At 44.5% G+C, this 121,256-nt stretch overlaps 7 protein-coding genes and 1 long non-coding RNA gene across 15 annotated transcripts; 4 read left to right on the top strand and 4 right to left on the bottom strand.

Moving 5' to 3' along the window:
* Window positions 1-9,495: 9,495 nt before the first annotated feature.
* Window positions 9,496-12,174, top strand: LOC115125961 (sodium/myo-inositol cotransporter-like). Its single transcript, XM_065018929.1, has one exon. It carries the CDS (start codon window positions 9,732-9,734, stop codon window positions 11,844-11,846), a length of 2,115 nt encoding a protein of 704 aa, XP_064875001.1. The 5' UTR covers window positions 9,496-9,731; the 3' UTR covers window positions 11,847-12,174.
* A 1,528-nt stretch (window positions 12,175-13,702) lies between these two features.
* LOC115123631 (integral membrane protein GPR180-like) lies at window positions 13,703-27,467 on the bottom strand. The gene is made up of 9 exons (XM_065018928.1): window positions 27,205-27,467; window positions 26,429-26,578; window positions 25,610-25,810; window positions 17,541-17,721; window positions 17,328-17,377; window positions 17,059-17,216; window positions 16,602-16,793; window positions 16,411-16,488; window positions 13,703-16,315 (listed from the first exon to the last, which is right to left on the bottom strand). Exons 1-9 carry the CDS (start codon window positions 27,341-27,343, stop codon window positions 16,163-16,165), a joined length of 1,302 nt encoding a protein of 433 aa, XP_064875000.1. The 5' UTR covers window positions 27,344-27,467; the 3' UTR covers window positions 13,703-16,162.
* Window positions 27,468-27,602: 135 nt separating this feature from the next.
* LOC115123630 (dTDP-D-glucose 4,6-dehydratase-like) lies at window positions 27,603-34,805 on the top strand. The gene is given in 13 exon segments (XM_065018927.1): window positions 27,603-28,003; window positions 28,124-28,190; window positions 28,842-28,910; window positions 32,307-32,364; window positions 32,367-32,396; window positions 32,526-32,668; window positions 33,337-33,435; window positions 33,533-33,592; window positions 33,831-33,874; window positions 33,981-34,146; window positions 34,229-34,284; window positions 34,436-34,533; window positions 34,638-34,805. Coding segments are annotated over 13 exon segments (1,005 nt in total). The 5' UTR covers window positions 27,603-27,956; the 3' UTR covers window positions 34,706-34,805.
* Window positions 34,806-35,013: 208 nt separating this feature from the next.
* On the bottom strand, window positions 35,014-51,142 carry LOC115123629 (ATP-dependent RNA helicase DDX3X-like). 6 transcript variants are annotated; one of them, XM_029652975.2, is made up of 18 exons: window positions 50,810-51,142; window positions 46,947-46,998; window positions 46,202-46,252; window positions 45,597-45,644; window positions 44,255-44,579; window positions 44,012-44,119; window positions 43,722-43,821; window positions 43,346-43,481; window positions 43,012-43,205; window positions 42,007-42,167; window positions 41,430-41,574; window positions 41,044-41,188; window positions 40,018-40,068; window positions 38,990-39,171; window positions 38,656-38,773; window positions 38,394-38,547; window positions 38,181-38,311; window positions 35,014-38,019 (listed from the first exon to the last, which is right to left on the bottom strand). In XM_029652975.2, exons 1-18 carry the CDS (start codon window positions 50,852-50,854, stop codon window positions 37,934-37,936), a joined length of 2,232 nt encoding a protein of 743 aa, XP_029508835.1. In that variant the 5' UTR covers window positions 50,855-51,142; the 3' UTR covers window positions 35,014-37,933. The 6 variants fall into 6 exon arrangements, with proteins under 6 accessions (XP_029508835.1, XP_029508836.1, XP_029508837.1 ...); XM_029652976.2 differs by having other exon boundaries at window positions 45,597-45,641; XM_029652977.1 differs by lacking the exon at window positions 45,597-45,644 and having other exon boundaries at window positions 50,810-51,141.
* A 2,997-nt stretch (window positions 51,143-54,139) lies between these two features.
* LOC115123632 (probable ubiquitin carboxyl-terminal hydrolase FAF-X) lies at window positions 54,140-79,658 on the bottom strand. Of its 3 annotated transcripts, none has more exons than XM_065018925.1 (42): window positions 79,438-79,658; window positions 75,869-76,126; window positions 75,454-75,691; window positions 75,230-75,342; window positions 74,916-75,134; window positions 74,661-74,776; window positions 74,339-74,590; window positions 73,838-73,976; window positions 73,443-73,595; window positions 72,903-73,214; window positions 72,578-72,714; window positions 72,217-72,441; window positions 71,946-72,059; window positions 71,522-71,750; window positions 70,922-71,229; window positions 70,539-70,779; window positions 70,214-70,363; window positions 70,010-70,130; window positions 69,693-69,823; window positions 69,309-69,587; window positions 67,870-67,995; window positions 67,598-67,759; window positions 67,296-67,462; window positions 66,908-67,016; window positions 66,530-66,676; window positions 66,244-66,390; window positions 65,909-66,116; window positions 65,130-65,350; window positions 64,705-64,901; window positions 64,381-64,554; window positions 62,853-62,994; window positions 62,509-62,712; window positions 61,888-62,334; window positions 61,471-61,739; window positions 61,099-61,324; window positions 58,261-58,390; window positions 57,982-58,167; window positions 57,531-57,751; window positions 57,205-57,450; window positions 56,797-57,018; window positions 56,593-56,694; window positions 54,140-56,490 (listed from the first exon to the last, which is right to left on the bottom strand). In XM_065018925.1, the coding sequence occupies exons 2-42, from the start codon at window positions 75,965-75,967 to the stop codon at window positions 56,329-56,331; spliced, it is 7,791 nt and encodes a 2,596-aa protein (XP_064874997.1). In that variant the 5' UTR covers window positions 75,968-76,126; window positions 79,438-79,658; the 3' UTR covers window positions 54,140-56,328. The 3 variants fall into 3 exon arrangements, with proteins under 3 accessions (XP_064874997.1, XP_064874998.1, XP_064874996.1); XM_065018926.1 differs by having other exon boundaries at window positions 56,806-57,018; XM_065018924.1 differs by having other exon boundaries at window positions 56,593-57,018.
* A 14,474-nt stretch (window positions 79,659-94,132) lies between these two features.
* Window positions 94,133-95,431, bottom strand: LOC135571739 (uncharacterized). Its single transcript, XR_010463890.1, has 2 exons — window positions 95,229-95,431; window positions 94,133-94,937 (listed from the first exon to the last, which is right to left on the bottom strand). It is a non-coding gene; the product is annotated as an uncharacterized LOC135571739 (long non-coding RNA).
* Window positions 95,432-96,154: 723 nt separating this feature from the next.
* gucy1b2 (guanylate cyclase 1, soluble, beta 2) lies at window positions 96,155-101,132 on the top strand. Its single transcript, XM_065018199.1, has 15 exons — window positions 96,155-96,187; window positions 97,303-97,376; window positions 97,464-97,558; window positions 97,982-98,142; window positions 98,254-98,353; window positions 98,423-98,628; window positions 98,852-98,954; window positions 99,070-99,173; window positions 99,277-99,493; window positions 99,591-99,787; window positions 99,870-99,993; window positions 100,164-100,312; window positions 100,447-100,593; window positions 100,687-100,841; window positions 100,940-101,132. Exons 1-15 carry the CDS (start codon window positions 96,155-96,157, stop codon window positions 101,130-101,132), a joined length of 2,058 nt encoding a protein of 685 aa, XP_064874271.1.
* A 1,752-nt stretch (window positions 101,133-102,884) lies between these two features.
* dleu7 (deleted in lymphocytic leukemia 7) lies at window positions 102,885-105,715 on the top strand. The gene is made up of 2 exons (XM_029649138.2): window positions 102,885-103,175; window positions 105,219-105,715. Exons 1-2 carry the CDS (start codon window positions 102,885-102,887, stop codon window positions 105,423-105,425), a joined length of 498 nt encoding a protein of 165 aa, XP_029504998.2. The 3' UTR covers window positions 105,426-105,715.
* The last annotated feature ends 15,541 nt before the right edge of the window (window positions 105,716-121,256 follow it).

Here is a 121,256-nt window from a genome sequence, read left to right as displayed (position 1 = left end):
TTGGATTGAATGGCAGTAGAGGCATAATCCTGATTTGACTTTGCAGGAAAATAAAAGTAAGGCATGTGATATCAGAAATTGTGTAATAGAATTGTCAACCTAAAATATATAATTAGAAATTTATTTTATAGGGGTTTTATACACATTTTCTGTATAAATAAAAAATATATCTAAACAGGTGTGTTTTTTTGGAAAGATGTGAGTTCTATTATATGATCCAATATTAGTACTTGTTGCATTTACAACTTTTCTAAGTTCTATCAACTGATTTAAGACAGTGTATGTCTGTGGATTGACTGCATTGTTTGAATGGACTGTTGGCATATTGGCAGTTCATTTGAAGTATTTATGGAATCATTCCTCTAAAATTGGCTGGCTAGCTAGCTAATAAACATACAGTGCAGATAACTTATTCAAATTCATTATTTTACACAATATCTTATCACAGCACTGGCAAACCATGGTTGACCAACTCCCTCACCAACATGGCTGACCTTTGTACATCAACCTTCTTATGATGGTCCATTCTAGTATTCTAATTCTATGGACTGGAGCAACCTTTAACACCTAGCTCCTATTCTTCACCTTAGAGACAGATCTCTATAGATTCCACAGACATTTAGCTTCCTAAACCGAATAACCTTGTTAAGTTAAAAATAGTATCTTCCTGTTTGTGGTTTGTGCTTCCTGTCTGCCCCATTCAAAGTGTTCTCATTTCATAGTGATTTAAGGTTTGACATTCAAGGTTTGACATCGGTATTTTATACAACATTGCCACCAAGTGTCTATCTAGACACTACATCAGACCTTCATTACATAGATGAACTCATAACCAGGTTTAGGGTTGCTATCTGCAATTTAGAATAGAATGTTGCAAAATCAACAAGACTGGTGAGAAAGTTCAAAGAAAGAAGATTTCCAAAGAGATCATCCGGGTTTTATTTGTCAATGCATTTGCAGATTATAATGCCCTTGGGTGCAATGTAAAGCCTGTCTTTACACAGTACAACTGCAGCAATTGAGAGCGAAGAGCCAGAGTGGGATTTGATTGAACCAGCGACCCTGCAGGTAGCCCACGGGACTCTACTTCCAGCGCAATAAAGGTCCAGACCACTTGGCAGAGGACACACAACAAAATTGGCTCGTACTTTGTAGCTGCTATTAATATTGAAGCAAAAGTGCATTATTTTGATGAGGTAAACTCACACACATCAATTCCATGAATGACAGTTTGATCAAATTCAATTTATTGCATGGATCTCTGCAATGTACACACACAGCTCCATGGGAAAATTGCTGTCTTGGTCAAAGCCAGCAATAGGGTCCGTGCTATCGGGATCCATGGAACGGCCCTACCCTGTTGAAGTTTACATTTGAAATGGTTAAGGGTTACGGTAAGGGTAGGTTAAGGTTTGGGTTTAGCGTCTCAAAGATCCCAGATAGCAGGGAGGAAAAGTACCAAATTGTCATACTTGAGTAAAAGTAAAGATACCTTAATAGAAAATGACTCACGTGAAAGTCACCCAGTATCTGGCAGGTAGGGATAGCCTAGTGGTTAAGAGTGGTGGACTAGTAACTGAAAGGTTACTGGTTCAAATCCCTGAGATGACCAGGTGACAAATATGTTGATGTGCCCTTGAGCAAGGCACTTAACTGTAATTGCTCTGAATAAGAGCTTCTGCTATAACGTAAAATAAATGTAGCCTACTTAAGTGCAGTGGTTAAAATGTTGTGGATTGTCAAACTTGAGCAAATGCTATACTTCAAAGTATGTTTTAATTAAGTAGCCTTCTTTATACCGCAAGCAGTGATTTAAGGGATGAAAAATGCACATTCATGGTGTCTTTGCAGAAGACGACAGCCACTTCCCTGGTCCACATCAGGGTAATGGGCAGCCTAATAATATATTTACATGCCTGTCACTAAGGGAGTGAGTGCTTCTGGGGGTTTCATCTGTGACAGTCCATGCCATTATGACAGTGTCCAGTCCTCAGTGTGTTATTCAGACAATTTGGGCTGCAGGTAGCCTAGTGGATAAGAGCTTTGGGCCAGCAACTGAAAGGTCACGGTTCAAAATCCTGAGCCAACGAGGTGAAGAATCTGTTGATGTGCCCTTGAGCATGGCACTTAACCCTAATTGATCCTATAAGTCGTTCTGAATAAGAGTGTCGGCTAAATGACTAAAACGTCATTAAAAGGATATTTGGTTTAGTGATTAAGCCCTTTGGGGGAATGAGGGTGTTCCACGGGAACTTTTAACTAATAGAGCAACAACATGGGCTGTTTTGTCATCGCTGGCTATGAAACATCAAGTAGGATGTAATGTACAGGACTAGCTGGAGAATGATGTAGCCTAAAAAGTGTTTCAATTTCATGCATCTTTGCCAAAGGTGTTGCACCCCTGGAGTGTGCACATGACCTCCAGAGCACAAACACACTTCCAAGGCATATAGACGTATAAGGAAGTGCTTGCAGAACTTTTCATCAAATCAACGTAAAGTAAACGGGTTAGAATATGTTATAGCGGGTGCAGCAAAATGCTATGTTAAGTCCTGACCTTGCAGTAAATTATCTATATATACACCTGAAAAGGAATCAATAAATGTCGGAATGAGCTGGTGGCTAGCGCGCACGTCCCAATACACATTCGGTTGCAAGACCATCAGTAGAGTTGAAAATTCAATGGAAACCTAATTAAATTGTTGTTTTTTTATTCCGGAAATTGGCATTTTTAAATTTCTTTAAATTATTTTAACATTCTTACCCCCCTTTTTTCTCCCCCATTTGCGACGAGACTGTCTTGTATCATCGCTACAACTCCCGTACCGGCTCGGGAGAGACCCGAAACACTAGCCGCTTCTTAACACAGCGCGCATCCAACCTGGAAGCCAGCCGCACCAATGTCATTTTGATAGAAACATTTGATGGGGAAATACCAATTGGATGGAAACCGACTAATAATTTCGTCACCAATTATGCTAAAATTTGAGGCTAGAGCGTGCATCTACGCCATAGGCAAAGATGGGGGGCGTGTTCATAGAAATGGCACTATGCTGTCAAACCAAAATTGGAACGCAACCTGTGAAAAAAGTTGCACCTAATCTACCTGCCTAGGAAGGAGCGTGATTGATGCCGCGACTCCGGTGTTGGAGAGATTAGTCAGAGAAGGGCTGCTGGAAATGGTAAGTACATGCGTTACAAAAGTCATAATTAAATGTATGGAGTCAGGCTGAAGAAACATCCTAAACAGTGGTGCGTTTGTCACGTGGAAAGTGACAGGTTCTAGGTCTTAGTTGAGCAGGCAGCGTGAAGTAAGAGGCAGACAAAAATGACTAACAATTATTTTGTAAGGCATGCTTTTCTATCAGTTTCAGCACATTCTCAGTACCGGCGCATTCTCAATTTGGTTTCACAATTCAGTTATGTTCATTTCGATGTCGTTACCGTTACTTTAAAATCAGACGCAAACAAAGGGGCACAGCAAGCCCATCGGGTAGGTGTCCATCATCTAGATTTGGTCAGTGTAGCAAACCTCGCAGCACAATCTCCATTTGTACTCTCACCAAACATATCAGCCTGTCATAATAAGCTTTCAGCGAACAATGATCCACCATTCCTATGATCCACTAACTATCATTTAGCTCATGACCAGGCAATTAACCAAAAAATAACCAAAAAAGTCACAGGTGACATTCTCACCCACAAAAATGAGTGTTTCCTTGCACTTAATATTGAAACTCTGCAAAAGTACATGTGCAATAATAGGTTTTACACACGGGTTAGAACACACAAATTGCACTCAAAGATAAACTCTCTGAAACTCGAACTATACAACAAAGTCCCCACGGAAAAATAGACCTCCAATACCTGCTAGCAACTCTACCACACGGTGTCCTGAGGCAGCCAGGGCTCCCATAGCGGTGTTGACCTGCCCTATTGCTGGCACATTGCCCTCCGCTCACCAGGCCACACACCTCCAACCAGTTCCATTTAGCCTTCACCCACAAGGCACCTTGACATGCCCCAGGCCAGTTAGTGTCTCTCGGACCAGAAGGGGAGAGACTGGCTTCCTCACCTGCGCTCAGAACCACCCATGGGAGAGACCGCAAAACCTAGGAGGGCACAAAGAAACACTAGACCATGAAACTAAAATAGTCCCTGCTCCACAACTGCCCACTCGGTGGCCCGGACCCAGCTGATGCTACACCCAATGTCACAAGGTGGAAAGTGACACATTCACCTGAAAAATGAGTTGAAACCTGTTAGTTCACCTTAAACCTGTTAGTCTAGTGACCACTTTTGGATTGTGCGCTAGTGCACCTCATTTGATGCACGGAATTTCCACCGTTCTAATGGAGTGTTCCAGTGTCTAGGGACCTTGGTGCACTTCAATCATACATTAGGTTACTCCAGTTTTTAGAGAAACATTATGAATACTGTATCATAATGTTGGAGTTCACCAGATAAAGCAAGAGCGAAAGATGAGCCTTATTGACACTTGTGCAAAAGTTTGGATCAGAATTGATTGTTCAAACATTTCCTTACTTATTAATCTTTACTGTCTGACACTTATGGTTATCCTGCAATTAAACATGGTAAGGCAAGGTTTTCAATCAGTTTCAGCAAATTCTCAGTTCCGGCACATTCTCAATTTGGTTTCACTATAGAACCCCACAGTGGAGGTGTCATACAACCCATAATGAATTTATTTGCAAATTAGGGTGTAATAAGTATTTGGTCAATAACAAAAGTTTCTCAATACTTTGTTATATACCCTTTGTTGGCAATGACAGAGGTCAAATGTTTTCTGTAAGTCTTCACAAGGTTTTCACACACTGTTGTTGGTATTTTGGCCCATTCCTCCATGCAGATCTCCTCTAGAACAGTGATGTTTGAGGGCTGTCGCTGGGCAACACAGACTTTCAACTTCCTCCAAAGATTTTCTATGGGGTTGAGATCTGGAGACTGGCTAGGCCACTCCAGGACCTTGAAATGCTTCCTACAAAGCCACTCCTTCGTTGCCCGGGGCGGTGTGTTTGGGATCACTGTCATGCTGAAAGACCCAGCCACGTTTCATCTTCAATGCCCTTGCTGAAGTAAGGAGGTTTTCACTCAAAATCTCACGATACATGGCCCCATTCATTCTTTCCTTTACACAGATTAGTCGTCCTGGTCCCTTTGCAGAAAAACAGCCCCAAAGCATGATGTTTCCACCCCCATGCTTCACAGTAGGTATGGTGTTCTTTGGATGCAACTCAGCATTCTTTGTCCTCCAAACATGACGAGTTGAGTTTTTACCAAAAAGTTATATTTTGGTTTCATCTGACCATATGACATTCTCCCAATCTTCTTCTGGATCATCCAAATGCTCTCTAGCAAACTTCATACGGGCCTGGACATGTACTGGCTTAAGCAGGGGGACACGTCTGGCACTGCAGGATTTGAGTCCCTGGCTGTGTAGTGTGTTACTGATGGTAGGCTTTGTTACTTTGGTCCCAGCTCTCTGCAGGTCATTCACTAGGTCCCCCAGTGTGGTTCTGTGATTTTTGCTCACTGTTCTTGTGATCATTTTGACCCCACGGAGTGAGATCTTGCGTGGAGCCCCAGATCGAGGGAGATTATCAGTGGTCTTGTAGATCTTCCATTTCCTAATAATTGCTCCCACAGTTGATTTCTTCAAACCAAGCTGCTTACCTATTGTAGATTCAGTCTTCCCAGCCTGGTGCAGGTCTACAATTTTGTTTCTGGTGTCCTTTGACAGCTCTTTGGTCTTGGCCATAGTGGAGTTTGGAGTGTGACTGTTTGAGGTTGTGGACAGGTGTCTTTTATACTGATAACAAGTTCAAACAGGTGTCATTAATACAGTTAACGAGTGGAGGACAGAGGAGCTTCTTAAAGAAGTTACAGGTCTGTGAGAGCCAGAAATCTTGTTTGTTTGTAGGTGACCAAATACTTATTTTCCACCATAATTTGCAAATAAATTCATTAAAAATCCTACAATGTGATTTTCTGGATTTTCTTTCTCTCATTTTGTCTGTCATAGTTGAAGTGTACCTATGATGAAAATTACAGGCCCCTCTCATCTTTTTAAGTGGGAGAACTTGCACAATTGGTGGCTGACTAAATACTTTTTTGCCCCACTGTAGGTCAAGTTTGTGCTGTAATTGACTAAGGGCACGTTCCTCTGTCCAGGCGTTGCTGACGCATACCAGATCTTCCATAAAATACCTGTCCAGGCGTTGTATCAGCTAACCACATATGTTATAGCAATATGTCAGTCGATCACGTGGCATGCAATCATTGGTTGGTGGATGCAACGTCTGAGCAGGGGAACACAATCATGTGGTTAGCTGATACTTAAAAAATCTATCCAAGCATTATAAGATCTGGCATGCGTCAACAACGCCTGGGCAGAGGAACGCGCCCTTACCATGTGCTTTCTCCAATCGTATCAGCCAGCCATAATAAGCTTTCAGCAAACAGTGATCCAACATGCCTCTGGACTGGATCACTACAGGGCTTGTTAAACGTTGCAGGCGACTGACTGATCGATAAAAATAACTACTCATAAATAACTACTTCATATTATTTGAAGATCAGTCAGTCCCAATTTATCCATGATACAGTGGCTTGCGAAAGTATTCACCCCCACTGGCATTTTTCCTATTTTTTTTGCCTTACAACCTGGAATTAAAATGATTTTTTTTTAGGGTTTGTATCATTTGATTAACATAACATGCATACCACATACCATGCAAATTATTTTGGGGGTGTGAAACAAACCAGAAATAAGACAAAACCATTGAGAACTTGAGCGTGCATAGCTATACACCCCACCCCCAAATTCAATACTTTGTAGAGCCACCTTTGCAGCAATTACAGCTGCAAGTCTCTTGGCACATCTAGCCACTGGGATTTTTGCCCATTCTTCAAGGCAAAACTGCTCCGGCTCCATCAAGTTGGATGGGTTCCGCTGGTGTACAGCAATCTTTAAGTCATACCACAGATTCTCAATTGGATTGAGGTCTGGGCTTTGACTAGGCCATTCCAAGACATTGAAATGTTTCCCCTTAAACCACTCGAGTGTTGCTTTAGCAGAATGCTTAGGGTCATTGTCCTGCTGGAAGGTGATCCGTCTGTCTCAAATCTCTGGAAGACTGAAACAGGATTCCCCTCAAGAATTTCCTTGTATTTAGCACCATTCATCATTCCTTCAATTCTGACCAGTTTCCCAGTCCCTGCCTATGAAAAACATCCCCACAGCATGATGATGCTGCCACCACCATGCTTCACTGTGGGAATGGTGTTCTCGGGGTGTTGAGAGGTGTTGGGTTTGCACAAGACATAGTGTTTTCCTTGATGGCCAGAGTACCTTCTTCCATATGTTTGCGGAGTCTCTCACAGGCCTTTTGGCAAACACCAAACGTGTTTGCTTATTTTTTTGAAAGCAATGTATTTTTTCTGGAGTCCGATGTTTAGGGAATATGTCATTTAGCCTATTGTTAGGTTCTAAATTGACCTAGTAAAACTCACGGACGATTAGTAAAGAGTAAACCACCCACTGGGTCAATACAGCTGCATAAGACAAAGACATGCTTCCACCAGTGGTAGTATATAAACCCCAATTTGGGTGACGTCCTCCTTCTCTCTCAACATGACATCTTTATTGCTAGGCAGGAAATTAAGTGATGTGGGCAATAAACTGTTCCATCTCCCTTAATGTGATCTGAGCTGACCTCGGCCCCCTTCGTCACATCCACATCTCACCACCCTTATCAGTGCCTGCACACATGTGATTGCCCTTCCCTTACTCAGTACATTCCAAGCTTAATTGCCTCCACCATATACATTTCTCCTTCAGATAACCATTAACTTCTGGTGTAGAACCTACACTATAGCACTATTCCAAGTTTAGGAGTCAGAACCCAGAATCCATCACGATTAAACACTTAAAAACTATGTTTCAAGTGAGAGTTAGGCAGGTCTGATGCAGAAAAAGAAAGGAAATTCTAGCCTACTTCACCCATTTAAAAAGTAGTGTAGTTTCAGTAGTTAGCTACACCGTTACATGGCACAAAAGTAATTAACTACTGAAAACCCTACCAGCATTTGAGTTAAGTTCAACTACCACTACGCTCCTGCAAAATGTAGTTCAATTACTAGTAGGACTACGTGTAGTTTACTACTCCTCAACACTGCTAATCAATCATATATTCTGTCTATCTATAATTCTGGAATCACCAGATAAAGCCAGAGAGAAAGATGAACCTTAATGACACTTTTGTAAAGTTTGGATCAGAATTAGTGATTGTTCAAAAATGTCCTTAACTTATTCATCGTTACTGTCTGTCAAGTCTTTCGCTTGGGGTTATCCTCCAATTTAATGTGGTGTGGTAGCCCTGCGAGGCTTTGCCTGGACACATTTAGAATGAATGTCAGTAACAGACACATCCCTATGTCCATAGCCCTGCGAGGCTTTGCCTGGACACATTTAGAATGAATGTCAGTAACAGACACATCCCTATGTCCATAGCCCTGCGAGGCTTTGCCTGGACACATTTAGAATGAATGTCAGTAACAGACACATCCCTATGTCCATAGCCCTGCGAGGCTTTGCCTGGACACATTTAGAATGAATGTCAGTAACAGACACATCCCTATGTCCATAGCCCTGCGAGGCTTTGCCTGGACACATTTAGAATGAATGTCAGTAACAGACACATCCCTCTGTCCATAGCCCTGCGAGGCTTTGCCTGGACACATTTAGAATGAATGTCAGTAACAGACACATCCCCATGTCCATAGCCCTGCGAGGCTTTGACTGTCCCATAAACACACCAGAGCTATTGGTTGTGGAAGGAGCACACATTTGGGCGAACAATAACTCAGACACATCCATCCCTTTGTGACATGTATCTCTTCAAAATAACCCAGATGAACAAAAGACACCCTATGGAACTTTGACATAAATCTGAGTCAAACCTGACGACCACAAATATGTACATCCATCTGACACAAGAAGATCCAGCTACTGCGTGTTAAAATTGGATGACTGTTTACACAGCTATAAGGGGAGTAGTCGTCAGTTAAACTGAGAAATAAAGCGGGTGGGACTGGTAGGGGTAAGTAGGCATGCACCCATTGAACTGTGCAAAACTCATACAAGACTAGTACTACTACACTGTTAGCTATGTGTTATAGATCAGTGGTTCACAAATGCCTTTTTCACTCTGACCCTTTTATAGCTTGAGGTTTTTTAGTGGCCAACCAAGTCAGCGAAACCAATGTTCCTGGCCAGGACCCAGCCACGACTTAATTAAAATACTTTTGCCACAACTCAAAACCAGTTTATCTTGACCCGCTATTTCTTTGGGGAAACACAGTTTTAGATGTACTGTATATCTTCTTATTTATTTAACCTCTTTATTTAAAAAAGGTTTTTCTAACCCTGATCTGTTGTGTGTTTTTGTGCTCTATTGTAGGAGCGTCGATAGATGAGCTGCTACCTCCAACCTACAGTATCCCCCGTCAACCCTTAGTGTGCCTTTCTGTGGGAATACCTCACCAAGACCTGAACTGGACCTGACTCGCCTGCAACATCCAAGCATTCAGTGTCTTAGAATCTCTCATAATCAACTGAAAGACTGGTACTTAAATTTAAAGGGTACTGATCACTAAAGCAACCATATCACCTAACTCCTCAATAACTGTCTTTAGAAGTATTATCCAAGATGGCTCCCACCACCATGGAGGCGGCGGACATCGTTGTTGTGGTCATGTACTTCATACTGGTCCTTGCCATTGGCTTCTTCGCCATGATGAAAGCCAATCGGAGCACTGTGAGCGGTTACTTCCTGGCCGGCCGATCAATGAACTGGGCTATGATTGGTGCCTCTCTGTTCGTCAGCAACATTGGCAGCGAGCATTTCATTGGCCTTTCAGGGTCCGGGGCGGCCAGCGGGTTCGGAGTCGCCGCATGGGAGTTCAATGCCCTCCTGCTCCTCCAGCTCCTGGGCTGGGTGTTCATCCCTGTTTACATCCACTCTGGGGTCTACACAATGCCTGAGTACCTGGCCAAGCGCTTCGGCGGCCGACGGCTCAAGGTCTACTTCGCTGCTCTCTCTCTGCTGCTCTACATCTTCACCAAGCTCTCTGTGGACCTGTACTCTGGAGCGCTCTTCATCCAGGAGTCACTGGGCTGGAACCTCTATCTGTCCATCATCCTCCTCATCACCGTGACCGCGCTGCTGACTGTCACAGGGGGCCTGGTTGCGGTCATCTACACCGACACCCTCCAGGCGTTCCTGATGATTGGCGGCGCGCTATGCCTAACCGCCATTAGCCTGGTAAAAGTGGGTGGCCTGGAAGGGGTGCGGACTAAGTACATGGAAGCCAGACCGAACATCACAGCGATATTAGCATCCTCCAACTTCACCTATATCCCCTCCTGCCACGTGGAGCCCAAGCCCGACTCCCTGCGCATCCTAAGGGGCCCGCTGGACAAGGATCTCCCCTGGCCGGGCTTCCTCCTTGGCCAGACCCCGGCCTCCATCTGGTACTGGTGTGCCGACCAGGTCATCGTCCAGCGGGTGCTAGCCGCACGGAGCATCTCCCACGCTAAAGGCTCCACACTGATGGCCGGCTTCCTCAAGATCCTGCCCATGTTCATCATCGTCATTCCCGGGATGATCTCCCGCATCCTGTTTGCAGATGAGCTGGCGTGTATCAGCCCAGAACACTGCATGGAGGTGTGTGGATCCAGGGCCGGGTGCTCTAACATCGCCTACCCCCGCCTGGTGATGTCCGTTATGCCGGTGGGTCTGCGTGGCCTGATGATGGCGGTGATGATCGCAGCGCTCATGAGCGACCTGGACTCCATCTTCAACTCCGCCAGCACCATCTTCACCTTGGACATTTACAAAATGGCGCGGGAGCGGGCGTCGTCGAGGGAGCTGATGGTGGTGGGACGTGTGTTCGTGGTGTTCATGGTGGTTATCAGCATCGCCTGGGTTCCTGTCATCATCGAGATGCAGGGAGGCCAGATGTTCTACTACATCCAGGAAGTGTCTGATTACCTGACCCCACCCATCGCTGCCCTATTCCTGCTGGGCGTCCTATGGCGGCGCTGCAATGAGACTGGTGCGTTCTGGGGTGGCATAGTGGGGTTCGCGTTGGGCGCCACGAGACTGGTGCTTGCGTTCATCTACAGAGAGCCCCACTGCGACGAGCCGGACGAGCGGCCGTCTTTTGTCAAGGACGTTCATTTCATGTACGTGGCAGCCGGGCTGTTCTGGATCTCAGGCCTGGTGGCTGTGGTGGTTAGCCTCTGCACCCCTCCACCGAGCATAGAGCAAGTCCGCACCACTACCTTCTGGGGGCTACGCCAAAGAAACACAACCCTAAACATAGAGAGAGACGAGGAGGAGATGAGCAAGCTGAACCCCCAAACTAAGACCCATGCCAATGGGAATGGCTGCATAGACAAGGAGACGACCAAAGACCTCCATAATGGGGTGGAGGCTTTATCCTATATGGAGTCTCCATCTAATCTCCAAAATGGCGGCCACCCGACCTTTTCAAGCACCGGAATGGCGGTAAACCAAGAAAAGCCTTGGGTGGTCTGCTGTGGAGTAGGAGGGGAGAAAGGGAGGTGTGTGAGGGTTCTAGAGTGGTTCTGTGGGTTTAAGGAGGAGCCGGCTAAGACCCGGCCCAGATCAGCCGAGGAGGAAGAGAGACTTTTGCAGGAGATGCTCCAGGAGACCCCCAGAACCAGACTCATCCTCAACATGGGCCTGGTGCTGGTCTGCTCTGTGGGGGTGTTCCTCTTCATCTACTTCTCTCTGTAGGAGGGGATCTCAACCTGTGACATACACAATATAGTTTATATGTAATATGTCTACATATGACATCTAAAGAAGTGTTTCTTAACTTGTGTTTCCTACGCCACCCCAAAAGTTCAAGCCCAGTGAATCAGGTGTGCTTGAGCTGGGCTAGAACAAAAATGTCCAACCTTGGTGGTCCTCCAACATGGACTCAGGGGTAGACGTAACATAGGAAACGTAAATCCAGTATGTAATGTTACAATTCGTATGGTACAGTGCCTTAAAGTATTCACACCGCTTGACTTTTTCTAAATGTTGTTACAAAGTGGGATTAAAATAGATGGAATTGTCATTTGTTTTGTCAACGATTTACACTACATACTCATGTCAAAGTGGAAAGAAATTCACAACAAGTTAAATGGAAAATAAAGCACTAATATCTTCATTAGCTAAGTATTCAACCCCCCTGAGTCAATACATGTTAGAATTACCTTTGGAAGCAATTCTAGATTTCTGGGTAAGTCTCGAAGAGCTTTGCAAACCTGGATTGTATAATATTTGGCCATTTATTCTTTCAAAAAATTCTTCAAGCTCTGTCAAGTTGGTTGTTGATCATTGCTAAAAAGCCATTTTCAAGTTGATTTTTAAGTCAAAACTGTAACTAGGCCACTCAAACATTCAATATCGTCTTGATAAGTAACTCCAGTGTATATTTGGCCTTGCGTTTTAGGCTATTGTCCTGCTGAAAGGTGGATTTGTCTGTGTGTCTGTTGGAAAGTAGACAGCCGGGTTTTCCTTTAAGACTATGTCTGTGCTTAGCTCTATTCCCTTTCTTTTAATCCCAAATAAAACTCCCAAGTCCTTGCCGATGACAAACACACATTCATTCATTTAGCAATTTTATCACACCATCGTGCTATCAGACTTCTGATACCAATGCAGGGTGAAGGAAGGGCCACAAAATGTGAACCGCTATCAAAAAAATGGTATAGAAAAGTATTTTGTATTTTGACAATCCAAATTACAGTATTTTGAAAATACAAAATACATTGGATTGTAGTTCAGCCCAGTGTAAGTCAAATGACAAAATACCCAGAATTCAAATAAGTATTTTAAATACATCTAACAGAAACTGTCCATCTTTGCCTGTGGTTTCAGGCTGCCACCTACGCTACACTCTACCTAACCTAGATATAGAATACATAGAAACCCCCTTATCTAAATGGAATAGTACTGCCTGAATTGGTACTACTTTCTGTGGTAGAGTCAAAAAAGGTGCAAATGAATGTTACAGTATTAGCCCAAACACGTTCCTGTTGTCAGACTATTTGCATAATACAAGAAAAGGAGTTAATGGTGGTATTGCAGGAAAATAAGTCCTGTGTGTATTCATCCCCTCAGCCCACAGTGTCCTGGTGTGCCTGAGGTCAGAAATAGCCCAGTGGGTAACCGGTGTCCTGAAAAGACCCAAGATGGTCTGGTCTGTAGGGAGCCACTGATGTGTGTAAACCAGCACAGGAGCACCTGGTTAAACAGCAGTATGGGATTGGTGTGGGAGTGAGCACTACTTTGCTGCTGGCCTAGTCCTCATTGTCACTAATAGCCCACCACTCTCAAATAGTTTTAATTCATCTAGGGTTCAATGCCATATAGGCTGCGTTTACACAGGCAGCCCAATTCTGATCTTTTTTCCCCCCACTAATTGGTCTTTTGACCAATCACATCAGATCTTTTTCATAGCTGATCTGATTGGTCAAAAGACAGATTAGTGGGGGGAAAAAAGATCAGAATTGGGCTGCCTGTGTAAACACAGCCATCATAGTTTATGGTGTGTTCTTGATCTTTTGCAACATGAAGGTAAAATGAGTGAAAGAAGAGCATCCAGAAAAGAAGGATTTATAACCAGCTAACTTACAGTGACTCCGAAACCACCAAACAAGAAAACAGGCCAACAGGCAGGTAGTGGAGAAACATCAGTAACATGACTCTTCCCCTTTTGACTGTTTAGAAGTCTGGGGTTAGTTTAACCACATTCCACGACATGTTTCCACAACTTTGACTGTGTTGTGTAGGCTACGATTTATTTTGGCCTATTTAGTGTCACATACTGGAACCCATAGCAGCCGGACTGAAAACAATAATCATCTGTGGTTGGTCATCTATCTGCAAGCAACTACCCAAATAAAGTGAGACTGACTTGGCATAGCTCTGATGTTAGTGTTTGATATTAGCCTCTCATATCCATTTGAGGAAGTGGAAAACTGTTTATGTACTCAATGTGGAGTGTCGTGGTGGCATTTCCTAGCAACCGTGACATTTCGTGGTTTCTCCTTCCATGTTTGAATTATCATGCGTTTAATTGTTGAATGAGAATGCAAGCAGTTTGAGCAAAGACACCGGTCACTTCTATGGTTTGAGTGTGCATTGGTTGAGAGTAGTCTACAGCAGTGTCTTTGCTAAAAAATAGACCGTTTCGTTGTAGCCCTTGACAAACACACCTCATTCAACTCATTGAGGGCTTGATGATTAGTTGACGAGTTGAATCAGGTGTGCTTGTCCAGGGTTACAATACAAATGTTCACTGTTGGGGATACTGGAGGACCAGGGTTGAAAAATGCTGGTCAACATAAGCTACTGTAACAGATCAAGAGAACTGCTGCCCCCTGCAGACATTTTCTTGTATTGCATCAGCATCTAATAAAGACTTATTTTACAAAAGTATACAGTAATGAATTTAAAACAGCCTTATAAACATGCTTAATAGGAACATTACACAGTCACTGCTCTGTTGACCATTTGCGCCCAATATCTCCGCATAACTTAACTATCAGACTGGTTATGTATGTCAATGTGAAACCCATCTTTTCACACAGGTACCTTCTACTAGCAAAGGGATTGTCTTCTCAGGCATTTGCGACGATTGAGAAAGAAAATAAAGCTGCATTTAAACATTGCACATGTCTAGCTCCAATGTCAGACAAAACAATACCAAGCATTCATATTCAAGTATAATTCAATAATTGCACAACTAAAAATAGTAATACGATTCTCACACATGTAACTAGCTGCAGTATTGGAGTGCTGGGGATGACACAAAGATTCCATGAGTTCCATGTGATTTCTGTAATAGCTTCAGCACACCCTAAACCTCGCAGAAAGAATGATCAATTGACGACAATAGAATGAAACGGCAGTAAAACAGTGTGAAGCAACTCTGTTTAAAAAAAAAAAAACAAACTTTCTATTTCTGACAGAGTTAAGATCAGATTTACCACACTGAACATGGATCCATATCTCTATAGATCAACGGTAAACAAATGTATTTCAGTCCGCGCCTGGATATCTTTATCGGCAATGAATAAGACTTAACAGGGAATTTGACAATCAGTAACCTTTCGTTGTAATCTAAATATATTTCTAAATACTTATATTCCATCTGAAAAAGAAAGAGACATCAAATCCAGCCCAAGTTTGACATTCAAAATAAAACCATGAACCAAAATTTCACACATGCATACTACAAATAAGACTAACATACAGGTAACTGCCAAAATAAAGAAAACACCAACATAAGAGTCTTAATAGGGCATTGTGCCACGAGCCAGAACAGCTTCAATGCACCTTGGCATAGATTCTGGAACTCTATTGGAGGGATGCGACATCATTCTTCCACGAGAAATTCCATCATTTGATGTTTTGTTGATGGTGGTGGAAAACACCATCCCCGGTTGAGATCTGGTGACTGAGACGGCCATATGGTTTACATCATTTTCATGCTCATCAAACCATTCAGTGACCACCCGTGCCCTGTGAATGGGGGCATTGTAATCCTGTAGGGCCACAGCCATGGCAGACTGAATTTTTATACATGACCCTAAGCAAAGCTTGATGGGATGTGAATTGCTTAACCCAGGAACCACACCTGTGTGGAAGCACCTACTTTTAATATACCTTGGATCCCTATTTTACTCGCGTTTCCATTATTTTGGCAGTTACCTGTGTCCACATCTGTTGTATACTAACAAATGAGTCTCATTTACATACATACTTTATGTGCGCTTAAACCCAGGACTCACTCTCATCCTGTTTGGGAGGCTATTAAATAGGTGTGCTATCCAGCTACATGAGCAGGCCATCATTCCTCTTCTCTTCTATATTTGTGGGTGAACTTCCTACTCTTCATCCCACCCACCTCTCTTTCCTCACCCATCTGTGGGGGCACCTTTGCCGTGAGTGGGCGGAGAGGAGTGGAAGTATTGTCCCTTTAACTGCAGGTGTCACAGTGTATCCCTTCGCCCTCGGCATGTGTCACAGTGAAAGTGTTCCCCCTGCACGCGGGGTCAGTAGCGTCCCCGGCCCCCTCTGGACATGGTGAGGGGTAGTGAGACAGAGGAGAGAGAAGATACTTCCCAGTATAAGCTACGAGACAGGAAAAGCTGGTAGAGGATCACCACCGAGATAGCCTGGCATAGAATCACACCGATTGTCACAACCTACAAACAGACACACAAACATCAGCACCAAAAACCTTCCGAATGAGTCAGTACAATATATATATATATCTATCTATAGAGTGTCGTCCTCTCACCTTTTCTCTCTGATGCTCGTTGAAGACCACAGAGAGTAGGACCAGCACAGGGTGGCACAGGAACCAGATAAAACAACCCTGAGAAACAAACTAGTGAGACTGGAATAACCAATCTTATAATGCACTGTAGATGGCACTATAAACGCATGGAAAGGGTTACCAGCTATTCTGTGTTGTATTTCTACGCCTACCTTGGCGAAGCTGAGATAGAAGTCTCTCTTGAGGGCGCTCCTCTCTGTGCTGATGATGGTGTAGAGCACAGAGGCTAGCAACAAGGCCAGGATGATACGTAGAGATATGAGTAACAGACCCGCTATGCTGCGCTGGGCATGGTAGCTGTGGTGCTCCGTCTCCTCATACTGCTCCCACAGCAGTAGCGCCCCCTAGTGGCCCGGCAGCGACACAGACAGGGAGTCAGTGGAAAGGTATTTAGGTCATTGGTATTGAATGTGTTTTTATTGACTGATCCCAAAAGGGAAATTGAGTGTTAATAGGGAGTTACAGTATTGGTCAGGATAGGGGATGGTGTGAGCATGGTAGAGGTTAGTGCAAGTAGTAGGGGCTACTGTATCCAGTGAGATGGAAGTCAGGGCTTAGTATTTTGGGGTAAGAGATTAAAGGTCATGCATAGGCCGATGAGGCTCTGACCTGTGTGACGACCCCTCCCATAGCGAGGGCTTTAGAGGCGGGAGAGGAGTCCCACTGGAGAGGTCTGCTCTGGGGCTTCCTGTTCTTGCTCAGGGTCCAGCCCACACACAGACTCAGCAGCATGTACAGCATGGACACCTGGGATACCATGTCACAGACTGCAGCATGGGAGAACAACAACAGGCAACAGTCAGCACAGTCACAAAGGAAGAACGAACGACAGTACGAAGAAAGAAGCAAGAGCGACAGAGTGAGAATACAACACTCACACTCTGCCAAGCTGCCCATGATAGGAATGCCCACTCCATCCCTGGCATACCTGTGGAACGAGAGACAGGTGTGTGTTTTTACACAGCAAGACTGATATTCACTCATCCAAATATTCTGCAATACAGGATAATCCTGTAATACAGTAACTGATGTAAACCTGAGCAGGGCTGCTGAAAGGTGACTGTACCAATGACTGAGACAGTCTCACTCACCTGGCCAGGTGGATGTAGTTTAAGAGGGCAGAGATCCCCTGTAGGGCCAAGGCTGTGGAGAGCACCTTCAGCACCGTTTGCATGGGCCCACCCTTTCTCAGGGCCATCCACAGAGGCTGAATGTAGATACAGGATGCCACAAAGTAGGCCAGGATCAGCAGACAGTAGAAACTATGCAGGCCTGGTAGGAGCAGGGGTAGGTAGGAGGGTGGGGTAGGAGGGTGGGGTAGGTAGGAGGGTGAGGTAGGGGGGTAGGAAGGAGGGTGGGTCAGGGGGAAGGGAGTAGGGTGGGTCAGGGTGGCAGGGGTAGGTAGGAGGGTAGGTCAGGGTGGCAGGGGTAGGAAGGAGGGTGGGTCAGGGGGAAGGGGTAGGAAGGAGGGTGGGTCAGGGGGTAGGAAGGAGGGTGGGTCAGGGGGTAGGAAGGAGGGTGGGTCAGGGGGTAGGAAGGAGGGTGGGTCAGTGGGGTAGGAAGGAGGGTGGAGCAGGGGTAGGTATGAGGGTGGGTTAGGGGGCAGGGGTGAAAGGAGGGTGGGTCAAGGGGGCAGGAAGGAGGGGGCAGGAGGGAGAGGGGGCAGGGGTAGGAAGGAGTGCCAGGGGTGGGGAGGACACAATCAGTCAAGCATTCAGTGCAGTCCTGTCTGGAGCCCTAGTCATATCTTAAATTCAGAAGTATAAAATTATGTGTTATGACTAGCAAACACTTAGCAGACGCTTTCATCCAAGGCGATTTACAGTGCACCAAATGCATATATTAAAGTATGTGCATGTGTTACGCCCCTGAAACAGGGGAGAAATAATCACGAGAGTGATACGGTGTTGTATTCTCAAGTCAACATTTAGTTCAATCATTTCACAAAAGTAACACATTACATAACAGAAAACCCATTATACAAATAACACAGCAAAATATCTTATTAACAACACGCACGTTCATTCACAATCGACATAAAATGGCAGCTACTCTCAGTACGATGCTATCCTTCACTTCAACCGAGCAGGGCTAATATTACTCTCTTCAAACTTAACTCTAACTTCCTCAAGACGTTACTAAAACACACCTTAAACACTCTTGACATGTTCGCTAGTTATAACATTTAAATTACTATTTTTATCATCAATAAAGTACCTGAAAACAGGGGAGAAATAATCACGAGAGTGATACGGTGTTGTATTCTCAAGTCAACATTTAGTTCAATGAGAAAAGACCGCGAATTTCCCCAGGAATATGGGTGGAGACCAGAGCAATCGATCTCCGGCTCATAGATTAAAAGCATTTCGTAGATCACAGATTAACACTTTTAGGCACCACAAAATAAAGTAATCAATATAACGTTTACACATTACTCTCACAATTCGTACCCTTTGACAGATTTGAACTTTAACACAATTATATGAATGTTATCAATCTCTATCAACTAATACTGAATGCATCTTTTTAACCTTAGATGTTTTAAGATCCTCACATACTATGAACTTACTAATACTTTTCAATGTATAACAGGCTATGAATATGTCCTTTAACCTGTCACACTCTCCCCGACAAAATAAATGTTGTCCCAACATTACCAACATTGTCTTCTTCAACAGTTCGTATCTTCTGTAAGATTGTACTTGAGCAGAGGTCAAGGGTCACAGTTCAAATATAACTAACAAGTTATATTCACAGTCCATATCTGTTGACCAGCTATATAACATAAGCAGTATTTCTCATACTATTGATCAACAGTCCATCAATTTTAATGATCTATATGCATAGTCTGTAAATTGTCTCTTTTGACAGTCTGTGAAATCTGACAGTAGTCCATGGTCAAACATGTCAACTCTGTAGCCTCATGTTTGCTGAAGCCCATACATGTAAGGTGGCTGAAAGTAACATTGCTGTAGTGATGGCAGCCATGGAACCAGTCCTGGTGCAGAGTAGACAGGGAACAACTGTGGCTGTGGCTGTATACTGTAGCAGGAAGGGATACCAAGCTGATCATAGGTGATACGTCTTGGAGGGTGTCTCTCTCTTTGTGGCAGCTGGTAGGCTGGTTCCTCAGGTTCAGCAGCATCAGTATATGAAGGAAAGGCACTTGGTGGACGATCATCAGGCAAATTTTCAGCAGGCAAGTTACTCTCCTCAGCAGGCAGGTCTTTAACTGTTGTTGTCTCCTCCAGCCGCTTTTCAACAAGAGGCTGTGCTGGTAGCGTATCAGGGACTGGCACTGCAACTGTCCGTTTCACTGTTGGGGGCCTGTGTTCCCACTCTCTCGCTGGTTCAGCATTCCTCTCCTCAGGTACTGTAGGAGATGTGGGAACCTGTAGCGGCTCATGATGAAGGTCATATTCATCCCCACTGTCTTCATCAGAATCTAGAGTCTGTGATGCAGGCTGGTGTCTCCTCGTTTTCTGACTTTTGTCCACTTTGGTCATTTCTGGTTGTGTCTCAAAAGGTAAGTGGTCACAGGACATGAGCAGATTTCTGTGCAGGACCCTGGAGCGTCCCCTACCCTTTTCTGGTCTCAATTCATAAATCGGCAGGTCTGAACCCATTTGTCTCACCACTGTGTGAATTGTATCTTCCCAATAGTTACGGAGTTTTCCTGGTCCTCCTCTTGGTGTCAGGTTTTTAATCAGAACTCGCTCGCCAGGCTGTAGCACTGAACTCCTAACTTTAGTGTCATAGTACTTCTTACTTCTTTCAGCGGCTTTCTGAGCATTTTCATTTGCAATGGCGTATGCTTCTTCCATCCCTCGTTTCCAGTTCTCCATGTATTCTCGCTGGTTACTGGAACCTGCCTCTGTACACAATCCAAAGAGCATATCAACTGGAAGCCTGGGTGATCTCCCAAACAGAAGATAAAATGGTGAATAGCCAGTCACTTCGCAACGGGTGCAGTTATAGGCATAAACCAGTTTGTTCAGAGACTCCTTCCAATTTGACTTTTGTGTCTCAGTTAGTGTCTTTAACATTTGCAACAATGTTCTGTTCATGCGTTCCGCTTGACCGTTTCCCATCGGGTGATAGGGTGTTGTCCTGGACCCCGCCATGCCACTGAGTTTCTTTAACTGATGGAACAACTGATTTTCAAATTCTCCCCTTGGTCATGGTGGATGCGGGACGGAACCCAAACTTCAGGGCAAAATCATTGAAGATGAGATTTGCAGCAGTTTTACCTGACTTTGATGTGGTGGCGTAGGCTTGAGTGAAATGTGTAAAATGATCAACAATCACGAGGATGTACTCATATCCCCCTTTGCATCTGTCGAGATGAAGGAAGTCTATACATACCAGTTCAAATGGCTGTGTTGTCACAATGTTTGTCAGAGGAGCTCTTGTTGCATGGGCTGGCTTTTTCTGCTTGACACAGCTACAAGTTTTAGTCACATAGTGCTCGATGTCAGATTGCATATATGGCCAGAAGAAGCGGTCACGTACTAGTGATACAGTGCGGTCAGTACCTTGGTGTCCCATGTTATTGTGCAACTCTTCCATCACTTTACCTTTGTACTGCTCTGGTAGAACTAACTGCTTGCGGGCTGTAGTGATTCTGTACAAAATGCCATCACTGTCTATTGTCAATTTGTCCCATTCTCTGAATAGGCATTTTGTCTTTGGACTGAATTTCTTTTGCTCTTTAACTGGCGGTTTGGAACCCGACAGTTTGAAATTGAGCACAGGACGGATGACTGGATCAGATTCTTGTGCTTCTCTAATCCCATCTTTTGGGATCGAGCTGGTTGTTGCAGTGGTTGTCTCACCTTCAGCTGATACTGACATAGATGCAGCTGAAAATGACCAAGGTACAACAGCCTCTTTCTGTACCTCAACTGCTTGTATCGTGGCGGCGATGGTGTCTGGTGGAAGCTCCTCAGAACATTCTCTCATCAGTGACTCTACATCCAGTGGCATCCTTGACAAAGCATCTGCATCACCGTTCTCTCTGCCTGGCCTGTACTTTATTGTAAAGTGGAAATCAGCCAAGTCTGCAACCCACCTGGAAGTGGTTGCGTTCAGTTTTGCAGTAGACAGAATGTAGCAGAGCGGGTTGTTATCGCTGTATACAGTGAAGGTCGGAGCATAGTACAAATAGTCATGGAACTTATCAGTGATTGCCCATTTTAGAGCTAGAAATTCTAGCTTGCTCGAGTGGTAGTGATAGTTCTTCTCAGCTGCTGTTAAGGTTCGAGAGCCATAAGCAATGACCCTAAGCTTCCCCTCTTGCTTTTGATAAAGAACTGCTCCCAAGCCTTGGTGTGACGCATCAGTGTGTACAACAAATGGCTGAGTGAAATCAGGGAAACCTAAAACTGGTGGGTGAAGCAAACACTCAATCAGCTGTTCAAGTGCCTGTTGATGCTGGTCAGTCCACAGGATTGGCTTGTTTGAGGGCACCACATGACTTACTTTCTTTGTTTTTGTTTTCCGTGGGTGGTCAGGTAATTTCTCTGAATCTGCTTTCAGGAGGTCATACAGGCAGCTGGCACTCCTAGAAAAGTCTTTGATGTACTGTCTGTAGTAAGTGAGTAAACCAAGCATTTTTCTGAGCTGGCCCACAGTCTCTGGTCTGATTTCTTTCAATGCTCTTACTGCTTCAAAATCGTCTGGGTCAACTCGGCTGCCCTCTGCAGACACTATTCTGCCCAAATAACGGACCTGGGGTTTAAAGAGATCACACTTACTTGGTTTGAGTTTAATGCCATACTCTCTGAGACGCTGCAAAACTTTTCGCACATCATTCACATGGCTGTTGAATGTTTTACTGAAAACTAGCGTGTCGTCCAGATAAGGAATGCAGATGTTATCCCGGAGCCCTTCCAAACACTCCTCCATACACCGCTGAAAAGCTGCAGGAGCGTTCATGAGGCCGAATGGCATACGTATCCACTCATAGAGTCCCCACGGTGTCACAAATGCTGTCAGTGGTCTGCTTTCTTCAGAGATGAACCCTTGGTGATACGCTTTCCCCTGATCTAAGAGGGAGAACCAGGAATTACCACCTAAACTGTCCATGATGTCTTGGACCCGAGGGATGGGCTGGCGGTCGGGATGTGTCTTTCTGTTCAGATCTCTGTAATCTATACACAACCAGAGGGTCCCGTCCTTCTTACGAACGCACACGACAGGTGAGGAATATGAAGAGTTTGACTTCCTAACCCAGCCCTGGACTATGAGGTCATAAATGTAACCCTTCATCTCCTGATACAGTGGCCTGGGCACTGACATGTATGTGCGCTTTACTGGTTCAGAGTCCTTTAGAGAAATAGTCATTTTCAATCGTTCAATGCAGCCAATGTCATTGTCTGATCTGGAGAAGGAGTGACACTCTTCTCTAAGCATTTGCCTAACAACCTCTCTGTTCTTCGGTTAGGTGAGTTAAATCTACTGGTGGATCCCACTGTTCAGTAGCAGTACATGGGGTTCGAACGCTGGTGTGATTCACTGTGGCTGAGGTGACAGTTTTTCAAAGACTTGGGCAGGTAACACAGTCATAATGGTTTGTACTGTACCGATGATTGTGCGTCCTAGCAGGGCAATGTCGTGGTCAGTGGGGTTAGAGACATCAAGCAGGATAACTGGAAAAACACCTTTACTGACTCTGACTAGTGTGTCAAAGAACTCAAGGTCATCTGGCCACTGCGGGTTCAGGTCTGGCTGGAAAAGCATTGTCATGTCATCTTTGAAAGGCTGGGAAACTACACGGCACTCAATCTGAATGCTACTGTGTTTTGGTACAGCAACCTTCTCTTTCTTGGTTTTCACTGCGTATTCATCTGTCTGTTCTGCGCTAACAGCCTGTATAAAAGCCCTCACCTTGTTTCTTTTGAGGCTTGGGAAAGCTGTTTTTACTGTACTGTATAGTTTAGTCTTTTCGGTCATTGTCAGGATGTGCTCGATAACATTGAAACCTATGATGGGATGAGATAGGTGACAGCCTTTCATTACCAGCACTGGGATGATCAGTTCCTTTGTTTGGTCAGTTTCAGAGGCTAGACGAAAAGTTGTTTCAATCCATCCCAGGTACGGCATTTCAGTCCCATTTGCTGCAGTCAACCTTAGATCATCAGGTGAGTCCAAGATTTCTGAAACATCTCTCAGCCTTGCGTTTGGGAGAGATTCCTCTTTCCATCGTTCATCAATGACCGATACCTGAGAGCCTGTGTCCCATAAAGCTTGGAGGTGGTGGCGATTCAGGTGACACTCAATAAGGCACTGTCTGCCGACTAGCGAGGTGACCTTACGGGGTGGCAACCTTGAGCTAGGGATGGTAAGGAGTGGGCATTTTTCTCTGTGCAGGAAAACCTTTCACTGGTAGAGTCAATTTTCAGGTGAGTGCATTTTTTCTTATGTTTAGTCCAATGTTGGTTTTGACATACTTTGGAACAGTACAGTGTCTCTTTACATGATGAACATTGTTTCAGGTTCTCAAATGACTCTTCTCTGGCACAATTTGCACATTTCTGGGACTTTTTGGTAGCTACGGTTAACACTCGTCCCTCAGCGGTAACCCGTTTCCGTTTAAAGGGGCCTCCCTTGATGGCCTGGCTCCCGGATTTTACATCCAGCTTGAAAATGTTCTCCACTCCCACATCGGAAGCAGTGTGTGCAGCGTGCATCTGTTCTGGCCTGCTGGCAGACAAAACACCTCCTTGGAGCTTGAGCAGAGTGGTTGGTATACCGGTTAGGTGCATATTGATGCTGTGCAGGCTCAAGTGCTTGGGACCGACTGTAGTTGCTGTAATACTGCTGCTGGGAAACAGGTGGCTGGGGGTCCCTATCTGGCCTCCTAACTGGGGGTGGGGCATAGGCACAAGGCTGTGACTGAAACATAGGCTGCTGTAATGTCTCCTTAATCTGAGCAATCTCTGCACTGAGACCTTTTAGAGAAGCTACACCTGTCTTAAGTTCAGCTAACTCTGTTAACAGTTCTGCGGGTATCGTAGCTTTGGCTTCCTTCACAGGACACTTTGCAGATGGCATATCCTCTAACTGGACTACACTTACAGTTGTAGCAGGCTGTGGGGCATTAAACCGCTTTTTGTTTCGTCTTTCTCTCTCATTAGCACAAGCAATGTTAAGCTTCTCTAGCAAAACCTCATCTGATGTTTCGCTCTCTAGCAGGAGAGGCTGCATGTCTATCCTGATACTGTCACTCTGGAGACCCGTAAGGACTGTGTGTAAACACATGCTCTGGACTAGAGCAGGGTCATACTTAAGCCCTGATTCTGACTCCTGGGATGCAAACAGTACTTTTTGCCTCAAATCTAAAACGCGCATCAGGAAGCTTTGAGGGGTCTCCTTGCTATGCTGTGCTTCTGAAGCTAGCTGTTTGTAAAGCTCTGTTGCACTCTTCTCTTGGAAGTGGGAACGCAGGATACATCTAAGTGTGGGAAGAGTAAGCTGGGGTTTACCTTCCAAGTAGCTGCGTAGCTGTGAGCCTGGAGAAATAGCCCTGACTACTGCGTCTACTATTTCTACCTCAGGATATCCTCTGTTAAGTCCATTTTCAATCTGATGGGCAAGGCTGGAAAAAATCAGTTTTTCTTTTTGGCCCGGTTCACCTATCTGACCAGAAATTTTAAACTCTTTGCGCCAGTATGAGCTGGGCTGTGCATTGGGTGAGAGCGGCACGCTCCCTGAAGATTGGCATGGTGTTGGGGCTGACGCAGAGAATCACTGACTTTGGCTGCAGTAATCTGCTCAGTTCCCACCCCTTGTTGTGGGGTTACAGTTCTCATTTCCTCTATTCTGTGATGTGTTCCGGCTGGTTCAATATCATGGTCACCTTGCCCTGTTTTGTTATCTCTGCCACTGATCATCTCTGTCATTTCGTCTCTAAGTAGCAACAATTCCGACATGCCGCCATCTTCTAACTCTGTGACTTCCTCTCTTTCAAGGAACATCATAATGCGAGTCATTAATGATATGCGGGATTTGTCTTTAACATCTCTTCTCTGTTCGCCTGATATTTCAAGGAAATCACATATCTCTAGTAATTTGTCTTTAGTCAGGGTGTGTAATTCTCCTACTACCTCTTCCTGTAGTTCTTCCAAGGCGCTTGTCATGTTGTCACACATGTACTGACCTGCCTCCTCAGCGCTGAAGTGTTCCAGGGGGTTGCCTGCCGAGTCAGGGTTGAACAGCAGGATGGTGAAGGTCAGGTCCTCATGGGCAGGGATGATGCCCCCCTCCCCACAGGTGTAGCGGTCTGCATACAGCGCCATCCAGGCCGTGGGGGAGTGAAGGTGGGGGATGCTCTGGTTGTGCTCCTCCTCACTCAGACGGACTGAGCAGAGAGAGGGAAACAATGTTAGGAGGGAGACAAGGCCTAGGCTTTCGCTCAGAGGGCTAATGTGGCCTTAAGTCATGCAAACGACCAAAGGTTTGATAACCAGTTGGTTACATATGCAGATGCAACATACTGCAAGTACATTCAGAATATGTCCTGTAAATGATGGTATTTATGCCACTTTCCCAAATGCCTCTTGTTAATGAATGCATGTTTACTACGAGCCAGCAGGACATGAATGCATGTTTACTACGAGCCAGCGGGACATGAATGCATGTTTACTACGAGCCAGCGGGACATGAATGCATGTTTACTACGAGCCAGCGGGACATGAATGCATGTTTACTACGAGCCAGCGGGACATGAATGCATGTTTACTACGAGCCAGCGGGACATGAATGCATGTTTACTACGAGCCAGCCAGAGGGACATGAATGCATGTTTACTACGAGCCAGCGGGACATGAATGCATGTTTACTACGAGCCAGCGGGACATGAATGCATGTTTACTACGAGCCAGCGGGACATGAATGCAAACAACAATACACGTGGCAGTCACAGAGACACAGTCACAGAGACACAGTCACAGAGACACAGTCACAGAGACACACTCACTGGAGAGCTGTGCCTTGGAGAGGCGCTCGTGGCAGCTGAGGTTGTCGATGTCAAAGCCGTCCTCCATCTCCGGGAAGAATAGCAGTCTGGACTCCTTCTCCGTGGCCAGGGGAGCATTCTCCAGCCTGCACACCACCAGACCCCTACCCACTGGGGAAGAGACAGAGGGAGAGACAAGAGAGGGTGTGAGAGAAGAAGAGGTAGTGGACGTAGAGGGGAGGAGGGAGAGAAAGAGGGAATGAGGGAAGAGATCTGACAGGACACTAAATCCACCTTTCAGAGGATTGGGTTTCATTCGAACCTACAGAATATGCAGACCGTCTGTGATAAAGGAATGAGATCTATTGATTCTAATGTACTGCCTGGCTATCACATTTGGAAACATGTCATTCTGTTCCCGGGTACAACATTGCCGATGCTCATGGGTCTGGAATAATGTAAGACTGAACAAACCTATTATTAAGACACTGCATAGACCTATGTGATTTGATCTTTGAACCCAACTCAACAAACATCTTCCCACAATTTCCCGTTTAAGATTGCGATGCACACAGAAAAATACTTTGAGACAATGATGCATAACACCATGCAAGAGATTAACACTTTCCAGACTAAGAGCACATGATCTGTTGCTTCCGTATGTACATTAGCATTGTAACTATAGTCTATATAAAACATCCAATAATAAAACGCATCACGTCATCTTGGTGCGTTAGTAACCATCCACACAAGCCTCCCTCCAGAATTTGTCGCTAGCTTCAGACTGCTACACCTACCGTTGTACATGAATTGTGTGATGTATTGTCCATTCTGCTCTCTGGCTGCATCGCTCTTGAAAACTCCCGACACAGTTTTTCCAAATGTAGCTGGAATGCATAGTAAATAGGCTGTAAGTGTGAACATTAACGGATACATTGTCTCCTAAAAGCGACTTATCAAATTAGATATAAAGAAGATGATTGTACGAAAACAATGAATGGTCTTGTCAAAAAGGGTGAGTTCCATCTGCACTGAACGTTTGATTGATTTAGGTTTTACCTAATCATAAAAGGACCTCTGCCCTACGTTAAATCTGTAAGCCAATCAGAGAGCGATTAAAGGGTGGGCACCAAAACGGACCAACTCAACGCAGGCCTCTGATACGTGTCAACATTGCCATAAAGCGACAAATGACTGTCGCAAAAGTTGCACATTACATTTAGCTGGTGTGGTTTGTACAGTATCAGCTGCTTCTGACATGAACTAGTGACAACACAAACATCTGAGTAATGTTATCTTACTGTTCGTTAACGTGTTGTCGATGTGCTTCGCTTTAGAATGGCCTCAATCACTTAAAATCAGTTCCCGCATATAGTTTATGAGATTATCTCTTGTTTTCTCAAATATAAGACACTCTCCAGCACAGGTAAGCTAGTTAGCTAGCTAAATTGGGCATAATTTATGTCACTAGGAGAGTGCCTTCGGGCTTCAATGAAAACTGAAGATCCGGGAGAAGAGTTGTGAGGAGACATCAACAGGTTGTGCGAGGATGGACTTTGTCAAAACGGTCCTGGTGACTGGAGGGGCAGGTTTCATGTAAGTAACAGTTAGCAAATCATCATCGTGACAATCAGTAGTTGAATCTACAATGTATGTAAAATATGAGATTTCATTGCATACTATACATGTTTCATCTGTAACTCTTTCCCAATACAGTGGGTCCCATTTTGTCTGCTCCCTAGTCAACAGGCACCCAGATTGGCGTATCATCAACTTTGACAATGTGAGTAGGAGCTAAATGTGCTTTCCTGTAACGACAGATTCAAGCCCTGTTCAAGCTGGGGCCTCTCGTTCCCTTTGCAGCCAAGATGTAACATAGACATGGAACACTGGTCACTTTAATAATGTTTACATTCTGTTTTACCCATTTCATATGTATATACTGTATTCTAGTTAAGGCCATCCTATTCAACTATTGCTGTACATAAACTATTCTATCCTACGTATTCTTCAGATATACTGCATATTCTATCCATATACTGTCCATAATCACAGTAGTCCAGCTGTCCATATATATTTATACTCCGGACTCCGACATTGCTTGTCCTAATATTTCTATATTTCTTAATACCATTCTTTTACTTTTTAGACTTGTGTGTATTGTTAGATATTACTGCGCTGTTGGAGCTAGGAACACAAGGATTTCACTACACCCGCAATAACATCTGCTAAATATGTGTATGTGACCAATAAAATTTGATTTGATTTGACAGCACGTTTCACTGCACATATGTGACAACAAAAGAAAAAATGTAAATAAAAAAAAAACGAAGTGAAGCTTATACACGCTAACTACTACATTATGTGACTGCAGAATTCCAATTTGTCATCATTTCCTGGGAGTGACTGTCTAACTTTTCCTGGTCCCATACAGCTGGACTACTGTTCTAATCTCAGGAACCTGGAGTCTGTAGAGGAGAATGAGAACTACACCTTTATCAGGGTGAGAGAACTGCCAAGTCCTGCTGTTATGTAACATCACTGTATATGGAGTGCCAGTGTCACGAGACAGGGATGTCCTCTCTCCCCTCCTGTTTGCACTGGCAATTGAACTGCTTGCTGAAATAATTAGACAGGACTCAAATGTAACAGGTATCTGTATTGATAAGCATGAATATGAACTAATTTGCTGACGATCTTCTGATATACCTGACTAATATTTTAATCTCAATGTCCCCCTTGTTCAATATATTTTCGGAATACTCAAAAATCTCAGGATATGAAATGAACGTTGAAAAAAATGCAATAATGGCAATTAGAAAAATAATAACTCATGAACTACAGCAATCCTTTGTGGACCACAAAACATATGAAATACTTAGGATGCTTAATAAGTGAAAAAAAATATATATATATATATGAAGTGGACTTTATTCCATTACTCAATAACATGAAAGCAGATCTAATTAAATGGAACAATCTCCCCATAAATCTTACAGATAGAATAACCCTCTTTAAAATGGCATGGCTCCCAAAGTTTTTATATTTTACTGAACAAAAATATGAACGCAACATGCAACAACTTCAAAGATTTTGCTGAGTTAGAGTTCATGTAAGGAAATCATTCAATTGAAATGAATTCATTAGACCCGAATCTATGGATTTCACATGACTGTGAGTACAGATATGCATCTGTTGGTCACAGATGCCTTAAAAAAGGTAGGGGTGTGGATCAGAAAAGCAGTCAGTATCATGTGTGACCACCATTTGCCTCATGCAGCATGACACATCTTCACAAAGAGTTGATCAGGCTGTTGATTTTAACCTGTGGAATGTTGTCCCACTCCTCTTCAATGGCTGTGCGAAGTTGCTGGATATTGGCGACAACTGGAACATGCTGTCATACACGTCGATCCAGAGTACCCAAACATGCAAACATACTCTGCATACCATGCAGGCCATGGAAGAACTTGGAAATGTTTTGCTTCCTGGAATTTTGTACAGATCCTTGCGACATGGGGCCATGCATTGGACTCCATAGTGGCGCAGTGGTCTAAGGCACTGCATCTCAGTGCAAGAGGCGTTACTACAGTCCCTGGTTCGAATCCAGGCTGTATCACATCTGGCCGTGATTGGGAGTCCCATAGGACGGCGCACAATTGTCCCAGCATCATCCGGGTTTGGCCGGGGTAGGCCGTTATTATAAATAAGAATTTGTTCCTGACTGACTTGCCTAGTTAAATAAAGGTACAAATCAAATCAAAATCAAATCATACTGAAATATGAGGTGATGGCGGCGGATGAATGGCACGACAATGGGCCTCTGTGCATTAAAATTGCCATTAATAAAATGCTATTGTGTTTGTAGTTTATGCCTGCCCATGCCATAACCCCACCGCCACCCATGGGGCACTCTGTTCACAATGTTGACATCAGTAAACCACTTACCCACTACTCCATACATGTGGTCTGCAGTTGAGGCCAGTTGGACGTACTGACAAATTCTCTAAAATAACATTGGAGGCGACTTAGGGTAGAAAATTAACATTCAATTATCTGGCAACAGCTCTGGTGGACAGTCCTGCAGTCAGCCTGCCAATTGCATGCTCCCTCAACATCTGTGGCATTGTGTTGTGTGACAAAACTGCACAATTTAGAGTGGCCTTTAATTGTCTCCAGCACAAGGTGCACCTGTGTAATGACCATCAGCTTCTTAAAATGTCACACATGTCAGGTGGATTATGTTGGCAAATGATAAATGCTCTCTAACAGGGATGTAAACAAATGTGTGCACAACATTTTAGAGAAAAAAGCTTTTTGTGGGTATGGAAAATTTCTCTGATCTTTTATTTCAGCTCATGAAGCATGGGACCAACACTTTACATACAAACATTTTTTGTTCTGTGCATTTTCAGTTATATACCAATTACCCCAATGAAGACATTATTTACAAATGTATACTCTGCCATAACAGACTTCATGTGGGCAAATACCACTGAATAAAAAGGATAGTTTAACATCTTCCTAAGTCTGAGGGTGTTTTATAACTTTCCAGATTTGGAATTGTATCAACTCGCCACCCAAGGCTTTTACTTGCAACATGTTGTTAAATACACTAAAGAAGAACAATGGGTACGTATTGTCATGCTCATCCCCAGAATCTTTTTACTTGTCTGTTTTAAAAGTATGCCCCATTCAAGAAATTTAGAACCAGGAACAGATACAGTGGGGCAAAAAAAGTATTTAGGCAGCCACCACTTCAACTATGACAGACAAAATGAGAGAAAAAATTCCAGAAAATCACATTGTAGGATTTTTAATTAATTTATTTGCAAATTATGGTGGAAAATAAGTATTTGGTCACCTACAAACAAGCAATATTTCTGGCTCTCACAGACCTGTAACTTCTTCTTTAAGAGACTCCTCTGTCCTCCACTCGTTACCTGTATTAATGGCACCTGTTTGAACTTGTTATCAGTATAAAATTATATATATATAATTTTTTACATCTCGAAATCTTGACCTGAAAGCTTTTGGACATCTGAGCAATATTGAGGGAATCCTATTTGAGTCAAGAAAAAATACTCATATTAAAGGTAATATATACAAAACCTTGCACACAAAAAAGCCTATTGAACTAACAATGTCTTAGAAAAAAAATATATAAACTATTGGAACCAAGACTTAAAAATAACTGATATTGGCACAAGATGGAGTGTTGGAACATAACAAACAAAATTACAGTTATTGACAATATACGCTTAATCCAGTATAAACTAATGTATACAATACAAGAGATGAAATTCACAAATTCTACAGCACAACGGCAGAGTAATGTCTTAAGTGTAAAACTAACAATGACTCAATAATTCATGCCTTCTAGGAGTGCTATGGTCCAAAAGTTTTGTGTGGAGTTAGAAAGCTAGTTGTCAGAAGTTTTACAATGTAAGTTTACTTTTAATCCGTCTTTTTGCATATTTCAAGACATGGCATATAGGGGTGTGGTCAGATACCGAATGGGTTGGACAATTATATTGAATAAACTATTACTTAAATACTGGCAGTATAATGATACTCCAACGTTAAGAGAATGGAAGAATCAAATGCTTTATTATTTAAATATTTTAAAAATCTGTCTAGGACAGAAACAAAAGAAGACAATTTGAAGTCATATGGGGCAATGTCTTAAAAGCGATACAAGCAACATATTGTGTGGTTACGGTGGGAACATTTGGGTCTGAGTACGTATGGTGTGATTAATGTTTGGAAATGTATGAATGTTAAGTTGTTTATTGTTTTTTGTCTATTGTTTATGTTTATTGTAAAAAATATATATTTAAAAATTCATAAAGGCTGTTCGCTTGAATATGTGTCATGGTTTGTCCCTTTTCTTTAACAGGGGGATATATGCAATCCATGCTTGTTAAAACACATGTTTGCCACAGAAAACATCGATGTCGTTTTCACTTTGCGGCTCAAACACATGTTGGTAAGAAATTACGTTTTACTGTTTAGATTGTGTTGTTACCATGCCAAAACAATCAAAGGCATTGTTGACAACACTCAGTGACCCATAGAGCAAGACATTCATCCATATGTTTCTGTGCCCCCTTTTCAGAGACATCCTTCTTATGGCCGTCCAGATACCACATGGTGAACGTGGAGGGGACAAGGGTGCTACTGAAAGCAGCTTTTGAGGCCATGGTGGAGAAGTTTATTTACATTAGTACAGATGAGGTGTATGGAGAGAGTCTGTATAAGGTCAGTCCACTCATATCATTTTCACTTATATCCTGACTTTCTGTAAGGTGTATGGAGAGTCTGAATAAGGTCAGTCCACTCATATCATTTTCACTGTTATCCTGACTTTCTGTAAGGTGTATGGAGAGAGTCTGTATAAGGTCAGTCCACTCATATCATTTTCACTGTTATCCTGACTTTCTGTAAGGTGTATGGAGAGAGTCTGTATAAGGTCAGTCCACTCATATCATTTTCACTGATATCCTGACTTTCTGTAAGGTGTATGGAGTCTGAATAAGGTCAGTCCACTCATATCATTTTCACTGATATCCTGACTTTCTGTAAGGTGTATGGAGAGAGTCTGTATAAGGTCAGTCCACTCATATCATTTTCACTGTTATCCTGACTTTCTGTAAGGTGTATGGAGAGTCTGAATAAGGTCAGTCCACTCATATCATTTTCACTGTTATCCTGACTTTCTGTAAGGTGTATGGAGAGAGTCTGAATAAGGTCAGTCCACTCATATCATTTTCACTGTTATCCTGACTTTTTGTAAGGTGTATGCCACATTTACATTTGAACTCCAAGTTCAGAGTGCCACTTCTCAACTTATTTTGTCACTTAAGGTTCTTTGTCTGCAGTACTGTCGGTCCCTGGTGTTAAATGTGGTCGCTTTTACCCCCATGCAGGAATTAGATGAAACCAGCCCAAGAAGACCCAACAACCCATACTCAGTGTCTAAAGCAGCTGCTGAGTGTCTTGTATTATCCTACAGGGAGAGACACAAGGTAGTAAATACTGTCAACAGACATACCACAGTTATAACCAAGTTTTTCTGTGAGGAATGTACACATTTTTGTATTAATATTTGTTTTTTTCTTTCAGTTTCCTGTTATAATAACAAGGAGCAATAATGTATATGGACCCAGACAGTACTTGGAGAAGGTCAATATAGTATCTGTATTCTATATCAGTGGTTCCCAACCTTTTTCGGTTACTGTACCACCAACTGAATTTTACTCTGCCCGGAGTACCTCTGAAGTACCCTCTGTGTATTCTACCAGTAACCCTATGGTTTCATGAGTCTTCTCAAGTACCCCTGGTTGCGAACCACAGTTCTATATATTTCTGTTGTGTGTCTGGCCTTTTAAGATGTCTCAACAAATGTTTTTTTTACCCCCAGGTCATTCCAAAATTTGTGTCCTTCCTTCAGCTGAACAAAAAATGGTAAATACTTTAAGAGAGCACTGACATCATCCCAGACTGTGGGCATCTTTTACTTATGTTATTGTTTCAAATAAAGCCTACATATCCCATGCTTTCTTTGCCACAGTACCATCCAAGGGACCAGCCCTCAATCTCGCCACTTCCTGTACGTGGATGATGCCATTGAAGCATTCCACACCATCCTGGAGAGGGGGACGGTGGGAGAAACCTACAACATCGGGACTGACTTCGAAATATCCATCATTCAACTAGCCAGAGAACTTATCAAGATGGTAGGTGAAGTGTGTGTCTGGTCACACTGTAGTCCTCTTTACTGAGCCACTGAAAGACATCTGCTAATAATGTGTGTTACAGGTCAGGCATGTACCTGATGCAGAACTGGACGACTGGCTGGAGTTTGTGCCTGACCGGTGAGTGAAGTATAACTGGATCCCACTAAACACTTTTCAGAGGCTTTACTTCCTTTGAGCATGTCTTTGCCATGGAAACAAGTGTGAGAAAGGCAGGCTGTGTGATTGGCTCCTAAGACACTGACATTGTTGAACCTCTCGCCCACCCAAGGCCAGTGGTTGACCTGAGGTACCCTGTGAACTGTGAGAAGCTGTGGAGGCTGGGCTGGAAGCCTGCAGTGTCATGGGCAGAGGGTATCAGAAGGACAGGTACAGTACATGAACACATTACTCTATGGATTCCTTAGATTGACTTTCATATAGTTTAGCACAAAGGGTGAATCTCTAAAGTGTCCTCTCCATTTGTTTTTCAGTCAAATGGTACCAAGAGAATCCAGACTTCTGGCCAGATGTCACCAGAAGACCAACCAATTACCTTTGAGCCCAATAAGCACATAGATCCTCTTCCTGTATTCGTGGCCGCCAACCCTGTTCCTGGAGAGCAACAGGGTGTTGCTGGCTTTTGTTCCAGACCTGGTTCAATTAATCAGTCTTACTTGGGGTTGTTGACCTCCACTAGTCAAACCAGCATCTCAATCACTGTGGGTGTGCAAGGGAACACTTATTTTTGTAAATGTTTTACTAATGTGGAATGGTGGAATGTATTATAGTCAATAAATAACTTTATAGCGCAGGCTTGAATGTTGAATATTAAACTCCAGATATGCAAAGACAAAATAAAAAAGTTGGTTAAGTATTTGCAAGTCAAAACTTTTAATTTTGGTAAAATCATACAATAAATGCACAGGTGTTTTCTCGTGCAGTGCACAGCCTCTAAACTAGTACATAAAGCAAATACAAACTAGTGGGCGACTCAGTGGCGTTCAGGGGAGTGTCTGGCCAGCCGAAAGCTCTCCAACCTCTCCTCTCTGCAGCTTCACATTTCCATTCATACGTTTCATCCAAACCTTTACTTTTCAGACTCAGCACACACTTCACAGAACACACACACGGAGGCCCAAATATGCAAATACAACAGAGCAGAACCACATGTTTTTTTTCCTTAAGATTACCATGTGCCAGACATTCGCTGGGGGAGGAAAAAAAACAACTCAAAAACAAGGAAAAGGAAATTGAATTGGAGAGAATCTGGACACTTCTTGCACTGGTACAATATTTTTTAGAAAATGTTATCACTTTTATCCAAACCTTGGCATTGGTTGTTTGTTTCAAATTTTGTTCGCCAATTAAACGTTAAGGTTGATTAGACGGTGAGGCCATGTGGCCAGTACTACTATAAGTAACAGGTGTGGATTTTGATTTGAGTCCAATATGACTGACATTAAAAAGCTCACACTACCCCGAAAAATATAAATTTCCACGCATACCGGTGACATTCAACATTCAAGTGCCAGTGTTTTTGTACTGTCTTTTGGTCAAGTTTCTTAAACTATCACTTTAGGCTTATAAAAATAAATATTTCTCAAAAATGCTTAATAAATTACACAAACTAGCAGCAAAAGTAGAATCTAGTAATCTGTGTGCAAATAGCTCAATTCTCAGACTGCTACTGAACTAACACCTGGTCCCAAATAAATCCTGGTTTAAATAGTGATAACCCTTCCCCTTTTGTAAACAAGCTGCGTTTTTCACAATCTCCTCACACACAAAATTCGGAAGCTTTAAGGACACACACTCAAGACATTTATATAAAACTCTAGATGTGCAATAAAATGTTTTTGGAAAACTTGATGGCCATTAACATCACAAAGGGGCCTAGACCTAACTTAGGTAGCACCATTCAATCTTAAGTTAACACAATACTGTCAGTGCATCTGCTTCATAACCACCACCTCACTTATTGATTCAAAATGTCAAGGCACGACAGACACACTGAGAATATATACCTATTGCACTTAAAATGCCATTTTCTAGCCAACGTTGGGCCTCCCTCCTATATACGGAGGAAGCCTGGATGCCAGCTATAGTAGTAAACTGGCCAGTGGTTTTACATAATACATCAAGGCGGCCCAACCCTACAAAGGGAAGAATAGCTGCATTGGTTCTGTGTCAGAATGAAGGATAGATAAAGCACCCCCGTCTTTGGCCGGGTCACGTGGGCTAGATTCACCAGCCAGCATACACAGGAAAACGTCATTGCCTCTTAAAATGGTGCACTGGTAAATAAACTGCACTTCCCATCACCCTTTGCTACGTGTGCAGTTCAGTTTGCTCGTCTGTACATTGCTGACCCTTAACCCGTAACTTCTGACCTTCCTACGCTCTCTGAGGAGGAAGAGCTTGTATCTTTAAACAGTTAACCCGAGAATGTCCTTCGGATTCGAACGCAGCTTGAAAAAGAACTAAATTAAAGGTGTAAGAGAACGACATTTTGTAATGAAATAAAAGCCTGCTGCAGAATTTCCTTTTGCATTTTTTTAAAACTCCTTGACCAAAAAACAACAACACTTGCATGCGTATTTCATCCCGGGATGGCCTTGACAAAAAGCAAAGCCACCCAGGTTACTGTGTGGTCCTATGGCAACCATTCGAACTTCACTTTCTATATGGCAAGCACCGTTTTAGAATTGACCAGTTTAAGAAACATTCTCTCAGAAGGATGGAGATTTGTCAATTTCCATCCTTCAAAATGTTTAAGTAAAAAAGCTCAATCAAAAACTAAATTCACCCACCAGGCAGCTAGAAGTTGCTTCACTAGGTGCCACAATGCCAAGTCAATTTGTTGAGCATCGACTTGCTCAAATAGCTTGTATGTATGGACATACCATTTAAATATTCAATTTTAAAATTGTACAAGTGGAATGGCTCATTTAGTGAAGACTACCATATTCCTCTCCAGGATAGAGTGAGCGAAAAATATTTTGAACTCTTTTTTTCCTTGAAGTGCACTTTTGTCACACAAGGGTTTGAAAACCTATAGTGGAATTCTCATAGGATGGCTGCAACATGCGGTCGAAGCTAGTTTGAGCCATCAAATTACCCTGTGACAAATTTGAATCTCAAATGGACAAATGACTCACTCAAAAGTCATGTCATCTCAGTGTTTGCCAAGGTTTGATATTTAGTTCAAGCTTATTTTGTTTTCCTTTCCGAATAAAATAACAAAACCACATTTAAACCCCAAAACAAAAAATATATAATTTAGTTCTTGTTGGCCAGGTTTTAGCCAGTTATGACGCTTAAAAGAAAATACAGATAAAACAATCTAATTGTTAAAGGCACAGTACATTTACAAACAAATGATCCTCAGTTTGTTTTGTTACAAAGAAAGAAAAAGCAGTTGTAGTGAAAGAAAAAGAACTGCAAGTCCCAAGATCCTAAATACGCTATAGTCACTACGGGCGGCCACACGATGATTCCAGAGCCTGGCGGTGCCATGTTTCTTTAGGAATCGCTCAGTGGCTCCAGCTTTCCTCTTGGTCAGCTGTCCACTCGGTCCCCCGTCTCTCAGCTCCATTTTTTGGAAAAGCGGTCAGAGAATCACAGCTGGTAATGTACTGCAGTCTGTTTGGAAGCTACACGGGGGTTTATATAGTCTGGCTTAGGTTACACATGTGGTTTCCTTATCAGTGAGTTTGGCGTGGTGCGACCCACTGCGATGGTGGGGGGAGGAGGAAGAAGGTGTAGGGAGATCGGGTTAGAGGGATGTTTAGTTGCCCCACCAGTCCACTCCCCCCTGATGAGAGTAGTTTCCTCCATAGCCGTCACTGCTGTAGAAGTTGCCTCCAAAGCCACCTGTGATGTGGGGTGGGAATCAGGACAGTGTTAGAAGGAGAATACGGACTGTGTTGGAGCATGGTTGGAATTAAAACACCAACTCTTGGACTTGGTCTATCCCACAATTCTTATGACACAGACCAACAGTAATATTTACTGTTGTTTTAATGGATATTTACCGCCGCCACCAAATCCACGGTTTCCTCCATGCCCACTGGGCTGGCGTCCACCACGACCCCCGAACCCTCCAGTGCTGCCGCCACCACTGGTCTGACGGTAGTCCCTGGCTCCGAAGCCACCAGAGGTGAACCTAAACAGAGGATGAGTCGTCTCTAAACCCTTGTACTTCTGCTCCTTTATGTAGGACTGTGTATGTAAGCATGTGTGTGTACCTCTTGGAGCGTCCGCGGGTGTTGCTCTTGTGCTGGTGTTCATAGGCCAGGCTCTCCAGCCAGGAGGGTACTTCCTGTTTGGCCTCCACTAGGATGTCCAGAAGGTCCTTGGTGATGTTGCCATTCTTATCGTTGAAGAACGACGTGGCCAGACCTGGGAGAGGAGAGGGTTCACCATGTTACAGTCAAATAGTTATCTAAATAAAAAATTGTGCATTACGTGTCGCTGAGTGGAGAGTTCTTGAATGTTGTAGAGGCTTACCCAGGTTGCCTACACGTCCAGTACGGCCAATACGGTGGACGTACTCCTCTATATCGCTGGGCAGGTCAAAGTTGATGACGTGCTTGACATTGGAGATGTCCAGGCCACGGGCAGCCACCTGGTACACGAGACCGAATACAACTATTGGCCTTCTTGTTTGAACAGAAGCATGTTAGCTCCCTTTTTAAATGACCCCAACATGCAACCATATTGCAAAACAAAGACCGGGCCTTGAACAGTATGAGGCCAAAGATCTAGTGTTTCGCTTTATCATTTGTCAACCAATATATTTGACCTGTAGAATTCAAACCAAAATGTGAGCTTGCAGACTCACCGCCGTGGCGACCAGGATGGGGCAGCGTCCCGAGCGGAACTGGTGCAGAGCCTCCTCTCGGTCCCTCTGGGAGCGGTCGCCATGGATACTGGTGCAGGCGTAACCCTCACGGTACAGGAAGTCCTCCAGGGCATCCGCTCCCTTCTTAGTTTCCACAAACACCAGCGTCAGAGAGTTCTTACCTGGGAAGGAGAAGGATGACCGGTGAGTCACTGCTTAAAAATGTTCAGATAGAAATAGATTCTGTATAACAAACGGTTTCCAACATGGGAGGGTTAGCGTCAGGTCTATTCGTGGCATTTCTATCTGCAACGTTCAGTGCTTGCTCAGAACCCTCCTAAACGAGCCCCAGGGGAGACATTACAGGTATGGAAACAGCATCTACCCACTACCCCCTGTGGTTGAGGATCTGAGAGGAAAGGAGGGGGCTGAATCACCACGGGTGTTTAGAGAGAGGAGAAACATCCAGTGTTGCTGAGATGGAGGCTCTGGCAAAGAAAAGCTGCATATCTAAAGCGGTGTCGGGCTACTCTACAGTGAGTCGTGATGCATGATGACCGGAGGGCTTCTTCAAAATGTTTAAAATGTTACAGCCCATTCAGATGAGATATGTTTGAACATGTTTCTCCATCTGGTAGAATAGTGGATCATGTTATTGATTTTTCTACCTGCAGTGAACGTTTTGCAAGCTGCCATGGCCATCATAACAAAAGCATACGTGTAGGAAATGGCATATGATTGCAGTAGCAAGCAGGGTGTGGGCAAGGCAAATCAACAGTCACAGATTCCCAAATCAACCCCCCCCCCCACACACACAAAGGAGACAACACACTTCAAAACAGCGAATGACCTCACAATGACAACCACACTAGATGGCTGATCCGAACCAACGGGACCTTCTCGTCTGGACACAAATGGATGACTAATATGGGTAACCAATACAGGCCAAGCAATAAATCAATAAACTGAAATATGAAATGAGATACAAGCTTCTACATCCACTTTAGTAATAATAAATTCCTACTTACCAGGTTTCTCTATGTTTTCACCTGCATTGTCCTGAACTTCGCTCGGAATGACTTTGGATAAAACCAAACTCGATGATAAACTCATTGCAGTTTCAACAGTTCATAAGTGACATTAAAAAGGGGGAGGTTAGCCAACAGAGTTCAGAAAACCCAATGGTACCAACAAGTTCCAATACGACCTCATTATTAAAATGTTATTGTTGAGGAACATTTGGTGCCAACATGGAGGATGGTTTCCTGAACTCTGTGTACATGGCTCTGCATAGGAGTAACTGGGGGTTGGGGATACTAGGCAGGGTAAGTTTATGATAGCCAACATGCCTAAGCTAGAATACAAGTCTTCACCTCACATCTGACCCTATGACATTACCAACACCGGGTCACGTTCAACACACAAACTGCCCACTGAACACAACCCAGGCTTATGTCCATCTGAAAGAACAGAATACCTAATGCAATCAATACTAGACCATCCCAGCTGAATGGTTACCCATCTTCTAAGATCTATAGCTTACTTCTGACAAGCTTTAAAATCAGGAACTAGCCAAGTGTTAGGAGCAGGTGGAATCTGCTGGGAAGTTGTCCTATCAAAGACATGTCTGCATATTCAATCAATGATTAGCTTCAGGATTTAGTTTAGATTTTATTTAGCTGATGTTGGGAAATGCCGTTGCAGATTCCACCTAGCCCAACTGATCAAGTCAACATATTCATTAGACACAGAGGGGCTATTCAAACACAGGGTTTCTCAACTCCAGTCCTCAAACACCCACTGTCCACGCAGGTTTTCATTTCAACTGAATTTCAACCAATCAAAGCTTCCTTCAGATAACTGAATGCCCTTACCAACCACATATCAATGTATATACAATTGTTGCTCAATTGGAATAAAATCCTGAACACAGTGAGCAAGTCCCCAGGATGAGCTTTGAGAAACCCTGCACTACAAGTAAAAGTTCCAGTAAGTAACACACAGGGACAGGAGAGGGGGGTTGAGCCAGTGACAGGTATAGTCCAGGTAGTTACCTGTAGCATTGAGCAAGTCCAGGAGGAAGGACCTCTTGTCACCGTCCTCCACCCACACCACCTTCTGGGTGATGTTCTCAGAGGTGGAGCCCACACGTCCCACCGCCAGGAAGATGTACTCCTCCAGGAAGTCACGCGCCAGGATCTGACCGAGGGGTTTGTGTTATTGTTGTGGAGCCAACATGGAGGACAGTTTATTAAATGTGTGTGGAAAGGTGGGTTAATACACCATAGAGAGGACATATGGCAAATAACACTTTTCCTCATTAAGCACAATACTTTTGACAAATACATAAGCAATTGTGGGGACTGGAGAGTAACAATTATTGTCCATGTACCATGATCTCTTTAGGAAAGGGAGTTGAACACCATGTGGGTGTGAGTACCTGGATCTCCTTGGGGAAGGTAGCGCTGAACATCATGGTCTGACGGATGCCTTTAGGGGGCATGGTGTCCTGCTCCACGATGCGTCTGATCTGGGGCTCAAAACCCATGTCCAACATCCGGTCAGCCTCATCCAGCACCAGGTAACTAACAGAGACAGGGTCAGGGATTGGCTGTAGACCTGTTTTCAGTCAGAGACTCATGGGCATGTAGTATTCCTTTCCTGTCCAGCAGGCCAATTCAACTAATCAGTAGTCTAATAAGCTGCATCAGGTTTTTCCAGCTGGATTTATTACTCTCCTGCGATTTAAAAATGACTGACATGGAAGATTTGGACAGGACTTAAATTACAGATGTGGTGATTTGTTCACATAATTAGATAACTCCCATCTCCCCCAGTAAAACTAATCCAATACGAATAAGGCTTATGTTATTCATCTAGGTAAAGTGCCTAGTGACGGGGTCCTGGGGCTTTGTAACTTGTCTGCACCTCTTCAAAAACAATGAAGTCAAGAACCAAAAGTTATATCTCAGACAGCTCAGTCTGCCAGCAGTCCAGCATGTTGGAAGTCTACTCACTTGCAGTAGTCGAGGCCGATCTTGCCCCTCTCCATCATGTCCACCAGGCGTCCAGGTGTAGCCACCAGCAGGTGACAGCCTCGCTCCAGGTCTCTGATCTGCTGGCCAATGTCAGCCCCTCCGTACACCACACAAGGACGCACACGGGACCGGTACGCAAACTACAGCAGGAGAGAGAAGGGAGAATATACGGGGTACAGAGATGGAGAGAGAAGGGAGAATATACGGGGTACAGAGATGGAGAGAGAAGGGAGAATATACGGGGTACAGAGATGGAGAGAGAAGGGAGAATATACGGGGTACAGAGATGGAGAGAGAAGGGAGAATATACGGGGTACAGAGATGGAGAGAGAAGGGAGAATATACGGGGTACAGAGATGGAGAGAGAAGGGAGAATATACGGGGTACAGAGATGGAGAGAGAAGGGGAATACGGGGTACAGAGATGGAGAGAGAAGGGAAATACGGGGTACAGAGATGGAGAGAGAAGGGAAATACGGGGTACAGAGATGGAGAGAGAAGGGAAATACGGGGTACAGAGATGGAGAGAGAAGGGAAATACGGGGTACAGAGATGGAGAGGGGGAATACGGGGTACAGACATGGAGAGAGAAGGGAGAGGGGGAATACGGGGTACAGACATGGAGAGAGAAGGGAGAGGGGGAATACGGGGTACAGACATGGAGAGAGAAGGGAGAGGGGGAATACGGGGTACAGAGAGAGAAGGCAGGGAAAGGGACAAGAGAGGAGAAAGAAAGGAGAGCACAAACAATGATTGTGTGTTTCACTACAGTTCCCTAATTACAACCTTGGCTGGTTGGCCGTCAACACAAAAACAGAGACAAAGAGACAGAGGCCCACTGGCAGAACGCTACCGACCTAGCTGGTATTGATGCTGATGGGATGTCTGTCCTCTCTGTGTGTGTGGTCACATTGTGTGGATGTGTCAAACATTTTGCTACACCCGCAAATAACATCCCAGCTGGGGGGGGGTGGCAGTTGCTTACCTTTCTGGCCTCTTCATAGATCTGCAGGGCCAGTTCTCTGGTGGGGGCCAGGACCAGAGCGAGGGGGTACTGCTTACGGCGACCATACTTTCCGTTGTCCTGTCCTCCAGACTTCTGGGCGAGGGCTTCTCCTGGGCCTTCAGTGTAGATCTGACTCAGTACAGGCAACAGGAACGCAGCAGTCTTACCGGAACCTGAGAGACCACAGTTTATATTAGTCATATACCTATACTTAAATCAACTACAGTACAATACAGTTATCGTAAGTCATATCTGCATATAGCTCTCCAGACAAATCCAATTTGGAGTGGTTGTAGTTTGGTCTGGTTCTAACCTGTCTGGGCACAGGCCATCAGGTCCCTCTTGTTCTTGATAATTGGAATGGCGTACTTCTGGACCGGAGTGGGCCGAGTGTAGCGGGTCAGGGCGATGTTACTCATTATGATCTCTCCCATCTCTACGTCTTGGAACTGAAATACGAAGACGAACCAGTCACTCAAATGAGCACCAAACAGCTTTCACGCAACTCTGTTTTAGGGGGAAAGGGGAGGATATGGGCAGGGGGATCAACAGCACCACACAAGCTGCTCAGTAGAGCCCATGGGAAACACTTCTGGTTTTGAAGAATACTAACAAAATGCTGACTAATAGGACATGAGGGCTACTGGATCTGAGACAGGGTTATTTGGCTAGAATACTTGGGGACTTACGCTGTCAATGTGATGGGGGCAGTTTTGGCCAGTGGCCTCAACAGGAATGTCATCGTAATTGTCAAAGTTAATCCCTGTGTTGCCACCAGCGAACAGCTCCCTGGGGAGAAGCAGAAACACAGAAGGTCAGGAAAGTGACAGAAAGGTCTACTTGATCATTTTAACGAGAGGGGATATTGATAAATGACAGGGACAGCGGATAGTGATGTATTGTAAAATGACATTGTTAACTCCTCATTATTGAAATACCATAGTAGGCAGAAAGGGGGGTAGGTTAGGTTACCACTCACTGTTCCAGGCGCTCATTGGCCTGAGTGGGTTTGGACCAGTCCTCGTCATCCCTGGACTCCTCCACCCAGCGGCTGTTTCCACTGCCTCCAAACCCTCCACGCTGGTAACTGTCAAGCATAACATAACCACAGGGGTCAGGAAGGGCTAGCTTGCTAATGAGTTGCCTCATGGTACAGCCCTGGACTCTGAGGAACCTGAAAACTGTTGGCTAAGGGCTTGGGAGTGAATTCTCTAGTTCTCACCTTCCTCGGGGCGCACTCCCGCCGTTGTTGAAAAAAGCAGACTTCCCCCTATCAGGACGCGCGCCGAAGCTGGTGTAAGCATCTTTAGTCGTGTTCCAGCCGCCGCCATCTTTGTTGTCGTAGACTCCAAACATGCCGACATTCTGCATAGGCTGTACCGGGTTGTAGGACCCGCCCCTTCCGCCACGGAAACCTCCACCCCCCCTGCCCCTCTCCATGCGAGGGGGGCCACTGTTGTACCGGTTGCCCCCATTCATGCGGTTGTCGTGGTAACCATTCTGCACGAAGCCGTTGCTGCGTCCGCCGTCCCAACCGCCAGGCATATCTTGGGTAAAAACAGAAAGGAAATAGAGGGGAGACATGGTGACTCCCAATGTACATGAGGGTTTCCTCCTCACACGCAGTCAATACAATACTTTGTTTATTGGTCCATTTGCACAGATATTCTTTAGTTGTTGCTGTCACAGTACCCAATCTCACAGACACCACAGGCTGGGAGCAACACAGGGGCAGCGGCAGAGCAGCACCCCTAGAGCACTTAGAGGTAGTGCCTTACTCAAGGGCACAACGGCGGTAGGCAGTAACGGACCCTATAGGAAGAGACATTTGGACCAAGTAGGCCTAGTTCCATTTCAGCCTCTAGCTACTTCCCCTTAGCCTTTCTATGTTAACAGATTAGAACGACCTGGATGGCTGTAAGAAATGTGTTGAGGTCCTTTAGAGCTAGTAGGAGTTAGGGGCACAATGGAACCACGCCCTTCTTGGTTCCTTTCACTTTCACATCCCAGATACCCACCACTTGTTACCTCATGGATGCCTCTGAAAAGGGAAATACTTCAATTAAAAAGGACCTGGCTTATTTTCCCAGTAAACAATGCACAAGCCATACAAAACAGTATACACAAGTCAATAATTTGGCTCATTAACTAGGGTCCCGATTAAGGAACATTTGTTATGCAAGCAGCATTAATTTGCTAAAAACCTACCACTTCAAATTCCACACAAATAAACGGAACCTTGCAATTAAGCAGTATGTTGGAATGACATAACTAATGGAGGCTGTTTTGTGTTTGAACAAAATGTAAGCATGTGAGAGGATGCCAACACCCTTAATGCAGGAAAAAGCCAGTCATGTCTTCGTTTCACCCATGGGAATGTGGTTTTGAAGATGTGATTTGAGAGCCTCCAGTCCCACGTGGCCTTGTTTTCTAATCGAATTGAGTGAGACCACTGTTCTGGTAGGCAATTTCATTAAAACATGCAGAATAAAATAAAGATAACATTTACAATAAAAAACGCCAGAGCTTCCCTCAGCCAAAGAGAGGACTGTAAAGGGACTTACAGCTTCCTGGTGCCATTGACAAAGCGCTCTGTCTAGAGAAAGCATCTGCTGCAAAAAAAAAAAAACGTTATTGGGGGGGGGGGGGCTTCATGATGAAAACATGCTGCCGATGTACAGCGAATGTTGGCCAGTAAGAGCAGGGAAATGGAGTGGTTGATGGTTTGTCAACGCAGTTCCCAGATGCTGTCACAAAATTGGACTCCAGGACACTGGATATGCACGGTTGTGTGTGTCTTCCTGTAGTGACTTTTGGGATGAAATAAAAACAAGCAGCTGGCTATATAAGATGGGGATTCTAACGCAACCTTTACGCCATTGTTTCCAACTAGTGGAGAAAATCAATACATCCAGGTCACCCTCTAGCTGACCATGTCCCAGCCCAGCGAGAATAAATGGTCAAGATAAAACTAAAGCTAATAGTCTGCTTTTTAGTTGAGGGAATTTTACAGCATTGTTGCTTGCTCAATCAATTTAGTGAAATGTTTATTATGGTCCACCACAATGCATTATGGCATTCTTGACCACTAGGGGGCCAGGGCATTTTTACGGTGTCCAACTGGCATACCTCATAGAGGTGGTACTGTTGATGGGGGGACGACACTTACCATTTTTGGAAGCCTCTTGGTTCCGTAAATGAGGTGGAATGTAACAGGTCCCTAGAGAGACAGACTTGTGAACACAAGGGCAGTACTGTACACAAACGGACAAACACGTCACAGGTCTAATGGGTTCCTAGTCTTATTCTAGGGATGTCTCAATCCCTTTAATTGAATAGGTATTAAGTAGCCTCTGGCCTGTTTGATTAAACAAATAATTCAATAAAAAATGTCAACTGTCTTGTACCCCAAATAAGGAAACTGAAAACTTAATGGCGTTTATGCCATTTCATAAATGATAAGAGCATGATTTGGCTAAAAATAAACAAGTGAAATTAAAAATCACTCGATGGCATCTTACACCTAAATTAACCTAGTAATACTGATGGAAATGTGAGTCAGTCCCAATAGTTTAAAGCTCCATACTCTAGTCTCTTTCCCACAAAGGCCAGTGATGTCAAGACTGGGATGTTTCGTGGGCCCGTGATTGGACGGTACCAATAATTTATCTGCAGATTCCTGCAGAACACTAACTCAGCTCAACTTCAGACCACTTCTAAGGTCTGAAAACATCGGACAAGTTTTTGACTTTGGGGTATGAACTATGTATTAAAAAGGCAACCGGGGGAGGGGGGGGTTATATTCAGTCCTTGAACCACCCAATGGCCCTGAAGGAAAGGATAAGTGAGGACTGCTTCAGACCAAGTGATCAAAAAGAAAAGGATCACCATAACAAAGAGTAGAGATCACTTACTGCCAGTGCCTCCGCCCTGCCCGTCAGCATTGTTCAAGCCTAGGACAGCAAGCTGAAATAGAAAATGAAACGTATAGTTAAGTACTACTGTAAACACTGTTATGGATAAATGTCATTCTAAACATGCAAATAGGACAGTAAGCCGCAAGACAAAGGGTGACAAAAACTGGGTAACACTCCATCTATAGATGCTCTACAGTAACATTTCAACTACCGATCTACTAACCCTAACACTTATCCCAACCCTTTCCCTAACCTATGCCGGCAGTTGCTTATCAACAGATGATCACACTATCCAAATAAAGTGTGACAAACTGTTGATCTCCAGAAAGCAGAAAGACATGAATATCCCTTATACTACAGTTATTACCCCATTATACATATGTGAAGCAGGAAACTCCCCTGTCTAGTGTCGTTGCCCCCCACCACCACAATCCATACAGTAAGTTTCAATTGTACATTTTGCAGAGCAGTCTACCGTGGGTGTACCTTTGCAAGCAACAAAATATACTTTCTTACAAGGCAGACACTCAAAACTGCCAATAGGCTAGATCAGGGCTGCACAACCCTCTTCCTGGAGATCTACCGTCCAACTCTAATTTAACACGCCTGATTCTACCATTTGGCTGCTCAACAAGACCTTATTAATAACTAGCTGAATCAGATATGCTAAATTAAGGTTGGACTGAAAACCTACAGCACAGTAGATCTCCAGCAAGAAAGTTGGGCAGCCCTGGGCTACAGGAATACAGACCCAAAACTAGGGTGTTCGGTGTGGGAGAAATAATGGACCAAGGTATAAAAAAAATGTTTTAAAAATGTTAGAAATGCTGTAAACAAATCTGTTATCACTAAAAGAAAAAACACATAGCATTTTTTAAACAAAGTATCAGCTGTTACCCAATGTCCAAAAATCCCAATACTGTACTTTATGAAACACTATAATACAAAAGTACGTGGACACCCTTTCAAATGAGTGGATTTCAGCCACACCCGTTGCTGACAGGTGTATAAAATCGAGCACACCGCCATGCAATCTCCATAGACAAACACATTGGCAGTAAAATGGCCTCACCGAAGAGATCAACGACTTTAAACGTGGCACTGTCATAAGATGCCACCTTTCTGTCAAGTCATTTGGTTAACAGAACGGGACTGCTGAAGCACGTACAAATCTGTCCTCGGTTGCAACACTCACTACAGAGTTCCAAACTGCCTCTGGAAGCATCAGCACGAGACCTGTTAGTCGGGAGCTTCATGAAAAGGGTTTCCATGACCGGTCAGGCGCACACAAGCCTAAGATCCCCATGCACAACGCATTGGCTGGAGTGGTGTAGCGCTTGCCTCCTTTGGACTCTGGAGCAGTGGAAACACGTGCTTTGGTTTGATGAATCACGTTTCACCATCTGGCAGTCCGATGGACAAATCTGGGTTTGCGTAGTGCCAACTGTAAAGATTTGGTGGAGGAGGAATAATGGTCTGGGGCTGTTAACTGTTTGGGATAGGCCCCTTATTTCTAGTGAAGGGAGATCTTATAACGCTACAGCATGCAATGACATTCTAGATGATTCTGTGCTTCCACCTTTGTGGCAACAGTTTAGGGAAAGCCCTTTCCTGTTTCAGCATGACAATGCCCCCGTGCACAAAGCGAGGCCCATACATCAATGGTTTGTGGCGAACGGTGTGGAAGAACTTGACTGGCCTGCAAAGAGCCCTGACCTCAACCCCATCGAATACCTTTGGAATGAATTGGAACGCCGACTGCAATCCAGGCCTAATCACCCACCATCAGTGCCCGGCCTCAATAATGCTTGTGGCTGAATGGCAGCAAGTCCCTGCAGCTATGTTCTCAAATCTAGTGGAAAGCCTTCCCAGAAGAGTGGAGACTGTTGTAGCAGCAAAGGGGGGGACCAACTCCACATTAATGCCTATGATTTTGAAATGAGATGTTCGACGAGCATGTGTCCACATACTTTTGGCCATGTAGTGTACGTTATTAGACCAGTAGCTTTCCGTGTTACAGTTCAGACTTCGTGAGAAGTGTGTGGTGTGTGTGTGTGCGGATGCTGAGAAGTGTCTTAAGCCTTCGGCATGCGTCGCAAGCCGAATGAGTGTGCTCGTATACTCCCTTAAAAGGCCGCTTGAAAAACTAGAAAAAAGATGCAATAGTACTTTTTGTCTATCTTCAGATGCCGTAGCCACTTGGTCAAAATAGACAACTCAAGAAATCTGTAAATCATTGAGGTTGTTGCCAAAGACTTCAAAAAAAATTTTTTAACAAAGATTATTGGTGCATTATTTCTAAAGTGAAAAATATTGGAATGTCAACACACTTCATTGAAGAATCCATACTGCTGACCATTCAGACCATGGGGCATGAAATGCTGATAAAAAAAACTGAAAAACGTAACAATGTTATAATAATTGTACAAACTGTTCCAAATTATTGCAGATGGGAAGCATGCAGACGCCATTAGACTGTGTGTGTAAATTACAGTAATGATGTATTCTGTACTGCCTGGTTTGCATATGAAGTGCCTAATTTGCATAACATAGCATTTTAAATTAATCATTTATTTTATTTGAATAATCTCTGTTCTACATCAGACCCGAAAATGTCCTAATAGTATGACCACCCTGTCTTGAAATATTGGACAATATGTGTTTAAGAATTCAGAAACGTGATTTGGTGCCTTCAATGACTAGGGATTGACAGTGACCCGTCGCGACCTTTTAGATCACTTGAACATTTGATATCAGCAATGGTAAATCCTATCATCAGGAAATAAAGTATTGTGTGTTCATGAGAAGCTTCTCTATAACATGGAATACAACGTGTAACACCAGAACCATAGCTTGATTTCGTTGCCTAACACCCTTACAAAACACTCCAATTAACGTTACAGAGCTGGACTGGATTATTCTCTGCTCAAATGTATATACGGCTACCGAAGCTCTTCCCCTCGAGTCCTTTGCTTTAACAGACAAATACAGGTTATCAAGGAGCGTGACCAACATGGCTCAAAGGGGGTCTTATTTCCTGTGTCAAAATAAATTGGCCCCCACCAACCCAACATCCTTTCACACTTCCAAGCACATGTCAAATAAGCATCTGCTGACTATCAGAAAATGTCATGACAGCTTACTAATTATGTTAGGTTTCATCTTCCACGTTTGACCATATTTAACAGACAAATGTTGCATGTGCAAATGCAGTTACAGCAAGACTCATTTTATAATGCTTCCATACCAAATGAATGGGTGGTTTCCTGGATACTGTCGGCTAGACTAACATTACAGGTGACAAAAAACAACTGGATGACTTAACAATGACAGGTTCTTTAACACGGCAACAAAATCTATAGCACAACACAAAACCAAACAATGCAGTCGTTGCTAGCCAGGAACTGTGCAAAGCATAAACACGTTTTGTTCATTCGGGATTAAAACAATGTCACAGTGACGCAGAAGAAAATGTAGCCAGCTAGCTTACATGTTAGCGTACCTAACGCTAACTAGAGGCCAAACTGGCAAGCAGGCTAACAATCAGCTCAAGTGAATAAAAGCAAGATAAAGTGAAAGTCACCAACATTCAACATAGGGTTTAGATTGCATGTCTTTGAGGTATAGTTAAGGATCAATCCAATTTTGAGAAATACTGAATTGTTGAACGTGAAGCACCGCCATCGTCACCAACCATTATCACCCACCGGCCTCCATTTTACCCAGAGATTAGACAACACACGCAGTTACAGCTAACGAGCAAAGCTAACCAGCTAGCTTGGTATCCACGACTGCATTTTCAGACTCGTTCTACGTGTTATAGATATGAACACAAATAAAAATAAATACCGAAAACTCACCTGCTGTTCTAGACCGTGTAAATTTTCGACGGCCACATGACTCATAACTAAAGAATATTGAGGAAAAATGTTGTCGTCGAGAAGGGATCTCTTTGTTTGCCGGGTTGTCGACGTCCCTTAGGTTTCGCTCGTCTTTCCTTATTTTGTCAATTTCCGAATGAATGAACCTTAAAGATACAGTTGATATATTATATTACTGTAAATTATTTTTTGCTTATGTTCATGGCACTATAGTTAGGTGGTCTAAAGCCTTTAAACCGACACCGCTTACTAACTGGTGGTGGTGGTGCGTGTGGTGGTGTAATGGAAGCTAGAAGCAGGAACCCAGAGCGTGATTTTATTGGTTGAGACAACCACAAAGAGCAGAGGAGGACATTGCGCATATCGCGACATTTGATCACCCTTTCCAAAAAGTTTTTAAAAGTCTGGCGACATTTGTATAATTTGCTTTACTATTTCATATTCAATTGTGATGTTGTAAAAATCGACAGCGTCATAGTTGATATTCAGTAGTATGTGACAGTTAATACCTCATACAGTATCAGTCAAAAGTTTGGACATACCTAACATACTCATTCATTCAAGTCCTTCATTTTTTCGTATTTTGTTCATTTAGAAAAATACAGAAATCTTCAAAACTATGAAATAATGGAATCATGTAGAAAAGTGTTAAACAACTCAAAATATATTTTAGATTGTTAAAGTACATTTATAAAACAAACATGAGCTGGCGCACACCCAGTGTGGAGGTGCTGACTAAAGGCGAATAAACTATAAACTATCAAAATAGTTGCACACTACATGTATAATCTCCCAGCAATTTAATGTGTATTTACCAACGTTTCGGCATCACTCTGCCCTCCTCAGGGTAATGTCATGGATTATTGAACCAGGTTATGTAGACACACTGCAATTAGTGTAACCAATGATAGTAGTGAGACTTTTTAAAGTAGCCATCCTTTGCCTTGATGACAGCTTTGCACACGCTTGGCATTCTCTCAACCAGCTTCAACTGGAATGCTTTTCCAACAGTCATGAAGGAGTTCCCACATATTCTGAGCACTTGTTGGACGCTTTTCCTTCACTCTGCGGTCCAACTCATCCTAAACCATCTCAATTGGGTTAAGGTCAGGTGATTGTGTAGGCCAGGTTATCTGATGCAGAACTCCATCACTCTCCTTCTTTGTCAAATAGCTCTTACACAGCCTGGAAGTGAGTTTTGTCATTGTCCTGTTGAACAACAAATTATAGTCCCACGACGCGCAAACCAGATAGGACGGCGTATAGCTGCAGAATGCTGTGGTAGCCATGCTGGTTAAGTCTGCCTTGAATTCTAAATCACTGACAGTGTCACCAGCAAAGCACCCCCACACCTCCTCCTCCATGCTTCATAATGGGAATTCACATGCGGACCAGAGGAGAGATTTCCACCGGTCTAATGTCCATTGCTCATGTTTCTTGGCCCAAGCAAGTCTCTTCTTATTATTGATGACCTTTAGTAGTAGTTTCTTGGCAGCAATTAGACCATGAAGGCCTCATGCAGACAGTCTCCTCTGAACAGTTGATGTTGAGATGTGTCTGTTACTTGAACTCTGTGAAGCATATATTTAGGCTGCAATTTCTAAGGCTGGTAACTCTAACAAACTTATCCTCTGCAGCAGAGGTAACTCTGGGTCTTCCTTTCCTGTGGCGGTCTTCATGAGAGACAGTTTCATCATAGTGCTTGATGTTTTTTGAGACTGCTCTTGAAGGAACTTGAAAAGTTCTTGAAATGTTCCGTATTCACTGACTTTCATGTCTTAAAGTTTTTTTTAAAAAGATGGACTGTCATTTCTCTATGCTAATTTGAGCTGTTCTTACCATAATATGGACTTGGTCTTTTACCAAATAGGGCTATCTTCTGTATACCCCCAACCTTGTCACAACACAACTGATTGGCTCAAAAGCATTAAGGAAAGAAATTCCACAAATAAACTTTTAACAAAAGCATCACATCCGGCCATGATTGGGCATCCCATTGGGCGGCACACAATTGGTCCAGCGTCGTCCGGGTTTGGTCGGGTTAGACCTTCATTGTAACTAAGAATTTGTTCATAACTGACTTGCCTAGTTAAATAAAGGTTAAATATATATATATATATATATATATTTTTTTTTTTAACAAGGCACACCAGTTAATTGAAATGCATTCCAGGTGACTACCTCGTGAAGCTGGTTGAGAGTGTGTAAAGCTGTCATCAAGGCAAAGGGTGGCAATTTGAAGAATTAACACTTTTACTACATGATTCCATATGTTATATCATAGTTTTGATGTCTTCACTATTATTCTAAAATGTAGAAAATAGTCAAAATAAAAACCCTGAAATGAGTAGGTGTGTTATATTTGTAAATACATTTTTTTTAAAGAAACCTTTTAATCAATCACCAACCTTCTCTTTTTGTAGTATTCCCCTGCTGTTAATCTAGGTGTTTCACATTGTGACTACTGTACTGACACTCCTTGTTATGTGAATGCAGGGTCCCAAATTGTAGGTGCCCTGAAGTCTCTGCCAGGAGTTCTGGACTTCTATGGCACAGGAGGTAGAGTGCATGGTGGATGCATTGAAAACATTGTCACTGGCTCGATGTTTTCCTGGCTGCATTGGTTTGAGTCAGATAGGCCTGAACACTGGTGCTGATAATTCTACAGTCATTACTGACTGTGTCATATTAGGAAGAGATCGAGGAATGGATGACAACTGTAAAGTCTCATTATGTCAACACCACATCCCCTTTGCCTTTCTAACAGTCCTTGGGAGAATCTCAATTGCAACTCCTCGCTTCCTCAAAACCCATTGGAGGAGAAGGTCTTTCTCGTCCAATGACTTTTGAGGAGGCGGTGGGGAGAAAGGAAGCGAGGTGTAAGCAATTGAGATTCTCCCCTTGACATTCCTCCTGTGGGTGAGCTGGAATAAACAGTGCCTCCTGAGAGAAGATGCCAGACATTATTGCTTCAAAAGCAGATCTAGTGTCAGTTTTCACCTACAGAAGGAGGATAGGGCTGGGGTAAAGTTGGCTGACTGTGGATCAGTGGCTGGAAGCCTACTGTGGCAGACCGGCTCATCCCTTCAGAGTGTCTGCTCAAAGTGGGGTTTATAAGCGGTGTTGTAACGCTTGTCTGTTTGGTTCGTTAGATTGACAAGTACAAGGTTAAAAGCGGGCATAAAAAATAATATAAAGTAATTTCCTCTCCCTTGACTCCTCCCCTTTATCCATGCCAATCTAAAAAAAAAAATGACAGGTGAAAAAATAAATATATATATATGCAGGTTCCTCCTTGCATACAGGGCATAATAATTCAAAAGACCATTTATTTGTCCTTTTCTTAAAGTATAATTTTACAGTGTGGTGTGTTTGTAGAGTGCTCCAAGGCAGATTTGGGGGGGGTAATAACCATCCATGCATGTTTCACAACAACAACAAAAACTATAATTATTCAAACAAAATAAGAAGGCAGTTCTGATCCTGAAATAACACCTTACACAAAGAAGATGCCAAAATAAACACAAAAAAAACAATCTAAGACCTTGCAGTCTAAAAAATATTATGGAAGAAGTGAGAGGAGACATGACCTGTAGTGCTTTAGGGCAGGGCCTGGAAGGATGACATCAGTCCATACAGCATTCTAACCCCCCCCCATTAGGTTCTAATCTAGAACCATCCACAGTTTGTCCTCTCAGGAGGTTCCGGGTTGCCACTTTTTTTCTCCCCAGTATGCTTTTTGTTTGGGGAGGGGGATGGGGAGACTGTTTCCCTCCTCACTTTGCTCCTCCACAGCTTGTCTGTATAGGCCACAGTTTTAGCAGACATTTTGTGTTTAATCCATTGCGGTTTCAACCCAGTCCCTTGGGGCAATGCCATTTACTGTTGGCAAATTCCCTCAACGAGATATTGTTTCGTCACTGTCACGTTGTATGTCCTGATGATTTTTTTTTGCGTGCATTGGGTATTTACAATGTATCATAGATGAAATATGAAACCACTACAATGTAAAGATGGCATTTTCCATGTATTCTTGGTAGTGGGCACACTGCTGTACAGACAAAAACAACAACTTTGAAGTGTGAACTGTAGCCTCAGAATTCAAAATAACACCATGGCCAAAACTATTGTTAGCAAAAACGGTTCAGGGCAGATGGAACTCAAAACAATTATTAACAAAATTTTTAAAAAATTAAGAAAAAAGAATTGGACCAAAAAGTTCCTCTTCAATTACTTTCTACTTCCTTTCAAATCAGCAAAAACAACATCTAGGAAATTGAAATAAAATAGCCTACGATTCTTCATATCAAGGGCTTCTTTTTTTGCAGGGATTTTGCTCGTTTCAGACAATTCTCCCAGTAAAACAAAAAAGAAATTACAACAAACCACACATTCATGTTACCAACTAAAACACAGCCATCTACTTTCGTTGCAGATAGAATCCTAGAAGAACAATCAGAAACGCTGGGCGAGTCAGTTAGCTTGTTTACCAGCAGTTACTGTAGATCATGACCCTGCTTTAGAATGCTTCATATGTTAGTCTCAACGGACAGACATTTGTAAGACTGTAGCTGTGTTCAAGTAGGACAAAATGTGGAAGGGAAAAAAGGTAAGAAAACCAAGAAGCAGAGAGTTCTTTTCACTTCAAGTGAGCAGAGATCAAACAAGCCTTCACCCGCCCTGCCATTGTCAACTGGTGCACACGGGGTGATACCGGTTTTAATTCTCTATTCAACATGTCCTCACTGCGAGAGGTGTTTGAAACCTACTATAGTATAGTGGTGGAACTGCATCAACCAAGACCCGGTCAGCCAGTGACAGGCCAAACCTCACCTCCATGCACTACAAAGCAGAGAAAACAATAGCAACGCTTATTATTTTCCCCATTTGATTTGACATTGGTCTTCCTTTTCAGTTTTGAAGTCACATACTAGGGGCCAATCCAGGACAGCCTTGCTGCATCATTGCTGTAGGTTGGGAGGGAGGTCGAGGGAAGGAAGGTTTTAACGATTCCAAAACATTAACAAACTATGTACACCTTCCCATCACCATTCTGTTTCACTTCCTGTACACACATTGCACACACATCATTGTCTTTCATCTCAGTTTCTCAAAAACACTGTACACACAACCCTGCAGACAGGAGTATGCTTTTTTCTCTGTCAGCAGTGACGTGTCTCTATGGGGCAGATAGAAAGAAAAGGTCGAGATTCTTCCCACTCAAAGTTCTAGAAATCATAGAATTCCAATTCTACGATGGAAACAGACACTTGAAGAGCTTACTTGGCCCGATCCAGAGGGCAGGAGTCAAGGGTGACAAAGGACGCTGTTCCTCCTGGAGAGAAGAGAGCGCTCCGGCCTGGGTCTAGTCTTAAATCGACTGTTTGATCAGCCGATCAATAAACTGGGTGTCTTGAAGGTATTGAGTGATAGTGTGCAAAGAGATTTGGGGAGGTGAGTTGCAGGTTAAAGGGGTTGGTTGCCCTCGTGTCATGTTGTTACTCTTTTGTCGTCTGGACAGCGGGTGGGGGCGCCACGGGCCCCACCTCCTCTGTGGTGCTCTCCCAGCTCTCCTGTGCTCTCTGTGGGGGCCGCTGGGGCGTGTTCATGTGCTGGGCAGCCGGACCCGTATAGGGCTGGGCGTGGGGGTGGTTGTTCTGCTGCAGAGAGACATGGAAACAGGGAGAAAGGTGTCAGCATTCAATATGAGCTTTCTGTAAATTCTGGAGCAGTGCCACACAGTGTGTGTGTGTGTGTGCTACCTGCTGAAACTGCGTGGCAGGAGCAGGGTTATGGGGGTACAGCGCTGTGTCCTCGGGAGGGGAGGAGTCGTGATCTTCTGTTGCCTCCTGATCATCTGGCTCCTGAAAGAAAATACAGACAATGGAATCAGCCAAGGAGAGCTCTGTTACATTACCACACACACACCGAAAAAACATGCAAACACCCATCCCACGCGCACACACCTTCCGTACCTCCTCGGGGCAAAGTTCACAGGCCTTGGCCAGGGTCATGCGTGCGGAATGTGAGCGCTCCAGGAAGTACCCGTTGGAGGTCTCGTTGCTCTGGACGGGGGGAGACCAGTTGTTGTAGGTGTACTGGGGGTTCCCTGTGTAGGGCCTCCTCTCCAGCTCGTCCCCCAGCCACTCCACCGCCCACGTCCACTTACGCTTCAGGTCCCCGTTACTCTGGGAGCACAACAGAGAGAGAGACAGTTCTAATGTTAACACAGTTCCATTCCTGATACACCATTCAAGATATCCAGACACAAACATACTGTACATACTTGAAACACCATTCTAAAATTACTGATCTGGTAGGCAGAGAGGAGCGAGAGGTGACTACCATATCTAGTCTACTATTGTCATGTTTACCTGTAGTATCTGGTAGGCCACAGTACAGTTGCTGAACAGAGCCACCATGCACTTGATACACTGGTAGGCCCGTTTCTGGTAGTGGTTCTTAGAGCGCTGAATGGTGTCAAACAGGCCGTCCCTGTCGTCTGGTATACCCTTCAGCACGTTGTGGATCCTGTGGGTCTGCCAGGAGTCCTCTATCAGCAGTATCTGCAGCAGCAGGTCCAGGTAAGGCCTCAGCTCATACGTGTAGGAGTACGCCACCTAGGGGTCGAGACAGGTAGACGGGTGAGGTAAACAAAACCGCTATGTGTGAGTGAGAGTCATCCGTGTTAACCCCTTACCTGCCAGAGCAGCTCAGACAGCACGGTAGAGGAGAACTGGGGGTTTTCCCAGCAGCTGAAGCGCAGCAGCTTGACCGTCTCCTCAGAGTTGCTGCAGTCCTCGATGATCTTCTTCACATAGCTGGTCCTAACGAAGAGGATCTCTGACACCAGCTGTTGCAGGGGCATGATGGGGGTGGTCAGGTTGGTGTCTCCATACGGGTTGGCCAGGGACGGGTTGCCTAGAGGACAGTGAGATACATTTATATCTATTTGCACACTTCGCTTTATTCTAAGAACGCAAATAAGAGTAAAGAAACAGGAGAGAGAGAGAATGACAGACAGTGAACCCGAGAGAGAGATTGGAACCATTAGAGAATGAATGAAACACAGATAGAGAGAAAGAGAAAGAAAGAAAGGAGAGCAGAAGAGACAGCAACCACAAGGCGGTGACAGAGAGAGTGAAACATACCATTGATGGATGACTGCATGCGTGTGGAGACGTCACAGCAGCGCAGTAGCTGGGAGACCACAGCGTAGAGCTTGGTCAGTTCTGCATACTGGTACTTTATGGGAGGGCCAGGCCCCTCGTCTAAAGCCACCAGCATGAAGGTAGCAGGGACGCTCAGCTTCAACAACTGGGTCTTCTCTGCCAGACCTGGGGGGAGAGGGAGGGAGGAAGAGAAACCATGTTTTATTCCAGCAAGAAACAAACCAACAGCGTTTCTCCTGCACACGCACGTCGTCTTACCCAGGTTGGCGTACATGACGAAGAGGTTGAAGAACTGCTGCAGGTGTCGGCCGTGCTCTGACACCTCTCTCCTAAGCAGGTTCAACACTGCCCTCAACAGGTGATCACTCAGACTCAGGTTATCACAGCCCTGATGCAGGAGGTCAAAGGTTACAGGCCATTTTTTTATTTTTATTTACCCATGCACCCTGTCGGACAAATATATATATATATTTTTTTACAGCTTTTCTGCTACATATACATTTACATTTAAGTCATTTAGCAGACGCTCTTATCCAGAGCGACTTACAAATTGGTGCGTTCACCTTAAGACATCCAGTGGAACAGCCACTTTACAATAGTGCATCTAAATCTTTTAAGGGGGGTGAGAAGGATTACTTTATCCTATCCTAGGTATTCCTGAAAGAGGTGGGGTTTCAGGTGTCTCCTATATATATGTACATACACTTAGCATCCATGGGACTTTTATATAAAGCAGTCACATAACGATACATTACCAACCATAAACCCTTTAATCCCGCCCCTCAGCCACTCTCAGCCCATCCCACCTATCACCCTAGACCATCCTCGTTTGGTTTCCATATGCCATATATTTTTGAATGGTGCTGTTTTACATATGTTTTTTAACCTTTCTAAAACGTATAGTATCCACAGATTGTGAGCTAAAGATGAAAACCTTTCCCATGAGTATTATATTATTTAGTGACTACGGCTTTCCAAATCGCCAAACACTGCTATTTGTAAGGTTCATTTTAATGGCACGTTATGATTTTTTAACCATTCCGTGAACCTGTGACCAGAAACAAGCTACATTGGGGCAATACCAGAATAAATGATCTCTTCGCAGCAAAATCTACAGAGCTGAGATTGTTGTATGCCCCATATATATAGCATTCTGATGGTGGCAAGAATTTTATATACATTTAAATGTAAAAACAATAAGTGTTCTGTTTCTAATCATAATATCATTAATAAATATAACACCATTTTTAAACAATTCATTTTTTCCATAAAGATTATTATTTATTTTTTTAATAATCAGAATATTTCTTTAACCATAACATTTGTTCTATCTTTTCTGGAGGATAAAACTGAAATTGTAACCAGCTTTGTATGGCTTAGAGGTCGAACGATTATGATTTTTCAACGCCGATACCGATTATTGGAGGACCAAAAAAGCCGATACCGGTAAATCGGCCGATTTAAAAAAAAAAAAAAACTATTTGTAATAATGACAATTACAACAATACTGAATGAACACTTATTTTAATTATAATACATCAATAAAATCTATTTAGCCTCAAATAAATAATGAAACATGTTCAATTTGGTTTAAATAATGCAAAAACAAAGTGTTGGAGAAGAAAGTAAAAGTGCAATATGTGCTATGTAAGAAAGCTAACGTTTCAGTTCCTTGCTCAGAACATATGAAAGCTGGTAGTTCCTTTTAACATGAGTCTTCAATATTCCCAGGTAAGAAGTTTTAGGTTGTAGTTATTATAGCACTTATAAGACTATTTCCCTCTATACCATTTGTATTTCATTAACCTTTGATTATTAGATGTTCTTATAGGCACTTTAGTATTGCCAGTGTAACAGTATAGTTTCCGTCCCTCTCCTCGCTCCTCCCTGGGCTCGAACCAGCAACACAACAGCCACCCTCGAAGCAGCGTTACCCATGCAGAGCAAGGGGAACAACTACTAGAAGGCTCAGAGCGAGTGACGTTTGAAATGCTATTAGCGCGCGTTAACTAGCTAGCCATTTCACTTCGGTTACACCAGCCTCATCTCGGGAGTTGATAGGCTTGAAGTCATAAACAGCGCAATGAAGAGCTGCTGGCAAAACGCACTAAAGTGCTGTTTGAATGAATGTTTACGCGCCTGCTTCTGCCTACCACAGCTCAGTCAGATACATATGCTTGTATGCTCTGGCTTACTGCATTCGCGTAACAGGCAAGTCTCCTTGTGGAGTGCAACGAGAGAGAGGCAGGTCGTTATTGCGTTGGACTAGTTAACTGTAAGGTTGCAAGATTGGATCCCCCGAGCTGACAAGGTGAAAATCTGTCGTTCTGCCCCTGAACGAGGCCGTTAACCCACCGTTCCTAGGCCGTCATTGAAAATAAGAACGTGTTCTTAACTGACTTGCCTAGTTAAAAAAAAAAAAAATTATATACCTTTTAATTAACATTGGCAAATCGGCGCACAAAAATACCGATTTCCGATTGTTATGAAAACTTGAAATCGGCCCCAATTAATCGGCCGACCTCTAACGGCTTGTTTAACAAAGGGCAATACTTTAAACAAAATTTAATTTTCAATTCATAAAAAACGAAAAATTGTAATCTGTATCAATTTTTTAACAAAGGATGAGCCTTAATCTACTGGAGAACCATTTTGGGTTTAAGTATAACTTATACATAAGTGAAGCTTTTAGTGAGAGGTTTAAAGTGTTAATATTTAAATCATTTTAGCCCCCCCAAAGTGATATTCATTATATAAATAGGTACATTTAATTTTGTCTGGCTTAGCATTCCAAATAAAATTAAATATTATTTGCTCATATGATTTTTAAAAACGAGTCATCTGGAGTAGGCAGTGCCATTAGTAAGTAAGTAAACTGTGATAGGACCAAAGAGTTAATCAATGTGATTTTTCCATAAATAGACAAGTATTTACCTCTTATTTTTTGCTAACTTTCTATTGAAATTGATTGTGGTAAGTTCATGTATATTTTTTGAGATGTGAATACCAAGTATGGTAATTAGTATTACATCACACCACACACACCTTCTCTACTCTTTCCCTCCATCTCTCACTCCCCCTTTACTCCCTCCGTACCTGTGTGGACCCGTCAGGGGAGCTGGCGGGGGCGGGGCATGGCCCGTCCGCCAGGGAGAAGTGGGCGATGAAGACGATGAGTTTGGCGAAGGCCCCCCGGACCTCGGCGCTGGGACACTCCAGCAGGTACTCAGAGAAGCGCGTGGGGTACGCAAACAGAACGTTGTGGGCAAACCAGCAGCGGACGTTCTTACTGTGGCGCAGCAGGATGCACAGGGCGTCATACCTGAGAGAGAGGGAGAGAAGGTGGGGGAGGGAGGAGAGTAGACAGAAAGAGGGAAAAGGAGAGCGACAAGGGAAAGAGAGTTACAAGGCTGTCTTACAATATAAAGAAAGCACACACTTTCTCCCTCTCACAGACAACCCACTCACCAGTCACCGGCGGGCCCCCGGACTACTTTCTTGGTGTGAAACCCAGTGCTGAAGAGGAACCTAGCTGCTAGCTGGATGCTGATCATGGCTATCTCCTCTGCCTCTGGCAGCAGGTGGTCCTGACCCGGGGGAGGGTTGAGGTAGACGCTGTTGCAGGTCAGCAGCTTCTTGACGAACTGGAAGTACTCCAAGCTGTACTGCATGCGGCTGTGCATGAACTGGACGTTCTGCTTCCTCACACTGCATTCAATGGCCCCCGGCATCGTCACCTGGGAGGGGGAATTCATTAGTACGGTTATGAGCATTACGTCATTATACACACAGACTCATTCACGCCCACAGATTCTCGCCTCTGCACTTTATCACAAACAAATACACACTATCACACACACACACACACACAGTCCTGATCCCCACCTGTCGTGGTGTAGTGGGAGACACAGTCAGCTCTGAGATGCACCTGGCCAGCTCTCCGTCTGCCTCCACTGCGGCCCCTCCCCCTGCCGCGTCCATCCTCTCATAGAACAGGATGTAGGCGTTCCACCATCTCTTCTGCCTCCTGTAGGACATCTTCTTCATCATGTGGTCAAACACCTCTCCCATGTACTCCCCCCCGAAGCACTGGCTCTTCATCTCCTCGTCGTCGTCCATCTTGCACTCCGTCACGTCACCGTCGTCAAACTTGTACCAGCGCGCCTTCTGCCCGCTGTCGGCGCTACCGCCGGTGCCACCGTCTCGCTGGCTGATATAGGAGTAGTAGTGGCCGCCGCTGGCCTGGCCTGAATGCACCAGCACCCCCACCAGGCTGTACTTAGAACTGCAGCCTGGTGGGTCGGGTTCCGATGGTTCGTTCTGCATGATCATCTGAGAGGGAAAGGAGGAGGGAGGAGTGACTGAGTACAGACAATGTTTGGACTAATGATGAGTTTCCTTGCCAATGCTGCTTCGGTTTACTCTTTCATGGTTTCTGTTTAGAACTTTGTGAAACATTTATAGAGCTCGAATACACAAATCAAATTTGATATAAAAGTAATCTACCTGGCTCTCCGGGTTGCCGTCATCTCCCTCCAGTTTTGCCACCCCGGCCACAGTGTAGGGCTCCATGTCCAGCTCCCTGGGGAACTCAAAGTAGTCGTTGAACTTGATGGCACACTCCCTCTCCCAGTCGTAGTCAAACCTTTTCAGCTGGATGGCCAGCACTGGAGGAAGCTTCTTGATCAGCAGACGCTTCACTGTGTCCACCTGTAGTGGATAAAACAAAACAGTAAGAAATGTCATCCTAAAGTATCTATCCATATCGACACTGCTATTTTCCAATGGAATGAAAACAAAGGACTGAGTACTCGACAGGAATGATGAAGGACAGGAGAAGAGTGAGGTACCTTCTTGTTACACTTCTCACAGTGGTATGCGTTGGCTCCCTCCAGCAAGTCTCCTTTGACGTACTGCTCCATAGAGTCCAGCAGGTTCTGGTGGTTCCTGATGTCCACGTTCAACGTGGTGAAGGACTCCTCACACTCATACCTGGGAACAAGATGGTGGAACAGTTTCACTTATTATATTTCATGCCTGTGATAACTGAGAACTATGTGGTGCCATTTTGTGTCACTAACCACATTTCCATCCACATTTCTGAGAGTAGTCAAACCTTATATATACACACTTTTTTTTTTTTATGATCACGACAGCTAGTTTCAGTACAATTTTATAAAAGGCGACACAGATAATTTGTTCGTTTAACATGGTGGGATCTTTGTTAAAAATGTATTATGCGAGAAATGGCGGTGGAAACGCTTTTATGCACAAACATTTATATAATAATCATCATATGGAAGTAGACACGGTGTGGGTCCTCCCACTACGGTTCAGGAAACCATGCAGTTTATTAGGCTACAGATTAAAGGTGATGAGCTTGACGCTCCTTTCCAATAAATATCATGGGTCTTATTCTGGTGACAAGACGATAAATACATGACTGCTGTTTGACAAATAAAACAAATCCAGAAGAATGTCATCATGTAGACTAGCCGACCCACACTGACTCAGAGCTGTTAGCTAGAGCGCACACGTCAAGACCAGAGTAGGCACATTGTCTACTTAACACAACCGTTTTTGTGACAAAACTACTGGTTGAGTGGAAAATCCAATAGAAACACATTGCACTTCAGATTTTTATTCGATACACGAGAAGTTATGCAAAAAAGTCCATTTTGTGTGCACTGTCATCACGCACTCATTTTTTATATTTGTAAGTCCATTTTGTGTGCACTATGTCATCACGCACTCATTTTTTATATTTGTAAGTCCATTTTGTGTGCACTATGTCATCACGCACTCATTTTTTATATTTGTAAGTCCATTTTGTGTGCACTATGTCATCACGCACTCATTTTTTATATTTGTAAGTCCATTTTGTGTGCACTATGTCATCACGCACTCATTTTTTATATTTGTAAGTCCATTTTGTGTGCACTATGTCATCACGCACTCATTTTTTATATTTGTAAGTCCATTTTGTGTGCACTATGTCATCACGCACTCCATTTTTATATTTTTATAAGTCCATTTTGTGTGCACTATGTCATCACGCACTCATTTTTTATATTTGTAAGTCCATTTTGTGTGCACTGTCATCACGCACTCATTTTTTATATTTGTAAGTCCATTTTGTGTGCACTATGTCATCACGCACTCATTTTTTATATTTGTAAGTCCATTTTGTGTGCACTATGTCATCACGCACTCATTTTTTATATTTTTAAGTCCATTTGGTGGAAATACCACACTGGTGGGAAAATGCACATATTTTCTTTATGCAGGTTTTAGAATATTGGCATAATAAAAATCTGGAGGATGAGTGGTCGTTCATTTGGTTCCACCAGTGTTAGTAAGTGGATGAAAATCACTCACCTGTGTGGGCAGTCACGGCAGATTTTCTGGTCGGCAAAGGAACCTCCAAGCACCTTGCTGAGCATGGAGGAGTGGCCCATGGCCTTCAGAGCCTCATCCAGACTGTCCACTAAAGAGTTGAAGAACTCCAGGGCATCGTGCTGCTCTCGCAGATTCACCGGCTCACCCCATAACCTACAGGAGAGAGAGATCGATAGAGATAGCTCTTAGTCTTCCAAGACCGTTTGTGTGAAATTGGTTTCAAAATAAACAGCTTGTAATCTGTATACCACTACATTCCTTGACATTTCATTGTTTTACCTCAGCCTGCTATCGTTAGCTCACCTGAACTGTTTCCAGAAGCCTCGGGGTACGTAGTACTGCAGTCGGGAGGAGGCCAGGTGACCAAAGATGACCTGTAGGTGGCGTAGCACCCCAATGTTGTACTCCTTCCTGTCCTCCGACTTACTCAGCGAGGGCTTGTCGTCAAACTGGTGTTGGTAGGCGAACACCTCGTCCCGCGCCGTTCCGTCGGCATTAGTCTGAGGAGGGAAAGTAACAATACACTGGATGGATGATTTAAGTTCAAATTGTACATCTTGGTTCCTCTACACAACATCCATAAACACTCGGTAATATGAGGGATTTCATTTCCCTAGTCCCTTAGCTCTATACAAAGGGCTGGGGCTGCCATAAAAAGCATCTCAGATTGTAGCTTTAAGCGAGTCATTTTGCAATTATTTCGATTGATTCCCAGTCAGTCCAGTCACCTCGTTCTCCTGCTTCTCGTCCCCGGACAGTTCATCGTCCACGTCGGTGCCGGTGCCCTCCACGGCCAGGACACCGTTACGGATGGGCGGGATCATGTAGAGCTGCTGGATGACAGAGTTCATGTAGCAGGTGGCCCCCGCGTTCTTCAGCCCCACAAAGCCTTTGGTAGGCCGCGGCCCCACTGGGGGGAGGTATTCCCACTCTGTCAGAGCCTCACAACCTGAGAGACAGGGAGAGAATGAGGGGGAGTTGTTCAACGTTTATCCATTCCACATATATGATCAACGCAACAATGAATATCAGAAAAACATTTATAATTCATTGGGGAGAGGTACAATTTACCAGTATAGAGAGGAATGTGTGAAATAAATAATAATTGGGAATTTCAGATTAAGTAACTATGTAGTACATATCTGTGAGTGTATAGTTGGTGTACCTAGGTAGTACATATCTGTGAGTGTATAGTTGGTGTACCTAGGTAGTACATGTCTGTGAGTGTATAGTTGTTGTACCTAGGTAGTACATATCTGTGAGTGTATAGTTGGTGTACCTAGGTAGTACATGTCAGTGAGTGTATAGTTGGTGTACCTAGGTAGTACATATCTGTGAGTGTATAGTTGGTGTACCTAGGTAGTACATGTCAGTGAGTGTATAGTTGGTGTACCTAGGTAGTACATGTCAGTGAGTCTATAGTTGGTGTACCCAGGTAGTACATGTCAGTGAGTGTATAGTTGGTGTACCTAGGTAGTACATGTCAGTGAGTGTATAGTTGGTGTACCTAGGTAGTACATATCTGTGAGTGTATCAACGATCTGCTTGAGGTTCCGGACACAGCCGACCGGCAGAGCCACCAGCAACTCGAAGCCGGCGTTGATGGAGGCGGGGCTGCTACAGACAGGGATGGCCTGCTCCGTTGGGAACTCCCCACTCTTCACGTACTGCAGGTACACGTTAGACGCCGGGAAGATGAAGTCATCTATCAACTCCTGGAGAAAGAGTGGGGTGAATTAACAGAATGGACAAAGCATCATCCTATGGTGGCTTGTCCTGTGACTATATTGAGTGAACTATTTGGCAAACATATTGGATTTCATAAACAACACAATGACCCACCTTTATGAGGTTGGCCCCACCCTTCTCACAGCCAATGTAGTACTTCTTCTCTGGTGTCTGGAAGGCCAGCAGCTCCTTGGTGACCCCCAGGTGACCTTCTAGAATAGTCTCCTCCACCCCCGTCTCTCCTGTCCGCTTCACCTCATCCTAGTGGAAAAAACACCAAACTGACATTTAGCGGTAATATTTATGAGAGATATGAAAGCCCATCTTAGGTCTTCTCTAAACTCCACCATATTAAACTGCATTTCATTTTCTAACAATGAAAAGACTTCTTGTCCAATACCCTGATCTTCTTGAGCCAGTCGATCTCATTGTTGAGCAGCGCCTCAGCGTTAGGCAGGTTGATGTTGCTGTTGTAGGCGTAGTTCAGCAGGTGCCTCAGCAGCGTAAAGTAGTCCCCTGCGTGCTTCGCCCTCTCCTTTGCCGTGCTCTGGAGGAGAGGAAGGATACGTGTTACAACAACAAGGGGTCCCAATGGAGTGGGGTAAAGAGTTTCAGTGAGTTACATTTCCTCTTCTTATTATGAAGGCTGGGATTGAGAGATGGTAAACTGATCCGAGGTCTGTCCTTAAGGGCAACTTCTACCCAGAGCTGAAGAATAACTATTGTGTCAGTAGGGGAGAGGGAAGAGATGGGAGATGGGAGATGGAAGGATACGCACCCCTAAGACGGTGAAGAGGAGGGTGATGAAGAAGAGGAGGGGTCTGTGTCCCATACAGCACCTAGTGGCCATGAGGAAGAACTGTTCCTGAGCCATCTGACGAACTGACCTGGAGACAGACAGGAAGATGACAACAGGTTGATTTCTCTGTCAAAAGGTGCTTTTAACATAGTCTGATGACAGTTTTATATCGGCTTGTTTTTGTGAGATTAAGTTTAAACACCAAGAGGCGGTTTTCCCGACACAGATTAAGCCTAGTCCTATACTAAACTCAATGGAGAATCAATTGAAAATGCTTTTCAGTCCAGGATTAGTCTGTGTCCAGGAAATGCCCTGAATGAACAGATCCACAACACAGACATAGATTAACAGCCAGATGCAGACATACTTGCTGTGGCAGTGCAGTAGCAGGTCTATGATGTAAGTCTGCCAGGCCTTCTCCTTACTGAGAGTGTCCAGAGCGGTGGGCAGCAAGGCAAAACACAGGGTCATGATCTCCAGTGCCTCACAGCACACCATCTCATCCTCCCCGTCCGGCTCCTTACCCGCGTTCGTCTGTAGAGGTGATGAACATACACACCGCTGTGAGTTTATAGAAGACACAGAAACTCTCCATACAAACCCCTAGAAGTCTGCGATACACACCTTAAGAACCAAGCACACACCATCTCAGTTTAGAAAGGGTTTTACCTTCTCATAGATCTGACTGATCTCTTCATTAGAGCTGAAGACCAGCTGTACCGTGCCACAGCCTGAAGCCCACACGATCTTCTGCACCGCCCGGATCACACAGAGGTCTGGGATGTACTTGGATGCTTGGAAGAAGTTCTGGGCGTTCTTCGGGGGCAGAGACTGCCAAAAAAAGTGAGCAGACGTTTACGGTCGTACTCTTTTTGACTGGCCGTTTGTTAACCGGTTGAACGCATGTGTAAGCACTCGTCTCAATAGACGCGCCGTCTCACCTCGTCAGAGATCTGTTGGGCCAGTCGTATGGCCACGTTGCGGAGCATGCACTCCGAGGCGGGGTTCGGGATATTCTGTAGAGCACTCTGGAGGACCAGGGCCTGGTCGTGGGTCGCCTGGTTGATCTGGAGAGGAACAAAATCAAAAGACAGTGGATTAAGAACACCAGTCATATTCAAGCTCATTCAAATACACAGTGAAGGTACGTTGAGGTGATCATGGTCTGGTAACAAGGGTCCTGCTTAGAGGTCGACCGATTATGATTTTTCAACGCCGATACCGATTATTGGAGGAACAAAAAAACAAAGTGTAATAACTAGCTAGCCATTTCATATCGGTTACACCAGCCATTAGGCTGATAGGCTTGAAATCATAAACAGCACTGTGCTTGCGAAGAGCTGCTGGCAAAACACACGAAAGTGCTGTTTGAATGAATGCTTACGTGCCTGCTGGTGCCTACCATCGCTCAGTCAGACTGCTCTATCAAATCATAGACTTAATTAGAACATAATAACACACAGAAATACGAGCCTTTGGTCATTAATATGGTCGAATCATTTCAAAAACAAAACGTTTATTTTTTCAATGAAATACGGAACCGTTCGGTATTTTATCTAACGGGTGGCATCCTTAAGTCTAAATATTCTTGTTACATTGCACAACCTTCAATGTTATGTCATAATTACGTAAAATTCTGGCAAATTAGTTCGCAATGAGCCAGGCTGCCCAAACTGTTGCATATACCCTGACTCTGCATTCATTTTAAGAAAGGCATTGGTGTTCATGGTTAGGTACAGTCGTCCAACAATTGTGCTTTTTTCGCAAATGCGCTTTTGTTAAATCATCCCACAGCGTCGCATCGATTATATGCAACGCAGGACACGCTAGATAAACTAGTAATATCATCAACCATGTGTAGTTATAACTAGTGATTATGATTGATTGTTTTTTCTAAGATAAGTTTAATGCTAGCTTGCAACTTACCTTGGCTTCTACTGCATTCGTGTAACAGGCAGGCTCCTCGTGGAGTGCAATGAGAGGCAGGTGGTTAGAGCGTTGGACTAGTTAACTGTAAGGTTGCAAGATTGGATCCCCCGAGCTGACAAGGTGAAAATCTGTCGTTCTGCCCCTGAACAAGGCCCACCGTTCCTAGGAATGTGTTCTTAACTGACTTGCCTAGTTAAATAAAGGTATATAAAAAAAAAAGTTTAATTAAATGTCAAAAAATTTAATTGGCAAAAATCGGCGCTCAAAAATACCGATTTCCGATTATTATGAAAACTTGAAATCGGCCCTAATTAAATCGGCCATTCCGATTAATCGGTCGACCTCTAGTCCTGCTACCCTCATTGTTCTGCACTCGTCTAAGCTGTAGTAATACAAGGTTTTCCCCGTATTTACAGAGGTAATATAACGGCAATACAAAAGCGTTATTTACCGGCGATGCAGGGCTGGTCCCCTCCACTACGGGCTGGCAGGCCTCGGCCACAGCTTTGACGTGTCCGAACCCCACGGCGGTAAGCAGCAGCTTGGCGATCTTCAGGGCATTGAGGTACGCCCCCCGCCGCGTCTCCATGTCGGCCGACGGCAGGAAGTTGTTCCTGGTGAGCATACTCAGTACGAGTGGGAGGCCGCCGCTCTTCAGGAAGTTGTACTGGAAGTCGCTGGCGTCCTCGCCGAGGGTGCCGCTGGCCGGCATCAGCAATGCATACACCACCTGGGGAATCAATCCAATCAAACGTGGCAGGAGGATGTGAAGAGTGTAAGGGGTAATGAATCAATCACGTAAACCACCACACACACAGTGGTGTGTGTTACCAACCTCAGTGAGGTAGAGGACTTGTGAGGGCGAGGGGCCAAAGAAGCGGGAGTCCAGTGTGGGGCTCAGGCTGTTCTCTCCCAGCTTGGCATGATCCAGACAGATAGCGCGCAGGTTCTCCATGGTACCGTTGTCTACACACAGCTCAACCAGAACATCAGTCAGGACAAATAATTTCAAACCACAATAAGAGAGAGAGAGAGAGAGAGAGAGAGAGAAAGAGACGCAGAGGAAGGATGAGAGATAATGTTTTGGGGCCACAGAAGGACAGCAAGCTATAATGAGAAAGAATGAGAGCGTGAGAGAGAAAGACAGTGTACCTGGAGGCATAAGCTTCATGAGGAGCCTGGCTCCATCTCGCAGCAGAGGCATGTTGAGGGTACAACCCAGGTCTGCTACCTGCCACAGGAACGAGATGTAGCGCAGGTGGAGAGACATGATCTACAGAGAGCAAGACGTTACTCAGGAGAAGATGACACATTTGACATTTCTCACGTGAGGAAAGGTGTGTGTGTGTGTTTTACCACTCCAGGCAGGCAGCCCTCCACCTCTGGGTTGGGCCCTTCGCTGAAGTGGTTGCCATGGTTACTGGGTGAGCCGGTGGAGGAGTCCGAGGAGCTGTCAGGACTGGAGGGCACGGTGGCGCTCACCTGGGTCAGCTTGGCTGTGATCAACTACACACAAAATACCGATTTGAACCAAACGCTAACAGATACACTGTGCTTTCATCATCTAATCCTAGTAGATTAGTGATTCCAGGAGGGAGTAAAATTGTATTTAAACACATCGGAACTAAGCCCTAATTCAAAACCAGTGCATGGGCCATTGATTACGAAATGACTAGCTCACTGCTTTGTCCTTGAGGTTGAGCTGTCCAATCAGCTTCCTGTCATCCGCTGGGTCGACAACCTCCCCGCCAATGAAGAGCTCTATCTTGGTGTGCGTGGCGTTGGCCTTGATGCGTGTGAGGATGCCGCGGCGCACCGAGCCGATGGTGTCATTGGTGTGAGACCAGATGTCCAGGTCATCCACCTGACGACCCTGGTTAGGGAAACGCACGATCAATGTGATGTGCTTCCCCCGGAACGCCCTGAGAGAGAGAAAGGGGAGAAAGAAAGAGAGGGATTGGTCAGTCAAAATATTGGCGCTGAGACTCTGACAAACTTAGTTAGACCTTGCTTTCACAAGTGTGTGTTGGTGTGAGTCTGTGTGTGTGTGAGCCTCTCTCCTACCTGGACATGGGCAGTATGGACCTCTCCTCGTGGTAGTCGCTGTCACACTCGTTGATGTACTCCTTGAGCACGGTGAGCACGCGAACCATGCGGATGGCCTCCTGCCGGGCACAGTTGATGCTGTCCTTGTCCCCGTCCAGGACACACAGCGTGTCGTACGACGCCTTCAGACGGTCAAAACACAACTGGATGAAGTCCTCGTGGATCTCCACCTGGTTGACCTGCAGCTTGGGCCCCAGGTTAGTGTAGATCTCCTTCAGCAGGTCGATGGCTCGGCTGGCGATGTCATCAGTACCCTGGATCACCACCTGGTAGAACAATGCAAAGCGGTTTTGTGCACTATCCTCCTCCAGAGTTAATCCAGGAACCAGATTGGTGTCTATAAAAACTTTTAACAGCGATAAGAGGAGTTTTAACTCAAATGCCTCCCAAGGTAGTCCAGTCCTATGAGCTCCAGGTTTTACAGTATGTTCAGAAAGCTTTAGAACATTGATAAGCTGTTTAACACTCACCCTCCAGAGGTAGTCCAGTCCTATGAGCTCCAGGTTTTACAGTATGTTCAGAAAGCTTTAGAACATTGATAAACTGTTTAACACTCACCCGCCAGAGGTAGTCCAGTCCTATGAGCTCCAGGTCATCCATCATGTAGGCCCTGCGTTTGGCCACCAGTTTGCCCTCGCGGCAGTTGACAGCCTTGAAGAACCTCTCGAAGCACTTCATGCCGTTCTCCGTGAGCAGGGACGGGTCCAGCTGCAGAACATTGTTCTCAAAGAAGTCCTTGTTGATGTCCGGGTCCAGGTCTGGCTCATCTCCCATTAGCTTAGAGTACCTAGAGTTGGAAAAGACAGTATAAAGACATTATAAAAGGCTCACACTTGCGTATAACAAATGATAAAGTATGATCCCAGCATGCTTTAAGTGAAGTGCTACCAATAACATTTGAGTTGAACTAACCTGGAATAATTAAAAAGGGAAATCATATTTAATATACTTCAAAGGCTGGTCTAAACAAATGTGTACGTACCATTTGAAGCACGCCTCCCGGTCACACAGGAAGACAGCGCTCTCAGCCAGACACCTCCAGATCTGCTTGGCCTGAGGAGCACATAGCCACAACTGTCCGTCCTTCAACAGGAACCTGGAGAACAAGATGGTTCAAAGCAGTTAGACACTAACAGACTACTCAGAATGGCCACTTTCATTCCCACAGACTGAGAAATGCCTCGCCGCCCAGAAAAGCAGTCAAGGGTAATTGTTTTCATCCAGAGATACCTGTAGACAGCCGCCTGCCTTACCTCAGGAAGTTGAGCCTCTCCTGGACCTCCTGAACATGACTGTAGCGACTTCCCACTCTGACCGTCTGAGGGTCAAAGTCTGCATGTTCAGCTTTGGAGAACGGTCTCATGGTCTCCATGTAGGCAGACAGGTTCTCAGCCACCAGAGTGACCAGGGCATGGTTGTGCTGCAGCTGGTTGATCAGGTCATGACGATAGAACACATGAGGACTCCTCTGGGTCTGACTGTATGGGGAAGAGGAAAGGGAAGGAGATAAATGTAATATTTCATCACAAGCTTTGACTCAATGGGAAAAAGAGATGAGACGAGAGCGAGAGAGAACGGGAGAGAGACAGGAAGGTGGAGAGAGTCTTTCGTTACCTGAGGTTCTGAGGAGCTTCCCCAAACAGGCTGCAGATCTCTCTGATCTGCTTCAGGGCTGGTATGACCCACTTGTCGTTGGTGCGCAGCTCCTCGATGAAGCGGTCTATCCACTGGATCTTCTGGGTGTCTCTGTCCTGTTGGAACACAGAAGCACAGAGCAGGGTCCTAGTCATTAGGGACCATCGTAGCAAAACATTATGCAACAGAAAACAAAAAACAAGAGATTCTCATTTGACAAGTTCAGGAAGAACGTCCCAGTTTCCGTCTGTTTTCTTTCGTTCGGTGCCTATTTACAACCCAGTAGCAGTAACAGTAGTTTTACCTGAGAGCAGCTGTAGTCCAGTATCTTGATGTGTGCGCTGAGGGCCTGGTCCATGATGTCCACGGGGACGTCGTCACTGTGAGCCAGGTTCCACAGCAGGTTGAGCACCTTGTGGGCCATCACTCCATCCTTATCGTCCTCCGCCAGACGACGGATCAGCTCCAGCAGCTTCTCACGCTGCTTCTTACTCGCATTCGTCCAACTCTCCTTGAAGCAATCAAAGAGATGGTCGAGCTGCTCTGGAGAGAAGTCCCAGGCCAGTTTGGCCAGAAGATCATGGACATTCTTCACTATGGCTTCGTGCTTACCAGCCTGACATAGAAACAGACACAGAAGACACTTAGGCATGGTCCTAAAAACAACCCCTTCCCCTACGCATTCCTTGTTTATAAAGGAAAAGGTCTCTCTTGCAAAATATATATTTTGCACAAATGAGAATAACCTGTATAGGTTCAATGAATAGGAATTACATTCAAATTCAAGATGGATCCATCCCCATATTGCTGAGACCCATTTTCCCATGACACTTTAACTCAGTACCTGTGCTGCCCAGATGTTGTCCAGGTCCTGCATGGTGAGGGCTTTCTCCTTGATGACGAAGCGGAGTATCTTCTCTAGTTTCTCTACGTACTGAGGCTGGTGGAGGCTGTCCCTCAGCACGATGGACAGGATGTGGTTCTGCTGGATCCACTCCTGAGAGAAAGGGAGAGGAAGACAAACATCAGGCATAGCAGGTGTAAATGAGAACTTGTTCTCAACTTGCCTACCTGGCTAAATAAATACAAATCAATTAGCATTCCTGTGGAGAAATTCCATGTCCAATTCCACTGACAGGAATTGAACTGGAATTGACTATTAAACTCTGATGAGCAATTTAAAAGCTCTATACAAATCCAGTCCATTATCATTCATAAGGAGTAACTGTGGTGACTCACCGCCATGCGTTCTGCCGTCAGCCACTCCTCCTCCTCGGGGTTGCCATGCCGATGCGTATAGTAGGACACGCTGGAAATGACCTTGTTGACCTCATTCAGAGCGTTCATCTTGCCGTTGAACGAGGAAATCTGCAATAACCTGGGGACAAATCAACAAATTAAAAGCATAACCATCTTATCGAAAAGGAAAATTCCACCCAAAAGCTATCTTTTGGTATTTCTTTCATTAGTCCATTGTCCCAAAATGTCCCAAAATGTTTTACATGTCAGAAAAATACCAGCTGTATTTTGAAAGTTACACATCTTGAAAAATGTTTTGCATGTGAACAATGGACTAATGAAAGAAATATCAAAACAGTTTTTGGGTGGAGTTTTCCCCTAATAATAAAACAGCAGTTGACTGGCCAAAACACTCATCACACGAGGTGCTCAAACCCCAATGTGACAGTTTTAATTCTATACAATAACAACCTAAAAAGAAAACAACTGAAGGAATCTCACCTAAGGATCATTTTCAACCTAAATATCTCCAAGTTCTTGACGGTCTCCTCCTGACCGGGCACCCTGGAGGCCAGGTTCTTCAGGGACTTGATGATCATGGACAGGGCATCGTTCTTGGCCTCGTTCTTGGCCTCCTTCTTCAGCTCCTCGTCCGTCAGGTTCTCCAGGAACTGAGGAACCATCTCGATCACTGGCAGGAAGTACTTCTTCACTGTGTGCAAGGTCAGGAACTCATAGCACTGGCCGAACGGCCTGGAGGGAAGACATACACGGGTTAGGACACGCACACGTCCCTAACATTGGTCCATCTGTGCTAACATACTTGATGAGGGCAGCGATGATCTGTACGTTGAGTGCCTGTCCGCTCATGAAGCGGTCGTGTAGAGTCTGAAACCCGTTCAGCGTGCCAAACTTATTAATCAGGTCCACCAACCAGCCCTGAGAGAGAGAGAGAGGGAGAGATGGAGAGAAAACAATGAACGGCTAATCACTGACGACAGCTTTATTCATGCTGAAAACTTGGATATACTGTATCAAGCGAGGAATCCTGAGTGAGCGAGGGTGAGTTGGGGCCTACCTTGGGTGAGCGAGGGTCGGGTGGGCGGGCGAAGAGCTCGTCGTCGGCCAGCGTGGCCCCGGCGGGGATGGTCTCAGAGGGCCGCGTGCCGTTGTAGATGTGGAACTTGCAGTGGGGGTTGGTGGCTGTGGCCAGTAGCTCCAGTAAGGGGAACCAGTCCTGAGGAAGCTTGGTCACACACAGCTCCACCAGCCGGTGTGTGTTGGTGATGATACACCTCTGTGGAACGAAGGACAATCAGCTGTAGTTCAAACAGGAAGTGCTAGTGTGTGCGCAAACATATACACACACACACACACACACGAGGCCCTTACATGGATCTCAAACTTCCACCCGCTGACAGCCTCGTCTGTGAGGATCTTAGTGAAGGAGATGGTCAGGCCGTCCCTGAAAAACCTCTGGCACGCCTCACACTTCACATCAAGCCCTGCAGAAAGAGGCAACGATTAAAGGCAGAAAACAAAGAGAGATCAATAGACAACAAATGAAAAAGATGTTGTCCTATATGGATGTATATTGTATACGATGATGGACACACCTTTTTTACATAAGTCTATAGCAGCTTCAAGTAGAACTTCTAATTCCCCCTTTGGCAGGACTGGGACTACCCATCGGGGCCTGTTGATCATATCGTCCAGCTTGGCCAGGTCAGTGTGAGGGAAGGCAGGCTCCTCCTCCTCCAGAGCAGGGACAGAGTCTCCTTGACCCTGCTCCTCCTCCGCCGCCGGTGGGCTCACAGGAGACGGCTCCGTGGTCGACGGGTTTGGGGACACCGTCTGCAACGCACACACATTAATATTAAAAGTAAGTAAGTACGAAAGCATATGGCATTGCAGATCGCTCCATATTAGTCAGTCAACTTCACGCAGACATACAGGTGATATGCGGGTAACCTTATTCACTGATAATTGGGGAACTATCCATAGACAGACACACATCACCCCGATACTCACCTGGGCCTGTGTGGGTGGGGGCTGGCTCGGAGAATCAGCGGGTGCCTGGCCCTGGCTATCATTGCCCCCCACGGGGGAGCCACGGGTGGTGACCGTCATGATCGACACGGGGCAGATCTTGGCAGTCTTGTCTGCTTTAGGAGGCCCTGGCCTGGGGGGGAATCACTGCCTGGGTAGGGAAGGAGAACCAGAGGCCGGCTGAGAGGGAACACTCCGGCTGCTGAGGCTCAGGGAGGGTTGCAGAGACCATCGCAGAACCTGTGGGACAGAGACAGGGGGAGAGAGATTTAGAATGGTTGATGCTCCATTTTTCACATGCATTTGGGACTGAGGCATTTGCATTTCAGCTAATCTGTGTACAATCTAGTGAACATCACATGGTCAACTTCAGACCACTGTTGAGGTGTAAAAATAGCTGAGAAACAACACAGGTGCATCCAAAGGCCATGATTCCACAGTATGTTTGCAAGACAACTAAGCGAGACCAATTCAAATGACTCTCACTCTGCCACTATCTGGGTCTAGACATTAAAATGCTAAAACGCATGCTTGACAACGGGGTGGAATTATGACATACAGACACACACACCCTAGCCCTAATACCGACAGACAGAACCCCCCGCCCCACACTGCCATCACCTCTCCTATTTCCAGTTTAGCTGTGCTGCAGACAGCACAGGACTATCAACCATACGCCACCCTGGCCTATTAATAGTCTCTGTCGAACTGGTTCAGAGATATCTAGACTGTGCAAGACAGTATACAGCTACTGACAAACTGTTGATTGGTCACACAGAGCATGACCCTACCCTAACCCTACCCCAACAAACTGCAGCTCCTAGGTTACTCACATCTCACTACAGCAAGACATGCATGGGATATTGAGGTTTCAAGATATCACCTGGCTATATTAGCCAAGCCCAATACAATAACTAAACAAGAACAATTGAACAATGAGAACAAGACATTGTGCGCTTACTGACAAACAATGTATTCTTAATAATTGCCCAAAAGTATTAATAATAGCATATTTATGCCACTGACATAAAGTTGTGGTAGTCCAACAATGTGTCCCAGTACTGTAACAGTGTTTCATAACTCCAGTCCTCCAGTAGCCCCAACAGCACACATTTTTGTTGGAGCCCCAGACAAGCACACCTGAATCAACTTGTCAACTAATCATCAAGCCCTCAATGAGTGGAATCAGGGGATTTTGTCCAGGCCTATAAGAAAAATGTGTGATGTTGGGGGGTACTGGACTGGAGTTGAGAAACACTGCACTATAACATAAGTGAGTCTGTATAGAATATTGACCTTACACAACAGCAGAGTGACAAAGCAAAACATCTTAAATCACTATGAGTCAGGATGGAAGAGACAGGTTTAGGGCCTGTTAGGCTGAGGCTCCTTCAATCCACTCAAGTGCCTATGAGGTAACATTAAGATTAGGGGCTAGGGTTTCTGGGTAGGAAAGGTCTGTGTGTCTAGTTGTGAGACACTGGAAGTCTTGAGACACATTAAGACAGTCTCCAGCTGAGTTACGATCCTCTGGGCTCAGTTTACAGGTTTATTATTGGCTGTCTTCAGTTTCCCGTCTTCAGCTGTATCCGCTTCCATCTAATGGAAGAGGTTAGTATTAGGGAAGGGGAATCTGATCCTAGATCTGTGGTTTGGGCCGACTTCTACCTCAAGCATCATCAGGCAAGCCGACAGGAGTAGGCTACAGCTGACAGCTACAATGTGAATGGAAGTTAACAAGCCAATCGAAATCAATGACCCAAGGGGCAAGAACAGTTGAGGAACCAATCAGATGAAAAGAAACCTTGAGTCTTGAGAAAGCACCTGACCGGGCCATAAACCAGGGTTTCCCCAACCCTCTCCTCAGCACCCCCAAACGTTCCACATTTGTGTTCTAACCATAAACCGGCACACCTGATTTAATTAGTCAAAGGCTTGATGATTAGTTGAATAACTGAATCAGTGGTGCACGTTTAGGGTTAAAACTAAAATGTGAAAACTTCTGGGGGGTGTTGAGAAACACTGGTTTTCAGCTTACTGAAAATATAGTAATTACACCTGGTACAGCTGTGTTTGCGGCAAGTATTCAGGTCATCATGGTCAAGGCTTAGTTTTGCTGACTTGAGTAAAACTTGAAGTGAGCATAGCTAGGTCAGGACTGAGGAAACGCAAACCTTTTAGGTGGAATGAAGTCATTTGTATCCGGAAATGCACAAAGTAAGCATATTACCAGGCCTAAAAATCGTCAACAATGACATATTGAAAATGCCTTGCTTGCAAATAACTAAAATCAATTATTTGTCAATAGATATAATGCCAGCCCCTACCTTGGCTAGTCTCAAAAACCGACACTAGGCAGAGGCAACTACAGTCGGGTTTTCAAGACTACCCTTGGCTACACCTTCAGTTTCCGTTTTGGAGACATGTGTCTGCCTCAAACTGTCAAGACATTTGGACATTTCTTGTGACAGCCGTTGGTTGACAAGGAGCTTGGCACAAAGGAAAACATTATGTAACGACAAATGACAAGGTTGCTTGCATGATGTGTGTGAATAAAAATGTACTTGGTCCTAGGCTTGCTAATCATTCTTATCACGATCCGCTATCCTCACCAGAACCTCTTTCTGTGAGGACACGTCATTGAGTAACATTGTGCAGCTAACTAATTAAATCAAGTCATTTGGGGACTGGAGTATAAGGAAAACTTGATTTAATTACAGCAAACTCAATCTCAAAATAAGTGTTACTGTCACATTGTATGATGTATTTTAGATATGAGAGACCGCTACCTAGCCAGCATCACCCAACAACTAACGTAGCTAACTACACTTGCTAGATTAAAAAGCATTAGCCAAATATTTCAAACAATGCGAAAATAACCAGCCTGCAAACACTGCATGGAACACGGTTAATTGATGTGAAAAATAACTTCATGCAACAGGAGTCTGGACGATAACTAATGCATAACGTTAGACAAGGCCCGTAACGTTAGTTAGCTAGCTACTGACAAGCATCGCAAGGGCCTTCTCCTTACTCAACATCGGTAGTAGCGCTAACATGCTAGTTAACGTTCGCTAATGGCGCTGCCGTCGCCACAACAATCAACAGTCTGTGTGCATTGGTAGGTTGTTGATCAAACACCAGCCCATATCTGTCAACACCACTAGTCCAAGAAGTTAGCCAACATCTTGTCTGGTTGAGACTGACCTTGAACTAGCTATGTGGAAACCGTTATATTTCAAAATCCAAACAATTAACAGGTTGGTATGGGAAACGTCAGCCATTTTGCCACAGCCAAAAATAACAGCTAACTTAACTAGCCAACGTTACATACAGAAACAAACCGGCATTTCAGCATTCATTCTGCCGATGTCAGGCACCTTGCTTGCTATTACTCTCGCCTCTTTATCCAATGAAAAGCATATGTGTAACATTACACCTTGTAACTAGACCGCTATAACGTTTCATTGTTAATGATTACTCAGATATGTCGTTATCTAGCTATACTAGCCAGTTAGCACCATTGTTGCTAGCTACCCAATGTTACTTACCTCAAAATTTGATGCAACTTCCTTGAGTTGACTTGTCCTGTCTATGAATCGTTCTATTCTGGGTTCCGCTATGTGTCAACTTGTGTTACATACTATTTTCATACATGCATCCAGATCTGCTAATATGATCTCTCTTCCTTGCTTATTTTTTTGTCTGCACTTGGGTGTTTTTCCTGCGTCACCATCAACCCCCCCTCTACTGTAGTCTAGCACAGTTTTCCCAGCAAGTCCGTGGTAAGCGCAGCTGACCGAGGCCGTGTTCGAGAGGATCAAAAGCGTCATGTATCATAGGTAAATTGTGACTTGCTGACTGATCTACAAATAATAATGATCAGTTATTTACGATGTAAAGTTCCTTGTAGAACAGTCAGTCTGTAGTCGCCTGCACTGTCAGCGCCAATGTCGAACAAGCCCATTAAGGTAACATTTTACAATTAAAGTGATCGTTCACTTCACATTTAGTTTGTCAAAAAGGTGCCTTCAGAAAGTATTCACACCCCTTGACTTTTCCCACATTTTATTGTGTTACAGCCTGAATTTAAAATGTATTAAATTGAGATTTTGTGTCACTGGCATTACACACAATACCCAGTCATGTCCACGTGGAATTGTGTTATTAGATTATTTATTTTTTTACAAATGAATACAATTTAAAAGCTGAAATGTCTTAAGTCAATAAGTATTCATCATCTTTGTTATGGCAAGCCTAAATAATTTCAGGAGTAAAAATGTGCTTAACAAGTCACATAATAACTTGGATGGGCTTACTCTGTGTGTAATAATATTGTTTAACATGATTTTTAAGACACTGCATCTCAGTGCTAGAGGCGTCACTACATACACCCTTGTTCGAATGCAAGCTGTATCACAACCGGCCGTGATTGGGAGTCCCATAGGGCGGTGCAAAATTGGCCCCGCGTCGCCTGGGTTTTGCCGGTGTAGGCCATCATTGTAAATAAGAATTAGTTCTTAACTACATTTACATTTACATTTAAGTCATTTAGCAGACGCTCTTATCCAGAGCGACTTACAAATTGGTGCATTCACCTTATGACATCCAGTGGAACAGCCACTTTACAATAGTGCATCTAAATCTTTTAAGGGGGGGTGAGAAGGATTACTTTATCCTATCCTAGGTATTCCTTAAAGAGGTGGGGTTTCAGGTGTCTCCGGAAGGTGGTGATTGACTCCGCTGTCCTGGCGTCGTGAGGGAGTTTGTTCCACCATTGGGGGGCCAGAGCAGCGAACAGTTTTGACTGGGCTGAGCGGGAACTGTACTTCCTCAGTGGTAGGGAGGCGAGCAGGCCAGAGGTGGATGAACGCAGTGCCCTTGTTTGGGTGTAGGGCCTGATCAGAGCCTGGAGGTACTGAGGTGCCGTTCCCCTCACAGCTCCGTAGGCAAGCACCATGGTCTTGTAGCGGATGCGAGCTTCAACTGGAAGCCAGTGGAGAGAGCGGAGGAGCGGGGTGACGTGAGAGAACTTGGGAAGGTTGAACACCAGACGGGCTGCGGCGTTCTGGATGAGTTGTAGGGGTTTAATGGCACAGGCAGGGAGCCCAGCCAACAGCGAGTTGCAGTAATCCAGACGGGAGATGACAAGTGCCTGGATTAGGACCTGCGCCGCTTCCTGTGTGAGGCAGGGTCGTACTCTGCAGATGTTGTAGAGCATGAACCTACAGGAACGGGCCACCGCCTTGATGTTAGTTGAGAACGACAGGGTGTTGTCCAGGATCACGCCAAGGTTCTTAGCGCTCTGGGAGGAGGACACAATGGAGTTGTCAACCGTGATGGCGAGATCATGGAACGGGCAGTCCTTCCCGGGAGGAAGAGCAGCTCCGTCTTGCCGAGGTTCAGCTTGAGGTGGTGATCCGTCATCCACACTGATATGTCTGCCAGACATGCAGAGATGCGATTCGCCACCTGGTCATCAGAAGGGGGAAAGGAGAAGATTAATTGTGTGTCGTCTGCATAGCAATGATAGGAGAGACCATGTGAGGTTATGACAGAGCCAAGTGACTTGGTGTATAGCGAGAATAGGAGAGGGCCTAGAACAGAGCCCTGGGGACACCAGTGGTGAGAGCACGTGGTGAGGAGACGGATTCTCGCCACGCCACCTGGTAGGAGCGACCTGTCAGGTAGGACGCAATCCAAGCGTGGGCCGCGCCGGAGATGCCCAACTCGGAGAGGGTGGAGAGGAGGATCTGATGGTTCACAGTATCGAAGGCAGCCGATAGGTCTAGAAGGATGAGAGCAGAGGAGAGAGAGTTAGCTTTAGCAGTGCGGAGCGCCTCCGTGATACAGAGAAGAGCAGTCTCAGTTGAATGACTAGTCTTGAAACCTGACTGATTTGGATCAAGAAGGTCATTCTGAGAGAGATAGCGGGAGAGCTGGCCAAGGACGGCACGTTCAAGAGTTTTGGAGAGAAAAGAAAGAAGGGATACTGGTCTGTAGTTGTTGGCTTCGGAGGGATCGAGTGTAGGTTTTTTCAGAAGGGGTGCAACTCTCGCTCTCTTGAAGACGGAAGGGACGTAGCCAGCGGTCAGGGATGAGTTGATGAGCGAGGTGAGGTAAGGGAGAAGGTCTCCGGAAATGGTCTGGAGAAGAGAGGAGGGGATAGGGTCAAGCGGGCAGGTTGTTGGGCGGCCGGCCGTCACAAGACGCGAGATTTCATCTGGAGAGAGAGGGGAGAAAGAGGTCAGAGCACAGGGTAGGGCAGTGTGAGCAGAACCAGCGGTGTCGTTTGACTTAGCAAACGAGGATCGGATGTCGTCGACCTTCTTTTCAAAATGGTTGACGAAGTCATCTGCAGAGAGGGAGGAGGGAGGGGGAGGAGGATTCAGGAGGGAGGAGAAGGTGGCAAAGAGCTTCCTAGGGTTAGAGGCAGATGCTTGGAATTTAGAGTGGTAGAAAGTGGCTTTAGCAGCAGAGACAGAAGAGGAAAATGTAGAGAGGAGGGAGTGAAAGGATGCCAGGTCCGCAGGGAGGCGAGTTTTCCTCCATTTCCGCTCGGCTGCCCGGAGCCCTGTTCTGTGAGCTCGCAATGAGTCGTCGAGCCACGGAGCGGGAGGGGAGGACCGAGCCTGCCTGGAGGATAGGGGACATAGAGAGTCAAAGGATGCAGAAAGGGAGGAGAGGAGGGTTGAGGAGGCAGAATCAGGAGATAGGTTGGAGAAGGTTTGAGCAGAGGGAAGAGATGATAGGATGGAAGAGGAGAGAGTAGCGGGGGGAGAGAGAGCGAAGGTTGGGACGGCGCGATACCATCCGAGTAGGGGCAGTGTGGGAAGTGTTGGATGAGAGTGAGAGGGAAAAGGATACAAGGTAGTGGTCGGAGACTTGGAGAGGAGTTGCAATGAGGTTAGTGGAAGAACAGCATCTAGTAAAGATGAGGTCGAGCGTATTGCCTGCCTTGTGAGTAGGGGGAAGGTGAGAGGGAGAGGTCAAAAGAGGAGAGGAGTGGAAAGAAGGAGGCAGAGAGGAATGAGTCAAAGGTAGACGTGGGGAGGTTAAAGTCGCCCAGAACTGTGAGAGGTGAGCCGTCCTCAGGAAAGGAGCTTATCAAGGCATCAAGCTCATTGATGAACTCTCAGAGGGAACCTGGAGGGCGATAAATGATAAGGATGTTAAGCTTGAAAGGGCTGGTAACTGTGACAGCATGGAATTCAAAGGAGGCGATAGACAGATGGGTAAGGGGAGAAAGAGAGAATGACCACTTGGGAGAGATGAGGATCCCGGTGCCACCACCCCGCTGACCAGAAGCTCTCGGGGTGTGCGAGAACACGTGGGCGGACGAAGAGAGAGCAGTAGGAGTAGCAGTGTTATCTGAGGTGATCCATGTTTCCGTCAGTGCCAAGAAGTCAAGGGACTGGAGGGAGGCATAGGCTGAGATGAACTCTGCCTTGTTGGCCGCAGATCGGCAGTTCCAGAGGCTACCGGAGACCTGGAACTCCACGTGGGTCGTGCGCGCTGGGACCACCAGATTAGGGTGGCCGCGGCCACGCAGTGTGGAGCGTTTGTATGGTCTGTGCAGAGAGGAGAGAACAGGGATAGACAGACACATAGGTGACAGGCTACAGAAGAGGCTACGCTAATGCAAAGGAGATTGGAATGACAAGTGGACTACACGTCTTGAATGTTCAGAAAGTTGAGCTTACGTAGCAAGAATCTTATTGACTAAAATGATTAAAATGATACAGTACTGCTGAAGTAGGCTAGCTGGCAGTGGCTGCGTTGTTGACTTTGTAGGCTAGCTGGCAGTGGCTGCGTTGTTGACACTACACTAATCAAGTCGTTCCGTTGAGTGTAATAGTTTCTACAGTGCTGCTATTCGGGGCTAGCTGGCTAGCTAGCAGTGTTGATTACGTTACGTTGCGTTAAAAGAACGACAATAGCTGGCTAGCTAACCTAGAAAATCGCTCTAGACTACACAATTATCTTTGATACAAAGACGGCTATGTAGCTAGCTATGTAGCTAGCTACGATCAAACAAATCAAACCGTTGTACTGTAATGAAATGAAATGAAAATGTGATACTACCTGTGGAGCGAGGCGGAATGCGACCGGGTTGTTGAGTGCGGAAGTTCTATTCGGTAGACGTTGGCTAGCTGTTGGCTAGCTAGCAGTGTCTCCTACGTTAAGGACGACAAATAGCTGGCTAGCTAACCTCGGTAAATTAAGATAATCACTCTAAAACTACACACTCTAAACTACACAATTATCTTGGATACGAAGACAGCAAAGACAACTATGTAGCTAGCTAACACTACACTAATCAAGTCGTTCAGTTGAGTGTAATAGTTTCTACAGTGCTGCTATTCGGTAGACGGTGGACGTTTGCTAGCTGGCTAGCTGCTGGGCAGATAGCAGTGTAGACTACGTTAGGACGACGAAATACGATAATTACGCAATTATCTTTGATACAAAGACGGCTATGTAGCTAGCTAAGAAGAAATTGCTAAGATTAGACAAATCAAACCATTGTACTATAATGAAATGTAATGAAATGTAATGAAAAGTTATACTACCTGCGGACCGAAGTGCGGATGCGACCGCTCGCTCCAACCCGGAAGTTAAACTGACTTGCCTAGTTAAATAAAACATACAATTATCTGTTTGGTCCCTCAGTCAAGCATTGAATTTTAAACACAGATTCAACCACAAAGACCAGGGAAGTTTTCCAATGCCTCGCAAAGAAGGGCACCTGGCCACTCTTCATCCATCAGTGAATATCTGTGGACCGACCAAGGTCCACTGTCACCCAGGAGCCTGTGTCCATGACATCGACTCCCTCCTGCCCACGGTTCTGGCCAACTACTCCAATATTGACACCATCGTCACTCACATAGGTTTTAACGACCTGGTAGTGCTCCAGTTCTCCTTGTCAGAATAAGTAACAGAGGACTTGGAAATCATATCAACTCCTGCAGAAAAGGCACTATGGTTATTGTGAGAAACCTAACTGATGTTCCTTTAACTCCGCCTTCTAGTGAGTTGATACAAACTGTTATCTCCTACCATTCTGATAAAACGTGGTTGTAATGTTAATAATTTGGTTTTTATTCCATTGGTCACCTCGAGGCAGATGGCATTGGGGCGGCAGGGTAGCCTAGTGGTTAGAGCGTTAGACTAGTTACTGGAAGGTTGCAAGTTCAAACCCCCGAGCTGACAAGGTACTAATCTGTCGTTCTGCCGGTCATTTATGAACATTTGAACACTGTTAACCCACTGTTCCTAGGCCGTCATTGAAAATAAGAATTTGTTCTTAACTGACTTGCCTTAAATAAAGGTAAAATAAAAAGTTGAATATGGCACTTTTAAATGTTAGAGCAATCACAAGTAAGTTTATTGCATGTTACTCCAGTTTCAACTGTTCTGCCTTACTATTATTCGACCATGCTGGTCATTTATGAACATTTGAACATCTTGGCCATGTTCTGTTATAATCTCCACCCGGCACAGCCAGAAGAGGACTGGCCACCCCACATATGTTCTCTCTAATTCTCTCTTTCTTTCTCTCTCTCGGAGGACCTGAGCCCTAGGACCGTGCCCCAGGACTACCTGACATGATGACTCCTTGCTGTCCCCAGTCCACCTGACTGTGCTGCTGCTCCAGTTTCAACTGTTCTGCCTTATTATTATTCGACCATGCTGGTCATTTATGAACATTTGAACATCTTGGCCATGTTCTGTTATAATCTCCACCCGGCACAGCCAGAAGAGGACTGGCCACCCCACATAGCCTGGTTCCTCTCTAGGTTTCTTCCTAGGTTTTGGCCTTTCTAGGGAGTTTTTCCTAGCCACCGTGCTTCTACACCTGCATTGCTTGCTGTTTGGGGTTTTAGGCTGGGTTTCTGTACAGCACTTTGAGATATCAGCTGATGTATGAAGGGCTATATAAATAAATTTGATTTGATTTGATACTCACAGAAACATGGCCGTCATCTACAGCAAAGTAAGATAGCATTTCTTAATAATGGGTTCAGTATTACCCTGTGCTATGGGCAACAAGGTAGCAAGAAATAGAAAGTGGTGATCAGATGAACAATGGAGGATATGTCAATTCAAAGCCCCTTGGGAATAACTAGGTCCAGAGAATGGCCACAGTTATGGGTGGGCCCAGTAACATGTTGGATAAAGTCCATAGAGCTTAAAAGATTAATGGCCTTGGAGTCAGTCTCTTTGTCAACATGAATATTAAAATTGCCCAACACTATGATTTTGTCATAGTTCTCAAGACCAATAGACAAGAGTTCAGATAAATCAGTAAAGAAAGTGGGGCAGTGCTTTGGTGGCCTATTGAGTCTTGTGGCCAGCAATGGTGGCTGACATTTAAACAGTATAGCATGATGCTCAAAAAACCCAAAGTCGCCAAACGAAAAGTCCTTACAGCTGAGAGCATTACTGAAAATAGAGGCTGTCCCCCTCCACTTTTTCCTTTTCTGATAGAGCATGAAAAGCTGTAGTCCGGGAGGAGACTTCAATAAGAGCAGCACTTTCCTCCACATCCAAATGTAATGAGTTTGCAGCGTATTTCAGAGATAAGATTAGATAACATTAGGCTTGGTATCAGTCAAGCAAGATCTGATTAGAAGTTTGATGACGTGCCCTAGCCTACCAAGCAAAGGCACTATGGATGTATTTTCCCTGGTTGACACAGACATGCTCAGGAAAGTGATATCACAACTTAAGCCTTCTACCTGCCTTCTTGCTCCTATCCCCACCACCTTCTTCACAACCGTTTTCAATTGCATATCTGAAAAAGTGCAAGCTATAGTTAATCACTCCCTGTTCACAGGCACTTTCCCCACTGCACTAAAAACTGTTAGGGTGAAACCCCTTCTGAAGAAAAGTTGTCTATTATTCAGCTCTTAGCAATTTTCCAACTTTCCATTCTTAAGCAAAATTCTGGTGAAATTAGTGTTTGAACAGCTAAATGCTTTTTTAAGTGCCAACTGTATTTTTGAACAATTCTAATCTGTGTTTTTATGCCCACCACAGCACAGAGACAGTCTTAGTTAAAGTAGTAAATGATCCTAGAGCCAACACAGATGCCAAACAACTTTCTGTCCTTGTACTCTTAGATTAAGGTGCTGCATTTGACACTGTTGACCATGATGTCCTTCTGGAAAGACTAGAGAGGTGGGTTGGCTTCTCCGGTCCAGTTCTAAATTGTTTTAGGACCTATTTAACCAGTCAAGTGTTTTTTGTAACATAAAAATTCATATCACATGTGCCTTCCACATGGTTCGATTTTGGGTCTGGTACTGTTCAGTTTATATATGTTACCCCTTGGCAGCGTTATCAGAAAGCACAGCATTGATTTCCACTGCTACGCAGATGATATGCAACTTTATTTTGTGTGTCACAAAAGGATTTTAGCTCCAAGGATAAATTATTAGACTGTATTAGGGATTTAAATACTTGGATAGCTCACAATGTCCTCCAGCTAAATCATCATAAGATCAAGGTACTTATTGTTGGAGCCAAAGCACAAAGAGAGAATCTAGTCGCACATTTTAATTCATGCTCTTCTGTCTAGTCTACCCAAAAAAGTCATTGGCCAACTGCAAAACATACAGAATGCTACAGCATGGGTACTGACAAAGACCAGATGGAGAGAACACATTACACCAGTTTTAAGGTCTCTGTACTGTAAAACATACAGAATGCTACAGCATGGGTACTGACAAAGACCAGGCGGAGAGAACACATTACACCAGTTTTAAGGTCTCTGCACTGTAAAACATACAGAATGCTACAGCATGGGTACTGACAAAGACCAGACGGAGAGAACACATTACACCAGTTTTAAGGTCTCTGCACTGTAAAACATACAGAATGCTACAGCATGGGTACTGACAAAGACCAGGCGGAGAGAACACATTACACCGGTTTTAAGGTCTCTGCACTGGCTGCCTGTGAGTTTTAGAGTACATTTTAAGATTCTTCCATTGGTTTTTAAATCAATCCACGGTTGTGCACCCCAATACATGTCATACATGATTTTAAGTTATTTACCCAGTTGGTCCCTCAGGTCCTCTGGCACTGGCCTTTTAACTATCCCAAATCATTGGACTAAGATGCATGGAGAGACAGCCTTTACTTATTATGCCCCAAGCCACTGGAATAGCGTGCCAGAGAACCCGAGGGGGGGCAAAACTGTGGACATATTTAAAATGTATATTTTTAGCTTTGCTTTTCCTTAGGGTTCTTTTTGGTTGTTCAGTTGGGTGTCATTATTTTTTTACCTGTAAAGCACATTGCATTGCATTCCATGTCTGAAATGTGCTGTATAAATAAAGCTTGATTGGATTTGATTTGACCTATTGGTAGATTGGTAAACATTTTAAAAAGCAGACATTGAATATCCCTTTGAGCATGGTAAAGTTATTAATTACACTTTGGATGCTGTATCAATACATCCAGTCACTGCAAATATACAGGCCTCCTTTCTAACTCAGTTGCCAGAGAGGAAAGAAATCTCTCAGTGATCTGACCATGAGGCTAATGGTGACATTAAAATAGTTACAGAGTTCAATGGCTGTGATAGGAGAAATCTGAGAATGGATCAACAACATTGTAGTTACTCTACACTACTAACCCAAATGACAGAATGAAAAGATGGAAGCCATTACAGAATAAAAATATTCCAAAACATGCATCCTGTTTGCAATAAGGCAAAAAAGTACAACTGCAAAAAATGTGGCAAATACATGAACTTTATGTATTGAATACAAAGCGTTATGTTTGGGCAAATCCAACACAACACACCACTTAGTATTATCTTCATATTTTCATGCATGGTTTTATGGGTAACCTAAAACACAAGGCCAAATATACACTGGAGTTGCTTACCAGAGCTTGAAGAATTTAAAAAATAATAATGGGCTAATACTGTACAATCCAGGTGTGCAAAGCTATTAGACACTTACCCAGAAAGACTCACAGTTGTAATCACTGCCAAAGGTGACTCAAGGATGTGAATACTTACGTGAATTAGATATTTCTGTACTTAATTTTCAAGAATTTCTAAAAACATGTTTTCACTTTGTCATTACGGGGTATTGTGTGTAGATGGGTGAGGATTAAAAAAATTTATTAAAAAAATGTGAATTCAGGCAACAGACTTTGACAACAGACTTTCAGCACACTTATAGGGAAGGACACTCAACAAGCACATTGCTTACTGTAACGGCGTTCTTCGTTTGTAGAATGAAGAGAGTCGGACCGAAATGCAGCGTGTAGGTTACTCATGACTTTAATGAAAGATATGACGGTACATGAAATAACTGAAATACAAAACAACAAACGGAACGTGAAACTAATTACAGCCTATTGTAACGGCGTTCGTCTGTTGAATGAAGAGAGTCGGACCGAAATGCAGCGTGGTGGTTACTCATGATCTTTAATAAAGGAAACAGCGATACATGAAATAACTGTGAGAAACAAAACAACAAACGGAACGTGAAACTATACAGCCTATCTGGTGAATACACAAAGACAGGTACAATCACCCACGAAATACAACGTGAACACAGGCTACCTAAATACGGTTCCCAATCCGAGACAACGAGAAGCACCTGACTCTAATTGAGAACCGCCTCAGGCAGCCAAGCCTAACTAGACACACCCCTAATCAACACAATCCCAATTACTACAAACCCCAATACGAAACACAACATATAAACCCATGTCACACCCTGGCTTACCCAAACATATACCAAAAACACAAAATATAATAACCAAGGCGTGACAGAACCCCCCCCCTAAGGTGCGGACTCCGGGACGCACCTCAAAACCATAGGGAGGGTCCGGGTGGGCGTCTGTCCATGGTGGCGGCTCCGGCTCGGGACGTGGACCCCACTCCATGAATGTCCTAGTTCCTCCCCTTCGCGTCCTGGGGTAATCCACCCTCTCCGCCGACCATGGCCTAATAGTCCTCACCCTGATCCCCACATAACTGAGGGGCAGCTCGGGACAGAGGGGCAGCTCGGGACAGAGGGGCAGCTCGGGACAGAGGGGCAGCTCGGGACAGAGGGGCAGCTCGGGACAGAGGGGCAGCTCGGGACAGAGGGCAGCTCGGGACAGAGGGGCAGCTCGGGACAGAGGGGCAGCTCGGGACAGAGGGGCAGCTCGGGACAGAGGGGCAGCTCGGGACAGAGGGGCATCTCGGGACAGAGGGGAAGCTCCAGGACTGAGGGCAGCCCGGGACTGAGGGCAGCCCAGTACTGAGAGGCAGCCCGGGACTGAGGGAAGCTCAGACTGAGGGGAAGCCCAGTCCTGGCTGGGGAAGCCTATGCAGTACTGACTGCTCCATGCAGACTGACAGTACTGATGCAGGGACGCCCAGACTGAGAGGGCACCTCTGGCGGATCCTGGCAGATGGCAGCTCAGGCAGGTAGTAGGCACCTCTGGCGGATCCTGGCCTGGTAACTCCTGGCTGGCTGGCGGATCTAGCTGGCTCTATGCAGACTGACAGCTCTGACTGCTCCATGCAGGCTGACAGCTCTCTGCAGACTGGCAGATCCTGGCTGACCGGCACCTCTGGCGGATCCTGGCTGACCGGCACCTCTGGCGGATCCTGGCGGACCGGCACCTCTGGCGGATCCTGGCGGATCCTGGCGGGCACCTCTGGCGGATCCTGGCGGACCGGCACCTCTGGCGGATCCTGGCGGACCGGCACCTCTGGCGGACCGGCACCTCTGGCGGACCGGCACCTCTGGCGGACCGGCACCTCTGGCGGATCCTGGCGGACCGGCACCTCTGGCGGATCCTGGCGGACCGGCACCTCTGGCGGATCCTGGCGGACCGGCACCTCTGGCGGATCCTGGCGGACCGGCACCTCTGGCGGATCCTGGCGGACCGGCACCTCTGGCGGATCCTGGCGGACCGGCACCTCTGGCGGATCCTGGCGGACCGGCACCTCTGGCGGATCCTGGCGACGCTGGGCAGACTGGCGACGCTGGACAGACTGGCGATGCTGGGCAGACTGGCGACGCTGGGCAGACTGGCGACGCTGGGCAGACTGGGAGCACTGGCAGCGCTGGGCAGACGGGGAGCACTGGCGGCGCTGGGCAGACTGATAGCTCTGACTGCTTCATGCAGACTGACAGATCTCTGCAGACTGGCAGCTCGGGCTGCTCCGAACAGGCAGGAGGCTCCGGCTGCGCTGAACAGGCGGGAGACTAACAGCGTAGGAGAGGAGAAAAGCGCTGGCTGCGCTGAACAGGCGAGGCGCACTGGAGGCCTGGTGCGTGGTGCTGGAACTGGTGGTACTGGCGCGAGGACACGCACAGGAAGCCTGGTGCGGGGAGCTGCTACCGGAGGACTGGTGTGTAGAGGTGGCTCTGGATAGACCGGACCGTGCAGGCGCACTGGAGCTCTTGAGCACCGAGCCTGCCCAAGCTTACCTGGCTCGATGCCCACTCTAGCCCGGCCAATAGGAAGAGCTGGTATGTGTCGCAGCTGGCTCTGCACCCGCACTGGAAACACCGTGCGCTCCATAGCATAACACGGTGCCTGCCCGGTCTCTCTAGCCCAACGGTGAGCACAGGGAGTATGCGCAGGTCTCCTACCTGGCATAACTACTCTCCCTTCTAGCCCCCCCCCCAATAAAATTTTTGGGGTGACTTTCCGGTTTCCAACCGCGTCTCCGTGCTGCTTCCTCATACCTGCGCCTCTCCGCTTTAGCTGCTTCTATTTCCTCCTTGGGACGGCGATATTCTCCCGGCTGCGCCCAGGGTCCTTTTCCGTCTAATATCCTCTCCCAAGACCAGAAGTCCCTATATTGCTGCTCCTCGCAATTAACAGGGAGAGTAGGCTCAGGTCTGACTCCTGACTCAGCCACTCTCTCTCTGCGCTCTCCCCCGTTACTTTCGGTTTTCGCTCTGCGTCGCCGTGTTTTCCTTTTTGACTCCATTTGCCTGTAGCCCTCTTCGCATTGCTGCAGTGAATCCCAGGCGGGCTCCTGCACTCTCTCTGGGTCGTCCGCCCACCTGTCGATTTCTTCCCACGTCGTATACTCCATGCCTCTACCGTCCATAACGTCCTCCTTTCGCTCCTTCCAGTTTTCACGCCGCTCGGTCCGTTTATGGTGGGTGATTCTGTAACGGCGTTCGTCTGTTGAATGAAGAGAGTCGGACCGAAATGCAGCGTGGTGGTTACTCATGATCTTTAATAAAGGAAACAGCGATACATGAAATAACTGTGAGAAACAAAACAACAAACGGAACGTGAAACTATACAGCCTCTCTGGTGAATACACAAAGACAGGTACAATCACCCACGAAATACAACGTGAACACAGGCTACCTAAATACGGTTCCCAATCCGAGACAACGAGAAGCACCTGACTCTAATTGAGAACCGCCTCAGGCAGCCAAGCCTAACTAGACACACCCCTAATCAACACAATCCCAATTACTACAAACCCCAATACGAAACACAACATATAAACCCATGTCACACCCTGGCTTACCCAAACATATACCAAAAACACAAAATATAATGACCAAGGCGTGACACCTATCTGGTGACTACAACACAGAGACAGGAACAAACACCCACCAAATACCAAGCGAAACTCAGGCTGCCTAAATACGGTTCCCAATCAGAGACAACGAAAGCACCTGACTCTAATTGAGAATCGCCTCAGGCAGCCAAGCCTATACCACACCCCTAATCAGCCGCAATCCCAAATAATACAAACCCCAATACGAAACATAACATATAAACCCATGTCACACCCTGGCCTACCCAAACATATGACAAAAACACAAAATACAATGACCAAGGCGTGACACTTACACAAATGACTGATGATTGGCTGAGAGAAATTGATGATAAAATGATCGTGGGGGCTGTCTTGTTAGACTTCAGTGCAGCTTTTGAGTCTGCTGCTGGAAAAGCATATGTGTTATGGCTTTACACCCCCTGCTATAATGTGGATAAAGAGTTACTTGTCTAACAGAACACAGAGGGTGTTCTTTAATGGAAGCCTCTCAAGCACAATCAAGGTAGAATCATGAATTCCACAGGGTAGCTGTTCAGGCCCCTTGCTTTTTTCAATCTTTACTAACGACATGCCACTGGCTTTGAGTAAGGCCAGTGTGTCTATGTATGCGGATGACTCAACACTATACACGTCAGCTACTACAGCAACTGAAATGACTGCAACACTTCACAAAGAGCTGCAGTTAGTTTTAAAATTTGTAGCAAGGAATAAGTTAGTCCTAAATATTTCTAAAACTAAAAGCATTGTATTTGGAACAAATCATTCACTAAACCCTAAACCTCAACTACGTCTTGTAATGAGTAATGTAGAAATTGAGCAAGTTGAGGTGACTAAACTGCGTGGAGTAACCCTGGATTGTAAACTGTCATGGTCAAAACAGTTTACAACAGTAGCTAAAATGGGGAGAAGTCTGTCCAGAATAAAGCACTGCTCTGCCTTCTTAACAACACTATCATCAAGGCAGGTCCTACAGGCTCTAGTTTTGGCGCACCTAGACTACTGTTTAGTAGTGTGGTCAGGTGAAAATGACAGTTGGCTCAGAACAGGGCAGCAGGGCTGGCCCTTTAAAGTACAGCAGCTAATGGAGATCCCTAATAAATATAAATACAACAAAATGTGAAATAGGTCAAGGGCTATGAATAGTTTCTGAAGGCACTTTATGTTGTGCCCATATGAATGGTAGTAATCATTGAATAGTCGAGACTTGTTTTCTGGTGGAGTGACAACAGCTACGTTCAAATGAAATAAAACAGAGAAAATTTTAGCAAAATATGGTGTTCTGTTTCTAAGTAAAATGACTGAACATAAATGTACAACTACATTTGACTCTCGTAGGTGCTTCCTTATGAACCTGGATCTGAGGGCAGTTATGGTAACTAACATCTACAGTATTTTCATAGACCTAAATATCTATCTTCACTATCTGGAATGGACCTACATTAAATGGAAATGAATAATGATAAGAAACAAGTGCAGGCCTATTCTATCCCTATTTGTTAATAACATCAACACAGAATAGAGTACAGGATTCATTCCATGCCATCCTGTTCCAGTGTTCCAGTGATGGTGAATGTTAAGGCTGGCTTCCTCTCCATCAATAATAAATAGTTGAAAGAACAAAGTATAAACACTGCACATTTAGTTAATAAATGAACATCCTTCAATCAAACAAATGCAATAAGCAGTAGGCCTGTAATGCTATTTAATTCACAGGAAGGGTTGAACAGGATATCAAGCACAGGTTATTATCATTTTTGTTTGTACTTTTTACCACTTTTTCTCCACATGTTCCTGATATCCAATTGGTAGTTACAGTCAGTCTTGTCGCATTGCTACAACTCCCGTACCGACTCCAGAGAGGCGAAGGTCGAAAGTCATGCGTCCTCCGAAACACAACCATGACAAGCCACACTGCTACTTGACACACTGCTCGCCGAAAGCCAGCCCCACCGTTGTGTCGGAGGAAACACCGTACAACTGGCGATCGTGTCAGCGAAAAAGCATAGGTTATGAAGGATAGTGAAATGACATACAAAATAAATAACATTGTTCCATAAGCCACTGTTAAATATGTCCATGGAGAATGAAGAGGCAAGCTTTACACGACATAGTTTTTAGTGCGACTCTGCGAGAGACTTGGAGATGAAATCTGACAGGGTACCAGTGTCCGTCCGGCTCCTGATGACTTCCCTCTCCCTGTTGGTCCAAACCGCTCTGTAGAATGGGGTGATGCCATATTCCTCACTAGTTGGTCTCCTGGGACCAGTCCCTTTTCTTGATGAGCCGATCTCTGTTTCACCGCCTCTTTCATGATATGGTTTTCCATATTTTCCCTGCCATCAACCCCGATGTTGGCGCATTCGGAGAGATGAGGGTAGAAACTACCCCGGTCTGATGTTGGCTCTGATAGGGACGCGTGAGCAGGAGTGAGTTCTCTCGCCAAGTCTTCATGGTGATCAATGCCCCAGAGTGCGCTTTCACACAACATCCCTGTGTAGAACAAGACAGTAAATATAGTATACATTTATACTGTATGTTCTGCTGTAGTTGAAGTGTTACTCGAATTACAACTGAAAAGCCTCCATGCTCTAAGCTGTATTTTCGCTGTGTTTTAGTATCTCTACCTTATCAGTTACACCATTGTCATTGCGTTGCCCTCCATGTCAAATGACTCACGCTGATTACAAAACCCATATAACACAAAAAGCGTTGAGAATGGCTGTGATTTGTTGTCGATCTTACAAACTCAGTATTTAAAGAAATAAACGTTCAAGGTCTCACCTGCTTCACCTTTGGCAATGCTGCACTTGATTCAGCTGTAGGCTATTGGTTCTTCTCTTCCTGAAGATACACCAGAGATGGTCTGGGAATGATTTCTCTACTGTCTCTGGTTACACACCGCGCATAAGCACTTTACTGAAGGAGGGGATTTCTTTTGGAAAAGTACATTGAATTAAAGACGAACAGGAAATACTGCCAACTGTTATGATCATTGTAAAATGAAAATTGCTGTGACGTAATGTCAGAGCAATTTTATGTTAGTTTTAAAAAAGTAGTTGGTTCACGTGTTGGTTCACTAAAAATCAATGTTTGTTTGATTCCAAATCACCTTGACATTTGACCCTCCTTGAGGGGTCTGGAAATTTCCCGACAAACTGAACACGAACGTTACTTTGATCCTGAGCACTAACCCACCTTTTACAGCAATGATCAAAGTAACTTTGCGTCAGTTCACACTTTATTTTAGGGAGCCAAATGTTTTTTGGAAAGCATACCAGGAAGTATCCGTTTTTACAATTGAGTGTCTTGTCTTGTGTTACACGTGATGTGTTGTGACACTTGTAAAAATGTATTGGGGGAACAACAGCATTTATAGCTCGTGGGAAAGCATCATAATTGTTTATTTGAAAGCGTTGGGATTCAAAACACAACAGTGTAGTTTATATTGCCACTACAAAATGCAGGGCCTAATCTGTGTGTTCAGTCATGAAAACGCTCGGAAAAGACAGACATCTAAACTTTACAACTGTTTATGGTTTTTGCAGACTATGTCAAGTCATAATATATTAGAAAAATAAAATAGCTTCCTTTTGCATCCAAAGACTGAAATGCGTTATTTACTTCAAATACACCATATTCCAATGAGGCTGTTAACCCTTAATCTCACATGCAGCCTGCAACATTGACCTGGACACTATTTTAGGACGATGGACAAGGACTTCCAACCAATAACAGTTCAGGCAACTGTGTGTGTTCTATACTACTGATTTACAGACCTACAAAACATTAGGAACACATTCCTACTATTGAGTTGCACCCCCTTTTGCCTTTAGAACAGCCTCAATTTGTCGGGGTATGGACTCTACAAGGTGTCGAAAGCGTTCTACATGGATGCTGGCCCATGTTGACTTTATACTTCCCACAGATGGGTTAAGTTGGCTGGATGTCCTTCTGGTAGTGGACCATTCCTGATACAGATGGTAAACTTTTGAGCGTGAAAAACCCTGCATCATTGCAGATCTTGACACAAACCAGTGTGCCTGGCACCTACTACCATCTCCCGTTCAAAGGCACTTAAATCTTTTGTCTTGCCCATTCACGCTCTGTATGGCACACATGCACAATCCCTGTCTCAATTATCTCAAGGCTTAAAAATCCTTCTTTAACCTGTCTCCTCCCCTTCATCTACACTGATTGAAGTGGATTTAACAGATGACTTCAATAAAAGAACATGGCTTTCACCTGGATTCACTTGATCATTTTATGTAATGTTTTGTACACTCAGTGTATATTGTATCCACAGGAGGTTGGTGGCACCTTAATTGAGGAAGACAGGTTTGTGGTAATTGCTGGAGCAGAATAGGCAGAATGGTATCAAATACATCAAACGTGTGGTTTCCATGTGTTTGATGTCATTCCATTCACTCCGTTCCAGACATTATTATGAGCTGTCCTCCCCTCAGCAGCCTCTACTGATTTGATCAACTACCAAGAGAAAGAATACACATTGAGAATAATAAAAGAATTGGAAGAATTGAAGATAGGATTCATGCAACAAGAAGATGGGACTGGATGCCATGTAATGTCTAATTCTCACCATATGGTGGCAGTGTAATCGTGTGTGTGTGTGTGTGTGTGTGTGTGTGTGTGTGTGTGAGAGAAAGAGAGAGAGAGAGAGAGGAGTTAGGGGTTCTGTACATAGAGAGTACAAACCAGGAGGACGAGGACAGAGGGATACCAGAGAGATGGTGAGTATGTCTGTTTGTTGATTTTAACATCAAGTCATTCTAGTTTTGCTTTAGACAACTATGATATCTCATATCGCTCTCTTCTTCTTCGCTGTTTGTGTTCGCAGTACGGATTCATAAACACCTGTCTGAAATCTCTGGTAATTGAGAAATTTGGTGAAGAAACATGGGAGAAACTGAGGTCTGGTATTTTGTGTACTAAGTAACTGTTGATGTAAATTTGAAACGATTCAGGACATGAGTATGCCAATTCTCTCTATCTCTTCAGGACCCTGGCAGAGGTCCAGGACACATTCATGACTTATGAGATATACGATGATGTCATAACTCTGCGTCTGGTGCAGGAAGCATGTACTATGCTGGGTAAGTACCAGTCTCTACGTTCTTTACAATTCTATAACAGTGTTTAATCTTGAACCAGAAACACAGGTCAGTGTTTTTGATACCCTTATATCAGTGGTTAGGAGTGTCTACCTCCTCGGGGAAGGGGGTGTGTTTGGCCAGGTGTTAACAACGTCCCTGCTGAGGCCCTCCAGGTGAGGTCAGGTGTTAACAACGTCCCTGCTGAGGCCCTCCAGGTGTGGCACAGGTGACCCAAGTGTGGCCCAGGTGTCCTGTACCCGAGGGGTCACCCCAGAGCCTGTGGACATGACACAGTGTCAGGGTTAGAATTATGGGACAGTCTACTGTCCCAAACTAAGGGGAGAGATAGGCACCATTTAGTTTGACAGTTGGTGATGATATAGTGATGACAATGATGATGATGTGGTGGTGTTGTGGCCACAGACATGCCTTCTGAGGTGGTGCTGAAGCTTTTCGGGGAGTACTTCTTCAGCTTCTGTAAGATGGCGGGGTACGACACCATGCTGCGTACGCTAGGGGGGAACCTGGTGGAATTCATTGAGAACCTGGATGCCCTTCACAGCTACCTGGCTCTCTCCTACCAGGTGACCTTCTCTTTACGGCCTCTACAATGGGTAATCTATTATGTATTTCAATCCATTAGAGCCCAGATATTAAAAAAAAGATTATGTATGCAATAAATATCCTTCTTCCAGGAGATGAACGCTCCCTCGTTCCGTGTGGAGAAGAACGATGATGGGAGGATGTTGCTTCATTACTACTCGGACAGGAAAGGCCTATATCACATTGTGCCAGGTACGGTAATCATCCATACCTAAAGTGTACCTTTAATCTAAGGAGGTTATCTCTTTTCTCTCTGTGCAGGCATCATTGAGGCGGTGGCCAAAGACTTCTTTGACAGCGAAGTGAGCATGACCATCCTTAACCAATCAGAGGAGGACGAGCGCACAGGGAAGAAAGAGCATGTGGTCTTCCTGGTCTCTCAGAGGAGCCGAGGGTCAAAGAGGGATTTCCGGCCCCAAAGAGAGAAGAAGGAGGTAACCAAGGAGGATGAGGAGATTGATAGGAGGGTGAGAAGTTTATTTTGTATTTCAATTTGTCATGATTCAAAACAAGAGTCAAGTAGCAGTGTTTAAGTATTACATGTTTATAATGGAATGAAAGTAGAATGAGGTCTAGAGGGTTAAAAAATAAGAGCAAAGTAGTCTACACCCAGCAGACACCGTGATCTCCAGGGGTTCAGTGTGAGATCTCTGGTGTATTCCTCTGGTTTGGTAACAGCATCAGGCAGAGGCATTGGAGAGGATGAGAGCCAGGTGTGCCAGTCTGCCCCACTGCCCTGCTGGGAAAAGATCACGCTGGGACATGGTTAGGAGCGTTGTCATGTTTGGAAAAGGTCGGGCTCTTTCTTTACTTGAAGTGTTCACTCCAAAAGCAAAGTTTGTTGGACTCTTTCATGTTGATATGAGAACATCTAATGAGAACGATTCTTCTGTGCCCCTCCCCCACAGATAACCTTCTGAAGACATTCACACCCTGCTACCCAGATAAGCTGTGGATGGAGGAACAGGCATTCTGCAATGCCTTCCCTTTCCACATTGTCTTTGATAAACAGGTAAGGCAACTTGTGTCTTTCTAAGTTTATGCAAAACAATAATTAAGCAGCTATTAGTCCTATTGGTACATTGTTACCAGTACTCTTCTCTATGTGTGCCCAGCTCAAGGTGAAACAGACTGGGATTAACATCCAGAAGTTTGTCCCTGGGCTGCAGACGATGGACAGCCGTCTGGATGAGTACTTCAGCATTGTCCATCCGCAGGTGACCTTCAACATCGAGAGCATCAGGAAGTTCATCAACAGCCAGTTTGTCCTGAAGACCAGACGGGAGATGGTGCCGCTGGCCTCTCAGCATCAGTCCATGCTCAAACTCAGAGGTTCAGTCAAACTCCCCTTCTCTGATCCGATGTCTGATTGTGCAGGTTGGCTCTGCATTGTGTCCATGGTATCACTGAATAACTCCCCTGTACCCAGGTCAGATGGTGTGGATGGAATCTCTGGGCTGTATGGTGTACCTGTGCTCCCCGAAGCTGCGCAGCCTGCAGGAGTTGGAGGAGAGGGGTCTGCACATCTCCGACATTGCCCAGCACGACACCACCCGGGACCTCATCCTGCTTAACCAACAGCGTCTGGCAGAGATGGAGCTGTCCAATCAGCTGGAGCGCAAAAAGGCACATACATCTCTCCTACTTTGTCCGTTTCTCATCTCACTGTTTTCTCATCCTCTTTGTCTATCATGTTGTAATTTCATAGGAGGAGCTGAGGATCCTCTCACGCCACCTCGAGGTGGAGAAGAAGAAGACGGAGACTCTGCTCTACGCCATGTTGCCTCGCCACGTAGCCAACCAGTTGAAGGAGGGCAAGAGGGTGGAAGCAGGTACGATGGCAATGTCTGCCTAATTCCATATCTACCTGGTCCTCCAGACAGGGCCAGCATATCTGCTGCCTTTCATTTTGTTCTACTGTTCAAATGAGCTAGAAGACCTGTGTAATGAAAAGTATGGCCGTTACAAACATCTCTGCTTCCCCTTTCTCCCTCTATTTCAGGTGAGTTCCAGGTGTGCACCATCCTGTTCAGTGATGTGGTCACCTTCACCAATATCTGTGCTGCCTGCGAGCCCATCCAGATCGTCAACATGCTCAACTCCATGTACTCCAAGTTCGACCGCCTTACCAGCGTCCATGACGTGTACAAGGTATACAGAGAGAAAGAGAGAGGTACATGAAGGGGTAAATGAAAGGTTGAATGAAGGAGAGGAGATAAGGGAAGGAAAATTATTGAGATACAGCCAACCTTTCAACCTTGCTATGAATGCCTCGGCTCTTCCAGGTGGAGACTATTGGAGACGCCTACATGGTGGTGGGTGGGGTTCCCATTCCAGCTGACAGCCATGCAGAGCGGGTGGCCAACTTTGCCCTGGGTATGCGTATCGCTGCCCGGGAGGTGACCAACCCTATCACTGGGCAACCCATCCAGGTGACTTTATAGTCCAAAATGAGCTGTTCTTTAATGAAGCTATGGAATTGTGATTTAAAGTGACTGTGTGTGTGTGTGGTGTGCGTGTGCTAGATTCGGGTGGGTCTGCACACAGGTCCAGTGCTGGCTGGTGTGGTAGGGGACAAGATGCCTCGATACTGCCTGTTTGGAGATACGGTCAACACTGCCTCCCGCATGGAGAGTCACGGAGTGCCTGACCACATACACCTCAGCCCCTTCACATACAGGTAGTGCCAACATGGCTCCCAATCAGATTTGCCAATATAGTTGGCCGAAGAACTTAGTTCTTATGGTTCTGATTCTCTCTAACTATACCTATCTGCAGTGCGCTGGAAGATAAGGGCTTTGACATCCTGGAAAGAGGAGAGATCCAGGTGAAGGGGAAAGGCCTGATGACCACCTACTTCCTGCTGCAGAACCTGTGTGTGTCTGAGGACACCATCATGGCCAGAGGGACAGGAGAGCCCTGTGTGTACAGAGACAACCAGCAGGGGGTGGGAGAGAGCGAGAGAGGTTAGGCAATTTGGGCTTGTTCGAATTGCTAGCTAGTAGGGAGGAAAAAAAGGTTATTAAACAACAAAACGTGTTTATTATTGGACAAGTTATACAGCCTTCATTACATATCAGAAGATATGAAATATTCAGATTCATATGATACAGCCAGATAAAGGAGTCTTTCTTGTCCCATTTAGACACAGAAGAACCAGACAGTGTGAGAAAGGAAGAAACGAATGGCCAAACCATGGCATTTGCTTCTTCTTTGGGTGACCTCACCAACGAAGACACACCTTTTCTGGGAGACACTACACATTTTCAAAAGGGCCACCTCAACGACGCGAACTCACGATTCTGCCGACTGCTCTAAGTATGTGGAGTTGGACTCCATTTGGAAGCACATCATTTGAAAATCTGAGACCATTTAGGAAATGAAATGTTGAACTCCACAAAGGCATGCTAGTTCTGACAGTTTCCAAAGAATCAACAATGTTTCTACACATGCTTGCTAACCCACTGGGCACAGATGTCAATTCAATGTCTATTCAATGCTGGTTCAACGTAATTTCATTGAAATGACGTGGAAACAACGTTGATTCAACCACTGTGTGCCCAGTGGGAAGTTTTATAAATACTGTAGACAGAAAGTGATAAATCGGTATCTCAAATTTTTGTTGATGATCCAATGGTCTCCACGTTGATGCAACATTGTAACCACATTGACAAAATGATGTTTAGATATTCTAAACAGGTTGATTCAATCTGTGGGTGACTGCCGCCTGCTGGGGGACACCTGGGGTTGCCATGGGGTGGGGACACCTGGGGTTGCCATGGGGTGGGGACACCTGGGGTTGCCATGGGGTGGGGACACCTGGGGTTGCCATGGGGTGGGGACACCTTGTCGGTGCATCATTGCCTTTCCCTCATTAGCACTTTCCTGGGCCTTCAAATGAGTGTAAATGAAATAAGAGACGAGGAAAGGTAGCAGCCATTATAGAAAAGACAAGCTTCATGTGCAGCTGCTGTCAACACCAGAACTCTGCCATAGCTAATACCCTAATGCCCCCCAGGCTTGTATTCGATAGTAGAAAGATAGCAGAGAGACGGATCTATTGAATAGAGATGCTGTCGTTTTGGGATCCCGAGTGGCGCAGCATTCTAAGGCACTGCATCTCAGTGCAAGTGGCGTCACTACAGTCCCTGGTTCAATTCCAAGCTGTATCACATCCGGCCGTGATTGGGAGTCCCATAGGGCGGTGCACATTTGGCCCAGCGTCATCCGGGTTTGGCCGGGGTAGGCCGTCATTGTAAATAAGAATTTGTTCTTATTTAGGTTACATTTCATTTTTTATAGTTTGGGGTCTGCTAGACAACAGCAAGGAATGTCTCCTTTCTCTCCTCTCAGCCTTTCCAGATGCTAATCATGAGTACACAGTAACTGTAATCTGCATAAGGAGGTGTTGTTATATAGCCTAAACCTTGTACAGTTGGGATGTTCTTAGACGTGTTTAGTTTAGGTCTGGTTCCTCATTTTCCAACTCCCTGTGGCCCTTTTCGCTGACTAAAGTAAACAGATAACAGTTGAGAAAAAGTGTCATGTGGTGTGTGTGTGTCTATGTATGTGTGTGTATGTTGGGAAAGTGGCTGTCATTAACATTTTAATTACCACAAATACCAGCATAGCACAACAATTGACGCGTGAGTGGGAGAGGTGGAGACTCTTGTGAATTTTAAGCGCACCTAGGTGCAATCGCGCTACAGGCAGCGACACAGAGATGGAGACAGCAACGTTGCAGTACTGTCCCATGGAGCACCAAACAGAAGCACTGAAGTTGCTACAGAATGTGCGCCCTCACCAAACAGCGATCAGTAGGCCCAGTAAATTTGGACTAGAAAAACAAGTGACAACCATCCACGACTCGTCAGCAGCGGCCCGCACAATAGCAGAAAAGGCGCGTGAAAGTGTCATTACGCAGCTAATCGATATTCTAACCCAAATACTCACAGTCGAGGAAGAAATCAGTCATAGTTTGTTTCAGGATCTGAGGACATTTCTGCATCCTAAAGTGAGTGTTTTATCCCTTATATGAAATTCTAATTTCTTGGTGAGTGAGGTTTGCATAATTTGACAAAAAGTTTGATATCGTTCTATTTGGTTGATAGGCTAGAGATTAGAATAAAAATTATTATGAATGAGAAAACAATATTGTATGAATATCAAAATATTTTGTATATGTTAAAAAAAACTGCATTTGTTATGACTGACTCATGTTGGCTAGACGTAAAAGCTTCCCAGTCGAAACAGTTCACGGATACATTATGAAGACGTTTTTGTGACGTTTTGGTCTTTTTTTCGTGAAGGGTATAATTGCAGACCGCAATTAGGGGCGTTTTCTGATATAGGTGTTTCTTGATATCAATTTACACCAATTGATGCTAGCCATTGGTCTGTGGCCGTTTATTTTATGTCTGGACAACAGTTGTTGACAACTGTAGCTAAGCCTATCCCTTTTCTTAACTTGAATCGTTAATAATCCTAACCTGACACGTACGTTATCCTAACCTTTATGTTTTGTATTGTAAAGCAATTCAAAATGTCAAATATAGAAAGAACAAACAAAGAGTGTACAAACAACATTCCTTGTCTGCTCTTACCAGTTTCTAAACGGTCGTCACTAGTTACCACAGCCACAAAGTGATTGCTTCCTACAAGAGCACAAAACGTGTACATTTCTAGACATATTTAAAAGCAAATCTAGAGCCGATTCTGTAATAATAATGGTATGGTAATAATAATGCATTTCATTTTGTGAAGTGGTTTCTTGCATCAAACAACAAGAACATTTTCATTTTGTCTAAAGGACAAGTGGATAAACAGGTTAATGTCAAACACAGATTTTTTTTTCTTCAAAGGTCTCATGGAATGTTGGCCTACATTGAACACAACACATTGACTTCTACTGTAGGCTGAATGATAGAACAGCAATTTCCAAGTTCAAATGTTATGGAATGCATTTTCTCAGTTGTTTTTGATGGTAGGCCACACTGGTAGGCCTATATTATGATCAAATTGCCACAGTAGCTTACTTGAACAATGTCTGAAACTGTAATTTAAAGCGGGTACAGCCTCAGTGTTTACAGTAAAATCGAGCTGGAAGTTGAAATTTGCTCAGTGAAATAAACATTTTGAGGAAACATTGCTTCTCTTACTTTATTAGTTAACAAATATTTATGTGGATTAGTCCACATTAGTTATCCTAAACTGCGATGTAAACAAATCATCTGTAGCAAGAGCCCATCAGTCTAGTCTGACTAGTTTTCATGCACATTACTTCACTAGAGAAATACTGCACCAAACATCTAGATGTAAATAATCATTAAAAAAAATGTCAATTTGTTACAGATTTCTTGATTTACCTTAATTAATTGAAGCTATTTTGAGGAACTGTACTGGCTATGTTGTTGCTATGATGACACGAGCGACAAACAATAGTAATATTGCCGCTTTTCCTTTTTTTCAAACAAAGGTCTTCGGGAGTATGCGAGCAGAGATGTTCTCCTAGCCGAGTTCTGCTAGGAGCAAACCGAACCTATGTATGCGGACGCCTCTACCAAATATGTTTTATAACTAACGCAAGATAGACCAGAGCCTGTCGTTTCCAATGGGAGCAAATAAATTATAGCGGGTAAAACAAGCGAGGCGGTGAACAGAGCCAAGCACGACCTAGTGAGAACCTATTGGCTCAATCTAGCATTTATTTGCATATTTCCGTTAGGGAATGCCTACTCTGTGAAATGTGCGTGTGCAAGAACTCAAGTCTCCCTTGCACTCCTAAACAACACCATTTTTAAAACTTTGGCAAAGTGTAAAGTCTACAAAACTCAATCCATTCTGTTTGTTATAGATTTTAGTTTTGGAAATTGTATGAGATTTAGTTTCATCAGCCAAAATCCATCTCGCTCCATCTACTCCCACTGCCGGCCACTGGGTTTCCTCTCATCACCATATTTGGTAGTGAGTGGAAACGCCAACCTGATACTTCACATATATACATCCGGTGAAATATCTGGCTCATTGTTCTATCTGTGCCTCTACTCTCTCCACCTAGGTAAGCATAGAGCTGAGGAACATCTGTGTGCGCATGGCAATGAGGGACTCTGACTGTCAGAAGGACCGGGACCTTAGAGATCTGCAGGACTGTTTAAAAGCCATGGTGGACAGTCTGGTGTCTTCTCTCATCAACATGAACCATCCCGTGGCCGTTCAGACATCACGCACGCTTGAAGAGATATATCTGAGTTTACCTGAAATCTGAATAGCTAATATCTCACTTTACCTAATCTCAGGGTTGATAGCCTATTGTTTACTTGAATGTACTTTTTAAATAATTTATTTTATTTCAAATTATTGGAGGTGCAACTATGTAGGCCTCCTTTGTAAAAAGGAATGTCCGAAGAAATGATACTGGGACAAAAATGTGTGTTATGCAAAGTGTTTTATACAAATCCTCCTTAAAGGCCTGAAGTTTCTGTCAGTTTGAAAAACCTACCAGTAATTCCAGTTCCCAACAGTTGTGTACTGTAGACCTGCCCACGGTGGATTGGCCTTTCCAAAGTATAATTATGTTTCATTGGGTAATAAACATTGATTGAATCGTTGTATGATGTTGTTACTTCACATTTCCGTGGATATATGTTTAGATCTGACCTTTAATACAAGGCGTGACTAAAAGGGCTATGTGGATGAATGAGAAGCATGGGGCATGCCCGCACATTACAGCTGTTGTCACCAGATGGCGCTATTTATCAAGGAAGTAGTTCAAATCCATTATCTTGGTATTTTGTGCTAGCCCAGCACTGAAGCACCTGATTCAACTAATTTACTATACATCAAGCCCTATAGACCTTGTTTAGACTCTGTGGATCCCAGGACCAGGATTGAAGAGCATTGCTCTTAAGAAATAGTGGTTCTTAAAAGGCTACAAGTTGTAAAATGTTTTAAAATGTTTTATAGTACTACTGTAGATACAGTGGGGGAAAAAAGTATTTAGTCAGCCACCAATTGTGCAAGTTCTCCCACTTAAAAAGATGAGAGGGAGAGAGAGACTATGACAGACAAAATGAGAAAAAAATACAGAAAAATCACATTGTTGGATTTTTAATGAATTTATTTGCAAATTATGGTGGAAAATAAGTATTTGGTCAATAACAAAAGTTTATCTCAATACTTTGTTATATACCCTTTGTTGGCAATGACAGAGGTCAAACGTTTTCTGTAAGTCTTCACAAGGTTTTCACACAATGTTGCTGGTATGTGTTTGGGATCATTGTCATGCTGAAAGACCCAGCCACGTTTCATCTTCAATGCCCTTGCTGATGGACGGTTTTCACTCAAAATCTCACGATACATGGCCCCATTCATTCTTTCCTTTACACGGATCAGTTGTCCCGGTCCCTTTGCAGAAAAACAGCCCCAAAGCATGATGTTTCCATCCCCATGCTTCACAGTAGGTATGGTGTTCTTTGGATGCAACTCAGCATTCTTTGTCCTCCAAACACGACAAGTTCATTTTTTACCAAAAAGTTATATTTTGGTTTCATCTGACCATATGACATTCTCCTAATCTTCTTCTGGATCATCCAAATGCTCTCTAGCAAACTTCAGACGGGCCTGGACATGTACTGGCTTAAGCAGGGGGACACGTCTGGCACTGCAGGATTTGAGTCCCTGGCGGCGTAGTGTGTTACTGATGGTAGGTTTTGTTACTTTGGTCCCAGCTCTCTGCAGGTCATTCACTAGGTCCCCCCGTGTGGTTCTGGGATTTTTGCTCACCGTTCTTGTGATCATTTTGACCCCACGGGGTGAGATCTTGCGTGGAGCCACAGATCGAGGGAGATTATCAGTGGTCTTGTATGTCTTCCATTTCCTAATAATTGCTCCCACAGTTGATTTCTTCAAACCAAGCTGCTTACCGATTGCAGATTCAGTCTTCCCAGCCTGGTGCAGGTCTACAATTGTTTTTCTGGTGTCCTTTGACAGCTCTTTGGTCTTGGCCATAGTGGAGTTTGGAGTGTGACTGTTTGAGGTTGTGGACAGGTGTCTTTTATACTGATAACAAGTTCAAACAGGTGCCATTAATACAGGTAATGAGTGGAGGACAGAGGAGCATCTTAAAGAAGAAGTTACAGGTCTGTGAGTGCCAGAAATCTTGCTTGTTTGTAGGTGACCAAATACTTATTTTCCACCATAATTTGCAAATAAATTCATTAAAAATCCTACAATGTGATTTTCTGGATTTGTTTTTCTAATTTTGTCTGTCATAGTTGAAGTGTACCTATGATGAAAATTACAGGCCTTTCTCACCTTTTTAAGTGGGAGAACTTGTACAATTGGTGGCTGACTAAATACTTTTTTGCCCCACTGTAGATACTGCATTAAAGCAAGTTAGTTGACAGCCCTATCAAATATAGTTGTGAACGCGAGTTCTAATACCAGGTCGGCCATTCACAGGTGGACTCCATTACACGGGCACATACAGAACTCTAAGCTTGTGACACATCCTGTTCTCAGGGTCTGAGATGGCCACGGTCCTAGACGGCTGAGTCAGGAGTCAGGGCTCGGGCCAGGGCCCACCATGTGGTGCGTGGGTGTCTGGAGCAGTCTGCAGTCTGGCTTTAGAGGTTGTCCCAGGATGTATGGACCCCCATCCCACTCGTTCCACTCTAGCATGTCTCCATTGTTTCCTTGGAGTTCTAGATAAAGTGCAAGATGATTCATTCAATAATTAATTCATCCATTGAGTCATCGTCTGTAATCTGAATTTCATTTTTCACCAGTTGTGGCTAATTGAAGACAATATAGCCTGGCAGGTAGCCTAGTGGTTAAGAGTGTTGGGCCAGTAACCAAAAGATTGCTGGTTTGAATCCCCGAGTCATCAACAGGGCGAACAATGTGCCCTTGAGCAAGGCACTTAACCCTAATCACTCTGGTTATTAAGAGTGTCTGCTAAATGACGTTAATGTTCTGTGTACGTGTGTGGTCTTTATGTACACTATGTATTTGACTAATAGGTAATGACAACCCTCTGAACTCTGATCCAGTCTTTACTGCAACTCTGGAAGTATTACAAAAAGGATCCTTTCTTTTCAAATGATATTCTAAACCCTGCACCTGTATGCAGTGATGTGGTGTGTGTATACTGTGTCTATGTCCATTTGAATGGTTCCAGACAGCACCTGTGTGATAGCGGGAGAGCCATGCAGTGACTCACCATTGTGGGAAAACTGTAGGTTCAAGAATCAGTCCCACAACAGCATAGGACTGTGGAGGTGCTAGACAGTGGGCGGTAGGTGGTGGTCAGAGGGAATTTCCCCCCTTGGTCTGATATGGGTCTAGGTAGGCCCTGACAGCTGATTGGACCTGTAACATGGTCTGTTTTGGTAGTTTAGTGTTAGCACTGTAAACCACATAGAGGGATTGTTGAAGCATCCTGACAGTTTTGGTACCGTTATCGAGTTTCTACGTCTAGCTGAGTGAAATCAGACAAGTCACGAGTCACCTTCTCCTCTCCTGGGGTGGGAAGGGTGATGTCATGGCTTAGATGTTGGTTGCCATGGTTGCTGCACACAGAGCGTGTGTGTGTGTGTGTGTGTGTGTGTAAATGTATGCGTGGGTGGGGGACTGAATTGACTGGTGGGTTTTTGTCCATGATGTCATTCTAGCAGGGTGACTTTGGCATGTGTGAATATGTGACTGATTGGGATCTGCTCTTTACCCCACAGAAGCAGTCAAAGAAATGACGTGCCTGCTTCTTGTGTACCCTCCAAAGAGACTTAATAAGGATTTGATTTATAACCCAGAGATGGTCATTTGATCAGCCGCACACCCCAACCCCCCAGACCTCTCTCCCCTTCCTCCATCACTCCTCTAAGGTGCCGTTCACAAAGGTACCCAATTCAATTCTCACTAATTGGTCTTTTGACTAATCAGATCAGCTCTGAAAAAGAGCTGATGTGGAAATATCTGGTTTGATTGGTCAAAAGACCAATTAGTGCAAAAAATACCAGAATTGGGTTGTCTCTCAATTAAATTCAAAGGGCTCCATCTCTTCATCTCTCTCTCTCTCTCCCTCCATCTCTCTCACTCGCTCTCTTTCCACCTCTCTCTCTCTCATCTAGCTCTCTTTTCATCTCTCTCTCTCATCTCTCTCCCTATCTCTAGCTAGAGGGTAGTAAGGCTAGTACAGAGTTAGTGTACACTTTTAGGAAGGAATCACATTCATTCTCATTAGATCTGGATTATGTCAAATGGAAGGAGTCACATTCATTCTTATTAGGTCTTGATCATGTCAGATGGAAGTGGACGGAGCATGACAGGGCAGAAATCCATAAAACCCAAACCGCCTCCAGGCTTCATGATGACCTCATACAGATACAGAACACCCTGACGCCATCAGTCTGTCAGTCTCACCTTCAGTTATTGAGGGGCAGGGCCGGCTCTAGCCTTTTGCGGGCCCTCAGCAAGATTTGGTAAGTTTTAGATTTAATTTCTTGCAATTCTACCCATTTTGCCATGGGTGTAGAGAAAATGTTGCAGTTTTATAACAGATGACATGCAATTCTAACCATTTGCTATGGGGCGGAGAGAAAACATTGCATTTTTATGACAAATTTCATGCAATTCTACCCATTTGCCATGGAGTGGAAAGAAATGGTTGCAGTTTTAAAGCAAATTTCCTGCAATTCCACAATTTCTTTGATGACTTATGCCATGTTAACATGATATCTGAGTGAGAATGACTAACAAAATGAATGTGGCCTCCTGGAGGTCAGGGCCCATGGGCACGTGTCCTGTGTCCCCGGTCGGTATTCGGCCATGACTTACTACAAGTTCAGATACCATTCAAATCATTGTTAGCTGACATGACTAATGGAATGACTGACATATACAGTAGCAAGAGGAAAACTGCTGATGCACAACTACATTTAGAAATTGCACCTGCTGTATTCTAGTATTCTTAGTATATTCAATAGTAAGTGGAGACCCCGGGGGCCCTAAGCAACCGCTTATGTTGCTGATGCTTATATCGCTTAGGACTTTGGCCTTGTTGAGGGGAAACGTCTAACGGACATGAAACAGCTAGAGACGGTTCATTTAGATGAGGATTTAGAATAGACTACAAGGGAATCAGTGAGTCAAGTTTCACTGGGGGGGTTTTCCGTTTGTTGTAGTGTATTAACAGTAGTAGTTCCTTATTTTTAGTCGAGTACACTACCATTGCTAGCCAAGCAAAACTTTAGAACTCTTATAGCACTTTGTTTTCCCAAAGCAACTGCAAGATCAGATCCCTGCCTTGAATGAACTCCCAACCCAGGTCTCTAGGGACTCGCTGGTCTCAGTCTTTGTTTAGTCTACTATTGCACAACAGAGAAAACACACCACTGGGGATGAGATGATGAGACGATCACTCGTCACTTCACTTCTGACCTCTCAGCTCTCAGCTCTCTCAACACTATCCTTACCAACCGATACTGAGCCTAGAATCTGTGTTGTCATGACAACGTTATACGCTTACAAGAGATTTCCATGTCATCGGATGAATACGTGACAAGAAGCCTCAATGTGTATCTCTGTGTTTAAGAATCCCCAGCAACGGTCGCTTAAGGTCGCTGCAATCATGAACCTTTGCTGCAATCCTGATTTTTTTGGTTTCTATGCTGACCCCAAAGACATCTGTGACACAGGAGACCAGACCCGGTCCACCAGTAGACCCCGGTCCACCTGTGGGATAACTCACTCTCTGCACTATAATGCCTGTCACACGATCCAATTTTCCAATCAGAGTGATTGATAACCTTGTCTATACCAATCACCCTGAGGGGCTCATTGTCTCATTCAGCAGATTAACAAAAGTCAGTGAGATGATACATTTTCTTATCACTCAGTCAGTCTGCAAAGGGATGATATCATCCTATATAATGAGTGGAATAAATGCTATGACAATATAGGTCCAGTATTCATCACATTAGTTCTATAATATACACTCATGGCTCATCTTCTGTTTTGATAAGCATTGAATTGCTTCAGAACACCCATATTGATTTGAAAACCATGTTGAACTGTTGTAAAAGGAACCAATGAAATGTTTGACTGGGGAATAAAAGAGCAGCCATCCAGGGAGATAATCAATGTCAGTTCTCTCAGTCTGAGACGTGATGATGTCACCCTGTTCTGTAGAGTGCAGTGGGAAGGATAAACTGAGGCAGACTGATAGACGGTATTTATCTCATTAGCTGTTTTTAGACTCATGAATCATTTCAGACTCTGGGGATCAGGGTGAATTACAGGGGCATTCCCATTAAAACCTCAGACCTCAAAAGAACCTTCAAACACACACACACACACACACACACACACACACACACACACACACACACACACACACACACACACACACACACGCACACACAAACACATGGTTTTTAGGTCAACCTGAGTCAATGTGTATGAAGCCCGGCTTGGGACATCATACCAACACTACTACCCTATATTAGCAGATAAACATTTTCCCTTCTCTTTGTCTGCCACAGACTGAATGTAATTTCTCTCCCAGTGCGTTTGTCACAAAGGATGCTCATTCAGACATTCACAGTATATACACCAGGGAGGGGTGAGTGAAACTAATTTAGACAACTGTGCTAACTAACCACGCTTAATTGTACCATATACAGTGGGGCAAAAAAGTATTTAGTCAGTCACCAATTGTGCAAGTTCTCCCACTTAAAAATATGAGAGAGGCCTGTAATTTTCATCATAGGTACACTTCAACTATGACAGACAAAATTAGAAAAAAAATCCATAAAATCACATTCTAGGATTTTTAATGAATTTATTTGCAAATTATGGTGGAAAATAAGTATTTGGTCAACTACAAACAAGCAAGATTTCTGGCTCTCGCAGACCTGTAACTTCTTCTTTAAGAGGCTCCTCTGTCCTCCACTCGTTACCTGTATTAATGGCACCTGTTTGAACTTGTTATCAGTATATAATACACCTGTCCACAACCTCAAACAGTCACACTCCAAACTCCACTATGGCCAAGACCAAAGAGCTGTCAAAGGACACCAGAAACAAAATTGTAGACCTGCACCAGGCTGGCAAGACTGAATCTGCAATAGGTAAGCAGCTTGGTTTGAAGAAATCAACTGTGGGAGCAATTATTAGGAAATGGAAGACATACAAGACCACTGATAATCTCCCTCGATCTGGGGCTCCACGCAAGATCTCACCCCCTGGGGTCAAAATGATCACAAGAACGGTGAGCAAAAATCCCAGAACCACACGGGGGGACCTAGTAAATGACCTGCAGAGAGCTGGGACCAAAGAAACAAAGCCTACCATCAGCAAGGGCATTGAAGATGAAACGTGGCTGGGTCTTTCAGCATGACAATGATCCCAAACACACCGACCAGGCAACAAAGGAGTGGCTTCGTAAGAAGCATTTCAAGGTCCTGGAGTGGCCTAGCCAGTCTCCAGATCTCAACCCCATAGAAAATCTTTGGAGGGAGTTGAAAGTCCGTGTTGCCCAGCAAAAGCACCAAAACATCACTGCTCTAGAGGAGATCTGCATGGAGGAATGGGTCAAAATACCAGCAACAGTGTGTGAAAACCTTGTGAAGACTTACAGAAAACGTTTGACCTCTGTCATTGCCAACAAAGGGTATATAACAAAGTATTGAGATAAACTTTTGTTATTGACCAAATACTTATTTTCCACCATAATTTGCAAATAAATTCATTAAAAATCCTACAATGTGCCTCCCGGGTGGCGCAGTGGTTAAGGGCGCTGTACTGCAGCGCCAGCTGTGCCATCAGAGACTCTGGGTTTGCGCCCAGGCTCTGTCGTAACCGGCCGCGACCGGGAGGTCCGTGAGGCGACGCACAATTGGCCTAGCGTCGTCCGGGTTAGGGAGGGCTAGGCCGGTAGGGATGGCCTTGTCTCATCGCGCACCAGCGACTCCTGTGGCGGGCCGGGCGCAGTGCGTGCTAACCAAGGTTGCCAGGTGCACGGTGTTTCCTCCGACACATTGGTGCGGCTGGCTTCCGGGTTGGATGCGCGCTGTGTTAAGAAGCAGTGCGGCTTGGTTGGGTTGTGTATCGGAGGACGCGTGACTTTCAACCTTCGTCTCTCCCGAGTCCGTACGGGAGTTGTAGCGATGAGACAAGATAGTAGCTACTAAAACAATTGGATACCACGAAATTGGGGAGAAAAAGGGGTAAAATTTATTTTAAAATAATAAAAAATCCTACAATAAGATTTTCTGGATTTTTTTTCTAATTTTGTCTGTCATAGTTGAAGTGTACCTATGATGAAAATTACAGGCCTCTCTCATCTTTTTAAGTGGGAGAACTTGCACAATTGGTGACTGACTAAATACTTTTTTGCCCCACTGTATACACTGAACAAAAATATAAATGCAGCATGTAAAGTGTTGGTCCCTTGTTTCATGAGCTGAAATAAAATATCCCTGAAATGTTCCATATGCACAAAAAGCTTATTTCTCTCAAACTTTGCCAAGAGAATCCATCCACCTGACAGGTGTGACATATCAAGAAGCTGATTAAACAGCATGATCATTACACAGGTGCCTCTTGTGACCAGATCCTGAGGACCATTTATTTAAGGCATCTATGACCAACAGATACCTATCTGTATTCCCAGTCAAGTGAAATCCATAGATTAGAGCCAAAACATTTTTTTCTCAATTGACTGATTTCCTCATATGAACTGTAACTCAGTAAAATCTTTGAAATGGTTACATGTTGCGTTTACATTTTAGTTCAGTATATTTGGGCGAGGACATTCCTGGGATGCTTTGTGGCTCTGTGTCATCACACCGGGAGCTGTTACTTGTTGGGAATGACCTCATCAGAATGCTGAGGTGATTGTTTTCTTGTTTGACTGTCTTACGTTCTTGCGGTCAGGAACGTAAGACAGTCAGTAATGAATTCCGAGGTTGAGGAACGAATGGAGAAATACAGGCTTAAAGACCCCAGACTGCGACGCAAACGGAGACAGTCGGAATGAACGGCAGGATGTGTGGGTCATGTTTCATTAGACATTGCAGGTTAATGTGACTCCCTGAGACCCCAATAACCACTCATACACACACGCGCGCGCGCACACACACACACACACACACACACACACACACACACACACACCACTGATATACAGACAGGGTATTGTGACCTGTTGCTCTTAGGTGACGTGAGACTTAACCGTTAACATGTCTTCCAAGAGGCCCAGACGACTTACTGATTTGATTTTATATGTGGCTGTTTGCTAACAGTGTCGTATTCTAGGTTTCTAATTTCTCCCTGCCGCTCTCCTCAGAGGCTTTTGGATATGTTTGCTGCAAGTTGTAATTGCGGTTGAGAACAGTTTATGTAAGAAGAGACATGGAAGAGTTGGTTGAAAACAATAATTACCGAGGCAGTTTGTAAAATGTAGCGTGAGATAGTTCATCTAACAAGGCCCATCTTTGATGATGTTCTCTACTTAAAGTAACTGTTCAGTGTTTCCAGATTTCTATGCAATATGACCTAAAATGAACTACAATATGAGTGAAATCGTTTTCCTTTCAAACAATTGTAATGAAGTATGTTTAAAGATTTTATGTGTTTGAATGGTGTGGGCGTACCCCAACAACAGAATGGTGTGGGCGTATACCGGTCGTTAAATATTTATATAATATTTATGTGAGTAAACCACTGATTGGCCAGCTCAGCCAATGAGCCAACATGACATCATGTTATATGAGGAAATAGCAAGCATTTTTTAAATGTTCTGTTTGAGATACAAGTTTGAGGTGGAGTTTTTGAAGTGTTTTTTCTCCAATTTATGCTTTTGCCACAAATATGAGTATAGGAAAAGTCAACAACATTATTTGGGTATGAGTTAACAGAATATGAACTTTTATACGTTTGATTTTCACTCCACAGTTACTTTAAATGCTAAGGAAACATGGAAACCTTAATGTACTGTAACCCACCAAGCCTTTTGGAAACGTGCTGAGGGCTTATGTCAGCATTCATTTTGTTTTTTGGTTGTAAGTCACAAATTGACGCTGGCCTGTTTTTCCCAAGGAAATATCAAAGGAAATGTGTTATGTTCTTTACTACACGTCACAGGTCACATACCTTTGATCCATCATGAAACAAAATAAAAAAGAATGGAAATAGTTCCACAAACATCAGCCAGTTCTACAAACAATTACTGTAAAGGTTGGGGGTCAGAAAAACATACCAGTCTTTAGGTATGAGAGAGAAACTACCTATGTGATGATTTAGGGAATACCAGACATTCCATTCATGCTTTCCATTCATTCCTTGGCAGAATGTTGAGGCGACATTAGCCACGGGCCCATCGTTATGACTGCACACACACACACTTTCCTAAAACTAAAGTAGGCCATTCTTCCTGCCTATATTTGGTAGAGTGAAGAAGGGAATACCCTGTGATGACATCATGACTTTATTCTGCCAAAGGGGAGCTTTACAATCCAGAGGAGGACTTCGTAAAGTAAACTACATCTGTGTGTTTTTCCACCTGACATTCATTCGAATGGTTATCAATTCAAAGTTGCTTTTCCACTTAAATAAACCATGTTGATCTGTTAGTCAGAATGAAGCATGAAACAGTGTACACTGCAGTATTGTAGATTCGCCATGCATCCGTGCAGGGATGTTTTGGTGGGTTATTCTTTTAGCTCTGTCTTGGTCTTGGCAGGCATTTTCCACACTTCAGAGCTCCTAATGTAAACCTTAGTGGGTTTGAAAACAAACAAACAGCAAAGCCAGAGATTATAATCAGGGTAAATGTGGAGTTTAACAGCACTCAGATTCAACTGTTGTTTTTCCCTTCTCTGGACACGCCCAATCCCAGAGGAATATGGTGATGCTGGCTCTTTTGTTGCGGGGTGGGCAGTGGGGAGGGTTGTCTAGGGGAGTTTGTGACCTGTCTGCCACATTTTGGGGCACTGACCAATGGAGCTGCCCAAGGGCTGCATGCCTTTTATTGCCAAAGAGTTTCCCCCTCTACTCTGCTCTCTGCCCTTGTTCACTTCTTGTCACAGATCTGGCTAAAACAAATAGGTGAATTGCAATATAGCCTCAGCTAGGTGGACCTATCGCTAACTTACTTGAAGGGAAGTGACGGAGAATAGAGGGCATAGGAGGAAATGGAGCGACTTTCGGGATTGAGACGAGGCCCTAGGCTCTGAGAGCAGTGAAGAGAGAGAGAGAGAGGCCTGTTATTTCCCTGGCGCCCACAGGACTGAGCGGTGTGAGGGATGGAGGGAGGGAATGACGCCTGTCCTTTAATTAACTTCTACTACAACTCCATCATCCACTAGAAACCAGCAGCAGCAGGCTGGCTGGGTACACAGATCAACAGACTGCTGTACTGTGGAAATGGTTTGTTTTCTAGTTGAGCTGTAGGCTATATGGCTATAATAATATTGCTATGAATTTGGTTTATTTGCTATTTAAAAAGGTGCTTTAAACACTTAAATTAACAATCATATGGATTTTAGAACTGTGTACACTTCTATTAGTTCTATTTCTATATTTGGAGTTCCCAGCCTCTCTAACCGACTCTCAGGATAAAGACTCCCTTAGTTCTCTCGCAGACATAAAGAGAGAGAGAGAAAAAAATATGCAATTTTTTTAGGAGAATATGAAAAGGAAGGCCTCCAGTAGCTCCTTTCAGACAGCTACTGTCACGGTGCGTTACTAGCTTTCCCTGAAGATGAAGACATCGGACCAGCGTCAGAGAGAGAGAGAGAGAGAAAGAGAGAGAGGGAGAGGTGGAGAGAGAGAGAGAGAGAGAGAGGTGGAGAGAGAGAGAGAGAGAGGTGGAGAGAGAGAGAGGTAGAGAGAGAGAGAGAGAGAGGTGGAGAGAGAGCGTCCACCTATGCCTCCATGTACAGTGAATGATCCACTTATCCATGGTGTGAGTAGCTCTTCAGAGATATTGTAATAGAATTACTTCAAAGCTACCCTGATCACATGGTTGCCTTTCCCTGGCCTTGGGGTAAACAAGCTAATTAGCTCACACCAAGTTAATAGGCCATGCCATTGAAGCCATTAAGATTAGTGGGCTTTACACAAGGTGTTGGGCAATGGAGACATGTGGTAGTACAGTAATATCGGTGGTTAAGAGACAGACACTTTGGGCTGTGGTGCACCTAAAGTGGTGCACAAGGGGGGCTATGATGACACTGCATGGTGAGGTCATTAAACATGACATCATTGTCTGGACAGCAGCCAGGAGAGATGGTAGGCTTTCATCTCTTTCTTTCTCCTCTCTCTGCACCCATTTCTCTTAAGACAACACAGACTACCTCTGTCAATCAGTCTCTCTTTCTATCTCTTAATTTTCTCTTTCTTTCTAAGTGTCTATATTCGGTGTAGCCATTTACCTATCCAGGCTGCCTGACTGCTTCTACATTCAACAACGAGTTGGCCCAAACAGAAATGGAAAAGACTCTCAGGAAACCAGGCAAGCCACTATTCATACTTCTCCTCAATTCATAAAAGTTGGGGTTCACCGCTGAGGGCAGATCGTGACTGTTGGGCCTCTCAGGACTGTGTTCAGAGTCACGCGATGGTGGCAATGGTCCCCTCCAGAGGCCAGTGGCTCCCCTCTATTTATACAGAGCCCTGTTCTGGTGTGACGGCTGATGTTGTCTGTGGCCTGGCTCTCTGAATAACCAGCTTTCTCCTCTGTAGGACCACCATGCTAATAGGGAACATGGGTTATAGGGGGACAGAGGGGCACTGTGGACTGGGTGCAAATGGAACACGCTAACAGAACGTTAGACTGACTCTCTGTCTCTTTCTGTCTCTTACACTCTCAATAAAGCTTTTTCTCTCTTATTATTCTCAACCACACTCTCTCTGTCTTTCTTTTGCTTCCTGTCTCTTTCTCTCTCTCTTTCTTTCTTTCTCTCTCTCTCACATACTCTCTCTTTCTCTGACATGTTATCCTTCTTGGATGTCTGTCGACATACAGTATGGTTGCAGAGGTTTTGATGTACAAACACACACACACACGACTAATGCCACTAACGCATGCCCAAACTTGCGCCATGTGTCAGATTACTTCGACAGGGTGGAGCGTTGGCTGAACGAGGGAATATTCCAGAAGTCAGAATTTCAGGCATTTGCTGTCGTTTGCTCCGGCACCTTGGTTATGCAGGCAGGGAGCAGCTGCTGTCATTACAGACACTGGTGGGGGTGTGTGTGTGTGTGTGTGTGTGTGTGTGTGTGTGTGTGTGTGTGTGTGTGTGTGTGTGTGTGTGTGTGTGTGTGTGTGTGTGTGTGTGTGTGTGTGTGTGTGTGTGTGTGTGTGTGTGTGTGTGTGTGTGTGTGTGTGTGTCTTTCCCTACCAACGGCCTGGGAGAAACACTCTTGCTGCATCAACCAGCCACTCCCACACAGGGAGGAATGGGGATAGGACGATGTTGACCCTAAGTGTAAGGGTTTTCCTGTGGTGAAGTAGAGGTGGACCAAAACGCAGCGTGGTTATATTGACTCATGTTTAATAAAAACAGATAAACATGAACACTACAAAACAATAAACGTGGAAAACCAAAAACAGCCCTATCTGGTACAAAACACAGAGACAGGAACAATCACCCACAAACACACAGTGAAACCCAGGCTACCTAAGTATGATTCTCAATCAGAGACAACTAATGACACCTGCCTCTGATTGAGAACCATACTAGGCCGAAACATAGAAATACCCCAAAACATAGAAAAACAAACATAGACTGCCCACCCAACTCACGCCCTGACCATACTAAATAATGACAAAACAAAGGAAATAAAGGTCAGAACGTGACACTAAGCCATTTCATTTCCACATGAAGTAACAGGAAACTAGTACTGAAAAAACTAACCTAATTGGCCCATAAAAATTTACTCATAACAGAATACCTGCAGAATAACTACAGGTTTATAACCATAATTAAAACTAAGGTTTGGTTTGGACTACATAGATATGAGACTACTTTTAAAACCTGACGATGTTCTCAGTATCAACACACAGACACAGATTATTCCCCATATCGCCTCTCACAGCCCCACACTGCACTTGCTGGGCATTCCCCAAACTTAAAGAGTTAAGACCTGGTGACAACTTGTTCTGGCTTTATTTCTGTACATCGCGTTTGTCGGCTATATTTGTTTATGCTGTGGTGTCTGGTGATCACAACCCTGGATCTGGATTCTGTGTCCTGTCTTGTGTTGCATTGATGGGTTGCAATGCAGGGGGAATTTAAAACTTGTGGTGTATTTGAGGTTTAAAAAGTATTCTGAAGTTTGTAATTTACACTGTTAAATTTCGTCCTTGATTTTCCCTTACAAAGAATGCATCAACCCCTACAAAAAATGTCTATTAATTATAATCCACATAATAATTCAAATGTCCTGATGCTGCAAGATTATTTTCTGGCTCAAATTAAGATCCTACATCTGTAGTTCCACCGTATGGTGTTTGTAGATCTGAGGGAAGTGGATAGTTGTAAGCAACATGGTGGAAGTTACCCAAGTCCATTTGGAAGACTAATAAAATCCTTACCATATTGCTTAAACCTATCCAGCCCCTTCATATCTGAAATCACTAAATGGGAAGGGACCTATGGCTAGAGGATAGGTCTCAGTATGGAAAGGGATGGGGACTAGTGTAATCAAAGAGGGTAGCAACTAGTCCTTTATAAATAGTCAGGAAGCAAGCACACTGATTGCTCAGAAATGCAGACAAACATTGAACCTGATGGGACATGAAGAAAGATAAAGATAGACAGAGAGAGGGGTTGAGAGGTGCACAGGGGATATAGGACACCTTTTGCTCCTGTGTTGTCTTGTCTCCATGGACTTTAGTCTGCCATTTTTACCTCATCAGTTGCTTATACAGAAATGAGCTTCATTATCTTCTTTAATTTTCATGAACTAATCTATACTGAACAAAAATATAAACAAAACATGTAAAGTGTTGGTCCCATTTTTCATGAGCTGAAATAAAAGATCTCCTTTACTAAAGATAATCCATTAACCTGACAGGTGTGGCATATCAATAAAATGATTAAACAGCATGATCATTACACAGGTGCACCTTGTGCTGGGGATAATAAAAGGCAACTCTAAAATGTGTGGTTTTGTCACACAACACAATGCCACAGATGTCTCAAGATTTGAGGGAGCGTGCAATTGGCATGGTGACTGCAGGAATGTCCACCAGAGCTGTAGCTAGAGAATGTAATGTTCCTTTCTCTACCAACATTATCTTCGAGAATTTTAAAGTACATCCAACCGGCCCCACAACCGTTGACCACGTGTAACCTCGCCAGCCCAGGACCTCCACATCCGGGTTCTTCACTTGCGGGATTGTCTGAGGAGGGGGATGGGGGTGCTGAGTAGTATTTCTGTTTGTTTCTGTGGAAGAACTCATTCTAATTGGCTGGGCCAGGCTCCCTAGTGGGTGGACCTGGCTCCCCAGTGGGTGGGCCTATGCCCTCCCAGGCCCACCCATGGCTGCGCCCCTGCCCAGTCATGTGAAATCCATAGATTAGGGCCTAATGAATTTAATTAAATTGACTGATTTCCTTCTATGAACTGTAACTCAGTAAAATCTTTGAAATTGTTGCTTGTTATGTTTATATTTTTGTTTAGTATATACTTTATTCATACAGTGGATCCCCACTCTACCACTTCCACTGAAGCATGGGCTTTCAGTTGGCTATGTTTGTTGATAGGATCCACTGTCATGTTTTGTTTCACTTATGGGACATAAACTGTTTCTGAGGTTGGCCTTTTGCAGATACTGTGGGTCTTCTGTTGCAATAGCAGACACGTCTGTCATCTCTGATGCCTTTTGTCGATACAGACACATCAGAGAAAGTGATGCAACAGATTGTCTTTATGCCATGCTGTTACTGTACTTTGGTAAGAATGCAGCCCAATTACTCAGCTGTAGTTTCAAGTAAAGTATAAGACAATGACTGAATTGTAAGAAAACTGGACGAATTTATGTTTCAAATTCGTTCCACGTAGAGTAAATAAAATAAACATGAATACA

This window comes from Oncorhynchus nerka, linkage group LG5 (assembly GCF_034236695.1).
Source record: "Oncorhynchus nerka isolate Pitt River linkage group LG5, Oner_Uvic_2.0, whole genome shotgun sequence".
Lineage (NCBI taxonomy): Eukaryota > Metazoa > Chordata > Actinopteri > Salmoniformes > Salmonidae > Oncorhynchus > Oncorhynchus nerka.
Note: the sequence above shows the minus strand (reverse complement) of the source record. Positions and strands in the feature narration are given on the sequence as shown.

What these genes read in the sequence shown, in the direction of transcription:
- LOC115125961 (XM_065018929.1), top strand. Translation starts at nt 9,732, where the DNA reads ATGGCTCCCACCACCATGGAGGCGGCGGACATCGTTGTTGTGGTCATG.
- LOC115123631 (XM_065018928.1), bottom strand. Translation starts at nt 27,343, where the DNA reads ATGTATCCGTTAATGTTCACACTTACAGCCTATTTACTATGCATTCCA. An exon ending in CACACAATTCATGTACAACG is followed by an intron (nt 26,579 to 27,204) that starts GTAGGTGTAGCA and finishes TCTCTTCCCCAG; the next exon opens with TGGGTAGGGGTCTGGTGGTG. An exon ending in TCTATCTCAGCTTCGCCAAG is followed by an intron (nt 16,489 to 16,601) that starts GTAGGCGTAGAA and finishes TTTGTTTCTCAG; the next exon opens with GGTTGTTTTATCTGGTTCCT.
- LOC115123629 (XM_029652975.2), bottom strand. Translation starts at nt 50,854, where the DNA reads ATGAGTCATGTGGCCGTCGAAAATTTACACGGTCTAGAACAGCAG. An exon ending in TACACGGTCTAGAACAGCAG is followed by an intron (nt 46,999 to 50,809) that starts GTGAGTTTTCGG and finishes TTTCTATTTCAG; the next exon opens with CTTGCTGTCCTAGGCTTGAA. An exon ending in ACCCGCGGACGCTCCAAGAG is followed by an intron (nt 38,312 to 38,393) that starts GTACACACACAT and finishes TCCTCTGTTTAG; the next exon opens with GTTCACCTCTGGTGGCTTCG.
- LOC115123632 (XM_065018924.1), bottom strand. Translation starts at nt 75,967, where the DNA reads ATGACGGTCACCACCCGTGGCTCCCCCGTGGGGGGCAATGATAGCCAG. An exon ending in TCCATACTGCCCATGTCCAG is followed by an intron (nt 70,780 to 70,921) that starts GTAGGAGAGAGG and finishes TCTCTCTCTCAG; the next exon opens with GGCGTTCCGGGGGAAGCACA. An exon ending in CTGCCACGCAGTTTCAGCAG is followed by an intron (nt 56,491 to 56,592) that starts GTAGCACACACA and finishes GTCTCTCTGCAG; the next exon opens with CAGAACAACCACCCCCACGC.
- gucy1b2 (XM_065018199.1), top strand. Translation starts at nt 96,155, where the DNA reads ATGGACAAGGACTTCCAACCAATAACAGTTCAG. An exon ending in GTCCATGCTCAAACTCAGAG is followed by an intron (nt 99,494 to 99,590) that starts GTTCAGTCAAAC and finishes CCCTGTACCCAG; the next exon opens with GTCAGATGGTGTGGATGGAA. An exon ending in GGGCAAGAGGGTGGAAGCAG is followed by an intron (nt 99,994 to 100,163) that starts GTACGATGGCAA and finishes CCTCTATTTCAG; the next exon opens with GTGAGTTCCAGGTGTGCACC.
- dleu7 (XM_029649138.2), top strand. Translation starts at nt 102,885, where the DNA reads ATGGAGACAGCAACGTTGCAGTACTGTCCCATGGAGCACCAAACAGAA. An exon ending in GGACATTTCTGCATCCTAAA is followed by an intron (nt 103,176 to 105,218) that starts GTGAGTGTTTTA and finishes CTCTCCACCTAG; the next exon opens with GTAAGCATAGAGCTGAGGAA.